Source organism: Acipenser ruthenus, chromosome 6 (genome assembly GCF_902713425.1).
Source record: "Acipenser ruthenus chromosome 6, fAciRut3.2 maternal haplotype, whole genome shotgun sequence".
In the NCBI taxonomy this organism is placed as follows: Eukaryota; Metazoa; Chordata; class Actinopteri; order Acipenseriformes; family Acipenseridae; genus Acipenser; species Acipenser ruthenus.
The window spans coordinates 389,009-521,167 of NC_081194.1; the positions used below are offsets into that span (position 1 = coordinate 389,009).

The 132,159-nt window shown below is 45.3% G+C and overlaps 2 protein-coding genes across 3 annotated transcripts; both read left to right on the forward strand.

The window, feature by feature from the left end:
- Nucleotides 1–8,328: 8,328 nt before the first annotated feature.
- Nucleotides 8,329–85,458, forward strand: LOC117411291 (echinoderm microtubule-associated protein-like 4). The gene is made up of 24 exons (XM_059024806.1): nt 8,329–8,737; nt 20,075–20,257; nt 34,227–34,362; nt 37,691–37,903; nt 41,525–41,668; nt 44,161–44,186; nt 44,507–44,539; nt 47,038–47,161; nt 48,022–48,171; nt 49,030–49,099; nt 49,708–49,818; nt 50,517–50,612; nt 50,734–50,868; nt 51,254–51,389; nt 59,006–59,157; nt 59,286–59,411; nt 59,712–59,843; nt 61,915–61,982; nt 62,775–62,863; nt 67,130–67,227; nt 70,023–70,110; nt 71,027–71,125; nt 78,075–78,205; nt 81,192–85,458. Exons 1-24 carry the CDS (start codon nt 8,668–8,670, stop codon nt 82,407–82,409), a joined length of 3,828 nt encoding a protein of 1,275 aa, XP_058880789.1. The 5' UTR covers nt 8,329–8,667; the 3' UTR covers nt 82,410–85,458.
- An 8,549-nt stretch (nt 85,459–94,007) lies between these two features.
- On the forward strand, nt 94,008–100,661 carry LOC117403023 (zinc-binding protein A33-like). Of its 2 annotated transcripts, XM_059024807.1 has the most exons (6): nt 94,040–94,739; nt 98,023–98,118; nt 98,211–98,441; nt 98,746–98,768; nt 98,854–98,972; nt 99,682–100,661. In XM_059024807.1, the coding sequence occupies exons 1-6, from the start codon at nt 94,335–94,337 to the stop codon at nt 100,233–100,235; spliced, it is 1,428 nt and encodes a 475-aa protein (XP_058880790.1). In that variant the 5' UTR covers nt 94,040–94,334; the 3' UTR covers nt 100,236–100,661. The 2 variants fall into 2 exon arrangements, with proteins under 2 accessions (XP_058880791.1, XP_058880790.1); XM_059024808.1 differs by lacking the exons at nt 98,023–98,118; nt 98,211–98,441; nt 98,746–98,768; nt 98,854–98,972; nt 99,682–100,661 and adding an exon at nt 94,923–98,016 and having other exon boundaries at nt 94,008–94,739.
- Nucleotides 100,662–132,159: the final 31,498 nt, after the last annotated feature.

Genomic DNA, 132,159 nt, shown 5'->3' on the forward strand with positions numbered 1-132,159 from the left:
GTGGTTTTACTCAGAACTCGTGACGGTTCTGTGTTGCACTTCTCAAAGAGGCTCGTTCCTGCGGCTCTGCCTTGGTAACTCGTGTCTGCGACTTCTCGAGTGAGGTCAGGGCAGGAGGTGAGGGGACTAACATTGAGACACTAACATTGAGACACCTGACTCACATCTAGAGTAACTGGCCTTGCAGAACTACTTAGTTTTTTTTAGAAATAAAGAAAGCAAGCATCCGGCTTAACCTTGGTTACTAATAGTGAGTGAAAGAAGCTTAAAGGTTAAACAGCGATTACAGGAATCTGGACTATTTATGTACAGTAGAGATGTGGTGTTAGTTTCACTGATGCATTAAAGCAATATATGTGTGTGTGTGTGTGTCTATATATATATATATACATAAGATCCAGGTAACTACGGAGGGGTTTAGCGTGTGCCTGATTTCTGGAACTCGCCTCAACAAGGGAGTAGTAGAAGCAGGTGCAGGAGAGCTGAAATTCCTCCCTGACAATACGGAGACGTGTGTTCAGTGGTTTGAGCAGCGTGATTCTGATAATGTGGGGAAGCTCCTGGAATTCCTCTCCCTGACAATACGGAGACGTGTGTTCAGTGGTTTGAGCAGCGTGATTCTGATAATGTGGGGAAGCTCCTGGAATTCCTCTCCCTGACAATACGGAGACGTGTGTTCAGTGGTTTGAGCAGCGTGATTCTGATAATGTGGGGAAGCTCCTGGAATTCCTCTCACTGACAATACGGAGACGTGTGTTCAGTGGTTTGAGCAGCGTGATTCTGATAATGTGGGGAAGCTCCTGGAATTCCTCTCCCTGACAATACGAGGCCGTATGTTCAGTGGTTTGCGCAGCGTGATTCTGATAATGTGGGGAAGCTCCTGGAATTCCTCTCCCTGACAATACGGAGACGTGTGTTCAGTGGTTTGAGCAGCGTGATTCTGATAATGTGGGGAAGCTCCTGGAATTCCTCTCCCTGACAATACGGAGACGTGTGTTCAGTGGTTTGAGCAGCATTATTCTGATAATGTGGGGAAGCTCACTCGCTGTGTATGCTTTGGTTGAAGTGTGGTCCCGCATTGAGAAGAACGGTGAAGTATGTTATATCAAGTGCAACATCATCACCATGGTATTCTGATTTCCAATGATTGATTTGGGTTGTGTGTTTTGTATTTGAAATAAGGCGTGCAGTTTGCTGGTGAGATTTGCTGGTGAGATTTGCTGCAGCTATATGTTTATGAGATACAGGCTGCAGCAGTGTGAGGAGCTGAGTGGCTGGTCTGGAAGATGTTTATGAGATACAGGCTACAGCAGTGTGAAGAGCTGAGTGGCTGGTCTGGAAGATGTTTATGAGATACAGGCTGCAGCAGTGTGAAGAGCTGAGTGGCTGGTCTGGAAGATGTTTATGAGATACAGGCTGCAGCAGTGTGAGGAGCTGAGTGGCTGGTCTGGAAGATGTTTATGAGATACAGGCTGCAGCAGTGTGAGGAGCTGAGTGGCTGGTCTGGAAGATGTTTATGAGATACAGGCTGCAGCAGTGTGAGGAGCTGAGTGGCTGGTCTGGAAGATGTTTATGAGATACAGGCTGCAGCAGTGTGAGGAGCTGAGTGGCTGGTCTGGAAGATGTTTATGAGATACAGGCTGCAGCAGTGTGAGGAGCTGAGTGGCTGGTCTGGAAGATGTTTATGAGATACAGGCTACAGCAGTGTGAAGAGCTGAGTGGCTGGTCTGGAAGATGTTTATGAGATACAGGCTGCAGCAGTGTGAAGAGCTGAGTGGCTGGTCTGGGAGATGTTTATGAGATACAGGCTGCAGCAGTGTGAGGAGCTGAGTGGCTGGTCTGGAAGATGTTTATGAGATACAGGCTGCAGCAGTGTGAGGAGCTGAGTGGCTGGTCTGGAAGATGTTTATGAGGTACAGGCTGCAGCAGTGTGAAGAGCTGAGTGGCTGGTCTGGAAGATGTTTATGAGGTACAGGCTGCAGCAGTGTGAGGAGCTGAGTGGCTGGTCTGGAAGATGTTTATGAGATACAGGCTGCAGCAGTGTGAGGAGCTGAGTGGCTGGTCTGGAAGATGTTTATGAGATACAGGCTGCAGCAGTGTGAGGAGCTGAGTGGCTGGTCTGGAAGATGTTTATGAGATACAGGCTGCAGCAGTGTGAGGAGCTGAGTGGCTGGTCTGGAAGATGTTTATGAGATACAGGCTGCAGCAGTGTGAGGAGCTGAGTGGCTGGTCTGGAAGATGTTTATGAGATACAGGCTGCAGCAGTGTGAGGAGCTGAGTGGCTGGTCTGGAAGATGTTTATGAGATACAGGCTGCAGCAGTGTGAAGAGCTGAGTGGCTGGTCTGGAAGATGTTTATGAGATACAGGCTGCAGCAGTGTGAGGAGCTGAGTGGCTGGTCTGGAAGATGTTTATGAGATACAGGCTGCAGCAGTGTGAGGAGCTGAGTGGCTGGTCTGGAAGATGTTTATGAGATACAGGCTGCAGCAGTGTGAGGAGCTGAGTGGCTGGTCTGGAAGATGTTTATGAGATACAGGCTGCAGCAGTGTGAAGAGCTGAGTGGCTGGTCTGGAAGATGTTTATGAGATACAGCCTGCAGCAGTGTGAGGAGCTGAGTGGCTCATCTGCAGCCCAAAGCTGTCAGTATAAATCCTGCTCTTAAAGGTCTCGCCACATCCTTCCTGCTGCTTTCTGATTGCAGATTTTAGGCAGTTGCAGGGCCCTTGGAAAAGCTTACTGCTTGTAGTACAGTACGCTGTGGTGTAAAACCCTAGCAAGGTGTAGGAGAGCACAGAGTGGACAAATCGTGGCTCTACCTCAGTGTGGGCATGGCTATGACACAATGGACTTTGATACAGCAGTTATGCTGCTATCTTTCTATATATAGTTTGTGTGGGTGTGCTGTTGTATATTCAAAACTTTTCTCAATATTTTTAAACAAATATGCAATTACCTGCATTATGTTTCCACTGGCAGAAACACCTGTCTGGATTGTTACTTGCCGCAGTTGAATAATAAGTAAGAAAACATGTTTGCCAAAGCTCATTCACTTGTGCAATAATATATTTCTTTTTTCATCAGATAGGAAGTTGTTGCTTGTGAAATGTTGCACTTGGCAGGATCTCGCTTTTGTGATCTCTCTTTGCAAGTCTTGACAATGTTCATGCTGTGTGATAGTAAAGGAATAATGCACGACAAGGTGATGTTGTGATCTCTCTTTGCAAACCTTGACAATATTAATGCTGTGTGATATTAAAGGAATAATGCACGACAGGGTGATGTTGGTTAAACTGCTTTTTTAACAACTTCAGAGTTCAGTTTTAATGGAACATATTAGGCAGCAGCAGACTGGATTCCCTGTACCCTCTGTGTCTGTTGCTTCTACTGCTGCACTTTGTGTTCACTACTCCTGTACAGATTATTGATTGTGGATTTACCATGTGACTGCTTGTTTGATTGTGGAGTTACCATGTGATTGCTTGTTTGATTGTGGATTTACCATGTGATTGCTTGTTTGATTGTGGATTTACCATGTGACTGCTTGTTTGATTGTGGATTTACCATGTGATTGCTTGTTTGATTGTGGATTTACCATGTGATTACTTGTTTGATTGTGGATTTACCATGTGATTGCTTGTTTGATTGTGGATTTACCATGTGACTGCTTGTTTGATTGTGGATTTACCATGTGATTGCTTGTTTGATTGTGGATTTACCATGTGATTGCTTGTTTGATTGTGGATTTACCATGTGACTGCTTGTTTGATTGTGGATTTACCATGTGACTGCTTGTTTGATTGTGGATTTACCATGTGACTGCTTGTTTGCCAGCAGTAGCCTACATTGTGATTGTGGATTTGCATCTACTAGTTGATGGTGTGCAACAGCATTTTTTAGCCACACAAAATGTGTGTAAAACTAACCCCACATAGGAAGTGGCTGCACTGTTAAAGATACCGTGCTTACTGCACTGCACAGTATACATGTGATCTGTGTGTGTGTGTTGACTGTCCTGCTGGAACATTGGAAGTCAAGCTATTAAACTGGATACAAATAAACATTATATCTATGTGTATACTTATTTAAAAACAATCAGGCGATGGTGTGTTTTGTTCAATTGCTAAGTGAAGCATGTCAGCCAGCTGGCCAGTGATGCAGCTACCAGGAAGAGTGAACAGTGAACACTGAACACATGTGTTGCATTCATTACTGCTCACCTGACCTTGCTCCCCTCCCTGACACACACACACAGACGCACGGACACACGCACACAGACACACACACAAACACGGATGCACGCTCGCACACACACACACACACACACACACACACACACACACACACACACACACAGATGCACGGACGCACGCACACACACAGATGCATAGACGCATGCACACAGACACGCACAGACGCACGCACACACACAGATGCATAGACACATGCACACACACACACACACGCACAGATGCACACGCACACACACAGACGCACACACACACAGACGCACATGTACACACGAATGCGCACACACACACGGATGCATGCACAGGTGCACGCACATGTGCACACACACAGATGCACAGACGCACGCACACACACAGACCCTGGTAGCAACGACACTGCCGAGAGACGGAGAGAGGAAGAAAGAGAAAGCAAAGAGGAAGAATTGAAAAAGAGGAAGAATTAGAAAGACGAGGAGGAAAGTTGGGGGTGGGGGAAACAAATAGAGATGGATATGCAGGGGCTGATATACTCTTACACAGAGCTCTTCGGTGCCCTGCAGTGCAGCTTGTTTGTTTGGCACAGATCAACCTGGCTGTTTTGAAAAGGGGTTGTGGGAGATGAGGTAAATACATTAACTGTGACTCTGCCTTTTGAGACGGTGTTTGGCAAGCAGACTGCACCGAGTGCTAAATGAGATTCCTGTTAGTATGAAAGACTCCAAGGCCAACCAGAAGAGTAGTGTGGACATGCTGCAGAAGTTTATAATGAACATAATGGATCTCTCTCTCTCTCTCCTGTGTATGTATAAGTGCTTAGACATTTTGGCATGTGATTGGTTAAAAGCTCATCACATGACCAAAAACAGATCCAACTATTGCCCCCATGACGCTGATTTCGGTCAGTAGCTTTTTTACAAAATCCGTCAAATTACGTCATCACGCTGAACGTCCTTCCTCTCGACGTTAAAAAAAAATGAATTACAAAATATACTACAAAACAATGCAGCAAACACTAAAATCCTCATCAAATTTGAGCATTTGTTTTCAGTGTTTTTTGACTTCCTAAAATTCAAACAAACCCAACTTGACGATGTAAATAACTACGACGTTCACAAACTCAACGGACTCCTCCGAGAATTCTATGCCGCAGTGAGAAAGTGATTTATTTAATTGTTTTGTAACAGCTATTCACTTACTCACTTGACTAATTCATGAAACAAATATGGACTGCAGACCTCGGCTCATAGTGGGAAACTGAAAGAACTGGGGAAGAACTGTAGTTACCTCCTTTGGCTTCGGGCATTATAGTCCCCTGTCTTTTAACTATAGTTCTTCCCTCGGGGGCCCACTATGAGCCTCCTCTCCAGTCCATGTGTGTGTCTATATATATATATATAGAGAGAGAGAGAGAGATAAGCTGGGGGTGCCCCTGCTCCTCTTACACTCTGATGTCACACAGCCTTCAGGAAGTGAGCTCTAGTGGGACTCTGATCTGGATCTTCATTGTAAGTGTGGTTTGCCCCTGCCCTACTTTCCTCTTCACTGGAATAAGGCTTGTTCTGATATTGATCAGACCTCGGCTGGCTGTGCTGTAGATGCTGTGCTTCCTTCTGCATGCTGCAAAAGAAGCACGCTTTCTGCAAAGCATTGTATGCATTGTTTCACCAGTGTAAACAAGTCTAGTGTTATTGTGTAATTCTTCAGTTTGCTGCAGCAGTGTTCTCAGCAAGGGGGGTTATGGCAAGTGAAAGGTGTGCTGTGCTTTTTTGGAACATTGTTAGTATAATTTCATATAAAAAAAGAATAGTGGAATGCCAGAAGCCCACCCTTTTTTTAACATGGAAACTATTTGTATAAAAGGGAGAATGTGCAGATGAGAGGAAAGTGGTAAGAGATATTCAGCCAGTGTGGATCAGAGGGCAGTTACAATGTATTCTGACACACAAGGACTCCACTGTGTAATGTGGATTTGTGTTTCTGGTTTTATTAGTGGTTGCTGTCAGGCATGCAATAAACATATTTGTGAAACGATGAGACCTGCTCAGTCCTCCTCTCCCCCCAGGCTGAGATTGTTAAGATCCAAGGGAGGGAGTATCTGGGTGACAGTGGAATCTATATGTGATTTTTAAGATCCAGGGCAGGGAGTATCTGGGTGACAGTGGAATTTATATGTGAAACCTGGCATTGAAAACTGCAGCTGATCGCTTTCCAGCTGTCGAATAAGAAAGCGAAGCAAAGCCAAGCATCGCCTCCGCTCTATAAACACACACAAAAGATTCATGCAAGAGGAGGGTAACACCCCGCTACCACCCCACCCCCATCCAGTTAAATAACAGATCCAAGATTCATGCAAGAGGAGGGTCACACACCCGCTACCAACCCACCCCCATCCAGTTAAATAACAGATCCAAGATTCATGCAAGAGGAGGGTCACACACCCGCTATCAACCCACCCCCATCCAGTTAAATAACAGATCCAAGATGCAAGCGGAGGGTCACACACCCGCTGCCAACCCACCCCCATCCAGTTAAATAACAGATCCAAGATTCATGCAAGAGGAGTGTCACACCCCCACTACCAACCCACCCCCATCCAGTTAAATAACAGATCCAAGATTCATGCAAGAGGAGGGTCACACACCCGTTATCACCCCCGCCCCCATCCAGTTAAATAACAGATCCAAGATTTTTGAGTCGGAATGCTTCATATTTTTTTCCGGCAATACGCACTTTGCCATTTGTTTTTGTTTCGTCTTCCAACTTGGCAGAAAATTGTCCAGAAAATAAATAAAAAAATATGCACTCTCCTTTTCATACTGTTTTTATTGCTCAAGTTTCAGTTTTTTTTGGGGGGGTGATTAAATGTTTCATGTTTTTATATACAAGAGCCAAATGTTCCCTCTGGGCAGCTTTTAGTCCCCCATCCCCCCCCCCCCCCCCCCCCCAGCCTTGAAAATAATAATGCAGGCCTCCTCTGTTCTCAATAACATGAACAATGCTATCAGGACAGGATTGGAAACAAAACCTCCCTTCCTGAGCAGCTCTGCAGGCTGGAACACTTTTCACAACAAGCTTAACTAGACGCCCCCCACATCTCCAGTAGTGTTCACACGCCTGGCCCATGTGAAAGAGATGCATGTTTCATATTTGAGAGGACCCAATTATTTTACCCCCGATTTTCTCCCCAGTTTAGAATGTCCAATATTGTTTTCCCCTCACCGCAGCTGTTCCCCACACCGCTCGGGAGAACTGAAGGTTCAGTCGGCATCCTTCGACCGAGGCAGCTTCCTCTTCTACACCCAGGAATTCGAAAGCGGATGTCACCGGCCTCTGGAGGACAAAGGCCAGCCCTGCAGTGTCTGCTATGAGCTCACTGGGCGCCTGGCCAGCAGTGTCTGCTGTAGCTCGATGAGGAGAAACAGTTCTTTTGAAATAACGGTTTTGCTTCCCTAACCCATGGGAGCGCCAGAGCTAATGTGACGTGCCCTCGGGAATCCCCAGCGAAGACTGGGGGTGACTTTGCACAGCCAGGACGCGAACCTGCGCTCCCCTGACTGTATGACCCTGCACACTGTGCGGCCGTGCTTTTAAGAAGTGAGCCAGAGGCACATTTCTATGGGATTTCCTCTGGTTAGATAAAGAACCACTCTTGAATGGCTCAAAGGGCCACTCTGATCCCAGCCACTAAGCGGTTAGGTAGTCAGTCAGTCCTGTTCAGTGGCCTGCCTTTCACCTCTGGAGGCCCGGGTTCGAATCCAGAAGCTCCACTCGATGGAATGAGTTTGGTGATGTCAGCCTAGCAACCAATCAGCAAAGAGTCTAGGTAGCAGCATTTGATAAATGCTTGTAACCGATGATGATGAGGAATGGATTATCGTTGCTTTAGGAAGTCTGAAATCCACCAAAAGTGCTCATGATTCATTAATGTCAGTGCAGGGCTCATTGAGTGTGCAGAAGGTTCAATAAATAGCAGTGCAATAGGAAATTGGGCCACTCCCTGAGCCGGCCATGACAAATTTTTTTTTTTTTTAATTACTTCTGCTCTCCACCCCCTTTAGCCTCCCTCTCTGTGTCAGTGCTCTTTGTGTGTGTGTGTGTGTGTGTACAGAGAGAGAGAGAGAAAGAGGGTGTGCGTGTGTGTACAGAGAGAGAGAGGGTGCAGAGATCAGAGAGAGCGAGAGCGAGAGAGAGCGCGCTCGGTGTCTCAGAGTTTTTATTTGTTCCAGCACAGAAGTGCTTTGTAGCCGACCATCTGGACTGTGGAAGGATATCCTTAGAATTCAAAGTATGCAGGCAGCTCTGGGGAACTGATCTTCTCTGTGAGGTTATCTGGAATCGCAGCGAGGGGAAAAGCAAACGCAGAAGGCTCTGTTTTATTTTCTTTTTTTTACAAGAGAATCAACAACAGCAGCAGCATCAGAAAGAGCAGTACAAGTGCAGGAATGGAAGAAAGCTTTTCGAGCCTTGCTCCGGCGTGCAACTCCACTGCTCTGCTCAACAACCACTGTGCCGGTAAAGTACTGCTCTGATTGCTGTGTCGGACTGTGCTGGTTTGTGAAGTTCTGCTCTGATTGCTGTGTGGGACTGTGCTAGTAGTTCTGCTCTGATTGCTGTGTGGGACTGTGCTGGTTTGTAAAGTTCTGCTCTGTTTGCTGTGTGGGACTCTGCTGGTAGTTCTGCTCTGATTGCTGTGTGGGACTGTGCTGGTGTGTAAAGTTCTGCTCTGATTGCTGTGTGGGACTCTGCTGGTAGTTCTGCTCTGATTGCTGTGTGGGACTGTGCTGGTAAAGCACTGCTCTGATTGCTGTGTGGGACTGTGCTGGTTTGTAAAGTTCTGCTCTGATTGCTGTGTGGGACTCTGCTGGTTTGTAAAGTTCTGCTCTGTTTGCTGTGTGGGACTGTGCTGGTAGTTCTGCTCTGATTGCTGTGTGGGACTGTGCTGGTAAAGCACTGCTCTGATTGCTGTGTGGGACTCTGCTGGTTTGTAAAGTTCTGCTCTGATTGCTGTGTGGGACTGTGCTGGTTTGTAAAGTTCTGCTCTGTTTGCTGTGTGGGACTCTGCTGGTAGTTCTGCTCTGATTGCTGTGTGGGACTGTGCTGGTTTGTAAAGTTCTGCTCTGTTTGCTGTGTGGGACTGTGCTGGTAGTTCTGCTCTGATTGCTGTGTGGGACTGTGCTGGTGTGTAAAGTTCTGCTCTGATTGCTGTGTGGGACTCTGCTGGTAGTTCTGCTCTGATTGCTGTGTGGGACTGTGCTGGTTTGTAAAGTTCTGCTCTGATTGCTGTGTGGGACTCTGCTGGTAGTTCTGCTCTGATTGCTGTGTGGGACTGTGCTGGTTTGTAAAGTTCTGCTCTGATTGCTGTGTGGGACTCTGCTGGTAGTTCTGCTCTGATTGCTGTGTGGGACTGTGCTGGTTTGTAAAGTTCTGCTCTGATTGCTGTGTGGGACTCTGCTGGTAGTTCTGCTCTGATTGCTGTGTGGGACTGTGCTGGTTTGTGAAGTTCTGCTCTGATTGCTGTGTCGGACTGTGCTGGTTTGTAAAGTTCTGCTCTGATTGCTGTGTGGGACTGTGCTGGTTTGTGAAGTTCTGCTCTGATTGCTGTGTGGGACTGTGCTGGTTTGTAAAGTTCTGCTCTGATTGCTGTGTGGGACTCTGCTAGCAGTTCTGCTCTAATTGCTGTGTGGGACTGTGCTGGTTTGTAAAGTTCTGCTCTGATTGCTGTGTGGGACTGTGCTGGTGTGTAAAGTTCTGCTCTGATTGCTGTGTGGGACTCTGCTGGTGTGTAAAGTTCTGCTCTGATTGCTGTGTGGGACTGTGCTGGTTTGTAAAGTTCTGCTCTGTTTGCTGTGTGGGACTCTGCTGGTAGTTCTGCTCTGATTGCTGTGTGGGACTGTGCTGGTTTGTGAAGTTCTGCTCTGATTGCTGTGTGGGACTGTGCTGGTTTGTAAAGTTCTGCTCTGATTGCTGTGTGGGACTGTGCTGGTGTGTTTGCTGGGGGGTTGTGGAGGGTTGCTGTATAGAAACCAGTTTGGGGTTCATGTGGAATCTCCTGTGTAGTTGTTTCTCCCCTGGATCTTGGATTACTGTACTGGAAACACAATGACAGCTGTGTCAAAGTTGTTTTAAAGGTAGACTTGTGAATGGTGAGGACCCCCTGGTTTTTGAAGGGAGTGTTGGAGCTGTATTAAAGTTATTTTAATGGTAGACTTGTGAATGGTGAGGACCCCCTGGTTTTTGAAGGGAGTATTGGAGCTGTATTAAAGTTATTTTAATGGTAGACTTGTGAATGGTGAGGACCCCCTGGTTTTTGAAGGGAGTATTGGATTCAAATTGTTTCTCCAGCACAGCTTCACAGATTGTCCCCACCCCCACTGAAAACAGGAAGTGTGTTGTTAGTGTGTTTGTGTGTGTGGAGGTAGGGGGCGGGGGCGGGGGGGTTCTACAGCGTCTAGTCTGTTTGACAGCTGGTGGAGATCTGGACTCTACAGGGGGCGTGGAGTGCCTTGTTTGTTGAAAAAATAATTCTATTGTGGATGTGCAACAAGATCTTCTGTGAATGCACCACTGGGGAGGGGAGGGCAGTGCAGTACTGATCCGAAGAACAGCGCTCAGTGTTCTGTTTTCATGAGTTCTGTGTTCTGGGCTATGTGTTCTGTGTTCTATGCTCTGTGTTCTGTTCTCTGAGCTATGTGCTGCTGCTTCTCTGGGTGCAGCTCAGGTGAATGCCCAGTGTAGTACGGGAGGGATTTCATTAGCTAGACGAGCTGCTGCTCTACCTACCGTAGAACTTCAATTAATTCAAACCTTGTCAGATCCCGTCAGATCCCCAAATCTGTCAGACACGGTGCACAGCTTGCTTTACAAATACTTGGCTTCGCAGAACAGATTAATGGCTTTAAACAAACATGTTGTTGCAAGCATTAAACAATGTAAACTTCTCCCAGCAGGAAGAGAAGAGGAACAGGGTTATATTAGATACAGTACAGGACTGCACGCTGCTACACTGCACAGGGACAGGGTTATATCAGATACAGTACAGGACTGCACGCTGCTACACTGCACAGGGACAGGGTTATATCAGATACAGTACAGGACTGCACGCTGCTACACTGCACAGGGACAGGGTTATATCAGATACAGTACAGGACTGCACGCTGCTACACTGCACAGGGACAGGATTATATCAGATACAGTACAGGACTGCACGCTGCTACACTGCACAGGGACAGGGTTATATCAGATACAGTACAGGACTGCACACTGCTACACTGCACAGGGACAGGGTTATATCAGATACAGTACAGGACTGCACGCTGCTACACTGCACAGGGACAGGGTTATATCAGATACAGTACAGGACTGCACACTGCTACACTGCACAGGGACAGGGTTATATCATATACAGTACAGGACTGCACGCTGCTACACTGCACAGGGACAGGGTTATATTAGATACAGTACAGGACTGCACGCTGCTACACTGCACAGGGACAGGGTTATATCAGATACAGTACAGGACTGCACACTGCTACACTGCACAGGGACAGGGTTATATCAGATACAGTACAGGACTGCACGCTGCTACACTGCACAGGGACAGGGTTATATCAGATACAGTACAGGACTGCACGCTGCTACACTGCACAGGGACAGGGTTATATCAGATACAGTACAGGACTGCACACTGCTACACTGCACAGGGACAGGGTTATATCAGATACAGTACAGGACTGCACGCTGCTACACTGCACAGGGACAGGGTTATATCAGATACAGTACAGGACTGCACACTGCTACACTGCACAGGGACAGGGTTATATCAGATACAGTACAGGACTGCACACTGCTACACTGCACAGGGACAGGGTTATATCAGATACAGTACAGGACTGCACGCTGCTACACTGCACAGGGACAGGGTTATATCAGATACAGTACAGGACTGCACGCTGCTACACTGCACAGGGACAGGGTTATATCAGATACAGTACAGGACTGCACGCTGCTACACTGCACAGGGACAGGGTTATTTCAGATACAGTACAGGACTCCTGCTGCACACTGCTACTGTAAACAGCACTGAGAAAAGATTATATTACTGCATATACAGTGCATGACTCCTAACAGAGTACTGGGCAAGCCTGGGTATTAACACAGGGAAGTCATTTATAGTGTGCATGCTCATTTGCAGAGCCTGCCACTCATTCTTTATTAACACAGGGAAGTCATTTATAGTGTGCATGCTCGTTTGAAGAGCCTGCCACTCATTCTTTATTAACACAGGGAAGTCATTTATAGTGTGCATGCTCGTTTGCAGAGCCTGCCACTCGTTCTTTATTAACACTGAGAAGTCATTTATAGTGTGCATGCTCGTTTGCAGAGCCTGCCACTCATTCTTTATTAACACAGGGAAGTCATTTATAGTGTGCATGCTCGTTTGCAGAGCCTGCCACTCATTCTTTATTAACACAGGGAAGTCATTTATAGTGTGTATGCTCGTTTGCAGAGCCTGCCACTCGTTCTTTATTAACACTGAGAAGTCATTTATAGTGTGCATGCTCGTTTGCAGAGCCTGCCACTCGTTTATTCTCAGGCAGAATTGTAAGAAGCACCATGTCATTTAAGACATTAGCAGAAACATGTTGTCTGTGACGGTGGCATGTTCAAAACTGCCCGTTTGTTATCCCTGCTTCATGTCTTGACTGTTGAAATTGGCCCCTATTCACAAAATTAGTCTGTTTTATTGAAAAAAGCTGTATTAAAACAATCTGTAGAATGCACTTTAGTATGTACTATAGCATGACCCTTAGCTACTTAAGAAAGGTTAAGCAGGCTTTTTATTCACAAACCCTTCTCCACAAAAGAATTTTCTAAAGGGTTGGTTTCATTCTTTGTACCCTGAGAAAGTCTAGACTTGAAAAATCATTTAGTTACAGTGAGTCCAAGCTTTGTGAATGGGGCCCATTGTATTCCCATACAGGCAGCACAAGTGCTAAACACACAGAGACGCAGAGTCACGTCCTTGTTCAGCTGCATGGTGCAGCACGCTTTCTAAACAGCGCAGGGTGAAAACCGAGCAGCCGTCACGCTGTGGAGGGCAGGCTTGCCTGTCTCTAATCGAGGGCTGAGTTTGCAATTGCTGTAGTCCAGAGATTCAGTAGAAACTACTGGTAGACATCCACTACATATAGGCTGAGTTTTTAATTCAAGTGGCTTGTACTGCAAGTCTAGTCTGCTGTGTCTCTGCAGATTCCTCCTGCATTTCTTCTGCATTGTATTTCTGATTTTATCTGTTCCACAGTGACTGCCAGCATGCTGGAGATGAACAGATACCCGTATTTTATAATAGGCAGGGGCAGCCCCTGTGGTTTCAGGTGAAGCATGCAGGGAGCTGTTCTGATGTATATTCCTTTGCTGTGCTGTGCATTATGCTCTCCACAGTAGTCTGCAGTGTATTCTGTACAGAACAGTGTGCGTTTGTTTTTTTAAATAGGCCAAGCGCTACATGATATCTATATTGCAGGAGAAGTAATCCAGCTAGGATCAGGCATGCATTCAGTGTTAATGAATCTTCTGTAACTGCTGCACTGACCCTGGTGAATTTACACAGGGCTGTCATAAAACTAGCAAGGTTTGCATACTGAGCAGAATGAAGGAATGATGGCTTGTGGATCTATGCACTGCCCCATGGTAAAGGATTTCTAGAAAGGGACCTAGAAGTTCCTACAAATGTTGGTACTGTTTCTGCTGCCATTGCTGCTGTGCTGGATGTCTGAAAGAGGACTGTATTAAAATAGAGATCATGGAAGCAGCCTGTCGCAGGTACAGTGTACAGTGTGCTGGATTGTGTTTCCTGTTGCTTTTGGAAGAAAAGGGTTGACTTGCTCTGTAGAGTATTTATCAGTAAAGTACATGTATTTAATTGGGATGGCTTGTCCTTGTACAATTCTAAACAATGAAGTGACCCGCAGTAACCTCTCCTGCAAGGCAGGCAGTTTCAGCTCCGCACCCCAAACCTCAGTGAAGATTAAAACAATTAACACAGCAGAGCAGAGCTCAGCTCAGCTCATGGAGTTCACGCAGTCACTGCACTGTGCCAGGGTCCCTGCTGAGCTGCACTCTGTTCACTGCACTGTGCCAGGGTCCCTGCTGAGCTGCACTCTGTTCACTGCACTGTGCCAGGGTCCCTGCTGAGCTGCACTCTGTTCACTGCACTGTGCCAGGGTCCCTGCTGAGCTGCACTCTGTTCACTGCACTGTGCCAGGGTCCCTGCTGAGCTGCACTCTGTTCACTGCACTGTGCCAGGGTCCCTGCTGAGCTGCACTCTGTTCACTGCACTGTGCCAGGGTACCTGCTGAGCTGCACTCTGTTCACTGCACTGTGCCAGGGTCCCTGCTGAGCTGCACTCTGTTCACTGCACTGTGCCAGGGTCCCTGCTGAGCTGCACTCTGCTCCTTGTTGCTGTATGCAGTGCATTGTGCTGGGATTCCATTCCTGAAGTAAACTCAAAGCAAGCAGGCTGTGGATTTCTTCTTTTGGATCCATTATTGGTTGAATCCATTTAGAATATTAATTAGAAACATTCCTTTGTACAGCAGGAGCTTGTGCTGCTTTTTGAAATCTTATTTATGTTTCTGTGTGTGTGTGCGTGACTGTATGAGTCTGCCTACCCTGTGCGTGTGTCTGCCTTGACTTTGTGTGTGTGTGTCTGTGTGTGTGTGCATGTGTGTGATGTCTGTGTGTGTGCGTGTCTTTGTGTCTGCCTACACTGTGTGTGTGCGTGTCTCAGTGTGTCTGCCTACCCTGTGTGTGTGTCTGCCTTGACTTTGTGTGTGTGTGTCTGTGTGTGTGTGTGCGTGTCTGTATGTGTCTGCCTACCCTGTGTGTGTGTCTGCCTTGACTTTGTGTGTGTGTGTCTGTGTGTGTGTGCGTGTGTGTGATGTCTGTGTCTGTGCGTGTCTGTATGTGTCTGCCTACCCTGTGTGTGTGTGCGTGTCTGTATGTGTCTTGCAAAGATTGTTTTGATTTAAGCAAACTGAATCCTTTTATCATATCCACATGGAGACCAAAATAATCCTGAGTTACAATTTGCTATACAAAATGATCAACAGGCACATGCAATCAGAGTGTCCCTGTCTGTGAGCGGCTTCAGTCTGGGCTTGGTGGGCTTCGTCCTGTAGCCTCCTCCCCTTTCACAAAGTCCCAGAATAACCAGGAACCATGTCAGAGCAGATTGAGGGGGGAGGAAATAGTGTCAAAGAATCACATTCATATTGTCCTTGGTGAAAGATTGTGTGTGAGGATAGTGCTTCAAGGGTAATTTTCTTTGTAGCTCTAAGAAGTAAAGCAGCTGCTGACACCAGGACGCTGCATGCATTTCCCAAGCTGAATGAACGGGACGCTGCATGCATTCCCAAGCTGAATGAGCGGGACGCTGCATGCATTCCCAAGCTGAATGAGCGGGACGCTGCATGCATTCCCAAGCTGAATGAACGGGACGCTGCATGCATTCCCAAGCTGAATGAGCGGGACGCTGCATGCATTCCCAAGCTGAATGAACGGGACGCTGCATGCATTCCCAAGCTGAATGAACGGGACGCTGCATGCATTCCCAAGCTGAATGAGCGGGACGCTGCATGCATTTCCCAAGCTGAATGAGCGGGACGCTGCATGCATTCCCAAGCTGAATGAGTGCTGTGTGGTGTTGCAGGTTAGCAATGCACTCCAGCAGTTCCGGTGTTGCCCTTTAAAGCAGGGAGGTCGACCAGGGCTTGATACAGATGGGGAAAGCCTGTGGAATGCTGCAGGGCATGGAGAGATGCTTCTCATTCCTTCAGGCTCAAACTACAATAGACTGGCCAGCGGGTCTGCAGAGCGTGGCTGGCATTCCTGTCTGGATTCAGTTACAGGTACCGGACCAGAGGATTGATGTGCTGGACACGCCACTGGCTAGTCTGGACTAGGGCCTGAGAGATTTACTTTCTCTCTCGCTATCTCTCTCTCTTTCTCTCTCCGTCCCTCTCTCTCCATGTGTGGAGGCGTTACTTTGCACTGCGGATTATAGAGGACAGGGCAGGGCAGGGCTGTATTGGGGTCAAGAGTTTAGACCACAATAGATGACAATATGCCTTCCATATACAATAACCACTTCATGCTTGTCTGCGGCTGTTTTCTTTAGCAATGTCCACAGAGCGACCTCGGTTAACGTGGGTTATTTTAGGAGAATAGGTAGACACTGCCACACAAAAAAAAACATCTGTGTTAATTAAACAGAGTTGGAAATAAGGCTCCCAGTACATAGCAGTTTCACCCATTCCAGTTTTTAACAAATGCTTGATGAGCCACAGTGTAGGTAAGAACCTCAGGTGTGTCTTACTAAACTCACAGCCCACACGTCCCTCTTTGCTGGTTTGAAAATGATTTTGTGGTCTGCGGAGGATGCAGACAGCGTGATGAAAGGAGCCAGATACTTGAAAAAGCTTTCAATTAGGGTCTCTGTAAAATGAAAAGAAAAAGAATGCTACACAATGGTGTTGAACTTGTTTAGACTCATCACTCGTAACTTTAAGCACAGCACTGTAAGAGCAATGCTTAAGAGCACTAACAAAAACAACTATAAAATGAGACCAACGCTATTGACAACATGCTATTGCCTGTGTCTTTGGTGTTACGGCTGATTAGCAAGGTTTTCACAGTTCATGTGTAGCTAAAAACATTGGATTTCCATTGAAAGATAGATTACTTTGCAAGCATTTCATGTCATGTATGCTTTCATTACACATTCACATGTTATTTCATGAGCAAGCCCTTGCTGTGTGTTGCGAGGGACTGGTTTTTCCAGGTCATATACAGCTTAATCCCTTGAAGCTTTTTAAACCGGGGCAGGGCTGCTGCAGGAATATTGCAGTTTTTTTAAATTTGTTTTTTATTGAAATCTGTCTGTTGCTATTTTCAGCCAGTTTTATTGAAAGAATACACACACAAGAGAAATTCTGAAGCACAGGAGGCGATCTTACCTGCAGCTGAGGCTCTCCAGATATCAGAGGCCACAGAAGCACTGACTGTGCAGGGCAGGAGGGAAGCTAACAAGGGAATGTGTGGACTGAGAGAGAGACAATAGAGAGAGATTGCAGCAGAGCCAGACCAGACTCCCGGAACGCAAGCGTGCAGCAGCAGTAAGACAAACCCGCTTTGTGTTACAGGGACTTGATCTGTAGTTTGGATTGAAACATGCCTGTTTGCATCTGCTCCTGAAATGCTGTAGTAGCGTATCTGACGTACACGCCTGCACATTGTGCCTCTCGATCTGTCAATCCAGATGGGGCTACCTGGTGAAACCCAGTTCCCAGCCATGGCACAGCACGATGTAATTATCAAAGCTAGAAAGTCACATTTGTGTTTCAGCTGTCAGCACAGTGTGATAAATAAACCCATTTTACTGGAAGCTAAACTCACGGCACAAAATGCAAAGCTTAAACAAATAAGGGGGGAATTCTCATTAACTTTTTTTTTACATATTGTACTGTCTACTTTGGTCCTGATGAGCTGTGAGATTATTACAACAAATGCAATTGCCAGATCCCAAGAGTGCAGCCCATCAGCAGGTCCTTGGCCCGTTTGTTTTCGGGTCTAGACCAGTACAAACCAGATGGGAATGGTTCCACAGGCAAGCCACTTCTGATATCAGGGAAGCGCATCGATAAAAACACTCCCAGGCGCACTGGAACATGTGTAACATGATGCATCTTCTTTTGAGAGTTTGTTTTAAACAACAGGTGAGCAGTGCACTCAGATTGCTTTCCAGACACTTGCTGCACTGTATTCTCAGTGTTCTGTTTCAAACCGGGTCATGTCTTTACTTACAGAACATGAAAGAAGCAGTATTTCTGTAGCTGCCCCGCAGGCAGTGGAATATATCAGATAAGAGATGTGATTCCATGTTGCTACACAGAGGGAGTGATATCCACCGCATGGTAAATGAGTCTCGGGTTACAGAGCAGTGTTGAAGCAGGGAGTGAGTGTGTTCAGGGTTATTTATTAATGCACTAGGGAGCATGAATCTGAGCCTGGAAACACAGCGCTGCCAATCTGAAAACAAAGAGGTGGAGCTCAGACCGACCAGGCTGCAGTGCATTGTGGTTCAGTGGCTTTCTCTGCATTAGTCTTCAGGACCGACTTTATTCTTATGATTGTTATAGACTGGCATCTGCCCCGCTTCTGAGAAACAAAGGGAAAGCACCAAATGGAAAGAAGTCGTGCAACTTCATTTCTGGTAAGCATTCGAGTGACAGGATGTGTGATTGATATTTAATAACCGCAGTTTAGCCTTGGTTTAGTCGTGATTCTTGGAGATGCCGTACCCTCAGTACTGAAGTGAGTGTGCATGCATAGGAACACAGCCCTGTATCCTCTTTGACTGTGAGTGAGCACACCCTGGGGCTTGCATGCATAGGAACACAGCCCTGTATCCTCTTTGACTGTGAGTGAGCACACCCTGGGACTTACATGCATAGGAACACAGCCCTGTATCCTCTTTGACTGTGAGTGAGCACACCCTGGGGCTTGCATGCATAGGAACACAGCCCTGTATCCTCTCTGACTGTGAGTGAGCACACCCTGGGACTTACATGCATAGGAACACAGCCCTGTATCCTCTTTGACTGTGAGTGAGCACACCCTGGGACTTACATGCATAGGAACACAGCCCTGTATCCTCTTTGACTGTGAGTGAGCACACCCTGGGACTTGCATGCATAGGAACACAGCCCTGTATCCTCTTTGACTGTGAGTGAGCACATCCTGGGACTTGCATGCATAGGAACACAGCCCTGTATCCTCTCTGACAGTGAGTGAGCACACCCTGGGGCTTACATGCATAGGAACACAGCCCTGTATCCTCTTTGACTGTGAGTGAGCACACCCTGGGACTTACATGCATAGGAACACAGCCCTGTATCCTCTTTGACTGTGAGTGAGCACACCCTGGGGCTTACCCTGTGTTGATACTTTCAGACAAAGCAGGTTATCTGCCCAGAGCAAAGAACATAAAGGAGTCATTTCCTTGACCAGGCCACCTGCTGCTGCTGCTTCCTTGAGATACTGACGTCTTCCTCTGAACCAGCTCACTGTCCCTTCCCTTCATTGAGTCTTCTCACTTGGACTGTGTCAAATGTATGGGCTCTGTTGATCTGTCTCCCATTTTTCATCAGCAGCTTGATCTTTAGCTTCTCACACTAAACTTCACAGTCAGCAGTTGCTGCTTCATATTTTTTACATGAAGATGACTGGAGGGGTCCTTTTACATGTGGTTTAACAACCAAGGCTTTTATGTTTTTTTTGTGTGTGTGTGTTTGATCAGGGATAGTATTTCATATAATTATATAAACTAAAAATGAACTCACATTTTAACATCTTCAACTGTTGAAGTTAATACAACGTGATGCCGTGGAGTGCTGAGGTTCTGGACAGTGGTGACTGATATTTCATTTCTGCTACGCTGGAATGAATTGCTCTTCTGTCAGCCCGTGCCACTGACAGCTCAATGAAACCTAGAGTCCACTATAAAGACTAACAAATGGGACTTCAATAAGCAACTTCAAAAACTTCTCTACCGATTGTACAGCTTAGGAGTTAATTTCCTCTCTTACTCTGTATCTCAGGTATGTGTGTCTGTCCCTACAGAATGGAATTCAAAATAGTGATTCCTGACCCCCTCTCTCTCTCTCTGTAGCAGTGATTCCTGACCCCCCCCCCCTCTCTCTCTCTAGCAGTGATTCCTGACCCCCCCTCTCTCTCTCCCTGTAGCAGTGATTCCTGACCCCCCCCTCTCTCTCTCTCTCTCTCTCTCAGATGACAGTATCTCTGGGGCGAGTGCCTCCGATGTGCAGGACCGTCTCTCTTCGCTGGAGCTGCGTGTTCAGCAGCAGGAGGATGAGATCACGGTGCTCAGGGCAGCACTGGCCGATGTACTGCGCCGCCTGGCGCTCTCTGAGGACCAGGCCATCTCCATGAAGAAGATGCATCCTGGCAAAGGTAAGAGGAGAGCGCATTACTGTGAGCAGAGCTAGGGTTAGAGCATCACTGTGAGCAGAGCTAGGGTTAGAGCATCACTGTGAGCTGTGCTAGGGTTAGAGCATTGCTGTGATCAGAGCTAGGGTTAGAGCATTACTGTGAGCAGAGCTAGGGTTAGAGCATTACTGTGAGCAGAGCTAGGGTTAGAGCATCGCTGTGATGAGAGCTAGGGTTAGAGCATTACTGTGATCAGAGCTAGGGTTAGAGCATCTCTGTGATCAGAGCTAGAGTTAGAGCATTACTGTGAGCAGAGCTAAGGTTAGAGCATCGCTGTGATGAGAGCTAGGGTTAGAGCATTACTGTGAGCAGAGCTAGGGTTAGAGCATTACTGTGATCAGAGCTAGGGTTAGAGCATCGCTGTGATGAGAGCTAGGGTTAGAGCATTTGTGAGCAGAGCTAGGGTTAGAGCATCTCTGTGAGCAGGGCTAGGGTTAGAGCATCTCTGTGAGCAGAGCTAGGGTTAGAGCATTACTGTGAGCAGAGCTAGGGTTAGAGCATTACTGTGAGCAGAGCTAGAGTCAGAGCATTACTGTGAGCAGAGCTAGGGTTAGAGCATCGCTGTGATGAGAGCTAGGGTTAGAGCATTACTGTGATCAGAGCTAGGGTTAGAGCATTACTGTGAGCAGGGCTAGGGTTAGAGCATTACTGTGAGCAGAGCTAGGGTTAGAGCATTACTATGATCAGAGCTAGAGTTAGAGCATTACTGTGAGCAGGGCTAGGGTTAGAGCATTACTGTGAGCAGAGCTAGGGTTAGAGCAATACTGTGAGCAGAGCTAGGGTTAGAGCATTACTCTGATCAGGGCTAGGGTTAGAGAGATTCACTGTGAGCAGTACATGTGTTTATAGGGTTGGGTTAGAGAGGTTCACTGTGAGCTCCCCTTAAGCTTCGCTGTGGTCCCTATGGTAACAATGAAAAGTTGACATTTAAACTTTTTGAAGAAGAATTATGGACCAAAACATGGATGGCTGCAGAAATTTACAAAATTACTGTGAATGGATTATATTTGGCCATGATATTAATTCTAACCAAAAAAAAAAAAAACGAAAAAATAATTATTAGTAGTGAAATGTACAATCCTCACTTATATAGTAATGCTAAAAAGGGAACAGAAGTTTAGCTGTGCTGATGGAAACAGATCCTGACCCTGATTCAGTTAGGTCTGGGCACTGGATTGAGGCGTTGGATCTGTGAGAGGGATGCCGCCCCAGCTGGCCCTCAGATTAAATCACATTGTCTGGAAAGTGTGGTCCGAGATACGAGTGCTCTCACAAACCTCTTGGCTGCAGGTTTGCTTTATTGCAGTGCCATGCTATTGATCTGCATCCGCAGTGCTGCTGCAATAAATAATGCATTTTGTTCCAATAGAGGCTCATGGGTGAGGTCTCTCCCTGTTGTTTAGAACACTGCAAGTGAATTCTGTGCCTCGGACTGTATAGTACATGTTGCTTCAAAACCTGGACTTGTTCTCATTGTTTCTTGTGGGGCTCAAATGGGGCTGTTTTGGAGACTGCCTCTTGCAGATTTACGATCGCTGCACAGCTACAGCTACTGTAGTGGTAGTCTGGATGTCAAGCAACTATAAAACTGGAAACCACACGCGTGCCTGTGTCTGTGCCTGTGTCTGTGTCTGCCTCTGTGTCTGTGTCTGTGTCTGTGTCTGTCTGTCTCTGTCTGTGTCTGCGTCTGTGCCTGTGTCTGTCTGCGTCTGCGTCTGTGCCTGTGCCTGTGCCTGTGCCTGTCTGTCTGTGTCTGTGCCTGCGTCTGTCTGTGTTTGCGTCTGTGTCTGTGTTTGTGTCTGTGTCTGTGTCTGTGTATGGGGTTTCAATGCATTAGATTTAGACGACCACCGCGACTGCCAGCTTGTGAAGTCCGGGTGGCTTGCTGTAGTTTTCTTCCTTAATGAGGGCTGCCAGGAGCTCAGCAGGTTCAGCACTGGACAAGGGGGTTGTGGTTTGTGTTCGAGGGCTTTATACCAGCTGTTTACTATATTAGATCAACAATAATTGCATACTTCCGGACATATGTGGTTCGTTCTGCGTAGTCTGTTCCACATTTTCCTTTTCATCAGATGTTTGTTGCTGCAAAAGTTTATTCAGCTGTAATCCTGTCCGGTTTCGAGCCTCTGAATTTCGTTCACTCCAGTTTGCTTTAAACAAAGTCTCCGATTTTATAGAAAAATAAGGTAAGAAAAGCAGTCCTTGTTTAGTTGGCTCGCTCGTGTTGTTTTAAAATCAAAGTTAGTTCGAAGGTAGTGTTCTTTTGTTCTTCGTGCGTCCGTGAGTATAAATAATTATTGTGATTCCGAACTCTGTTGTAGATTTCAACAAAGTTATTTTCTTCAGTACAGTCAAACAGTATTCCATTCTCCCTAAGCACAGGTCATAACAGAATCAATAAGACAATACAATGTTGTAGTTAATATAGACTTAACCTCATGACATCACTTTTTTTCCTTTAACCCAATCAGAAGAAAACAAGTTTCTTAGTTAGTTATACAAATCCCTTCTCATCTCTGTCCAGACCCCCCTAAAGGGGCTAGCTTTTATGAGCCCTTCATAAACCAGCTGTATTTTCTAAGAAAAACCTGTTTATATCTAGTTTACTATTTGGGAAGATGTTTATCAATAGGTTTGTAGCTCTGATACAAAACAGTTGTCTCCCCAAAAGTCAAATATATTTAATCTTAGGGCTGGACATCAAAGGACTTGTTTTTACAACATTGTCCTGTTGGTCAGTCTTTTGTTCTAAAGACAAAAGCCAGGATACAACCAGCTTCCCAGGGTCTAACCAGAATCCAGGAGACTGAAAGATGTTACTCAGATCCCTAGTCTCATTACACAGTTTTGAGTTGTATTCTAAGACCTAACAATTCATTTATCTCTAAATAAAATGTTCCAACATTCCCGACCTTTTTGAAATATTTAAAAAGAAAAGTTTTCTTTGCTCAATACTATTTTGAAGTAAAACTATAAAAGGAAAACAAAAAGAACAAAGAGAAAAAAAAACTTTCTAAAAATAATCTAAAGGTTATTTCTGCGCAGTCGCGTAGTTTCAAAGCTATCATTTGTCTTCCCCACTCTGTTTTTTGTCTGCGCAGCCAAAAACACTGCACTAGGTTCCCGAGAACAATTACTACCATAATTGCCAGAAATATCCAATCCCAAAAGGTGTAATTTCACCAGACAATCCAAACAGGACTTTGACTTTGAGCCAAGTTCACCTCCATTTTGGCTTTGCAGAGCTTCGACTCTCTGCCAGTTTTCTTCACCTGGGAGTGGGTGTCTGTGAACACATTGGATTTGGGTGCCAGGTAGTTGTCGTTTGACACAGGCTGCAGTCTCGAATCCACTGGCTTCAAGGGCAGATAAATAAATGTTTCCCATCTGAACGGAGTGAATTGGTGTAAAACAAAACCAGGGGGAGACTTACACTTAATATTACCATAAAAAAATGTGCCATATTGATCTGCCTGCACTGCGCTTTCTACCTGTTGTAACAGGTACGCTTGCATTTCAGTGGTTTGATTACTATTAATAGAAACCACTTATCTTCTGGCACATCTGTGTTATTTTTAACTTGTATATGTCCTGCCCATGTTCCCCCTTTTACATTGTTTTTTAAACATCACTTTTCCTTATGATTTATTATTATTATTATTATTATTATTATTATTATTATTATTATTATTATTATTAGTATTATTATTATTATTATTATTATTATTTGTATATATAAAATTCCATCTTTCAAGAATCCAATATTCTAGACCATGTCAACCTGATGCATGTAAGATTGATCAAAAACTAACTTCAAAAATGATCATTCTGCATTGAACAAGTACTAAAATAGTGTGTGAATGTTTAACTGTCTGTAACACATTCATAGGCAACTGTTCCTTTTCTCGTTGTATCCAAACCTCCATCACATCTGGTGATATTCTCTATACAATACCCCCACAGAGGTCATCATTTTGCATAACACGTCCATTGCTACCCATTGTTACAAATAACATTAATTTCCCTTCATTCATTTAGACATATTCAACACTACAGCGAATCATTCAAATGTCACATTATTTTCATTAAAAATGTCCATGGTGGGTGATCTCGTAGTCAGGCATTTGTTTTTCAACATGACAGCCGTTTCGATGGTCCCGTTGTCTGAGAGTAAAAGTTCTGTGTGATCAGCTGTTCCATTGTTGTCTCCACCTGTGTCCCAATACTTGAATCTCCCATCAGAATCAGAATTAGGAATTCATTGAAGAACCTAGAAGAAAATCAAATGCAGTATTAATTCTTTGGATAATATCCGATTTCAATTGGACTTTAATGGAGCCCTTCACTCTTTTTTTGTTTTTTACGTAATCTTTCTCATCTGTGAATGCATACACTCGATGCAGCCTGTAACAGAGAAAACTCAAATGATCTCTGCTTTAGCTTCAATAATCTGTTCCACCTGTAAAAAAAGGCTATTCATTTTCAAGAGCATAAAAGTGCGATTTCTTCTTTTTATTTCTAAAAGTTGCCGCAAAAAACTAGCAAAAATGGGAACCTCCTCCCTTTTTTAACACTTCAAATGAGTATAAAACAAATTTAAACACTTGTTACAATCCTTCCTGTCCCACAGTATCTTGGAATTTGCCAGTTTGTAATTTCTTTGAGTTCATTTTTGAAATCCCAATTTGTTTTCCTAATTCTATCATCGTCTGCTGCTACCCTTCTGAGTTTTAGTGCAGGCTAGCAGTATACAGACAATGGCTTTGTCAAACAAACAAACAAACGAGCACACTACCTGTGCCCCTTTAAACCAGTCTAAATTTCAATAGCATATTTTTTTTCCAAACGTGATAAACAGAATGACATATATGTACAGTAAATGGCAGTGAGACTCCTATTGCATAGCATTTTTCTTCTCTGCGTAGCAATCATTGCATGTATTTCAGTTCTCTGCCAGAATTAGTTAATCCAAATATGTCTTAAAACACAAACAACGAAAAAAAGAAAACACATAAGGGTGTGTGTAGAAATACCGGTGTCAGGGAAAGAGTCGATTCCATTGAACTCGCCCTAATTAGTGGACTTGAATAGGGAAGCTCTTTCCCTCAGTGCGGTATAGTGGAGAAGCATGAGCAACATAAGGTGAGTCAGAATGTACAGTAGTTAACGTCAAATCTGTATCAACCACACTGACACCTCCACTGTGGGGCTGAACAGTGAAAAGGATTAATCAAACCTCCCTGTGTCCCCTCACTGCTGTTCGCTTGCAGCCCCTAGAGCAATGCAATTAGCTCTGTATATGACGGAGCAGTGGGAGTGGTTATGCTCTGATGCTGCATCTGTCCTGACTGAAACAGTTTATCTGTCTGCTTCGGTCCTCTAGCCTGCATACCTCCTCCTCTCGAATAACATTGCTGTTTAGTGTGTCCAAATCGCTTACAATTAGTACACATATGAGGACTTTTACAATCTTTCTGCATATGTCCTGGTTTACAACAATTAACAGTTCCCCATAATTTGACCTTCACTGGTGACGGCTGGAGACACTTTCGTTTTAACTGCATTAGGAGAGAGTGTATCTGCTACTGATTCTCTCCAAGCAGTAAGGCATTCATGAATGTCCCGACCCATGTTTCCGGGAGAGGATCTCTCTGTAAGTCACAAGCATATGTCAGAAGCAGATGCTGACAGGTGGGGGGTAACGCAATATTTGAATTTATTAATAAAGAAGCCCCAGAATGTAACATCGTTCCCTGTTCATTCAACACGTTGTGCAGTACCCCGATTTCGGTTGTATATTGTCACAGAAGTTCTCAAGAACTCAGTAGGGTGTTGATCTTCCTTTGGCATACGTTCTAGAATGTTACTGATGTCTGCTGTGACACGGTATCCTACAGCTTGGCACATTCATTCTAAGCATCTCTCATGTTCTGGCCAAACAATTGGATCATTAACATTAGCAGGTGGAGGGGGTGTAACAAGATCTGTTGGAACAGGGGCATCATGGGGCAGTACTGCTTGTAACAATTAAAACAATCTTTATCAGTCAAAGCACTTGATTGCTGTAAGGAGCGAACCTTATCAACTAACGATGTCCGATTCCCAACACCGTTCCATTTTGGCAATTATTGCTGCAAAATGCTTAGTTCTGATAAAGACCAGTGACTCGCTAGAGGCTGATCGGTGTAAGTGTATGTGGTCAGACCTGACCATCTACAGTACTCGCTGTCCTTACTCTCCTTGTAACAGTGGGAGCAACTTGTTTTTGTATTATTGTTGTCGGTTTATTCCGCTTAGGGGAACCTGTAAACAGTTGCTTACCATGTCTATGTTTTACTCTTTCAGCTATATTATCAAGAGAACTTTCAAGCTCTCCTGCATACGACCGATCAGTATCTACCAGCTGTTCATCTTCCTCATCTGAATCACCCGCTCCGCTGCAGCCATAATTGGCTGTTGCTGTAAAGCTGCCTGTTGCTGCCTGTTCCTGTACCCCCAACGTACTTCCTGTGTCGCTATCTGTGTCTGTCAATTCCTCTGACTCACTCTGCTCAGAAAGCTGCGATAACCTCAAAGCTGCAACTCTCCTCTCCATTGCTTCATTCTTTTGTTTTTGTCTTTGTTTGCCTCAGTTCTTGCACAACAGTTCTATCTTTGTTTTCTCCTGAAACATTCCAAAGTTCCTGATATGGTATCTGAATATCATTCAGTCGTTTCTGAATACACTATGTAACAATTTTTTTTTTTTTTTTTTTTTGGTTCCTGGGTAGTAAGTGTTATTTCCTAATTGCTTATGCCTCAAAAGTATAGAAAATGGCTATTATTCCCTACAAACTTTGCTTTTGTGACCAGGACAGTGATATCTTGAAATTTACCTATTTTCCAGAACATTCCAGATAGATTCAGTGCTGAGTAAACTTGGAGTAACTTCTAGAACTTTCTAGAACTTTCCAGTAATATAAATAGTAGTATAAATACAGGGGCCTTAAGCCCACCAGTTCAGTTTAGTTCCAGCTGCCTAAGTGGATACATATCTGCATTTTTCTGAGATGGCATCAAGGTCATAGGAGACTTCAAAATGGTGGCATTCCTGATGGGTCTCCAAGGCGGTTTTACCAAGTTTCCCTGCTATCTTTGCCTTTGGGACAGCAGGGACACCAAGGGGCACTACCACAGGCGGGACTGGCCACAGCGGACCGAGTTCTCTGTGGGGAGGAACAACGTCAAGTGGGAGCCACTGGTGGACCCCCGGAAGGTGCTGATGCCACCACTGCACATCAGATTGGGCCTTATGAAACAATTTGTCAGAGCTCTAGATAAGGAGTTGGCAGCCTTCAAGTACCTTCAAGACTGCTTCCCTAAGCTGTTTGAGGCAAAGGTCAAAGCCGGTGTCTTCGTCGGACCACAGATAAAGAAGATCCTGGAGTGCAATGAATTCCCCAAGAAGCTCACTAGTAAGGAGAAAGCGGCTTGGAACAGCTTTGTCGCAGTGGTTCGGGGCTTCCTGGGCAATCACAAAGCCGAAAACTATGTGGAGCTGGTTGAGACTCTGGTGAAGAACTACGGCACAATGGGCTGTAGGATGTCCCTCAAAGTCCATATCCTTGATGCTCATCTTGATAAATTCAAGGAGAACATGGGAGCGTACTCGGAGGAGCAAGGCGAGCGCTTCCACCAGGATATACTGGACTTTGAACGCCGCTACCAAGGACAGTATAACGAGAACATGATGGGAGACTACATTTGGGGGCTGATTCGTGAAAGTGATTTATATAATTTGTAAATCTCGAAAAACTACTCGCTTCTAAATCTTTTGTAGTCATTTTTGTATTACTTTAGTATAAATACTGTTAATTTGGATTCATATGTTGTTTTTTTCTAACTTTATGTGAACGAAAAGACACAAATTCGCCTGTTTTCTCATTGGAAATAGTTAAATTTCAAAATATCACTGTCCTGGTCACAAAAGCAAAGTTTGTGGGGAATAATAGCCATTTTCTATACTTTTGAGGCATAAGCAATTAGGAAATAACACTTACTACCCATGGAACAAAGATTGTGTTACATAGTGATATCATTCAGTTTTACCCAATTCTAACGAGGCAGAATTTAATCTATCCCGCAGCTCAGTATTTCCTCGTCTTCATTCTAATTGTGCAGTGGCATGAAGTAACCTTTCTGCTGTAGACGCTTCCAGTTCTGATCTATTCGTTATTGATTCACTTTCCAAATGTTTTATTTGACATTTCAATTCAGGTATTTGATCTACTTTGTCCTTTTAAATATTTGATAGTCTGAATCATTGCCATCACACAATGTGCTTGTTTTATTTTCTTCCTTTTTTCCCTTTGATTGCGCGCTTCACATGCATCCAAACTACATTCATACACATCTGAATCCTCTGAGAGAATGGACAGACCCTCTGCACAGTGCTTTGTCACACATTCTACCGCCCAGAGCCTCCAGCTTCTGGCTTCCTCAATTTTTCAATTACACTCTGTAATTAGGATTATTTTATTACTCCTTTACAATGACCAAAACACTGTTAAAAACAGAACTCGTGCTTATTTTTGGCCAAGGTCTGTGAACTTGCATAGCGGCTAGTTTGAAATCCCAAAGATAACATTAAAATGCTTCACGCTTGTTTTTTTATACCAGCTGTTTACTATATTAGATCAACAATAATTGCATACTTCCGGACATATGTGGTTCGTTCTGCATAGTCTGTTCCACATTTTCCTTTTCGTCTGATTTTTGTTGCTGCAAAAGTTTATTCAGCTGTAATCCTGTCCGGTTTCGAGCCTCTGAATTTCGTTCACTCCAGTTTGCTTTAAACAAACTCCACGATTTTATAGAAAAATAAGGTAAGAAAAGCAGTCCTTGTTTAGTTGGCTCGCCCGTGTTGTTTTAAAATCAAAGTTAGTTCGAAGGTAGTGTTCTTTTGTTCTTCGTGCGTCCGTGAGTATAAATAATTATTGTGATTCCGAACTCTGTTGTAGATTTCAACAAAGTTATTTTCTTCAGTACAGTCAAACAGTATTCCATTCTCCCTAAGCACAGGTCATAACAGAATCAATAAGACAATACAATGTTGTAGTTAATATAGACTTAACCTTATGACATCACTTTTTTTCCTTTAACCCAATCAGAAGAAAACAAGTTTCTTAGTTAGTTATACAAATCCCTTCTCATCTCTGTCCAGATCCACCCAAAGGGGCTAGCTTTTATGAGCCCTTCATAAACCAGCTGTATTTTCTAAGCAAAGCCTGTTCATATCTAGTTTACTATTTGGGAAGATGTTTATCAATAGGTTTGTAGCTCTGATACAAAACAGTCGTCTCCCCAAAAGGCAAATATATTTAAAGTTAGGGCTGGACATCAAAGGACTTGTTTTTACAACATTGTCCTGTTGGTCAGTCTTTTGCTCACAAAAGCCAGGATACAACCAGCTTCCTAGGTTCTAACCAGAATCCAGGAGACTGAAAGATCTTACTCGGATCCCTAGTCTCATTAGAAATTTAACCAGAACCTATGCTCAAGTTATGAGTTGTATTCTAAGACCTAACAATTGATTTATCTCTAAATAAAATGTTCCAACAGACACACAATCCCTGCCCCAGTACATTGCACCTCGAGACCCATGTTGAGAGAGCAGACACACATTCCCTGCTCCAGTACATTGCATCTCGAGACCCATGTTGAGAGAGCAGACACACATTCCCTGCTCCAGTGCATTGCACCTCGAGACCCATGTTGAGAGAGCAGACACACATTCCCTGCCAGTGCATTGCACCTCGAGACCCATGTTGAGAGAGCAGACACACATTCCCTGCTCCAGTGCATTGCACCTCGAGACCCATGTTGAGAGAGCAGACACACATTCCCTGCTCCAGTACATTGCATCTCGAGACCCATGTTGAGAGAGCAGACACACATTCCCTGCTCCAGTGCATTGCACCTCGAGACCCATGTTGAGAGAGCAGACACACATTCCCTGCTCCAGTACATTGCATCTCGAGACCCATGTTGAGAGAGCAGACACACATTCCCTGCTCCAGTGCATTGCACCTCGAGACCCATGTTGAGAGAGCAGACACACATTCCCTGCTCCAGTACATTGCACCTCGAGACCCATGTTGAGAGAGCAGACACACATTCCTTGCCAGTACATTGCACCTCGAGACCCATGTTGAGAGAGCAGACACACATTCCTTGCCAGTGCATTGCACCTCGAGACCCATGTTGAGAGAGCAGACACACATTCCCTGCTCCAGTGCATTGCACCTCGAGACCCATGTTGAGAGAGCAGACACACATTCCCTGCCAGTGCATTGCACCTCGAGACCCATGTTGAGAGAGCAGACACACATTCCCTGCTCCAGTGCATTGCACCTCGAGACCCATGTTGAGAGAGCAGACACACAATCCCTGCCCCAGTACATTGCACCTCGAGACCCATGTTGAGAGAGCAGACACACATTCCCTGCTCCAGTGCATTGCACCTCGAGACCCATGTTGAGAGAGCAGACACACATTCCCTGCTCCAGTGCATTGCACCTCGAGACCCATGTTGAGAGAGCAGACACACATTCCCTGCTCCAGTACATTGCACCTCGAGACCCATGTTGAGAGAGCAGACACACATTCCCTGCTCCAGTACATTGCACCTCGAGACCCATGTTGAGAGAGCAGACACACATTCCTTGCCAGTACATTGCACCTCGAGACCCATGTTGAGAGAGCAGACACACATTCCTTGCCAGTGCATTGCACCTCGAGACCCATGTTGAGAGAGCAGACACACATTCCCTGCCAGTACATTGCATCTCGAGACCCATGTTGAGAGAGCAGACACATTCCCTGCTCCAGTGCATTGCACCTCGAGACCCATGTTGAGAGAGCAGACACTCATTCCCTGCCCCAGTGCATTGCATCTCGAGACCCATGTTGAGAGAGCAGACACTCATTCCCTGCCAGTACATTGCACCTCGAGACCCATGTTGAGAGAGCAGACACACATTCCCTGCTCCAGTACATTGCATCTCGAGACCCATGTTGAGAGAGCAGACACACATTCCCTGCCAGTGCATTGCACCTCGAGACCCATGTTGAGAGAGCAGACACACATTCCCTGCCAGTACATTGCATCTCGAGACCCATGTTGAGAGAGCAGACACTCATTCCCTGCCCCAGTGCATTGCATCTCGAGACCCATGTTGAGAGAGCAGACACACATTCCCTGCTCCAGTACATTGCACCTCGAGACCCATGTTGAGAGAGCAGACACACATTCCCTGCTCCAGTACATTGCACCTCGAGACCCATGTTGAGAGAGCAGACACACATTCCTTGCCAGTACATTGCACCTCGAGACCCATGTTGAGAGAGCAGACACACATTCCCTGCCAGTACATTGCATCTCGAGACCCATGTTGAGAGAGCTGACATGGTTACCCCCTCAGAGTCTCCCCTAGAAGTGCGCCGAGGCAGGTTGAGTTGTAGCTGTACATGCTGGAACAGAGAAGCGTGCTTTTCAAATTCCTCCACTACCTCTCTTGCTTCCTCTTGCAGACAGATCTGGTTTGTGTTGCCGTGCACAGGGGAAGCTTAGATCTATAATTACTTCCTCCACTTCACTCCGGCCGCTCATTTGTTTGATGGATTATATTTATATACAGACATGCTCAAATTTGTTGGTACCCCTCCACAAAAAACGAAGAATGCACAATTTTCTCTGAAATAACTTGAAACTGACAAAAGTAATTGGCATCCACCATTGTTTATTCCATATTTAATAGAAATCAGACATTGCTTTTGATTTTTTATTCAACATAATATTGTAAATAATAAAACAAATGAAAATGGCATGGACAAAAATTTTGTTGCACAACCTTTAGAGGCAATCACTGCAATCAAACGTTTTTTGTAGCTCTCAATGAGACTTCTGCACCTGTTAACAGGTAGTTTGGCCCACTCTTCCTGAGCAAACTGCTCCAGCTGTCTCAGGTTTGATGGGTGCCTTCTCCAGACTGCAAGTTTCAGCTCTTTCCATAGATGTTCGATAGGATTCAGATCAGGACTCATAGAAGGCCACTTCAGAATAGTCCAATGTTTTGTTCTTATCCATTCTTGGGTGCTTTTAGCTGTGTGTTTTGGGTCATTATCCTGTTGGAGGACCCATGACCTGCGACTGAGACAGAGCTTTCTGACACTGGGCAGTACGTTTCGCTCCAGAATGCCTTGATAGTCTTGAGATTTCATTGTGCCCTGCACAGATTCAAGGCAACCTGTGACAGGCGCAGCAAAGCAGCCCCAAAACATAACCGAGCCTCCTCCATGTTTCACTGTAGGTATGGTGTTCTTTTCTTTGAAAGCTTCATTTTTTCATCTGTGAACATAGAGCTGATGTGACTTGCCAAAAAGCTCCAGTTTTGACTCATCTGTCCAAAGGACATTCTCCCAGAAGGATTATGGCTTGTCAATATGCATTTTAGCAAATTCCAGTCTGGCTTTTTTATGTTTTTCTTTCAAAAGTGGAGTCCTCCTGGATCTTCTTCCATGGAGCCCACTTTCGCTCAAAAAGCGATGGATGGTGCGATCAGAAACTGACGTACCTTCACCTTGGAGTTCAGCTTGTATCTCTTTGGCAGTTATCCTTAGTTCTTTTTCTACCATTCGCACTATCCTTCTGTTCAATCTGGGGTCAATTTTCCTCTTGCGGCTGCACCCAGGGAGGTTGGCTACAGTTCCATGGACCTTAAACTTCTTAATAATATTTGCAACTGTTGTCACAGGAACATCAAGCTGCTTGGAGATGGTCTTGTAGCCTTTACCTTTACCATGCTTGTCTATTATTTTCTGGAAACCCCTGTCTGCCTTGAAATTTCTGCCTGGGAGAGACCTTGCTGATGCAGTATAACTACCTTGTGTCTTGTTGCTGTGCTCAGTCTTGCCATGGTGTATGACTTTTGACAGTAAACTGTCTTCAGCAACCTCACCTTGTTAGCTGAGTTTGGCTGTTCCTCATCCAGTTTTATTCCTCCTACACAGCTGTTTCTGTTTCAGTTAATGATTGTGTTTCAACCTACATATTGAATTGATGATCATTAGCACCTGTTTGGTATAATTGTTTAATCATACACCTGACTATATGCCTACAAAATCCCTGACTTTGTGCAAGTGTACCTAGAAGAATTGATGCTGTTTTGAAGGCAAAGGGTGGTCACACCAAATATGGATTTGATTTAGATTTTTCTTCTGTTCACTCACTTTGCATTTAGTTAATTGATAAATATAATCTATTAACATGTCTATTATTGAAAGCATTCTTACTTTACAGCATTTTTTCACACCTGCCTAAAACTTTTGCACAGTACTGTATATATATATATACAGTATATATATATATATATATATATATATATTTCTCAATAAGATGCGCACAGCATATCATGCACAGTCTATCATGCCCGTTCTTCTGAATACATTTCTCTAATTGTTCCTGCAATAGTTTTCTGCAGCAGTGCATCTTGGTCCATTTCCATGAGTCAAACTCCATGCTGCCTCTTCAGCCACGGTTGCCTCATGTACTGTTCAGCGGCATCAGCCTGCTGTGGTCATAAAACAAGCAGTCAATGAAACCATGCTGCTGGCTTTCTGTTTTAACTCACTGATTCATGAGTAACGAGCATTAGGGTATTGGTTTAATATTGAACGCTAATGCAGTGATAACCCACAATAGCAGTCATTAGAAATATCCTGTGCTTGATATTTCCTTGTCTGGGTCTCTCTGTCTGCCTAATGCATTTTAAATCAATGATCTCCTGGTTCTGTTCATCCTTTCTCTTTTATCCAATGAAAGTGTGTATGATGGGTGGCTGCGGGGAGGCACACTCCAGTTAATCCCCCTCCTCTTCTCTCCATCACTGTGCAGGTCAGCCAGCTCTCAGAGAAGCCTACTCCATGTCCTGTATAGCCAATGGCAGCAGCAGCAGCTCCAGCTGCAAGCCCGGCCACAGCCCCTCCGTGTCCATCGCCAGGAAAGAAACGCTCGCCTCCGCTGCTAAGAGGTACAGGCTGTTACAAAGCAAGCACTTTAGACACTGCCCTTAGAAAAGCACTGCAAAGTGGAATAAAACACAGTGAAAGCATGGTAACCAGGGTAAACTTGGTAAAAGCACAAAAATGCCATGCAAAAATACTGTGGTACTTTTCTAAGGTTGAGTACTGTGGCCTCTCTCGTAACAGTTACACGAGAGGCTGTAGTGTTTACTCAGTAGTGTGTGTGCAGTGTGAGGTTATTTATTCAATCTGCAGTCTTTTCCACATACACATGATCGTGTAAGCTCATCCGCATTACTGTTGCAGTGCAGCATTAAACAGTAACAGCTCTCTAATGGAGTGCTGCTCGGGATGGGCTATTCTATTGGGTTAAAGAAACCCCCAATGTGTGCTTAATTCTTAAATCTGACTTCCCCTTATTTGTAACATTAACCTTTCAGTGGAGGAATCTGTGAGCAAATGTGGTTGTCTGACTTGAATGAATTAATAACCAGTTTTTGTCTGGTTTAAAAGGTGAGACTGGAGCAGGTGCAGTGTGGGTGTCGTGTCCCTACGGGACTGTACCTCTGTGCACCCTCAGTCACTCAGTCCTACTGAAATGCTTCAGCCACTCGACTGCTCATATCGGCACGCATGTTCTGCTGAATACCGTTATTGTTATATTACTGTGACTGCTCTAGAGTTTCAGTTTATATGCAAATGTATCCGTTTTATAACAACTGCTCATTCAATAGCAGCTAAAATAAATCACTCCTCACGTAAATGTGACGTGGATTGAGAGGGACAGAAAAAAAGCTAACCATTGTGTCATTATTGACTTTCCACTTTCAACATCAAGCAACACGGGGGGAAAGAAAACTGTTATTCATTCAACCCAGCAGCAGCTTCAATTGTACTGCCAGCCTCCTCACACCCAGGGTTAGGGCAGTGATAACAATGTGACTGGCCTTTAGTCCATCAGAATAACATGCTCTTCTCTACCCCCCAGCTGCACACACTCTGCAACTGACAATCTGTCAGCCATCTGAAACGAAACGAAATGAATGTGTGACCTTTCCTCAGCTCTACACTGTGTGTGTGTGTGTGTGTGTGTGTGTGTGTGTGTGTGTGTGTGTGTCTATATATATATATATATACACATACAGTATGTGTGTGTATATATATATATATATATATATATATATATATATATATATATATATATATATATATATATATATATATATATATATTATACACACCATGTATATACACACAGGCTCTACACCATGTATATACACACAGGCTCTACACCATGTACATACACACAGGCTCTACACCATGTATATACACACAGGCTCTACACCATGTATATACACACAGGCTCTACACCATGTATATACACACAGGCTCTACACCATGTACATACACACAGGCTCTACACCATGTATATACACACAGGCTCTACACCATGTATATACACACAGGCTCTACACCATGTATATACACACAGGCTCTACACCATGTATACACACACAGGCTCTACACCATGTATATACACACAGGCTCTACACCATGTATACACACACAGGCTCTACACCATGTACACACACACAGGCTCTACACCATGTACATACACACAGGCTCTACACCATGTATATACACACAGGCTCTACACCATGTATACACACACAGGCTCTACACCATGTATATACACACACAGGCTCTACACCATGTATATACACACAGGCTCTACACCATGTATACACACAGGCTCTACACCATGTATACACACACAGGCTCTACACCATGTATATACACACAGGCTCTACACCATGTATATACACACAGGCTCTACACCATGTACATACACACAGGCTCTACACCATGTACATACACACAGGCTCTACACCATGTATACACACACAGGCTCTACACCATGTACACACACACAGGCTCTACACCATGTATACACACACAGGCTCTACACCATGTATACACACACAGGCTCTACACCATGTATACACACACAGGCTCTACACCATGTATACACACACAGGCTCTACACCATGTATACACACACAGGCTCTACACCATGTATATACACACAGGCTCTACACCATGTATAAATGCAGGCTCTGCTTATTGTACCACATGTATAGCAGTTCATAATATCAAACCCATCAAGGTGGATGTTCCAATCCACGCCAGCCTGGCTTGGAGACAATACCCACTGTGCAAATGGTAGCTTAGAATTCCAAACACATGTTCCCTTTGTAAGGGTAGGTGGAGTAAAGCTGACTCCCAGATCCGAAGACAGACGCCCATCTGATTTGAGGCTAGTGTCGGCTTGCACCCAGTTTGTCAAGCTGGAGAGAGGCTGAGGTTCGGTGTGCCCCAAGGGTCAGCCAGTGCCTCTGAGTCTGAAAAGAGCTTCAGAACCACAGCTCCCTGCCTTCTACAGATAAAACCATTCATTTATCGAGCCCTGGAATGCCATCCAGTTTAATTTGATCACAGCCTACATTAATGAATCCTGGTGCCGTCCCGGCTCAGAGGTCTGTCTGGAAATCTGAAAAGCAGTTCTTTATCCAGGCTGAAACCCCCTGAGATTCCTATAGCTGAAAGTGCGATCCTGAACGCCACAAGCTTTTTTTTGCACTACATATTGTGAAGGCTATATACTGTGATACACCATACTGTGATACATACTGTGATACAGCATACTGTGATACATACTGTGATACAGCATACTGTGATACATACTGTGATACACCATACTGTGATACACTATACTGTGATACAGCATACTGTGATACATACTGTGATACACTATACTGTGATACAGCATACTGTGATACATACTGTGATACAGCATACTGTGATACACTATACTGTGATACAGCATACTGTGATACATACTGTGATACACCATACTGTGATACATACTGTGATACAGCATACTGTGATACAGCATACTGTGATACACTATACTGTGATACAGCATACTGTGATACATACTGTGATACACCATACTGTGATACAGCCTACTGTGATACATACTGTGATACATACTGTGATACATACTGTGATACAACATACTGTGATACACCATTCTGTGATGCATACTGTGATACAGCATACTGTGATACAACATACTGTGATACACCACCTGCACAGCCAGGCACGGCGCTTGAACAAACCGGCTGTTGGTAGTACTTGTTCCACGATATCTTTTAAGGTTTTTCCAAATTCTAAGTACATTCCACCAGTAATTATTCCACATGTCTTAATTTGTTTTGTTGTTCTTTTTTAATCCCTCTTTTCTCCCGACTCACGCCCTTGTTGTTTTTGCAGTGGCACAGAGAAAAAGGAGAAGCCGGCGCACATGGGAGAGATTAAGGAGTCTAAAGAGGAGCCGCAGGCTAACGATAAAGCTCCTGCCAGCCCATCCGGCCAACCAGCCCCACCAAACCAGACAGCATCACCCTCCAGCCACCCCTCCTCCCCACACCCCCCCCAAACACAAAGGCACACCCAAGAAAACAAGAGCTCAGCTCCAGCCAAAAGGTTCTTCCTCCTCTCCATACCATCAGGGGCAAACTGAGACGGGCGAGGGCTTGTAATGCTACTGTCACTGCATCCGCACCATCTCTGCTCAGAGGCTCCCATTCCTATAAGATAGTCCAGCACACTGGGTACTGCAGAACCCAGCTCCCCCTTTACTGCTCGCGTTCCCGCACCATGGCTGAAGGTCCTGTGACTTTCATGGATCGGCTCACAGTCGCATCATGCTTGCTTTACGTTTCCATCAGTCAGTGTTACAGTATATTATTATTATTTCTTAGCAGACGCCCTTATCCAGGGCGACTTAAAATTGTTACAAGATATCACATTATTTTTACATACAGTTACCCATTCATACAGTTGGGTTTTTACTTGAGCAATCTAGGTAAAGTACATTGCTCAAGGGTACAGCATTGATGTCCCCCACCTGGGATTGAACCCACAACCCTCCGGTCAAGAGTCCAGAGCCCTAACCACTACTCCACACTGCTGCCCTGTTATATCTAACCATAGTCTAACCAGAAATGGTAATCCACAATCACTCACTTGCATGCTCGGAAGTTTTTCATTTTGTTTTGTTGGACAGCGTGATATAATTCACAGACATCTTTATTATTAGACACACATGCTGGCTTATTGCACCGTTTTTCTTTTTAAATTAAATTCTGCAAAATGTTGCATCGGATTACAAAAACAACATGCAAAATCGTAAACATAAATACATTATTGTAATACTTTGAAATAGGACTCTGTAATAATAGTATTATGCTGTGCATTGTTTTAGCTCAGAATATTGATGTAGTTAAAACACTGCCCTATTCCTACTACAGCATTATAAATCCCACTGACAACAACTCTGGTCTCCTGTGGATAGATGCATCATTTTGGGCAGCAGTGTGGAGTAGTGGTTAGGGCTCGCGACTCTTGACCGGAGGGTCGTTGGTTCAATCCCAGGTGGGGGACACTGCTGCTGTACCCTTGAGCAAGGTACTTTACCTAGATTGCTCCAGTAAAAAAACAACTGTATAAATGGGTAATTGTATGTAAAAATAATGTGATCTCTTGTAACAATTGTAAGTCGTCCTGGATAAGGGCGTCTGCTAAGAAATAAATAATAATCAGACACAATACCACAGTCCCAGCTCATTACTAGAATATTGCATCACTTTTATTACCAGCACATCAGCATTGCAGTCATTCAGTAACTTCCCTGAAACAGTGATTATTTATTATTTCTCATCAGTCTGTCACAGTGTTGAACCGTCTGCTAGACCTGGTTTCTTTATTCTTTGCTTTGCTGTAGCCTGACTCATGGCACCTCTCCACTTTCAGTCACACGCAACATCACCAAAGCCCATAGCTCCTGACATCACCTCCGCATTCCAGCTCGGATTATGACATCACCTCGGCTCAGCATTCCACTGCAGGCATTACATCATCGCCTCGGCAGGCCAGCATTCTAAATGAAGCTGTCACAATCCATGGCTTTCTCAGAACTCAGTAACCCCTTAAGTATGTATGTGTTTTATTTAAACAAATAGTTATTATTAGAATAAGAAACAAATATAAATCTACACATGATGACAGCCCAAGTTTAATGTCGGTGGCACGTCATAGAAGCAACATGAAAGGAAACGGTATGATTTGTACCAACCAATACTATGCCATAACGATTCCATTTTTACAGCACCTTTCATGTGCAAGCATCCCAGGCGCTCCTAAAAACCGTGAACAGCACTCCAAAAAGAGCTCCAGACTCCTGGCTAGCAAAATAACTATCAATCAAAGAGAATATGTTTTGGGCTTAGATTTTATACAACTTGGAAGCGAGTTCCAGAGTGAAGGAGCCCAAACACACTGTCTGATGATCTAATGAAGAACATTTACTGAGCAACCACGGCAAACATCACGGGTGACCTCATAATCAGTAGCCAGCCATGTGCTCCTGCTGGCTGCAGTGAAACATTGCCATGACTCTCCAGTGATTCACAGCTCCATAAGCACCCCCCCCCCCCCCACCCACCCCATCTACCAGCGTTCTGTAGCATTGCAACCCCGAGCCCTGGCAGTGTCTTCATGGGAATTACCTCTCGTGGTGGCTTTGTCATTGCCTGGGTCTGGATCAGTTCACACGAGATCAGCTGTCACACCCACCGGACATGTGCAGAGAGCACAGTCTGCAGAGGTCTGAGCATCAAACAGTTTCAGGTTACAGCTTGTGAGGTTACAGTAACACATGAGAAGCTGCAGGTGTACAGGCACAATACTTTACTATTACTGTTTCTGGACTGTCCTTCTGCCTATTCTAGTTATATTTCACAATAGCAGATGCAGTGCGCTCCCTGTCTGACAGGATGGGCTCTACCATGTAGACTATGCCCCGATCCAGTACTCTCAGATGGGTCATGTTAGCTGGTTTCCAGAGCACAGCAATTGTGGTCACTCACTCACACTCACACACACCTGCCCCGGGCAGTCCAGCCGTCCCTCTTGAATCAACTTGTGAATGGGGAAATCCAACCTGGATACAAAACCCATGAAAACACAGGGCTCAGCAGGAAGGGAGCAGACAGGCAGACAGGTTAGACTGACAGGCAGAGGGACGATTGAAAGAGAAGCAGCACAGCAGCCCTGAGTGAGAATAGGAAGCAGGCTGTAATAGAGAGAGCCTCGACTGGTGAGGACTAAAGGGACACTCAGGAGGTCACAGAACAGAACTGATCCAACCGCAGGCAATCTGAGCCCCTTTGAATTCTCTTCCTTTAACACACTTTACAGAGAGTCCTGTTTGAGAGGTGCCTGCATGAGGGTGTTTTTTTTTTCTTATTTATTGCCCCTGTTTCGTGATGCTTCGTCCTGCTGTTCTGCTGGGTGCCTGAGATGGCAGCGTGCCCGGTTTACTAACCCGCCGCTGGGCTGTGTGCTTTCCCCTCTCCAGGGGTGCATGGGAGCTGCCCTCCTGTGGCAATACTTACTCATGTGTGTTGATGTTTGCTGGTTTTTCTCTTCAAGCAGAAAGCAGCCTGTTGAGGGTGCGGCCGCTTGTCTCTCGCAGGTTTTCTCTTCAGGGGCAGCGAGGGGCTCCCGTCACTGCAGACAGGGCTCTGACTGAGGGGAGTCTGGCAGCAGGATCTGTAGAATACAGCAGTATGTGTGTGTGAGTGAGTGAATCATTCAAGTTAGGGCTGGATTTCTAAAACTTAGAAAATACAAATGAATTGAAGTTTTGTACAGTATATCTGACTGACCATTGTTTATTGGTGAGCTGATCAAATGCGTATATGTGTGATAGTTTTGTGTATGAGACTATGTCCTGTGTACACTGGCAGAGTGCAATCCAGATCTGTTTTAGTGCAAACCCCAGACCCCAGGTCCCCTGCTGTGACGGGAGCACAGCTCTCCTCCAGAGGCAAGAAGCTAATTGGGGGGTCTCTCTCGCTCTCTCTCTCTCTCTCTGACCTGGAGTAGCTGAAAGGGGGTGTCTCTGCTGCTTTCCACCTCCCCTCTCTCTCGCTCATAATGAAACAAGGGGAGTGACTCTCCTCCTGTGTTCTAAGCAGTGATAATGACGAGTCCACTCCTGTTCTCTCTCTTTCTCTCCCCGTTTCTTTGTTTTGGCGTGAGCGGGGGTCACAGTGTGAAGCGAGGCTCGGGGATAGAGCGATCTCAGAGCAGCCCCTGGGAGAGCTCGGACAACAGCCGCAGCAAGCTGGTCAAGGCAGCCTCCACCTCCAAGCTCCTCTCCAAAGTGGTCAAGAATGCAGAGAAGTAAGACCCTGCCCTACCTTTCCATTCTTACCAACTGCGATCTGTCTGTCAGAGCTGAGAGTGCGGTGCGTTCCCTCTGGCTTGCTGGAACAAACACACACATATACATATGCACATACCCACACACATACATACACATACATATACATATACACACATATTCATATACACACATATACATACATATACACATACATACATATGCACATACATACACACACATACACATACATATACACGCATACATACATACACACATACATACACATACATATACATCTACACACATATACATACATACATACATACACACATACACACATACACACGCATACACACACACCCCCGACACGCCCCGCTTTCCTCAGACTGCAGGAGCCAGGTGCCGGTGGTTCAACGGGGAGGAGGAGGGGTGCAGGTGGTTCAGCGGGGGGGAGGAGGGGTGCCGGTGGTTCAACGGGGAGGAGGAGGGGTGTCGGTGGTTCAGCGGGGGGGAGGAGGGGTGTCGGTGGTTCAGCGGGGGGGAGGTGGGGTGTCGGTGGTTCAGCGGGGAGGAGGAGGGGTGCCGGTGGTTCAGCGGGGGGGAGGAGGGGTGCCGGTGGTTCAGCGGGGGGGGGGAGGGGTGCCGGTGGTTCAGCGGGGAGGAGGAGGGGTGCCGGTGGTTCAGCGGGGGGGAGGAGGTTGTGTCGGTGGTTCAGCGGGGGGGAGGAGGGGTGTCGGTTGTTCAGCGGGGAGGAGGAGGGGTTTCGATGGTTCAGCGGGGGGGAGGAGGGGTGCCGGTGGTTCAGCGGGGGGGAGGAGGGGTGCCGGTGGTTCAGCAGGGGGGAGGAGGTTGTGTCGGTGGTTCAGCGGGGGGGAGGAGGGGTGTCGGTGGTTTAGCGGGGGGAGGAGGGGTGTCGGTGGTTCAGCGGGGGGGAGGAGGGGTGTCGGTGGTTTAGCGGGGGGGAGGAGGGGTGCTGGTGGTTCAGCGGGGGGGAGGAGGGGTGCCGGTGGTTCAGCGGGGGGGAGGAGTGGTGCCGGTGGTTCAGCGGGGGGGAGGAGGGGTGCTTTTGGTTCAGTGGGGGGGAGGAGGGGTGCCGGTGGTTCAGCGGGGGGGGAGGAGGGGTGCCGGTGGTTCAGCGGGGGGGAGGAGGGGTGCTTTTGGTTCAGTGGGGGGGAGGAGGGGTGCTTTTGGTTCAGCGGGGAGGAGGAGGGGTGCTTTTGGTTCAGCGGGGGGGAGGAGGGTTGAAACGGTTCAATGTCTGATCATGTTTACCGCTGTGCAGATGCCTGGCTGTGTGAGGTGTGTTCATTTTCTTGTCATGTTGCTGAACCACTTCAGCTGCTGACAGATGAAACGCCCCGGGCTGTGCTAACAGTCTTGTCTGCAGAGAAATTACATTCTGTACATTTTCTGTGTCTGATGAAATTAGAGCTTGTAAAAAATAAACTTGTGGCTGACACCTCTGGAGGACTGGAGCTCTGAGTATCTCCTGAGCAGAGGTCTCCCATTCCCATTCTCAGGAACTCTCTAAAAAGCAGGGATGGAAATAAGACTCCCATTGCATAGTGGTGTGATCCACTCCTGGTTTTACTATGAGTTTAATAGGACACACCTGAGCTTGTTGCATACACACTGTGGCTAGTCAAGCTTGTATTAAAACCTGGACTGGGTGAAACTGCTATGCAATCAGAACCTCATTCCCATCCCTGCAAAGGGTTATCCAATGCACATGCAGTCACCAGTAAGTCAATAATACATATACATTATCAACAATACACTTGTACATTGAAGGATTTGCCATGCTCAGCTACACAAGAGTGACAGCCAGTCCAGTCTTCTAGGCTTTCTGTACAACAGCCAAATGCAAAAATGCAGATTGACGAATGATTGTAAACTGTAACCTGCCCTCTTATAAACAGCTTTAACAAACAGAAGCCAGCGTTTTGGTATTGCTTATTTCATCAGGCCTGATATATTTATTTTACTGCTGCTTTTATAACCTCATGAGCACATATCAGCTATCAGACTGTACGATACACAGTTTAACCTCATGAGCACATATCAGCTATCAGACTGTACGATACAGAGTTTAACCTCATGAGCACTTATCAGCTATCAGACTGTACGATACAGAGTTGTCTTCTTTGAGCACCAGAGTTCAGTGCAGATTGAAAGTGAGTAGACAGAGTCAGGATGGAGTTGTGGAGTAAGTGGACCTGAACTATAACCTCCTATTGGAGCTCTTCACCTCCCGCTCCATGCAGATTTAACCCCTTCATGACACACGGGTTAGGGATGATAAAGATCTCGAACCCTTCCCATTCCCATTCCCCTGCACCACGCCAGCTGGCAAAGCAAGCAGTCATCAATCCAATCAAATAGCTTGAATCACAGGCATCAGTTTAAGGAGTTGCAGCTTGTACGTGAAAACACTTGTCTTCTGCTGTGTCTTCTCATCCTGTAATCACTGAGGCGGAACTGGACTAAACTGTTCATTTATATTTTACAGACACAAGGATCCAGTTATCAGCCAAGGTAAATACATTTATTTCACTTCTGTTGCTGAGTTCACAGTTCATCCATTTTGTTGGTTAGTGTTTTTGATTGGATTCCAGCTGTTTGTTTATTTTGATATTATTAAGTTTACGAGGACTGAACTCAAATGAAAAGTGGAAATTTGCTTGAAAAAAAACCCTGAAAGCTACAATAAAATTTCTAGGGTTTGCGCAAGTGCAGGTTTAGATTTATTTATTTATGTATTTATGTTTTGTTCATGTCGGTGTATGCATTTATTTATTATTATTTTTGTTTTGTTTTGTTTTTTTTGAGTGATTTTATTTCTGTCTCATAACCAGCAAAAATGTCAACTCGAGAGAAAAACAGTCAAGGTAAGCCTGGTCTCTCCGCTGCGGGGAGGCTGTCTGCCTGCCTGCCTGCCTGCCTGTCTGCCTGCCTCTTTGTACCCGCACACTGCTCTCTCTCTCACTCTGGGCTTCCACTTGCTGTCAATAGGGGCTGTCGCAAGTTATGAAACGGCCTCCCAGTCTCAAAACACACACACACATACAGTACATAGACACACACACACACACACATACAGTACATAGACACACATACAGTACATAGACATGCACACACACACACACACACACACACACATTCCTTTATTTCTCTGACTCTAAGCTTGACCCCCAGGCCAAGTAGAGTTAAAGTTCAGACCTCATTGCCGAGGACCGCAAGGAATTCGTTCGGATCTCCAACGCAGGATCCAGAGGAATGTCCTCAGTCGTCACTCCCCTCCGACTCTGAGAGCCAGTATAAATAGCTCAGCCAGTAGAATCACAAGCTAGGAGGGCTTAGAGAGCCATGTCCTTGATGATAACACGATCTGTACCCTGCAGAAGTGCACTCAGGAATCAGCCCTATGATTTGATTGATTGACAGCTGCGTTTCGCACCCTGCACTGGACTGCAATGAGTTGCATGTTTCACTCTGATTCGGGATTGGTTTCCAGATGTGCAGTGTGTCATCTGTCTGGTTTCCAGATGTGCAGATGAGTCAGACTGCATTAGTTTAAACACTCATCTTCTGGTTATTCACACACAATTACTGTATAGTATGCTCAGCTGAAAATGAATCCTTTGCTTTTTAATACCAGTAATCCTTAGAATAGGAAAAACAGGCGTTTGTTTTATGTATTTATTTTTTCAGCTGGGTTTAAGATGCTGGACTTGTCAAGCACAGTTCCAAAGATTGACTGCTTGCACACTTTCTGCTGCTTTTCCTTCACTTGGTCTTTTTGCTCAATCTCTTCCTTTGTGTGGCTTTTTGGTTTCTGTGGAATGCTGGGGTGAATAACACAGCGATAGGTTTTGAAGAGCTGAACTAACACACTCCGTGTATGCACTGCTCAGCCTGAGCCAGCTGTTTATTCATTATCTCAGTAAATAATCTTTGACCTCTATGTTTGTTATGCATGTAAGACTACTGGGCAAGTATGCAAGTAAGGGTACTGAAGTGACCATCACCCTCATTAATCCTGAATCAGTCCTCATGTAGTGGGGTCCCCTTTCAAGCAAGGAGTCTTCCAGTATTAGTGAAGGCAGCACAGCCCCATGTGAGCCTGATTCAGTTTCAGAGAACCCCACTTGCAGTATCCACCAGCATGATCACTCCTGGTCAGTGAGAGAGAGAGAACCACACTGTATCCACCAGCATGATCACTCCTGGTCAGTGACAGAGAGAGAGAGAGAGAACCACACTGTATCCACCAGCATGATCACTCCTGGTCAGTGACAGAGAGATAGAGAGAACCACACTGTATCCACCAGCATGATCACTCCTGGTCAGTGACACAGAGAGAGAGAGAACCACACTGTATCCACCAGCATTGATCACTCCTGGTCAGTGAGAGAGAGAGAACCACACTGTATCCACCAGCATGATCACTCCTGGTCAGTGACAGAGAGAGAGAGAGAGAACCACACTGTATCCACCAGCATTGATCACTCCTGATCAGTGACACAGAGAGAGAGAGAACCACACTGTATCCACCAGCATGATCACTCCTGGTCAGTGACACAGAGAGAGAGAGAACCACACTGTATCCACCAGCATGATCACTCCTGGTCAGTGACAGAGAGAGAGAGAGAGAACCACACTGTATCCACCAGCATGATCACTCCTGGTCAGTGACACAGAGAGAGAGAGAGAATTGCGATGAGGCCAGGACTCCTTGGAGCTGCTGTTGGTGACCCATCCTCTGATTAGTACCTTTATTTCCTCACTCGTAGTGAAGCTTATATTCACTTTACCTGGGGTGAATGAGGAGGAAGTAAAAACCCACCTGAAACAATCATTTTGTCTTTTTTCTTTATTCTCATTCCTTAATCACAATTCAGACAACCAGATTTTAGGGTTTTTCTGAACCGTTATAACATTGTGTAAATTCTTTATGGTTTTTCTGAACCGTCGCAGCATTCTGTAAATTCTTCCCATCCTTCATAAATAACACGTTGTTTTGATTGGGACACTGCCAGGTGTGCTTACAGTAGAAGTAAACAATGATTCCTATAGCAGACAGAGAAGCTGGACTGGGCAGCTCACATTGAAACACAAGGAGCGGTACTGTGATCGTTAGCTCATACAATATACTCAGCCAGTCCCTTGTATAGTAGTTTTAATTCATATGTGAAATCATCTTTATTTGATCACAACATTACAGTATAAATGGGTGCAAATACGTGTGTTAAAATGCTTGTAGTTACCAGAAGCACATAATAAATGTTACGCTCTTAGACCCCAGTAGTGCAGTGGGACCTTGTGTTTGACTTGGAGACTGTGTCAGGGTGCTCACCTCCGCTGTGCTATCGCTTCGTCCTGACAGAGGGAGACTACATCAAGATGTTCATGAGGGGCCGGCCCATCACCATGTTCATTCCTTCAGACGTGGAGAACTACGAGGACACCCGGACAGAGCTGCCTTCCGAGAAACTCAAACTAGAGTGGGTGTATCCTTCCATGTCTATCTGTCTGTCTGAGCTGCTTTAATCTATTCTTCCACATGTCTGACTGTCTGAGATCCTTTAATCTGTCCTTCATATGTCTTTCTGTCTGTCTGTCTGAGATCCTTTAATCTATCCTTCATATGTCTGTCTGTCTGTCTGTCTGTCTGAGATCCTTTAATCTATCCTTCATATGTCTGTCTGTCTGTCTGAGATCCTTTAATCTATCCCTCTCTAGCTCCTCTCCCCAGTGGCTCGTGGCTCTGTCCCTGTGTGTGTGGGCTCCTCTCCCCAGTGGCTCGATGGCTCTGTCCCTCTGTCTGTCTCCCTCTGTCTGTGTGTGTGGGCTCCTCTCCCCAGTGGCTCGTGGCTCTGTCCCTGTGTGTGGGGGCTCCTCTCCCCAGTGGCACGATGCTCTGTCCCTCTGTCTGTCTCCCTCTCCCTGTGTGTGGGGGCTCCTCTCCCCAGTGGCTCGGTGGCTCTGTCCCTCTGTTTGTCTCCCTCTCCCTGTGTGTGTGTGGGCTTCTCTCCCCAGTGGCTCGTGGCTCTGTCCCTCTGTCTGTCTCCCTCTCCCTGTGGGTGGGGGCTCCTCTCCCCAGTGGCTCTGTCCCTCTGTCTGTCTCCATCTCCCTGTGGGTGTGTGCTCCTCTCCCCAGTGGCTCGTGGCTCTGTCCCTGTGTGTGTGAGCTCCTCTCCCAAGTGGCTCGATGGCTCTGTCCCTGTGTGTGTGAGCTCCTCTCCCCAGTGGCTCGTGGTTCTGTCCCTGTGTGTGTGAGCTCCTCTCCCCAGTGGCTCGTGGCTGTCCCTGTGTGTGGGCTCCTCTCCCCAGTGGCTCGTGGCTGTGTTCCTTGACTGGCCCGGTGCAGCTATGGGTACCGCGGGAGAGACTGCCGAGCGAACGTGTCTCTGCTGCCAACGGGAGAGCTTGTGTACTTCATCGCCTCCGTCGTGGTGCTTTTCAACTCCGAGGAGAGGACGCAGAGGCACTACCTCGGCCACACCGACTGCGTCAAATGGTGCGTCTCCCAAACCCCCATTGAACAGGGGACACACATCGGGCTGCTGAAGCCTTTGTGGGTTCTTTGTTCCTTTCTGGTTTTTCATATTTAAATATTTTTGGAAGATATATTAACTTGCCACATATTAAAATGTTTTAATTTAAAATGAAATGTGATTCACTGTTTTGTTTTAAGAATGCTACTGTAGCAGTGAAACACGGTCCTTAAAAGTTCATTCAAGCATATTGCCATATTCACATCCCTGGAATGTATGTTGACATCTACTTAGAAACCACTTGAAATTACAGTAAGCAGAAATGCCCGCATTCTAATTGTTTTCCACAATAAAGCACAGACTACTACAGTCTAACCCTGAAGGAACAGCGGCTGCACTGAGACACAGAACAGCCATGTGTTTCATTGAAGGAACAGCAGCTGCACTGAGACACAGAACAGCCATGTGTTTCATTGAAGGAACAGCGGCTGCACTGAGACACAGAACAGCCGTGTGTTTCATTGAAGGAACAGCGGCTGCACTGAGACACAGAACAGCCATGTGTTTCATTGAAGGAACAGCACCTGCACTGAGACACAGAACAGCCATGTGTTTCATTGAAGGAACAGCGGCTGCACTGAGACACAGAACAGCCATGTGTTTCATTGAAGGAACAGCACCTGCACTGAGACACAGAACAGCCATGTGTTTCATTGAAGGAACAGCACCTGCACTGAGACACAGAACAGCCATGTGTTTCATTGAAGGAACAGCAGCTGTACTGAGACACAGAACAGCCATGTGTTTCATTGGAAAGGTACAGACACTATCGATCCAGTTCAGTAAGCTTGTTCTTGTTGTCTTGCTTTGTTTTATCACAGCCTTGCCATTCACCCAGATAAAATCCGAATCGCAACGGGGCAGATCGCCGGAGTAGATAAGGATGGAAGAGTAAGTCTGCTGCTCCTTTATAAAATCATTCATTCACTTATTTTATTCATTCACGGGGGTCGAGGGAAGTGAAGACTTTGAATGAACTTAATGAATCCAAAACATCTAAAGTGGTGAAACAGTCAAAACCTAAAGTGAACCTTCTGAGCTCATTTGAGTGTCTAGCAAGTGGGGGGATCTCGAATAACCCTTTAAACACTAGGCTTTCACCACTGATCCATCCTCAAATAAATAAAACATTAGAATTGTCCGTCCGTCCTTTATTATAGCACCCATGTCTTTGGGGATTACCGATTTATCCACAAAAAAACCCAGTCTTGGGCTTTATGTAGTGCCTTTCACAGCTGGAGCCACCCCAAAGGGCATTACAAAAGAACACCCAAAGAAAGTAGTAAAAAAGTGACATAAAAACAACTTACCAGATTTAAAGAGAGTTAGCCTTCACAGTCTAGATTTAAAAACACCCCCTGAAGCAGAGCTCCTGGTAGAGATGAGTAGTTGAATCCACAGTGATCTAGTGTGTGGTTCTGGCTGCTTTGTTATTGACGACTCTCTCTCTCTCTCTCTCTCTCTCTCTCTCTCTCTCTCTCTCTCTCTCTCTCTCTCAGCCCCTCCAGCCTCACGTGCGGGTCTGGGACTCAGTCAGCCTCTCCACCCTGCAGATCATTGGCATGGGCACCTTCGAGAGAGGGGTCGGCTCGCTGGCCTTCTCCAAAGCTGTGAGTCCCTGCTTCTTACTGCACTCTGTTCTTACTAATGGCTTTGTTTCAGAGAATCAGGACAGCCAGGCCTGGTTAAGCAGACTTACTGATATTCACATCCAGGTGTTCCACTCTATAGTGTTGACATAAAGATCAGGACTCATTGACTGCTTGCAAGACTTTATGAAGTATAAATGATCCTTTATGAATCTGTAAGCTGAAATACTGTTTGTTTTATTGTCACTAGCTGTATCCCTATACTATAGGCCATGCATCTTGTCTGGTTTCTTCTAAACACAAGTGGGCATTGTGCCTGAGTGACTCGTTTGTTTTCTACGGCTGCCAAATGCCTCATGAACCCTCTAATAAGATGCAGTTTAAACAGCTGCTGCTCAGCACCCCACCCCCCACCAAGTGAAGTAGTAGCTTTTTGTCAAGACAACAAATTGCACACACTAGCAAAAAACAATGTACCTGAAAGGGAAAAGAAGTGATGTTGACAATACAGGATTAGAAGAAACCTGTCCTGCCCCTTATGCCTCCCCTCCTCCCTTTACCCCACCCTTCTGCCTTTCTCCATCCTGCCTTCCTTCTACCTCTCCACCCCTTGAATTGAACGAGAAGGCAAGGGAGGTAAGTGTGTGTTTTATGCTACATGATGGTCTGGCTCCAGTCTGATGGGTGAAGGTGGCTGAGCGCATGTTGGATCTCCGCAGGATTCAGGGATCCACTTGTGTGTGATCGACGACTCCAACGAGCACATGATGACGGTGTGGGACTGGCAGAAGAAATCCAAGATCGCAGAGATCAAGGTGAGTGTAGCCGGGGAATTCAAACCAGGGGAGGTTGTGCAAGCGCGATGCGCCAGGACTGCACTGGGATCGCAGTGTTTTGTGCAGCAGCACTGACTCCCTGGTCCTGTTTCATCCACAGACCACCAATGAAGTGGTGCTAGTGGTGGAGTTCCACCCCACGGATGCCAACACGATAGTGACCTGCGGAAAGTCACACATCTTCTTCTGGACGTGGAGCGGCACCTCCCTGGCACGCAAGCAGGGCATCTTTGGGGTAAGTGAGGCGGGCACTTGAAACACACAATCTTATTTTATTTGTGTTCGACTAGACTAGATACAGCCCGAGACAGACTTGGGACAGAGGGTAGGAGAAACTTCTTTACACAGAGAGTAGTGAGGATATGGATTGGGTCACCTAGCCATGTTCTTGATGCTGAGTCATTGGGATCTTTTCATATTTTTCAGATTAATCATCCACTAGAAACCAGATGAGCAGTGATGGTCAAACGGCTTCTTTGTAAACTTTCTTATGTCCTTATCTTTTGATACCTCTGGCTGTCTGTCTAATTGGGGGTCAGCTTCAGGCGATGTGTGGGTCAGGTCTTTAAAAGCACATGTCTTTAAAAGCACATGTATTTTTTTTTTTTTGATTACACCAGAAATATGAGAAGCCCAAGTTTATCCAGTGTTTGGCCTTCCTGAATAACGGAGACATCCTGACTGGTGATTCCGGGGGGATCATGCTGATCTGGAGCAAATGCACAGTGGAGTCCACGGCAGGGAAGGGACCGAAAGGTAATCAGCACTGAGGAACAAACTGAGACACTCCAGCGTAAGGCTGGACACTACGCAGGATAAACAGGAACCAGGTTAGGTGTGCTCCAGGGCAAGGCTGGACACTACGCAGGATAAACAGGAACCAGGTTAGGTGTGCTCCAGGGCAAGGCTGGACACTACGCAGGATAAACAGGATCAGGTTAGGTGTGCTCCAGGGCAAGGCTGGACACTACGCAGGATAAACAGGAACCAGGTTAGGTGTGCTCCAGGGTAAGGCTGGACACTACGCAGGATAAACAGGAACCAGGTTAGGTGTGCTCCAGGGCAAGGCTGGACACTACGCAGGATAAACAGGAACCAGGTTAGGTGTGCTCCAGGGCAAGGCTGGACACTACACAGGATAAACAGAAACCAGGTTAGGTGTGCTCCAGGGCAAGACTGGACACTACGCAGGATAAACAGGAACCAGGTTAGGTGTGCTCCAGGGCAAGGCTGGACACTACACAGGATAAACAGAAACCAGGTTAGGTGTGCTCCAGGGTAAGGCTGGACACTACACAGGATAAACAGAAACCAGGTTAGGTGTGCTCCAGGGTAAGCCTGGACACTACGCAGGATAAACAGAAACCAGGTTAGGTGTGCTCCAGGGTAAGCCTGGACACTACGCAGGATAAACAGAAACCAGGTTAGGTGTGCTCCAGGGTAAGCCTGGACACTACGCAGGATAAACAGAAACCAGGTTAGGTGTGCTCCAGGGTAAGGCTGGACACTACGCAGGATAAACAGGAACCAGGTTAGGTGTGCTCCAGGGTAAGGCTGGACACTACACAGGATAAACAGAAACCAGGTTAGGTGTGCTCCAGGGCAAGGCTGGACACTACGCAGGATAAACAGAAACCAGGTTAGGTGTGCTCCAGGGTAAGCCTGGACACTACGCAGGATAAACAGAAACCAGGTTAGGTGTGCTCCAGGGTAAGGCTGGACACTACGCAGGATAAACAGGAACCAGGTTAGGTGTGCTCCAGGGTAAGGCTGGACACTACACAGGATAAACAGAAACCAGGTTAGGTGTGCTCCAGGGCAAGGCTGGACACTACGCAGGATAAACAGAAACCAGGTTAGGTGTGCTCCAGGGCAAGGCTGGACACTACACAGGATAAACAGAAACCAGGTTAGGTGTGCTCCAGGGTAAGGCTGGACACTACGCAGGATAAACAGGAACCAGGTTAGGTGTGCTCCAGGGCAAGGCTGGACACTACACAGGATAAACAGAAACCAGGTTAGGTGTGCTCCAGGGTAAGGCTGGACACTACACAGGATAAACAGAAACCAGGTTAGGTGTGCTCCAGGGTAAGCCTGGACACTACGCAGGATAAACAGAAACCAGGTTAGGTGTGCTCCAGGGTAAGCCTGGACACTACGCAGGATAAACAGAAACCAGGTTAGGTGTGCTCCAGGGTAAGCCTGGACACTACGCAGGATAAACAGAAACCAGGTTAGGTGTGCTCCAGGGTAAGGCTGGACACTACGCAGGATAAACAGGAACCAGGTTAGGTGTGCTCCAGGGTAAGGCTGGACACTACACAGGATAAACAGAAACCAGGTTAGGTGTGCTCCAGGGCAAGGCTGGACACTACGCAGGATAAACAGAAACCAGGTTAGGTGTGCTCCAGGGTAAGCCTGGACACTACGCAGGATAAACAGAAACCAGGTTAGGTGTGCTCCAGGGTAAGGCTGGACACTACGCAGGATAAACAGGAACCAGGTTAGGTGTGCTCCAGGGCAAGGCTGGACACTACACAGGATAAACAGGAACCAGGTTAGGTGTGCTCCAGGGTAAGCCTGGACACTACGCAGGATAAACAGAAACCAGGTTAGGTGTGCTCCAGGGTAAGGCTGGACACTACGCAGGATAAACAGGAACCAGGTTAGGTGTGCTCCAGGGTAAGGCTGGACACTACACAGGATAAACAGAAACCAGGTTAGGTGTGCTCCAGGGCAAGGCTGGACACTACACAGGATAAACAGAAACCAGGTTAGGTGTGCTCCAGGGCAAGGCTGGACACTACACAGGATAAACAGAAACCAGGTTAGGTGTGCTCCAGGGTAAGGCTGGACACTACGCAGGATAAACAGGAACCAGGTTAGGTGTGCTCCAGGGCAAGGCTGGACACTACACAGGATAAACAGAAACCAGGTTAGGTGTGCTCCAGGGTAAGGCTGGACACTACACAGGATAAACAGAAACCAGGTTAGGTGTGCTCCAGGGTAAGCCTGGACACTACGCAGGATAAACAGAAACCAGGTTAGGTGTGCTCCAGGGTAAGCCTGGACACTACGCAGGATAAACAGAAACCAGGTTAGGTGTGCTCCAGGGTAAGCCTGGACACTACGCAGGATAAACAGAAACCAGGTTAGGTGTGCTCCAGGGTAAGGCTGGACACTACGCAGGATAAACAGGAACCAGGTTAGGTGTGCTCCAGGGTAAGGCTGGACACTACACAGGATAAACAGAAACCAGGTTAGGTGTGCTCCAGGGCAAGGCTGGACACTACGCAGGATAAACAGAAACCAGGTTAGGTGTGCTCCAGGGTAAGCCTGGACACTACGCAGGATAAACAGAAACCAGGTTAGGTGTGCTCCAGGGTAAGGCTGGACACTACGCAGGATAAACAGGAACCAGGTTAGGTGTGCTCCAGGGCAAGGCTGGACACTACACAGGATAAACAGGAACCAGGTTAGGTGTGCTCCAGGGTAAGCCTGGACACTACGCAGGATAAACAGAAACCAGGTTAGGTGTGCTCCAGGGTAAGGCTGGACACTACGCAGGATAAACAGGAACCAGGTTAGGTGTGCTCCAGGGTAAGGCTGGACACTACACAGGATAAACAGAAACCAGGTTAGGTGTGCTCCAGGGTAAGGCTGGACACTACACAGGATAAACAGAAACCAGGTTAGGTGTGCTCCAGGGCAAGGCTGGACACTACGCAGGATAAACAGAAACCAGGTTAGGTGTGCTCCAGGGTAAGCCTGGACACTACGCAGGATAAACAGAAACCAGGTTAGGTGTGCTCCAGGGTAAGGCTGGACACTACGCAGGATAAACAGGAACCAGGTTAGGTGTGCTCCAGGGTAAGGCTGGACACTACACAGGATAAACAGAAACCAGGTTAGGTGTGCTCCAGGGCAAGGCTGGACACTACGCAGGATAAACAGAAACCAGGTTAGGTGTGCTCCAGGGCAAGGCTGGACACTACACAGGATAAACAGAAACCAGGTTAGGTGTGCTCCAGGGTAAGGCTGGACACTACGCAGGATAAACAGGAACCAGGTTAGGTGTGCTCCAGGGCAAGGCTGGACACTACACAGGATAAACAGAAACCAGGTTAGGTGTGCTCCAGGGTAAGGCTGGACACTACACAGGATAAACAGAAACCAGGTTAGGTGTGCTCCAGGGTAAGCCTGGACACTACGCAGGATAAACAGAAACCAGGTTAGGTGTGCTCCAGGGTAAGCCTGGACACTACGCAGGATAAACAGAAACCAGGTTAGGTGTGCTCCAGGGTAAGCCTGGACACTACGCAGGATAAACAGAAACCAGGTTAGGTGTGCTCCAGGGTAAGGCTGGACACTACGCAGGATAAACAGGAACCAGGTTAGGTGTGCTCCAGGGTAAGGCTGGACACTACACAGGATAAACAGAAACCAGGTTAGGTGTGCTCCAGGGCAAGGCTGGACACTACGCAGGATAAACAGAAACCAGGTTAGGTGTGCTCCAGGGTAAGCCTGCACACTACGCAGGATAAACAGAAACCAGGTTAGGTGTGCTCCAGGGTAAGGCTGGACACTACGCAGGATAAACAGGAACCAGGTTAGGTGTGCTCCAAGGCAAGGCTGGACACTACGCAGGATAAACAGAAACCAGGTTAGGTTTGTTCTGCATTGAAAATCTAAACCAAAGAGAAAAGAAGTTGGGTTTGGATTGATCTGATAGTGTGCCACTCCCAGTTCAGATTATTCTCCAGTTTAAACTGGTCATTGGTCTACTGTCTGTCTCAGCAACAAAATTAAACCTGTAAGGACTGTGTAAGAAGTGTGTAGTGAGGTTCCCTGCGGAGCGGTGGGTTTTATGGGAGCTTGTGTTGTTGTAAGGGATTTTAATTGTTGGTTTGAAAGATAATTTAGTAGTAGGTTTTAAAATAGGGTTTATTGTAGGGGTTATTAGCAAAACATATGACTGCTTTTGTACTGCACATGCAGAGATTGCAGAGGTTATTTTAATATTAATTATTTTAATCATAATTGGCAAAATGTAAGTAGTGTTCGAGACCTCATTGCAGCCTGAGTAGGACAAGTGACACTGCGCGTGAACCATTTCTAATATACATGAACCCCCATATCATCCAAACAGACCAGCGTAAACATGAACCCCCATATCATCCAAACAGACCAGCGTAAACCTGAACCCCCATATCATCCATATCATCCAAACAGACCAGCGTAAACCTGAACCCCCATATCATCCAAACAGACCAGTGTAAACCTGAACCCCCATATCATCCAAACAGACCAGTGTAAACCTGAACCCCCATATCATCCAAACAGACCAGTGTAAACCTGAACCCCCATATCATCCAAACAGACTAGCGTAAACCTGAACCCCCATATCATCCAAACAGACCAGTGTAAACCTGAACCCCCATATCATCCAAACAAACCAGTGTAAACCTGAACCCCCATATCATCCAAACAGACCAGTGTAAACCTGAACCCCCATATCATCCAAACAGACCAGTGTAAACCTGAACCCCCATATCATCCAAATAGACCAGCGGAAACCTGAACCCCCATATCATCCAAACAGACCAGCGTAAACCTGAACGCCTATGTAATCCAAACAGACCAGTGTAAACCTGAACCCCCATATCATCCAAACAGACTAGCGTAAACCTGAACCCCCATATCATCCAAACAGACCAGTGTAAACCTGAACCCCCATATCATCCAAACAAACCAGTGTAAACCTGAACCCCCATATCATCCAAACAGACCAGTGTAAACCTGAACCCCCATATCATCCAAACAGACCAGTGTAAACCTGAACCCCCATATCATCCAAATAGACCAGCGGAAACCTGAACCCCCATATCATCCAAACAGACCAGTGTAAACCTGAACCCCCATATCATCCAAACAAACCAGTGTAAACCTGAACCCCCATATCATCCAAACAGACCAGTGTAAACCTGAACCCCCATATCATCCAAACAGACCAGTGTAAACCTGAACCCCCATATCATCCAAACAGACCAGCGTAAACCTGAACGCCTATGTAATCCAAACAGACCAGCGTAAACCTGAACCCCCATATCATCCAAATAGACCAGTGTAAACCTGAACCCCCATATCATCCAAACAGACCAGCGGAAACCTGAACACACACACACACACACACACACACACACACACACACACACACACACACACACACACACACACCACTGCTAGGCACTCACACACACACACACACCCACCCCACTGCCACACACACTCACACACACACACACACACACACACACACACTCACACTCACACACACACACACACACCACTGCTAGGCACTCACACACACACACACACCCCACTGCCTCACACACTCACACACACACACACACTCACACACACACCCTGCCACCTCCACCAGCCATTGCCTCTAATTATTAATTTCTCAGAAACTGTCAGTTTAAGGGAGGCAGCCAGTAAAACAATGTGTATCATAGCAGCTATTCAGAACGCGTATTTATTTATTTTTGGTTTCCAAACGCGGAGCTCTTAGGCTCCGCTGTTAGATTTGTGCCTGTGCTTTCCTGCCTCAGGGCAAATCCTGCTTCCAAGTGTTATCTTTGGCATGTGGGAGAACAAGATTTACAATTCAAGGTAGTTTGCCAGTAAAAATTATATATATATTTTTATGATTTACTTCTAAACGTTTACCACTGAGTAACTGCTTACAAAGGAATGTATTGTGAAGCTGGGAGATTAAGAACCTATAAATCAATCATGTAGGGCCTTGGTGTGCGGAACACTTCACGGGTCCTTTCCAGACATGCATACGTGGTAGTGAGATGTGGACCCCTTACACTTTTCAACACTACAACGACAAAAAGCATAAGAATGAAGGAGCACCGTGCTTGGTTAGTGTTTATTCTGCGTGCCCGTGCTTGGTTAGTGTTTATTCTGCGTGCCCGTGCTTGGTTAGTGTTTATTCTGCGTGCCCGTGCTTGGTTAGTGTTTATTCTGCGTGCCCGTGCTTGTTTAGTGTTTATTCTGCGTTCCCGTGCTTGGTTAGTGTGTATTCTGCGTTCCCGTGCTTGGTGTTGGGTTAGTGTTTATTCTGCGTTCCCGTGCTTGGTTAGTGTTTATTCTGCGTTCCCGTGCTTGGTTAGTGTTTATTCTGCGTTCCCGTGCTTGGTTAGTGTTTATTCTGCGTTCCCGTGCTTGGTTAGTGTTTATTCTGCGTTCCCGTGCTTGGTTAGTGTTTATTCTGCGTTCCCGTGCTTGGTTAGTGTTTATTCTGCGTTCCCGTGCTTGGTGTCGGGTTAGTGTTTATTCTGTGTTCCCGTGCTTGGTTAGTGTTTATTCTGCGTTCCCGTGCTTGGTTAGTGTTTATTCTGCGTTCCCGTGCTTGGTTAGTGTTTATTCTGCGTTCCCGTGCTTGGTTAGTGTGTATTCTGCGTTCCCGTGCTTGGTTAGTGTGTATTCTGCGTTCCCGTGCTTGGTTAGTGTGTATTCTGCGTTCCCGTGCTTGGTGTTGGGTTAGTGTTTATTCTGCGTTCCCGTGCTTGGTTAGTGTTTATTCTGCGTTCCTGTGCTTGGTTAGTGTTTATTCTGCGTTCCCGTGCTTGGTTAGTGTTTATTCTGCGTTCCCGTGCTTGGTTAGTGTTTATTCTGCGTTCCCGTGCTTGGTTAGTGTTTATTCTGCGTTCCCGTGCTTGGTTAGTGTTTATTCTGCGTTCCCGTGCTTGGTTAGTGTTTATTCTGTGTTCCCGTGCTTGGTGTCGGGTTAGTGTTTATTCTGTGTTCCCGTGCTTGGTTAGTGTTTATTCTGCGTTCCCGTGCTTGGTTAGTGTTTATTCTGCGTTCCCGTGCTTGGTTAGTGTTTATTCTGTGTTCCCGTTCTTGGTTAGTGTTTATTCTGCGTTCCCGTGCTTGGTTAGTGTTTATTCTGCGTTCCCGTGCTTGGTGTCGGGTTAGTGTTTATTCTGCGTTCCCGTGCTTGGTTAGTGTTTATTCTGCGTTCCCGTGCTTGGTTAGTGTTTATTCTGCGTTCCCGTGCTTGGTGTCGGGTTAGTGTTTATTCTGCGTTCCTGTGCTTGGTTAGTGTTTATTCTGCGTTCCCGTGCTTGGTTAGTGTTTATTCTGTGTTCCTGTGCTTGGTTAGTGTTTATTCTGCGTTCCCGTGCTTGGTTAGTGTTTATTCTGCGTTCCCGTGCTTGGTGTCGGGTTACACTCCTTCTCTGCTTTCTCGTGTTGCTGAGATTTTCTCTTCAAGTGGTTCCATTCTACTGCAAAGTTAAGTAAAAATAATAATGCCGCTGTTTTCCTTGGCTTGCCTCCCCTGCGCTCTCTTGAAGGTGTCTATCAGATCAGCCGGCAGATTAAAGCACATGACGGCAGCCTCTTCACTCTGTGTCACATGAGGAACGGAACGCTGCTCACAGGAGGAGGCAAGGACCGCAAAATCATTCTCTGGGATCACGACCTGCATCCTGAACGAGATATTGAGGTAGGGATTTTTTTTTTTTTTTTTTGGACATTTTGCTGCACTCATTTTTCGTAAACGTGACGTTACCGTCAAACGTTGCCCAGCACGCCTTGCAAGCTGTGTTCACTTGAGCTGTGTTCAAATTGCAGGTTCCTGACCAATATGGAACCATCCGAGCTGTGGCAGAAGGAAAGGGGGAAGAGGTTTTGGTGGGCACGTCTCGGAACTTTATTCTAAGGGGGACGTTTAATGAGGGTTTCCGGGTCGAAGTGCAGGTGAGCATATTATTATTATTATTATTATTATTATTATTATTATTATTATTATTATTATTAACACAACTGTCCAAATCACATTCAACTCCAATTGTTTCAAACAGTATAGAATATGTATTTCAAATTGGTTATTCTATTGAGAAATTTCTTGAGGGATGAGCAGAGAGAAACCATGTTTTTGTGACTGGCTGTGATCTCATTGATCCATTTCATCCTGGGATGGGTGCTCCTCGATGGGATTTCAATACTGTATGCGCTGGTTGTTAAGGGCAGTCCCTGTCTCGCGTTTATCTCTCACAGGGTCACACGGATGAGCTCTGGGGCCTGGCGTCCCACCCCTTCAGGGATTTGTTCCTGACCTGTGCCCAGGACAGACAAGTCTGTTTGTGGAGCTCCGGGGACCACACGCTCCAGTGGACCAGGCTTTTAGATGTAAGACTTTATTATGATGTCATCTGCTGACCCAACCCAAGAGAGATCTCCCACCTCTGCCAAACCCCAGCTGGACTTGTTTTTCACAAAGCCGTAGTAATGATTGTATCTTTGTTTTAATGCAAAGCACATACTAGAATTGTAGTTTACTCGTGCAAGTAGTTTTTAGCTGGAAAAAATGCTGTTATCTTAAAAGGAGTCTCCCAGTAGCACTAAGAAGTGATCCTGTAGCTTGTTCAACTCCTTCACAGTGGGACACACAGGGACCCCAGTAAGAGTCCTGTCACCGGCTCTCTCTCCTCTGCTCTGACCTCTCCTCTCTCCCTCTCCTCTGACCTCTCCTCTCTCCCTCTGCTCTGACCTCTCTCCTCTGATTTGACCTCTTCTCTCCTCTCCCCCTCTGCTCTGACCTCTCTCCTCTGCTCTGACCTCTCCTCTCCCCCTCTGCTCTGACCTCTCCTCTCTCCTCTGCTCTGACCTCTCCTCTCTCCTCTGCTCTGACCTCTCCTCTCGCCTCTGCTCTGACCTCTCCTCTCTCCTCTGCTCTGACCTCTCCTCTCTCCTCTGCTCTGACCTCTCCTCTCCCCCTCTGCTCTGACCTCTCCTCTCTCCTCTACTCTGACCTCTCCTCTCTCCTCTGCTCTGACCTCTCCTCTCTCCTCTGCTCTAACCTCTCCTCTCTCCCTCTGCTCTGACCTCTCTCCTCTCTCCCTCTGCTCTGACCTCTCTCCTCTCTCCTCTCTCCTCTGCTCTGACCTCTCCTCTCCCCCTCTGCTCTGACCACTCCTCTCTCCCTCTGCTCTGACCTCTCCTCTCTCCTGTGCTCTAACCTCTCCTCTCTCCCTCTGCTCTGACCTCTCTCCTATCTCCCTCTGCTCTGACCTCTCTTCTCTCCTCTGCTCTGACCTCTCCTCTCTCCTCTACTCTGACCTCTCCTCTCTCCTCTGCTCTGACCTCTCCTCTCTCCTCTGCTCTGACCTCTCCTCTCTCCTCTGCTCTGACCTCTCCTCTCTCCTCTGCTCTGACCTCTCCTCTCTCCTCTGCTCTGACCTCTCCTCTCTCCTCTACTCTGACCTCTCCTCTCTCCTCTGCTCTGATCTGTCCTCTCTCCTCTACTCTGACCTCTCCTCTCTCCTCTGCTCTGACCTCTCCTGTCTCCTCTGCTCTGACCTCTCCTCTCTCCTGTGCTCTAACCTCTCCTCTCTCCCTCTGCTTTGACCTCTCTCCTATCTCCCTCTGCTCTGACCTCTCTTCTCTCCTCTGCTCTGACCTCTCCTCTCTCCTCTACTCTGACCTCTCCTCTCTCCTCTGCTCTGACCTCTCCTCTCTCCTCTGCTCTGACCTCTCCTCTCTCCTCTGCTCTGACCTCTCCTCTCTCCTCTGCTCTGACCTCTCCTCTCTCCTCTACTCTGACCTCTCCTCTCTCCTCTGCTCTGACCTCTCCTCTCTCCTCTGCTCTGACCTCTCCTCTCTCCTCTGCTTTGACCTCTCCTCTCTCCTCTAATCTGACCTCTCCTCTCTCCTCTGCTCTGACCCCTCTCCTCTGCTTTGACCTCTCCTCTCTCCTCTGCTTTGACCTCTCCTCTCTCCTCTGCTCTGACCTCTCCTCTCTCCTCTGCTCTGACCTCTCCTCTCTCCTCTGCTCTGACCTCTCCTCTCTCCTCTGCTCTGACCTCTCCTCTCTCCTCTGCTCTGACCTCTCCTCTCGCCTCTGCTCTGACCTCTCCTCTCTCCTCTGCTCTGACCTCTCCTCTCTCCTTTGCTCTGACCTCTCCTCTCGCCTCTGCTCTGACCCCTCTCCTCTGCTCTGACCTCTCCTCTCTCCTCTGCTTTGACCTCTCCTCTCTCCTCTGCTCTGACCTCTCCTCTCTCCTCTGCTCTGACCTCTCCTCTCGCCTCTGCTCTGACCTCTCCTCTCTCCTCTGCTCTGACCTCTCCTCTCGCCTCTGCTCTGACCTCTCCTCTCTCCTCTGCTCTGATCTCTCCTCTCTCCTCTGCTCTGACCTCTCCTCTCGCCTCTGCTCTGACCTCTCCTCTCTCCTCTGCTCTGACCTCTCCTCTCTGTCTCCAGGAACCCGGACACTGTGCTGACTTCCATCCCAGTGGTGCGGTGGTGGCGATCGGGACACACTCAGGAAAGTACGTTCAGAGCCGCTCTGCTCTCAGCGCCATTATGTTCTGTAATAGCCATATTACAAGGGCAGCAATATTACAAAGGTTCTGTCAGATGGGTTACTGTGAGGAATCTACTAGCAGGAATCTCTCAACACTGTGTTTGTTCAAACGAAACAGTGAGTATTTAGAGTGACCACTGGCACAGTCACAGAGGGAGACCAAACAGAGAGGGGTCTTATTCTTGAGCTGGTTATTAAATGATAATGACAGCGCGGATGCTTGTCACTGGCAAGCAGTCAGATCCCCCTGTGTGAAGCTAGCACAGCTATTGCAGCACAGACCGGGGTAACGCTGGCACTGCCAAGCAAGAGGCCTGTTTACATAGTGCTGGTGAAAGGGGCTGGGTGAGGGCAGGAATGCCACTGGTAGAGTAGTCACTCTCTCTCTGAGCTGGAGCAGACCACTCACGCTGAGCTTACACGCTCACACACTGCCCTGTCTCAGCAGCTAACAGTACAGGCCAGTTCAAATATTAACTTTCTTTATTAGATTGATTATATCTATCCTTTTTTAAAGCGAGGCAAAGGCAACAGTAATACCTTTTAATACATTAGTTCACGTCCATCAAAGCAAAATAGGTCGTTATCTGCTGTGAATTGGGCCAGTGCCCTATCAGAACATTTTAAATAGGCTTCTGGACAGACAATGACTGCTTCACATTGAGTAGTCAGGTGACTAGCAGCTCTGTTGTCAATAGCAGTGAGCACCCAGCAGCCTCTCTGCCCTCAGAACTAACACCCCTATTTTGTTGTCCAGGTGGTACGTTCTGGACGCGGAGAGCAGAGACCTGGTGGGGATTCACACAGATGGGAACGAGCAGCTCTCAGTGATGCGCTACTCCATAGGTAGGCCTGCCCGGTGACTTCAGCCTTTTATTTGTTTTTATGGTAAAACTCAGTCAGGAAGACAGGAGCGTTCTGTAGTGCAGTGAACAGCACAGCAACCAGCAAACCCTTACTGTAGAGATCTGAGTGAGCATTTTGAAGTTGTGGATGTGTTATGTATTTTTTAATGCTAGCTCCACCGTGTGTCAGAGTGGCATGTCGTTTCATATTCAGTGGTACTTGTTAGTGAGCGATGCCTTGTGTCAGAGTGGCATGTGGTTTCATATTCAGTGGTGCTTGTTAGTGAGCGATGCCTTGTGTCAGAGTGGCATGTTGTTTCATATTCAGCGGTGCTTGTTAGTGAGCGATGCCTTGTGTCAGAGTGGCATGTCGTTTCATATTCAGTGGTGCTTGTTAGTGAGCGATGCCTTGTGTCAGGGTGGCATGTCGTTTCATATTCAGTGGTGCTTGTTAGTGAGCGATGCCTTGTGTCAGAGTGGCATGTCTTTTCATATTCAGCGGTGCTTGTTAGTGAGCGATGCCTTGTGTCAGAGTGGCATGTCGTTTCATATTCAGTGGTGCTTGTTAGTGAGCGATGCCTTGTGTCAGAGTGGCATGTGGTTTCATATTCAGTGGTGCTTGTTAGTGAGCGATGCCTTGTGTCAGAGTGGCATGTCGTTTCATATTCAGTGGTGCTTGTTAGTGAGCGATGCCTTGTGTCAGAGTGGCATGTCGTTTCATATTCAGTGGTGCTTGTTAGTGAGCGATGCCTTGTGTCAGAGTGGCATGTCTTTTCATATTCAGTGGTGCTTGTTAGTGAGCGATGCCTTGTGTCAGAGTGGCATGTCGTTTCATATTCAGTGGTGCTTGTTAGTGAGCGATGCCTTGTGTCAGAGTGGCATGTTGTTTCATATTCAGTGGTGCTTGTTAGTGAGCGATGCCTTGTGTCAGAGTGGCATGTGGTTTCATATTCAGTGGTGCTTGTTAGTGAGCGATGCCTTGTGTCAGAGTGGCATGTTGTTTCATATTCAGTGGTGCTTGTTAGTGAGCGATGCCATGTGTCAGAGTGGCATGTTGTTTCATATTCAGTGGTGCTTGTTAGTGAGCGATGCCTTGTGTCAGAGTGGCATGTCGTTTCATATTCAGTGGTGCTTGTTAGTGAGCGATGCCTTGTGTCAGAGTGGCATGTTGTTTCATATTCAGTGGTGCTTGTTAGTGAGCGATGCCTTGTGTCAGAGTGGCATGTCGTTTCATATTCAGCGGTGCTTGTTAGTGAGCGATGCCTTGTGTCAGAGTGGCATGTCGTTTCATATTCAGCGGTGCTTGTTAGTGAGCGATGCCATGTGTCAGAGTGGCATGTCGTTTCATATTCAGTGGTGCTTGTTAGTGAGCGATGCCTTGTGTCAGAGTGGCATGTTGTTTCATATTCAGTGGTGCTTGTTAGTGAGCGATGCCATGTGTCAGAGTGGCATGTTGTTTCATATTCAGTGGTGCTTGTTAGTGAGCGATGCCTTGTGTCAGAGTGGCATGTGGTTTCATATTCAGCGGTGCTTGTTAGTGAGCGATGCCTTGTGTCAGAGTGGCATGTAGTTTCATATTCAGTGGTGCTTGTTAGTGAGCGATGCCTTGTGTCAGAGTGGCATGTAGTTTCATATTCAGTGGTGCTTGTTAGTGAGCGATGCCTTGTGTCAGAGTGGCATGTCGTTTCATATTCAGTGGTGCTTGTTAGTGAGCGATGCCTTGTGTCAGAGTGGCATGTGGTTTCATATTCAGTGGTGCTTGTTAGTGAGCGATGCCTTGTGTCAGAGTGGCATGTTGTTTCATATTCAGTGGTGCTTGTTAGTGAGCGATGCCTTGTGTCAGAGTGGCATGTCGTTTCATATTCAGTGGTGCTTGTTAGTGAGCGATGCCTTGTGTCAGAGTGGCATGTTGTTTCATATTCAGTGGTGCTTGTTAGTGAGCGATGCCTTGTGTCAGAGTGGCATGTCGCTTCATATTCAGCGGTGCTTGTTAGTGAGCGATGCCTTGTGTCAGAGTGGCATGTGGTTTCATATTCAGTGGTGCTTGTTAGTGAGCGATGCCTTGTGTCAGAGTGGCATGTCGTTTCATATTCAGCATTGTCATTGGAGGGTTTTCCTAGGTGCAGCTGTATTGATCTGTTGTTCATATTGAAATTGTTTTAAAATTGTTACACTGCTACAACATGACATGCACACGCATTTATGATGCGTTATGAGCAATGGGATCAAAACAATGCACTGTTTATGCAGAATTCTCACATTTATAGGAGGCTGTATGGTCCGGTGGGTAAAGAAAAGGGCTTGTAACCAGGAGGTTCCTGGTTCAAATCCTAGCTGTGTCACTGATCCACCTTGAGCAAGTCACTTCACCTCCTTGTGCTCCGTCTTTCGGGTGAGACGTAGTTGTAAGTGACTCTGCAGCTGATGCATAGTTCACACACCCTAGTCTCTGTAAGTCGCCTTGGATAAAGGCGTATGCTGAATAAACAAATAATAATAATAATAATAATAATAATAATAATAATAATAATAATAATAATAATAATAACTAAGATATTTGTTACGAATCTGAATAACACCTTGGCTTTGGACTCGCACTAATGATGGTAAACTCCCGATTGTTCCTGCAGTGTGTTACATTTCCCTCATTTTGAATGTGTGTGAAGTTACCCTGCCTAGCAAAGCGACACCCTGTTTGCAAAGGTGGGGCCTGAGTGTGTGGCTCTGTGAGGCTGACGGCATACCCAGGAGCTCATACCCAGGAGTTCATACCCAGGAGTTCATACCCAGGAGCTCATACTCAGGCCGGAGTGTGTGGCTCTGTGAGGCTGACGTCATACCCAGGAGTTCATACCCAGGAGTTCATACCCAGGAGCTCATACTCAGGCCGGAGTGTGTGGCTCTGTGAGGCTGACGTCATACCCAGGAGTTCATACCCAGGAGTTCATACCCAGGAGCTCATACCCAGGAGCTCATACCCAGGCCGGAGCGTGTGGCTCTGTGAGGCTGACGTCATACCCAGGAGCTCATACCCAGGAGCTTATACCCAGGAGCTCATACCCAGGAGCTTATACCCAGGAGCTCACTCCCAGGCCGGTGCGTTAGGTTCTGTGAAGCTGACATCATACCCAGGAGTTCATACCCAGGAGTTCATATCCAGGAGCTCATACCCAGGCTGGAGCGTTTGACTCTGTCAGGCTGATGTCATACCCAGGAGCTTGTGTTGATTTCACTCCTCCAGTAAATTGGCTTCATCTCTTAATCCCCAACTTGAAAACAAAAAGAAACTTGCCAAAAAAAGTTCTAAATATAATTGCCGGCTTAATTAATTATGAGCATATGTTTGGCAGGCAGCAAAGCTTTAGTTTTACAGTCTTAGGGCATTGTTCCACATTCGTGACATTACAGCGTAACGCAAATCTGTAAAAATGTGTGTGGTTTTTATAGTGAAGGAATATTATTGGGTATACTGTTATTTTACTATAGTGATAGCTCCGCCCACAAACATAATGCATGTGAGCGACTAGCTAGATGGATGAAAGAGCTACTTATTGTAAGCCAGCAACGCTGTGTCTAGCTGCTCAGTTATATGATTAGCTACAATTAGATGTTTCTAGGGAAGTTATCTACAGTATTATAATAGTCGCTGTCAGTTATCGGTAGGTAATTGAATATTATATGTGCCTGTTTAAGTCTGTGTTGCAGCTGTTCATTTTCTGTGGATTACAGCTTGACTCCACAGATTTGATTAAGGGTTCTCTCCATGGTAAGGGTGAGGCTCAATGAACACCCTTCTCTGGCGCTGTGCAGACAGAGTGGCTGGAGGAGCCCAGCAGAACAGTGCATCATGAGCTGAGAGATAGATAAGACTCCTATTGCATAGCAGTGTCATCCATTCCAGGTTTTAATATGAGCTTGATTAGCCACAGTGTATAGGGAACAAGCTCAGGTGTGTCTGATTAAACTCACAGTGAAACCAAGAATACATCAAACCGCTGTGCAATGGGGGTCCATAGACAGTGGGCCAAAGGGTTACTATACACCCACAATAGGAATACATAAACGTCAAGGACATGAAATGACAATTGGCTGTAAGTCTCACTGAAGACATTGAGAAAGCCTTATAGTGGAAATGCTTGTCGTTGAAAGTTTGCCCGTTTACCAGGTTCTTTTTTATTTCCTTTTATTTCTAAGGAGCACTGCTGACTGTGTTATGGCTCCAGCCTGGGTTTGACCCCCTTCCTCTTTCTGTCTGTTCCTCTTGCAGATGGCTCCCTCCTGGCAGTGGGTTCCCATGACAACTTCATTTACCTCTACACTGTGTCCGACAACGGCAGGAAGTACAGCAGATCGGGAAAGTGTACTGTAAGTGAAGACGATGCGCCCCAGAGCAGCATTGCTGATTGTAACAGAGTAGAGACGCAGCAGGAGGTCCAGAGGGTATTGCAGTCTCTGTTGAGCTACAGTGTGCATTGCTGCAGGAGGTCCAGAGGGTATTGCAGTCTCTGTTGAGCTACAGTGTGCATTGCTGCAGGAGGTCCAGAGGGTATTGCAGTCTCTGTTGAGCTACAGTGTGCATTGCAGCAGGAGGTCCAGAGGGTATTGCAGTCTCTGTTGAGCTACAGTGTGCATTGCTGCAGGAGGTCCAGAGGGTATTGCAGTCTCTGTTGAGCTACAGTGTGCATTGCTGCAGGATGTCCAGAGGGTATTGCAGTCTCTGTTGAGCTACAGTGTGCATTGCTGCAGGAGGTCCAGAGGGTATTGCAGTCTCTGTTGAGCTACAGTGTGCATTGCAGCAGGAGGTCCAGAGGGCATTGCAGTCTCTTTTGAGCTACAGTGTGCATTACTAATTATATTTATGAACTAGCAAGAGGCACGCAGAGAGGAGAGCTCTGAGGAGAGAGAGAGAGAGAGAGAGAGAGAGAGAGAGAGAGAGTCAGTTCCTGGACATGTCACCTGGGGGATTTTTTATTCCTCCTGTTCCAGTTTTATTTGGATAAACGGAAATAAAATTCTAAGAATGTGTGTGAGTTTTTTTTTGTTTTGACAAAACACCTGATTTACAGCAGGAGAAATGTGTTTGTGTGTGTGTGTATATATACATATATATATATTAAACGTTTGTTTAGATTTGGATATCCGGAATTCAAGTCAACTCAACATCTTCAGAAGGGCTTGATATTTATACAGAGCAAAGCGTCAGCACTGTTACCATGACCCTCCAGTACAGTGAACAGAGTGCTTCCCAATGTGTTTAAATGTGTTCTTACCCGTTATTACCAGTAGAGCCCTCTTTGGATTGTGCTCACATTAACTGTGGATATGCACAATTCTCAAATACAACGCTATAGATTAACTGTGGATATGCACACTTCTCAAATACAATGCTATAGATTAACTGTGGATATGCACAATTCTCAAATACAACGCTATAGATTAACTGTGGATATGCACACTTCTCAAATACAACGCTATAGATTAACTGTGGATATGCACACTTCTCAAATACAATGCTATAGATTAACTGTGGATATGCACACTTCTCAAATACAATGCTATAGATTAACTGTGGATATGCACACTTCTCAAATACAATGCTATAGATTAACTGTGGATATGCACACTTCTCAAATACAATGCTATAGATTAACTGTGGATATGCACACTTCTCAAATACAATGCTATAGATTAACTGTGGATATGCACACTTCTCAAATACAACGCTATAGATTAACTGTGGATATGCACACTTCTCAAATACAACGCTATGGACAGGCTGTTGCATCCTGCTAGATACCTTTGCTGTACTGCAGGTCACATGGTCCAATCACTGGAAGTGGTTAGATATCAAGGAAGCAGTGTTGCTCGTGCTCAGAAGAGGAAAGTAAATGGATTTGATCAGACCCCCTTTAACTAGAACAGCTCCCCATCTCTCTCTCTCTCTCTCTCTTCTGAGCTCTGCAACTTTCAACTTCAACATCCATTAAAAAACAAAAAGGAAAACAGATAGGAACCCCTTTTTCCAAACTGTTGTGTTTTCTTAGAGGAATGTTCAGCAGCTGCAATATGTCTGGCAGAGTGTAATACGTGCTTGGCAAGTGGTGACAAGGATTTTTTTCTTGTGTTCAGTGCTCTTGCAGATTCACTTTACTCTTATTTTGGGGGCTCATCTCTTGCGGATTCACTTTACTCTTATTTTGGGGGCTCATCTCTTGCGGATTCACTTTACTCTTATTACGGGGGCTCATCTCTTGCAGATTCACTTTACTTTTATTTTGGGGGCTCATCTCTTGCGGATTCACTTTACTCTTATTTTGGGGGCTCATCTCTTGCAGATTCACTTTACTTTTATTTTGGGGGCTCATCTCTTGCAGATTCACTTTACTCTTATTTCGGGGGGCTCATCTCTTGCGGATTCACTTTCCTCTTATTACGGGGGCTCATCTCTTTTGCTGATTTTGTGGTTCTGTACTGTATCTCGTCTCCTTTGGAAGGCAGGTAAGTGGTGACAACCCATGCGCCAGGCGGTATGAGGGAGTCATGCTGTCTTCAAAAGGAAATGACATTCATGTACACGAGCAGCCGGTGCTTTTTCAAGACGCACGCTTTCAATGCAGCTGATTGTTGCTTCAGATTGAATTTCAGATGAACGGTTTTGACTGCCCTCTTTTATAGCAGTGCTTGCCATCCCTGATCCTCGAGATTCATTCCATTCCAAGTTCCAGTCCTTTATTCTCACTCAGGTTGGAAATGACTTGATTGAACCTGCATAGACCTAGACTGGACCGGAATGGAGCCCGAGGGCAGCGTTGGAAGCCACTGGATTTTAAGGATCAGGAGCAGCGTTTGCCAGGTTTTACCTCCTGAGCTGCAAGGTTCAGGGCGTGCAGTATTGCAATCATACTGTTTAACCAGGGCTCCAGCCCACCTGGTGGCTAGTGTTTACTGTACTGTATAAACACATTACTGAACGCGACTGCTCAGCGTTCAATTGGCCACACCTGTGCGTTTGCTTACTTGTTGGTTTTGGCAAGTGCTAGCCCAGGCTTGCATTGGGGCAGGGTCTGTTCCCTTTCCTATATGGATGTAGACACTCGTAATGTAACAGACACTGTAGGTATGAGAGATGGTCACACTCTTTCCTTGTTTCATTTCTCTAGGGACATTCTAGCTACATCACACACCTTGACTGGTCTCCTGATAACAAGTTCATCATGTCCAACTCCGGAGACTATGAAATCCTTTACTGTAAGTATCCCAGTGCACCTGGACCCAACCCCCTTTCGATTACAGTATCCAACTCCAGAGACTATGAAATCCTTTACTGTGAGTATCCCAGTGCCCCCGGACCGAACCCCCTTTCCATTACAGTATCCAACTCCAGAGACTATGAAATCCTTTACTGTGATCATCCCAGTGCACCCGGACCCAACCCCCTTTCCATTACAATACTGTACGTGCTGTTCAGTTCAAGCAGAAGTTTGCCTTCTCGCAGTGGGCTTGTTTAGGACGCAGTGCACCTCTGGTAGTTTTCTATTGGAAAAGCTATACTCGTTTCCACACTAATTCATCTGAGAGAATATCTACAGGGTGCTTATTTAATTCATGACATGAGGTATTTAATTATGTAGCAGCAGCCCCTTGGAACAGCGTTTTAAAAGCCTCTTTTCACTGTACTGTATTTCACTGTACTTATCTGCATGTGTGCTATAGACAAGTAAACAGGCTGATGTTTAGATGGTGAGCCCAGGCTGGGTTTCCTCTAAGCACATTCAGTGTCTCTGATTGCCTGCAGTGGATCCATCCTGTGCTGCTCACACACACACACCAGCACTGCATCAGTAGATCCATCCTGTGCTGCTCACACACACACCAGCACTGCATCAGCAGATACATCCTGTGCATGTGCATGTGTGCCTGTGTGTGCGAGTGTATGTGTGTGTCTGTGTATGTATGTATTTGTGCTTGCCTGTGTGTGCGTGCGTGTGTTTTACTGAGCTTTAATAAATCATAATTCAGACCCTTGTCTCGCTTGTGATAGTATACAACTTTAATAAATCATAATTCAGTGCATAATATACTGAGGTGTTATTGCTGTGTTTTTCATTCAATTCATTATGAATGTGCAGCCATTATTAAGTGGTACCTGTGTTTCTGTCTCCAGGGGACATTCCAAGTGGCTGCAAACTGATCAGGAATCGTTCTGAGTGTAAGGACATCGACTGGGCTACGTACACGTGTGTGCTGGGCTTCCACGTGTTCGGTGAGTAAATATTACTCTAGCAGCTTACTGACGACATGCAGACCAGGAGTTCTAGCAAAACTAGTCTTCTGAGTGCTCCCCCTCTCTCCCCCCTCTCTGTCTCTCTCCCTCCACTCGCCCCCTCTCTCCCTCTCTCCCTCTACTCCCCCCTCTCTCCTTCCACTCTCTCCCTCCACTCTCTCCCCCTCTCTCCCTCCACTCTCTCCCTCCACTCTCCATCTCCTCTCTCCCCCTCTCTCCCTCCACTCTCCCCCTCCACTCTCTCCCCCTCCACTCTCTCCCTCTCTCCCCCCTCTCTCCCTCCACTCAAATTCAAATTCAAATTCAAAAATGCTTTATTGGCATGACGAGAGTGCTCAGGTATTGCCAAAGCTTTTATAATACAAAACAGAAATAATAAAACAGAAATACAATTACAGAACAAACACAAAAAACCAATGTTCCCTTCCCTTTGAACAATATAACTACCTCCCTCCCTCCCTCCTCATCACCAGTACCCCCTGGTCGTGTATGCAGGGTGTCACACACTGTCCCTCAGGTTGTGGCAGGCAGACACATACTGTCCTGCTAGATTTGCAGTTCGCTCCTCCTCTCCTAGAAGGATGGGGATTTTACTCGAATTGGAGAGGAGGTTAAACTCTGCCATTTGTTTTTTGAATTGGGGGATATATCTCTCCCGTATCTCTGTGTATTTTGGGCAGGACAACAGGAAGTGCATTTCTGTCTCTACCTCTCCCAGATCACAGTGACAGCACAGCCTTTTTTCTTTGGCAATCCAGGTTTTTTTGTGCCGGCCAGTTTCGATGGCCAGGCTGTGGTCACTGAGTCTGTACTTGGTCAGGCTCTGTCTATGTTTTGTGTTTTTGACCCTGACCAGATATTCTGCCAGGGTAAATTCTTTTTTTAGGGCCAGATAGCATTGTAATTTATTGTGTGATTCAATTTCATTATTCCAATGTACTTTATAATTGTTTTCCAGATTTAGATTAATTTGTTTCATTTTTTGTGCTGGGAGTTTTTTGTTGGTGGTGTTCTGAAGCTCGCTGGTGTTAATTTGGCTCAGTTGGCTGAGCTTCAGTACCATTCTACTGAGGGGATTCTCCTGTGGGGGCTGTGTGCAGCTCCGCAGTGCAGTGTGGTGGTAGGACTGCGGATCAGCCTACTGTAGATGGACCCAGTAGTTGAGCGTTCGTTTCTGTATGGAGTGGAGTAAGGGGAACCGGCCCAATTCAGCCCTGCAAGCGCTATTGGCTGCACTCCTGTGAATCTGCAGGAGGTGTTTACAGAATTCCAAATGGAAATTCTCTATGGGGCTTTGATCCCATTTTTTATAATCAGGGTTCACAAGGGGACCCCAGACTTCACTACCATACAGAAGGATTGGCTTTATTATGCTGCCGAAAATTTTTAGCCAAATTTTTATTGGTGGTTTAATTTTGTATAGGCGATTCTTTATTGCATAAAAAGCCCTGCGCGCTTTATCTCTTAATGCATTTATAGCCAGGCTGAAGTTCCCAGATGCACTGATTTTTAGACCCAGGTAATTGTAGCTGGTGCTGTGCTCCAGGGTGTTGTTTCCCAGGGAGAAGCGGTATCTGTTTCCCTGAGATCTGGCTTTCTTCTGGAATACCATAACTCTGGTCTTGTCCAGGTTTACTGTCAGTGCCCATTTCTGACAGTACTGCTCTAGCAGTGCCAGGCTCTGCTGCAGCCCCTGCTCTGTGGGCGACAGCAGGACCAGGTCATCTGTGTAGAGCAGGAATTGAATTTCTTTGTCGTGTAGAGTGAGGCCAGGGGCTGCAGACTGCTCCAACACCACTGCTAATTCATTCATGTAAATATTGAACAGTGTTGGACTCAAACTTCAGCCCTGTCTCACTCCACGATCCTGTGTGAAGAATTCTGTTCTTTTGTTGCCAATTTTTATTCCGCACTTGTTTTTTGAGTACACTGACTTTATTATGTCATAGACATTACCCCCTACACCACTTTGTAGAATTTTATAATTTAAACCTTCATGCCAAATGGAATCAAATGTTGTACATGTTTGTTGATTAGGGTGTAAACATGGTCAGCAGTGTGGTAATTTGGTAGAAATCCAATCTGACTCAGGACACTGTTTGGTAAGGAAGGCCAGTATGCAGGTATTGATGATACTGCAGTACTGATGCTGTCAGGGCCGCAGGCTTTCCTGGGTTTTGTTTGTCTTTCAGTGAAAGTTCTAACAGTTTTAGTTTATCTCAAATTAGATGTTGCTGTTTGATCCTTTTGTGGGATTTTTTTGTAGAGGTTTTTCCAAATAGTTCCATTTTGTTTTGTCAATTCTTATTTTTAGTTGAATTTATATTATTCCACATTTCCCAGAACCGGTTTTGGTTAATAGATTCCTTGATGTCTGTGAGGGCTGTGTTCCTGTGTTTTTCTTTTTTCTGTTTCGGGGTGTGTTTGTGTTGTTTTAGGGTCTCACAGTACCTGAGATGTAAATCTGGGTTTTGTGGTTGATGATGTTTTTGACATGATATTTGTCTTGGTTTTTTCTTTATCGTTTTACATTAACCATCAAGCCATTTTCTTTTTCTTTGGGTTTGTGTTTCTGATTTTGTTGACTTTGAGTTTTGCTTTTATTTCTATTTTTTCAAATATTTCATTAATGTGGTTGACTCCCAGATTTACTCTTGTCAGTTAGTTTGGTACTGTGTGTTTTCAATAGAGACAGTTGCTTTGATGAATTCTTCTGTGGTGTTTGGAGTCCATTTGTAGGTGTTGTGTAGATTATACACTTACTGGGCTGTCCTGTTCTTTTTAGACACACTGTTATTTGACTGTTGTCTGAGAGGGGAGGTTGTGTCTGACAGTGAATGTATTAATAGAGGAAGGGTCCAGGTCAGTGATGCCATAGTCAACGACACTAGTCCAGGCTGAGCAGTAGGTGAATCTACCTAAAGAGTCCCCTCTCAGCCTGCCTGTCTCTGTCTCTCTCCCTCTCTCTCCCCCCCCCCCCTTTCTGTCTCTCCCCCTCTCTCTCCCCCCTTTCTGTCTCTCTCCCTCTCTCTCCCCCTCTCTCTGTCTCCCTCTCTCCATCTCTCCCTCCATTCTCTCCCTTCCACTCCCTCTGTCTCACTGCCCCTCTCTCTGTCTCTCTCCATCTCTCTCCCAACTCTCTCTCCCACCCCCTCTCTCTGTCTCTTCCCCCTCTCTCTGTCTCTCTCTCTCTGTCTCTTCCTCAGACACTTTCCTGATGAGAATTCCAGTAAGAATAACAACTTGCTCTCGCATTGTCACAATAATAATTCAGGGTATTATTTACTTCTAGGAATCGTTTTTTTTTTTTTTTCCGGTAAACCTCTTCAGTTGAATCAAGTTGAGACACTCAATCCAGACAGCAGCCTGCGATACACGGCCTCATCTCCCCAGTTTATAAACTATAGCAAGACATTGCAGAGCTGTATCGGAAATTCCTTAAAGCAGCATTCCTGGAACTTACTGAGCTATGAAAGCACTGTGTGTGACTCAAGAAAAGCACAGAGCAGCTTCCCCAGTGTGTGAGGAGACCCCACTGAGCACAGTTACAGAGCAGCTTCAGTGTGTGAGGAGACCCCACTGAGCACAGTTACAGAGCAGCTTCAGTGTGTGAGGAGACCCCACTGAGTACAGTTACAGAGCAGCTTCAGTGTGTGAGGAGACCCCACTGAGCACAGTTACAGAGCAGCTTCAGTGTGTGAGGAGACCCCACTGAGCACAGTTACAGAGCAGCTTCAGTGTGTGAGGAGACCCCACTGAGCACAGTTACAGAGCAGCTTCAGTGTGTGAGGAGACCCCACTGAGCACAGTTACAGAGCAGCTTCAGTGTGTGAGGAGACCCCACTGAGCACAGTTACAGAGCAGCTTCAGTGTGTGAGGAGACCTCACTGAGCACAGTTACAGAGCAGCTTCAGTGTGTGAGGAGACCCCACTGAGCACAGTTACAGAGCAGCTTCAGTGTGTGAGGAGACCTCTGAGCACAGTTACAGAGCAGCTTCAGTGTGTGAGGAGACTTCACTGAGCACAGTTACAGAGGAGCTTCAGTGTGTGAGGAGACCCCACTGAGCACAGGTACAGAGCAGCTTCAGTGTGTGAGGAGACCCCACTGAGCACAGTTACAGAGCAGCTTCAGTGTGTGAGGAGACCCCACTGAGCACAGTTACAGAGCAGCTTCCCCAGTGTGTGAGGAGACCCCACTGAGCACAGTTACAGAGCAGCTTCAGTGTGTGAGGAGACCCCACTGAGCACAGTTACAGAGCAGCTTCAGTGTGTGAGGAGACCCCACTGAGCAGTTACAGAGCAGCTTCAGTGTGTGAGGAGACCCCACTGAGCACAGTTACAGAGCAGCTTCAGTGTGTGAGGAGACCTTACTGAGTACAGTTACAGAGCAGCTTCAGTGTGTGAGGAGACCCCACTGAGCACAGTTACAGAGCAGCTTCAGTGTGTGAGGAGACCTCACTGAGCACAGTTACAGAGCAGCTTCAGTGTGTGAGGAGACCCCACTGAGCACAGTTACAGAGCAGCTTCAGTGTGTGAGGAGACCTCACTGAGTACAGTTACAGAGGAGCTTCAGTGTGTGAGGAGACCCCACTGAGCACAGTTACAGAGGAGCTTCAGTGTGTGAGGAGACCTCTGAGCACAGTTACAGAGCAGCTTCAGTGTGTGAGGAGACCTCACTGAGCACAGTTACAGAGCAGCTTCAGTGTGTGAGGAGACCTCACTGAGCACAGTACAGAGCAGCTTCAGTGTGTGAGGAGACCTCACTGAGCACAGTTACAGAGCAGCTTCAGTGTGTGAGGAGACCCCACTGAGCACAGTACAGAGCAGCTTCAGTGTGTGAGGAGACCTCACTGAGCACAGTTACAGAGCAGCTTCAGTGTGTGAGGAGACCCCACTGAGCACAGTTACAACATATATATGTACAAGAAAACAATATAGATTGATAGATACAGATGGGTGCAGAGACAGATAGATAAAGGTAAAGAGAGAAAAAGATACAGATCTACAGTTTAAAAAACTGGAGTATGCATGTCTAAAGCAAGCAGGTAGCTCCTCCTGCTGGAACACAGAGCACATTACTAGACCTGGAGAGAACTGAGTATACTGAAAAGAACCTGTGTGACCGTGCCCTGCAGTGGTGCTTCCTGATTGGTGGATGAAAGTTCTGAGGTTCCAAGTTAATTATACAGAGGACTGTATGTACACAAACAGTGCTAGTCTCAGTGTCTGTGTGTGCAGAGCCCTCTGTGCTAGTCTCAGTGTCTGTGTGTGCAGAGCCCTCTGTGCTAGTCTCAGTGTCTGTGTGTGCAGAGCCCTCTGTGCTAGTCTCAGTGTCTGTGTGTGCAGAGCCCTCTGTGCTAGACTCAGTGTCTGTGTGTGCAGAGCCCTCTGTGCTAGTCTCAGTGTCTGTGTGTGCAGAGCCCTCTGTGCTAGTCTCAGTGTCTGTGTGTGCAGAGCCCTCTGTGCTAGTCTCAGTGTCTGTGTGTGCAGAGCCCTCTGTGCTAGTCTCAGTGTCTGTGTGTGCAGAGCCCTCTGTGCTAGTCTCAGTGTCTGTGTGTGCAGAGCCCTCTGTGCTAGTCTCAGTGTCTGTGTGTGCAGAGCCCTCTGTGCTAGACTCAGTGTCTGTGTGTGCAGAGCCCTCTGTGCTAGTCTCAGTGTCTGTGTGTGCAGAGCCCTCTGTGCTAGTCTCAGTGTCTGTGTGTGCTGAGCCCTCTGTGCTAGTCTCAGTGTCTGTGTGTGCAGAGCCCTCTGTGCTAGACTCAGTGTCTGTGTGTGCAGAGCCCTCTGTGCTAGTCTCAGTGTCTGTGTGTGCAGAGCCCTCTGTGCTAGTCTCAGTGTCTGTGTGTGCAGAGCCCTCTGTGCTAGTCTCAGTGTCTGTGTGTGCAGAGCCCTCTGTGCTAGTCTCAGTGTCTGTGTGTGCAGAGCCCTCTGTGCTAGTCTCAGTGTCTGTGTGTGCAGAGCCCTCTGTGCTAGTCTCAGTGTCTGTGTGTGCAGAGCCCTCTGTGCTAGTCTCAGTGTCTGTGTGTGCAGAGCCCTCTGTGCTAGTCTCAGTGTCTGTGTGTGCAGAGCCCTCTGTGCTAGACTCAGTGTCTGTGTGTGCAGAGCCCTCTGTGCTAGTCTCAGTGTCTGTGTGTGCAGAGCCCTCTGTGCTAGTCTCAGTGTCTGTGTGTGCAGAGCCCTCTGTGCTAGTCTCAGTGTCTGTGTGTGCAGAGCCCTCTGTGCTAGTCTCAGTGTCTGTGTGTGCAGAGCCCTCTGTGCTAGTCTCAGTGTCTGTGTGTGCAGAGCCCTCTGTGTGCTGCTTGTGGTTTGCTGGACCCGTTTGGAATTGCTAGCCTCAGTGCCCTGCAGAGCGGTTGAGTTTCTATTGCTATTCTGTCAACAGTGTGACCAGAAAAAGTTCAGAGAATGTTTTTTTCAAACCTTTGCCACTCTTTTAGTTTGTCTGTTTTGAGATACGAGATACGGTGCAACAAGAACAGTGTTAAAACGAGCAAGTTGAAAAATTAAAAGCCCAGAACAATACCTGTTGTTACATGCAATAAATTGACTGACTAGATTTATACCATTAAATGGTTTTATTCCACTCCATCTTCCTGTGTGCTCTTTGTTAAATGTGGTCCATTTTGCTCTATTCACAATCTTCTCATTATCAACCCATTTCGCTGTTTTCTTAATCTCCAAACTACCACTATTCTCTAATCAGAAATGTCTAAGAGAGCCTCAGTCCTGGAATAAACAGAGACTCTACTGGCATTCTGTTTAGGGTGTCCTTTCTGTCATGTTTTAATACGTACTTTGCATTGGATTGTCTTTCTTGTTGGCTGTGGAAAGGCGCTATGCAAGTCCAGGTTTGTTGCTGTATTGTTTGGTGGATTTGAATATTGCCAGCCTGTAGAGCTGAGCGTCTGTCTGCTCGTGTCTCTGCTAGGAGTGTGGCCCGAGGGCTCGGACGGCACGGACATCAATGCCCTGGTCAGGTCTCACAACAGGAAGGTCATCGCTCTGGCTGACGATTTCTGCAAAGTCCATCTATTCCAGTACCCCTGCTCCAGACCCAAGGTGAGTGCTGAGTACAGGCAGGGAGACAGGGAGGGAGGGAGACAGGGATGCAGGCAGGGAGACAGGGAGGGAGCGAGGGATGGAGGGAGGCAGACAGGCAGACAGGGAGGGAGGGAGATGGGGAGGGATGGAGGGAGGCAGGCAGGCAGACAGGGAGGGAGACAGGGAGGGAGACAGGGAGGGATGGAGGGAGGCAGGCAGGCAGACAGGGAGGCGGGGAGGGAGGGACGCAGGGAGGCAGCTGGATAAAATCCTGACACTCGGGCACTGGTCTGCTTTGCTTTTATTCCACACTGACATCAGCACAATATTTTCACACAGTGAAAACACATCCAATACAATAACAAAATCAGAAATATACACAGTAACTCAGACAGTACATTTAGGGGCTTGTGAGGTGCCCAGCGTTGTTTCTTATTGTATTTGTATTAGAAATGTAAACTATGGGCAAATTCAGACAAAAATAACGCTTTCGAGTAAATAGCTTTGAGAATGTAGCCTGATGAGTTTTAACATCAATTTGCCCTTTTAATAAAAAAAAGTGACAAGCTTTTGCACTTAAGCCAAATCTAATTTTAACTTTTTAAATGTCTCTCTTGTTCCACACAGAAACAGACACACACACACGCGCGCGCACACACACACATAGCCCTGTTTAGGCTAGAACAAGGTGATGATTTCTTTACAACGGGTAAGAATTCAGAGCACCAGGGGCCGGTTGTACTAAAGGGATCCGATCCCTGATCCAGGCTCAGATGTTGATCGTGATCCTAGTTGTGTTGTACTAAACGGATCAGTGCTCAATCTTGCTTTTCAGCAGGATCAGAACTTGATCCCACTTTTGAAAAATTGAGGAACTAAACGTAATTTGTTTTATTCGAAACCGCCAGACACATATATCGGGTTTTAAAGATAAGCAAAACCCTCTTGAGGTTTTCGGCGAGGAAGAAGTAAGAAGACGGTACAGATTAACACCGGGTACCATAATTATCCAGGCTCCGATCTGGGTTGCACTACAAGGATCTTGAGCTTAGTTTCAATCCTATTTCGATCTTGCTTCATACTAAGATCAGAGTGGGATCAGAGCTTCATTGAACGTTTTATAAATGGAGAAATTAAATGTTTTTAGTTTTGAACAAAGGAATAAACAACATAATGTAATTCCTCCATTTAAACCTCAGCTCTGATCCCTGTCTGATCCTACTCTGTGGTTGATGGTTGTGAATTAAACGAACTATAATATATATTAAACAGCTGAGATGTTTGACAGACACCATCATAATACGTAAAGGAAACTCTTTTTACAATGCTAAAGTAATCTTTAAGTAAGCACACTGTATTAAGATAACTGATCGACAGAACGGTAACTTTATAAACTTCTCAAATATTTGCAGGATTTCACAAAAAATATTTCCGTCAGATTATTATCTGAAAACGGAGATACTTTAGCGTTGTTGAAAACATTAACGTTATCTAAGTAACGATGCATTTAAAAGAAGCCATAAATACTATATTAAGAAAATATCGCTGTATGGAAAACACCCAGTCAGGTCTATAATACAGCATGGCCTAATACAGTAGACCTGACTGAGTGACGATGCCTCAGAACTAAATATTATTAAACATGTTTTGTGTGTTGACAAAAGCAATCTGCCTTTATCATTTTATTGATTTACAATTAAATCATTGGTTTAATCAGATTGAACACTCTTTTTTTTGTTTTTTTTCTTAATGAGCTCACCTTCTCTGACAGCCTCCTCTCCCTCTGTCCGTGACATTTTTCTAGTGGCAGCTATCATCAGAGTGTATCCGTCACAAAATACACACGACCGTGAACGGTAACATTTATTATAAACTTTTTAGAAGTTAAAAAAACAACAACCAGATATTAACAAACTCAATCTGTTTATAGAAGCGGTGGATTTTTAAATTATAAATGTAATATTCAAAAAAAAAAAAAAAGGACGGACAGGATTTATGTCGTTTTAAATTAAATGTACTTAATATTCTGACATTCAGAATCTTTAAATGCTGCTCCACGAATGTTCTCTTCTCATTGGTCAGTTTCCCTAGTTACTCCATAATCAGATTTAAAAAATGGGATCAGTGGAGCCTGCTCATGATCTGTTTAGTACAACGCCTTCTCAAGGCCTGGCACCAGTGAGCCGGGATTCGATCCTGTTTTTTGATCTCGTTAGTGCCACCGGCCCCTGGTATCACGGTACAGCACGCTGTGGCAGTGAAGCATCATTTTCTCAAGCAGGAAGCAGTTAAAGCAGGTTAGCATGCTTTGTAGAAGTCCCCTGGTGGACCACAGCCACGCAGCCCAGCCCAGCCAGACCCTCAGGACAGGGCCCTGGCATGCCGTGTGTGTGGCACGATCAGCAGGCAGAGCCGGGGCTGGTGGCAGCTTCAATCACTGATGAACCTGCTGCGTCTTGTTCTAGTGTGGTAATTGCAGTCTGTGCTGGTGCAGTGCTGAGGTCTTTCCTAGTCAAGCTTCTTTCAAGTGGTTGAAATCAGACCTGCCACAGTGGTACCTGTATCAGAGCTGGAACTGCTCACACACACCCCTCTGTAGCATGTACTTTTACAGGGATGGAAATAAGACTCCCATTGCATAGCAGTTCGATCCATTCCTGCCTGGTTTTACTATGATTTTAATAATACACGTCTGAGCTTGTTACCTGTACACACTGGGGTGAATCAAGTTGGTAGTAAAACCTGGACTGGGTGAAACAGCCGTGCAACAGGAGGAGTCTTTTTCCATCCTGCCTATGCATGATATTCATCTTGTGTTTTGCAGCATTGATTACTAAAATCTTGGTGCATATTAATTTTGAAATACTGAAAGAAAAAGTAATGACAAACGTTTCATCTAGAAGTCTTTCTCAACGTCTTCTGTATGCATAATAATAATATTGTTTTATGCATAGAGCCCACTGTGCTGAATATTCATTCATTTTATTTTTATACCCACCTCCAGGCCCCAAGCTACAAGTACAGTGCCCACAGCAGCCACGTGACGAACGTGAGCTTTGTCCACAGCGACAGCCACCTGATCTCCACGGGCGGGAAGGACACGAGCGTCATGCAGTGGCGTCTCATCGAGAAGAACATCGTCTCGGGGGAGACGACTGGGAGCAACAACGTGGCATCCCACGGGGCAGCGACCGCAGTGACCAGCCTCACCACAGCAACACTGCCCCCCTCCACTACAACCCCCACCCCCACAACAGCAACACCGCCCCCCTCAGCTACAACCCCCACCCCCACAACAGCAACACTGCCCCCCTCCGCTGCCACTGCCACTGCCACCCCCACAACAGCAACACCGCCCCCCTCAGCTACAACCCCCACCCCCACAACAGCAACACTGCCCCCCTCCGCTGCCACTGCCACCCCCACAACAGCAACACCGCCCCCCTCAGCTACAACCCCCACCCCCACAACAGCAACACTGCCCCCCTCCGCTGCCACCCCCACCCCCACAACAGCAACACCGCCCCCCTCCGCTGCCACCCCCACCCCCACAACAGCAACACCGCCCCCCTCAGCTACAACCCCCACCCCCACAACAGCAACACCGCCCCCCTCCGCTGCCACCCCCACAACAGCAACACCGCCCCCCTCCGCTGCCACCCCCACAACAGCAACACCGCCCCCCTCCGCTGCCACCCCCGCCCCCACAACAGCAACACCGCCCCCCTCCACTGCCACCTCCACAACAGCAACACCGCCCCCCTCCGCTGCCACCCCCACAACAGCAACACCGCCCCCCTCCACTGCCACCTCCGCCCCCACAACAGCAACAACACCGCCCCCCCCCGCTGCCACCCCCACCCCCACAACAGCAACAACACCGCCCCCCCCCGCTGCCACCCCCACAACAACATCGCCCCCCTCCGCTGCCACCCCCACCCTCACAACAGCAACCCCACCGCTGCTTGTGGCTTCAACACCGCCCCCCTCCGCTGCCCTAGCACCACCCACCCCCACCGAGCCTGAGACCGAGCCCGAACCCCAGCCCGTCACCAACGGACAAGAGGAGGAGGAGTCCGCCCCCGAAACCCCAACCCCCTCCGACAGCACCCTGAGCCCCTCCGACAGCCTGGAGCCCAGCGAGGAGACCCCCACACCACAGCCAGCCTACAGCCCTGGAGACGAGCTGCCCCCCAGCACCCCCACCCCACTGCTGTCATAAACCCCTCCCCCGCCTCTCTTTATAGCGCCGTGCCTCTGACATGGAGGGGCTTTCAATCATTGTTTTTTATTGTTTTGATGTTCTGTTTTGTTTTGTTGGGGTGGGTTCTGGTTTTGTGGGTAAAGGGCATGGGGAATGCATGCAGGCGTTCGAGAATGGAAAGCCAGGACTGCTTCTGTTTATTTGGGGTGGGGGGGGGGTGTTCTTCAAAGAAGTGCCGGCACGCTGACTTGACCGAGGCTTTTAATTTTTCATTTTGTTTGTTTGTTTGTTTGTTTGTTTCTGTTTTTATGGTTTACTGGTACCTTTTACTGCTCAAGCTGCTGTGGGCTGTAGCTGATAGTTTTTAATTCTTGGGACAGGTTGATATAGCAGATCAGTTTAAAAAAACACAAACTGTGAATACAAATGTTTTAAAAAATAAAACGTTGGAGCGATCGAAGTTTGGATACAGTCAAATTAAAACTGGTTTAGTACATCATGAAGGTTTTTCAAAGGGCCCCACCATGTTGTGGGTGGGGGGTTAGACTGTCATCCTCCAGTGTGCTGAATTCAAAACTAATTTCTGAATGAAAACACACGCAGCTTGTTTCTGTGCAGTAAGTGCCCCGCGGGGAACGTCTCATGAGTGCAGTTTACCTGCAGTGAGAATAATCCAGGCCCCAGCAGGGTTACAGCAATGAGAGAAACGGTTTCTAACAGCAGTAACCCAGGGAGGCGGCATTACTGTCAGGTAGTGACTGCAATGACTGAGGAGACTGATAGAGGAGTCCAGTATAGGACAGCGGTGTGGTGCTTCCTGGGGGGGCTGATAGAGGAGTCCAGTATAGGACAGCGCTGTGGTGCTTCCTGGGGGGCTGATAGAGGAGTCCAGTATAGGACAGCGGTGTGGTGCTTCCTGGGGGGCTGATGATCTTTCATATTCTTGTCTTCAGCCTGTTGGATACAAAGGGGAGAACAGTATGACCGAGTGTGGCTCCTGTTTCCTATGACCTGTATTGGGAAGGGGGAGGAGGGGATCTAGTTGAACACATTGCTAGCTTTCATCCAGGTGATCATGAAATACATTTCTGCTGAGGGATGCCCTGGAATACTGCAAACAAGCGAGAGTGTGTAAGAATCCCTGCCGCTCACAAGGATGTGAATGCTCCTGCAAACGTGTGTGTCTGTACCGTCGGCAACTCTTGTCATTGCTTCTTATTAATGCAATAAAGACCAAGGTCCTCCTAGCTCTGAATGTGTCTTAGACAGTAGCAGGGACCCCAAGTGCTCTGTGCAGGAGCCTCACCCTCTCTCCTCCCCTACCGGACTCTGTAAGGGCTTCCCTGTATAAATACCCGCACTGCCTCCATTCTCCGCAGAGGTCTTTATAAAAGTGCTGCACTGTCCCAGGGCAGCCCAGTGGAAACCCCTTGGTCTGTTAATGAGACTGAACTGTGTTTGCACTGGCCACATTCTCAATGATTCCCACAGCCAGCTCATTCTTTTAATGGATTCATTTATACAGGTGGGTTTAGTACAGCGGGTAGAGAAAGAGATAGAATTGGGTCGAGTCCCTTCATCACATCTGTCTCTTTGGATCCCCGTACACTGGCTCAGCCAATGCCATTGAGAACCCATTCAATTCCATACTATACAGTAACAATACATTGATGGGAATTCCAATAGAATAATATTGGTGTGTGCTGCTGGTTGAGAGCATGCTGACTTGGGCAGTGGAAACACGGTGCAAGTGGTCTGTACTGGCCCCGGTTCCAGCCCTGGTTCTGTGTGTGGATGGGATATTGGAGGTTTTATACTTTGATTATCTAGGTATTTTTCTTTTTTTGTAATTTTGCTGTATTCTTTCTTTTTTTCTTTTTTAGGGCTTGGTTAGAAAAAAAAAATGTTTTAGATTTTTTTTTTTTCTTTATAAGTCTTAAGCCAGCATTGACGTGATTGCGCCGTTCCAAAGTGCATCCAAACTGTCATTCCGTTTTCATGAATCTTCTCAGGATCAATAAAGTCAGGTTTTCAGCCATCACTTCAGAGGGAACCTCTTCTTCTCACAGCCTCATTGTCTGGTTTCTTTCTCCATCACTGGAAGGTGGCATCCTATGATAGGTTCTCCTATTGCATCAGCTGGAAGTTTTACTTCTTATTCACTTATACAGAGAGGTAGAGGGTGTCCCACAAGGCACAGATCAGAGGCATAGCTGTTAGCATTGGCTGTGTCTCTGTCAGCTGTGCCTGTTAGCATTGGCTGTGTCTCTGTGTCTGTCAGCTTTGCCTGTTAGCATTCTCTGTGTCTCATCAGCTGTGCCTGTGCCTCTGTGTCTCTGTCAGCTGTGCCTGTTAGCATTGCCTGTGTCTCTGTGTCTCTGTCAGCTGTGCTTTTACAGGAAGATCTTCAGATCATTCTGTTGTGTGGTGCAGATAATCTGCTCAGTTTAACACAGAACATCCTAATCAGAATATAGATGATATTGTCTGAGATCCCTGAATTATGGGACACCCTTTTTATTGTATTCTGTACCCCACAAAGCAAAGGGGATAGAAGTAGCAACGTGGCACGGTCCGGTTCGGATCTGCATCGGTACCGGGTGTTTTTCAGCACCGCTCAGTCCCACCGGAAGATGGTCAGCCACAGAACAGCAACGCGCTGCAGGGGGACCTGATGAGTCAGGCTGGAGGCTTCCTTGTGAAGGGAGAAGCTCAAGGTTTGTCCCTCCATGGTTAGGACTGCTGAGTAGACATTTTTCTTATAGATAGATGCCAGTCTTAAGCCTCAATCCAGCACCAAATGACACACACATATTGCAAAGATTAGAAAAGATTTCCCCCTAAGATTTATACTGAATGTAGATACTCGTGCCTTTGTGTCTACCCAGCAGTCATGCTCACAGCGGAACAGCAGGTGGTGCTATACGCACTGCTTGCAATATCTCAGAATATCTCAAAATCACATAGGCCTGCTGTCACACATTCACAGAGAGCTGCTGTTTCAAGATCACACCCCACATGTGTGTGCAGATAAGGGGGAAGTTCAAAATAAACATCGGAAATAATACTTCTTGCAGTTTGCTTGACCTTCATTTGTACATACCATGTATTATGGATACAGTGTGTAAGTACATGTATGTATACCTTCAATTATACCTGCTTTATGTATATAATTGCATGCCTGTATGTATATATAAATGCACACAAGGGGGTAGATCTGAGTTTACGTGCAAAGTGATTTGCTGGTACAAAACCCCCATAATGCTGCCGTAAATCATGTTTAGCAGCTGTATGTAAAGAATGGGGTTCACCTGGCGTTCTGCACCCGCTATCAAATTAACACTTTGCCATCATTAATCCATTACAATGATATTAAAATGTATTCAAATGAAGAAAAGAGCATGGAATTGGGTGGGATCTGGATACTAAGCTGGTGCAACCAACACCTTCCATTCACACTGGTGACTGTTCCACTGATCCTAATGCTGTGCAATGTGGATATTATTGTTGTTAATTTGACCTACACCCCACACTACACCCCTGGCTCCAAGGACATTTATACCACTGTTTTTCATATTGTTGATCTATCTTAGTGAGTAATTGTAAGCAGCAACATTATTTAGATCTGCACAGCCAGTTTTTAAACTAGACCAGAGAACAGTATAGGGCTAGATTCTCAAAACCATTTACTCTAAATCGTCATTCGCACAAATTATGTTTGAGGAGCAAAATAGGAAGCCTTTGTTAAGATTAGGGGTCCCTAACTGCACTGTAATAATAGTGATAACATGCATGTTTGTGCAGTTACAGTGCAACCCCCTCCACAGCGTGGCATGAAACTGCATGGTCCGGACTGTGTGGAGGGGGTTCACATCACATACAACCCCTGCGACAGTAACTTCCATGAGAGCAGGAGGAGAGGGGTCTGTGATGGTATAGGCTTGGTTAGGGTTAGGATTAGGGTTAGGGCTGTGTGGAGGGGGTTCACATCACACACAACCCCTGCGACAGTAACTTCCTTGAGAGCAGGAGGAGAGGGGTCTGTGATGGTGTAGGTTGGGTTAGGGTCAGGGTTAGGGCTGTGTGGAGGGGGTTCACATCACATACAACCCCTGCGACAGTAACTTCCATGAGAGCAGGAGGAGAGGGGTCTGTGATGGTGTAGGTTGGGTTAGGGTTAGGGTTAGGGCTGTGTGGAGGGGGTTCACATCACACACAACCCCTGCGACAGTAACTTCCATGAGAGCAGGAGGAGAGGGGTCTGTGGTGATATAGGTTGGGTTAGGATTAGGGTTAGGGTTAGGGCTGTGTGGAGGGGGTTTACATCCCACACAACCCCTGCGACAGTAACTTCCATGAGAGCAGGAGGAGAGGGGTCTGTGACGGTGTAGGTTGGGTCTCCTACTTGAAATGAATTGAATGGGGAGGCAAGGGTCTGGATGCAATCCACAAAACATGTTGTTCAAAGACAAAAACCTTTCCACTTAACTAAAGAGCGAGTCATGCAGTGGAGAGGTCAGTACAGGTCTTGTGCTGATATCAGTGTTATTAACTCATCAGCACTAGGAGGAGAATCCTTACAGACTCATCTTGTTTCATCTATTCACTAGCTATACACTTTGTGTGGCTCGGCAGGCTTCCCCCATGCAGTCAGGTGACCTCAGGGCGCTACCTCATCCACTCAGGTGTTTTTTCTAATTGTTTTTTTATAGTCAGATGTGTCCAAACCAAAGCAGTAGCACTAGAAAGATGCTTCCGGATCTATGTGACTCTGATCTCGTTATTTCAGTGCTTGGTAACTCCTGTTATTTCAGTGCTTGGTAACTCCTGTTATTTCAGTGCTTGGTAACTCGTTAAGCAAAGCTATGTTAATAAAATTCCACAACTTAAAGTAGTTATTTACTTAGACAATGTCACTTAAATGAACAAAACAGAACATAAATAGCAAAGAAGGTAAATATATAGTCTGAATATCACACAGGTGTATTCATACTCAACATCCACCGACCAAAAAAAAAACAAGAAAAAAACAAAACCTACTGTAGTCATATCATGAGAATTGAGTTCAAGAGATACCCAGCCTGACCTTGATTGAGAGGACCCTGAGGGTTTCATTTCTTCATGTGGAGAAGTTAAACCTGTTCGCTCAAACAAAACAGACCAGGCCATTGACTGGCTTTCTGTTCTAAATATCTTAGAGTTAAAAACAAACAAGTGGATGGACTCTCCAGCTCATCAGATGTGTGAAGGACTTGGTGGAGAGGATGGCTGGTATTCATCAAGGAGGAATTCTGTAAGCATTGCAATTGCTTTGAAGAGAATCGAGTGCACAGTCAGTAAGAAAGTTTGCTGCTCTGGACGATGCTCAGTTTAGGGGTGAGAACGTCAGGGCAAGTTTGTACACTTCCAGCAGTCAATGCATTACTGATAGACTGGCACAGTAATAGCCATTCAATCCGTGGCACACTGAGACTGGCAACGGTAAAACATGACTAATGCACATCAAAAGCATGGGAAACCACTGTGCAGAAACACTGCAAATTACCCATAGGAAACCACTGTGCAAATTACCCATAGGAAACCACTGTGCAGAAACACTGTGCAAATTACCCATAGGAAACCACTGTGCAGAAACACTGTGCAAATTACCCATAGAAAACATTGTGCAGAAACACTGTGCAAATTACCCATAGGAAACCACTGTGCAAATTACCCATAGGAAACCACTGTGCAGAAACACTGTGCAAATTACCCGTAGGAAACCACTGTGCAGAAACACTGTGCAAATTACCCATAGGAAACCACTGTGCAGAAACACTGTGCAAATTACCCATAGAAAACATTGTGCAGAAACACTGTGCAAATTACCCATAGGAAACCACTGTGCAAATTACCCATAGGAAACCACTGTGCAGAAACACTGCAAATTACCCATAGGAAACCACTGTGCAAATTACCCATAGCAAACCACTGTGCAGAAACACTGTGCAAATTACCCATAGAAAACATTGTGCAGAAACACTGTGCAAATTACCCATAGGAAACCACTGTGCAAAAACACTGTGCAAATTACCCATAGGAAACCACTGTGCAGAAACACTGTGCAAATTACCCATAGGAAACCACTGTGCAGAAACACTGTGCAAATTACCCATAGAAAACATTGTGCAGAAACACTGTGCAAATTACCCATAGGAAACCACTGTGCAAATTACCCATAGAAAACCACTGTGCAGAAACACTGTGCAAATTACCCATAGAAAACATTGTGCAGAAACACTGTGCAAATTACCCATAGGAAACCACTGTGCAGAAACACTGTGCAAATTACCCACAGGAAACCACTGTGCAGAAACACTGTGCAAATTACCCATAGAAAACATTGTGCAGAAACACTGTGCAAATTACCCATAGGAAACCACTGTGCAAATTACCCATAGAAAACCACTGTGCAGAAACACTGTGCAAATTACCCATAGAAAACATTGTGCAGAAACACTGTGCAAATTACCCATAGGAAACCACTGTGCAGAAACACTGTGCAAATTACCCATAGGAAACCACTGTGCAGAAACACTGTGCAAATTACCCATAGAAAACATTGTGCAGAAACACTGTGCAAATTACCCATAGGAAACCACTGTGCAGAAACACTGTGCAAATTACCCACAGGAAACCACTGTGCAGAAACACTGTGCAAATTACCCATAGAAAACATTGTGCAGAAACACTGTGCAAATTACCCATAGGAAACCACTGTGCAAATTACCCATAGAAAACCACTGTGCAGAAACACTGTGCAAATTACCCATAGAAAACATTGTGCAGAAACACTGTGCAAATTACCCATAGGAAACCACTGTGCAGAAACACTGTGCAAATTACCCACAGGAAACCACTGTGCAAATTACCCATAGGAAACCACTGTGCAGAAACACTGCAAATTACCCACAGGAAACCACTGTGCAGAAACACTGTGCAAATTACCCATAGAAAACATTGTGCAGAAACACTGTGCAAATTACCCATAGGAAACCACTGTGCAAATTACCCATAGAAAACCACTGTGCAGAAACACTGTGCAAATTACCCATAGAAAACATTGTGCAGAAACACTGTGCAAATTACCCATAGGAAACCACTGTGCAGAAACACTGTGCAAATTACCCATAGGAAACCACTGTGCAAATTACCCATAGAAAACCACTGTGCAGAAACACTGTGCACATTACCCATAGAAAACATTGTGCAGAAACACTGTGCAAATTACCCATAGGAAACCACTGTGCAGAAACACTGTGCAAATTACCCACAGGAAACCACTGTGCAAATTACCCATAGGAAACCAATGTGCAAATTACCCATAGGAAACCACTGTGCAGAAACACTGTGCAAATTACCCATAGAAAACATTGTGCAGAAACACTGTGCAAATTACCCATAGGAAACCACTGTGCAGAAACACTGTGCAAATTACCCATAGGAAACCACTGTGCAGAAACACTGTGCAAATTACCCATAGAAAACATTGTGCAGAAACACTGTGCAAATTACCCATAGGAAACCACTGTGCAGAAACACTGTGCAAATTACCCACAGGAAACCACTGTGCAGAAACACTGTGCAAATTACCCATAGAAAACATTGTGCAGAAACACTGTGCAAATTACCCATAGGAAACCACTGTGCAAATTACCCATAGAAAACCACTGTGCAGAAACACTGTGCAAATTACCCATAGAAAACATTGTGCAGAAACACTGTGCAAATTACCCATAGGAAACCACTGTGCAGAAACACTGTGCAAATTACCCACAGGAAACCACTGTGCAAATTACCCATAGGAAACCACTGTGCAGAAACACTGCAAATTACCCATAGGAAACCACTGTGCAGAAACACTGTGCAAATTACCCATAGAAAACATTGTGCAGAAACACTGTGCAAATTACCCATAGGAAACCACTGTGCAAATTACCCATAGGAAACCACTGTGCAAATTACCCATAGAAAACATTGTGCATAAACACTGTGCAAATTACCCATAGGAAACCACTGTGCAAATTACCCATAGGAAACCACTGTGCAGAAACACTGTGCAAATTACCCATAGGAAACCACTGTGCAAATTACCCATAGGAAACCACTGTGCAGAAACACTGCAAATTACCCATAGGAAACCACTGTGCAGAAACACTGTGCAGATTACCCATAGAAAACATTGTGCAGAAACACTGTGCAAATTACCCATAGGAAACCACTGTGCAAATTACCCATAGGAAACCACTGTGCAGAAACACTGTGCAAATTACCCACAGGAAACCACTGTGCAAATTACCCATAGGAAACCACTGTGCAGAAACACTGTGCAAATTACCCATAGGAAACCACTGTGCAGAAACACTGTGCAAATTACCCATAGAAAACATTGTGCAGAAACACTGTGCAAATTACCCATAGGAAACCACTGTGCAAATTACCCATAGGAAACCACTGTGCAGAAACACTGTGCAAATTACCCACAGGAAACCACTGTGCAAATTACCCATAGGAAACCACTGTGCAGAAACACTGTGCAAATTACCCATAGGAAACCACTGTGCAGAAACACTGTGCATATAACCCATGGGGAACTTCTCACTATTAGATCATTTTCCAGTTTGCTTCCAGTTACTCACCAGTGCAGAGGGGCAGGAGCAGGAGCAGGAGCAGGAGTCTTCATGGTGGCTTCGTCTCTCTGCAGTTTAAAAAGCAAGGCAGAGGCTCGGGTATTTATACACTCCCCCTAGTGGTGGACATGCAGATCTTTTTGTTTTCCAGTATTTATTTATGTATGTATTTCATTTTACTGTAGTTATTTTCCCAGGGTAAATCTCATTTGCACAGTGTATAGTGTCAGTACTGCAGCATACGTTCATTCTCATTTCAAACACTCTGAAACACAAACACATCCGAATCAAACAGTGTTTCTGTGAGAAGCAGGAGCATTTATCAAAAGGGTTCTATCAGTTGATTACAATCTCCCATTACAACCACATTCTCCATTTAGTTCTGCAGTGAATTCCAGTCTCAAGGACTCTAATCACTGGAGCATGTTCAGCTCCCTTCCTCCACGATGTTAGAGGTAAGAGGACCCCAGATGACCCTTCCACCTGCCTGCTGGACTGCACATAGGAGACTGAGTGGAGTCAGCAGGGTTCTTTTACCTGAAACACAGTCAATACTGGGAAGAGGAGACCAGGTCCTCAAGGGCTGTATTCTGTATTAGTGTTTCCTGGTGAAATATAATCAGTAAGTTAATACATTTAATGATTTTATCCTGTATATGTATTCCTGTTTTCATAGATTATTGTTGAAAATGTATCAATTTGAATGAAAGGAACAGGACAGCAGATTGTTTATCATGAGTTAAAGCAGCTGTGATCCCATTCACTGACAGAGAGGATTATCTTATGGAGGGCTTTCCTCTCCTGTGTGGGAGCTGCTATACACAGTATTATATTGTGGAGGGCTTTCCTCTCCTGTGTGTGTAGCTGCTATACACAGTATTATATTGTGGAGGGCTTTCCTCTCTGTGTGGGAGCTGCTATACACAGTATTATATTGTGGAGGGCTTTCCTCTCTGTGTGGGAGCTGCTATACACAGTATTATATTGTGGAGGGCTTTCCTCTCTGTGTGGGAGCTGCTATACACAGTATTATATTGTGGAGGGCTTTCCTCTCTGTGTGGGAGCTGCTATACACAGTATTATATTGTGGAGGGCTTTCCTCTCCTGTGTGGGAGCTGCTATACACAGTATTATATTGTGGAGGGCTTTCCTCTCTGTGTGGGAGCTGCTATACACAGTATTATATTGTGGAGGGCTTTCCTCTCCTGTGTGTGGGAGCTGCTATACACAGTATTATATTGTGGAGGGCTTTCCTCTCCTGTGTGTGTAGCTGCTATACACAGTATTATATTGTGGAGGGCTTTCCTCTCCTGTGTGGGAGCTGCTATACACAGTATTATATTGTGGAGGGCTTTCCTCTCCTGTGTGTGTAGCTGCTATACACAGTATTATATTGTGGAGGGCTTTCCTCTCCTGTGTGGGAGCTGCTATACACAGTATTATATTGTGGAGGGCTTTCCTCTCCTGTGTGTGTAGCTGCTATACACAGTATTATATTGTGGAGGGCTTTCCTCTCTGTGTGGGAGCTGCTATACACAGTATTATATTGTGGAGGGCTTTCCTCTCCTGTGTGTGTAGCTGCTATACACAGTATTATATTGTGGAGGGCTTTCCTCTCCTGTGTGTGGGAGCTGCTATACACAGTATTATATTGTGGAGGGCTTTCCTCTCCTGTGTGGGAGCTGCTATACACAGTATTATATTGCGGAGGGCTTTCCTCTCCTGTGTGGGAGCTGCTATACACAGTATTATATTGTGGAGGGCTTTCCTCTCCTGTGTGTGTAGCTGCTATACACAGTATTATATTGTGGAGGGCTTTCCTCTCTGTGTGGGAGCTGCTATACACAGTATTATATTGCGGAGGGCTTTCCTCTCTGTGTGGGAGCTGCTATACACAGTATTATATTGTGGAGGGCTTTCCTCTCTGTGTGGGAGCTGCTATACACAGTATTATATTGTGGAGGGCTTTCCTCTCCTGTGTGTGTAGCTGCTATACACAGTATTATATTGTGGAGGGCTTTCCTCTCCTGTGTGTGTAGCTGCTATACACAGTATTATATTGTGGAGGGCTTTCCTCTCTGTGTGGGAGCTGCTATACACAGTATTATATTGTGGAGGGCTTTCCTCTCTGTGTGGGAGCTGCTATACACAGTATTATATTGTGGAGGGCTTTCCTCTCCTGTGTGTTTAGCTGCTATACACAGTATTATATTGTGGAGGGCTTTCCTCTCCTGTGTGTGGGAGCTGCTATACACAGTATTATATTGTGGAGGGCTTTCCTCTCCTGTGTGTGTAGCTGCTATACACAGTATTATATTGTGGAGGGCTTTCCTCTCCTGTGTGTGTAGCTGCTATACACAGTATTATATTGTGGAGGGCTTTCCTCTCTGTGTGGGAGCTGCTATACACAGTATTATATTGTGGAGGGCTTTCCTCTCTGTGTGGGAGCTGCTATACACAGTATTATATTGTGGAGGGCTTTCCTCTCCTGTGTGGGGGCTGGGCTGCAGTGTGTGTCTGTATTAACCGCTCTGCTCCTGAGAAGATTTTTTTGCACACAGCCATCCACCCCGAGCCTCTGTGACCAGGAGCAGTTTGAGATGTGCTCACATTCTGTACAAGGAAAGAGTGAAAACCTCTAATTTGAACTGTTTGGGGAATAGAGGGGATTATAATATTACTCTGTGACCCCCCAGTTATTATATTTAGAAAAGGGCTTCTCTTTGCTCAATTGATAAGGGTTATAGTGCTGGAGAAGAACAGCCATTACTCAGAATAAAAGGGTCCCCTCAGTAAATCCAAGCCTGTGCTGTCGCTCAGTGAGGCTTCCTTATCCCTGGTGATAGTGGAGCTGCTGATCATTAACGCTGGATCACACTGTGTTACTGAGACAAGGGGCAGAGCCATTGTAAACATGGGTGTAGAAGAATGCTCCCCACCCCGATCATTGGCAATTTGCCATGCAGTTTGTTCCTGCATATAGAGCCACGTATGTTTCTTTGCTTAGTTTTTATTATAGCTGGATGGAGTCACTGTCGTGATTGTTTAAATGTTTCTTTTACTATTCTCATTGTAAAAGTGATATTCTTATATTACTATTAAAATGTAATCAATGCAACATTTTTTGAAAAGTCATGTGAACAGAATGTCCTCTTTCAGTGACAGTGTGTAACAGTTTCACTTTCACAAGGAAAGTGAAACTGTTCTTTGACCTTCTTTTACAGTGTCAGGCAGACATCTTAGTGAGCAGGGAAGGCACTAACTTTCTTTAAGAATGGCAGATAAGTCGTTATTGTTAACCCTGAAACATGAGCTTTCCTGTGGTGTGTGCTGTGAGATTGTCAAGGATCCTGTAACTCTTCACTGTAACCACAGCTTCTGTAAAGCATGTCTGGATCCGTGCTGGAAAGAGAAAGAAACTCGGGTGTGTCGAGTGTGCAAGAGAAGGTCCTCACTGGAGGATCTATTCATCAATTTCACACTGAAGAATATTGCAGAGTCGTACCTTATGAGCCAGAAATCCTCACCAACTATTGAAATGGTTTGTAGGAAGCATCAAGAAAAACCAAAGCTGTTCTGTATGGATGAGGAAAAGGCAATCTGTGTTGTTTGTCAAGCTTCAAAAGAACATACAAGTCATAAAGTGATACCGATCGAAGAAGCTGTGCTGGAATATAAGGTATGCAAACAGATTCATATTTCTAAATGTGCCAGTGATTGTGAATACAATGTATATGTACAGTATTCATAATGTTAACAGTTCATGTTCTGTAAATGTACTTATTTAATTTATAGCAACTTATATATATATATAACTCCTAATGGGCCTGATGAATCCTATTTAATGTGGCTTTCTTTCCAGATGCAGTGGTGTTCACATGCAGTGGTGTTCGTGTGTTCAGATGCAGTGGTGTTCATGTGTTCAGATGCAGTGGTGTTCGTGTGTTCAGATGCAGTGGTGTTCGTGTGTTCAGATGCAGCGGTGTTCGTGTGTTCAGATGCAGCGGTGTTCGTGTGTTCAGATGCAGTGGTGTTCGTGTGTTCTGATGCAGCGGTGTTCATGTGTTCTGATGCAGCGGTGTTCGTGTGTTCAGATGCAGCGGTGTTCGTGTGTTCAGATGCAGTGGTGTTCGTGTGTTCAGATGCAGTGGTGTTCGTGTGTTCTGATGCAGTGGTGTTCGTGTGTTCAGATGCAGTGGTGTTCATGTGTTCTGATGCAGTGGTGTTCGTGTGTTCAGATGCAGTGGTGTTCGTGTGTTCAGATGCAGCGGTGTTCGTGTGTTCAGATGCAGCGGTGTTCGTGTGTTCTGATGCAGTGGTGTTCGTGTGTTCAGATGCAGCGGTGTTCGTGTGTTCTGATGCAGCGGTGTTCGTGTGTTCTGATGCAGTGGTGTTCGTGTGTTCTGATGCAGTGGTGTTCGTGTGTTCAGATGCAGTGGTGTTCATGTGTTCTGATGCAGCGGTGTTCGTGTGTTCAGATGCAGTGGTGTTCATGTGTTCTGATGCAGTGGTGTTCGTGTGTTCAGATGCAGTGGTGTTCATGTGTTCAGATGCAGTGGTGTTCGTGTGTTCAGATGCAGTGGTGTTCGTGTGTTCTGATGCAGTGGTGTTCATGTGTTCTGATGCAGTGGTGTTCATGTGTTCATTATTCATATATCTGTACTTTGCATCTGTGTCTTCATTTAAAGTATAGGAACCCCTTTCATATTTACTAGATTATATTTCCTGTTTTTCAAATGTCAGAAAAATCCAAAATTGTTAACCAAAGAATTAGGGGTGGAGATATACCTCAAAACAAATTTAATATTTCAGATGTTCAAGACGATATAGGATATTTATCACAGTATATTTAACATTCAAATTAAGGTATATTTAATTTTTATGTTTTTTGCAATTGTATGTTAAAATAAAGCTAGAACTAATTTTAAAAGCTGCTTTTATATAATACTACAGCCCCAAATGCTTCTAATACAGTGCGTTTAAATCATTCGCAAAACAGAACATGCTTTACTTTCAAAGCTTTTTCTCATGTTGGGCCATGACTGAAAAACACACGCATACATGTTATCATAAGAAGTTACTTACTGTTTATACATGGGTGCATGTAACATACAACAACAGAAACACAATTAAATATAGTTTAATATTCAATATTAAAAGTACGTCATGTTTAATATAGCTAGTGAAGCCAGGGCAAGTGAAAGTGAAACAGCACAGGGCACCTGGTCTAAGGCTGCTTTTAACACTAGTTAAACATACTCTAAATAACACAAAGATGGGTACATTCACACTTAATAAAATAAGGCAAATGTCTTACTGCTAGCAAGGTGAAGCCTGTGTCCAAAACACTGGATTCTATACATCAGGTACATTGAACATAATTAAAATGAACCTTTGTTAAAAGTTTAACGTGACGTCTGATTGATTAAAGGGTTGACTTGACATTCAATCCAATAATAGGCGTTCTGGAATTAAAAATTGAAATAATCGACTGCATGACAAATATGAATCTGTACCATCTATTGATTGCCACATGAAGTTCATTTTCAGTTCGCGCCATGCGCAAGATAAGATAAAGAAAAAAAACAAAAAACGATGTCATTTATTTGCTTTTATCGTCATTAAAAAAATACCAGTAACAACAACAATACCGCTTATCACCCAACCCTACAAAGAATATCATGTGTGTACTTTTTATACCTCTTCAGTGAAGAGGCTACAGATTGGGGAGGAAGGGAGCAGGGAGCTGATTCAGTGTGTAATAAAACATTCAGAGATCTGGGTACAAAGAGGCTTTACAAATCAGACAACTAGACCCGAGGGGTCCAAAGTGTAAAGTCAGGACAGTTATACAGTATATGCAAAGTGTAAAGTCAGGACACAGTTATACAGTATATGCAAAGTGTAAAGTCAGGGCACAGTTATACAGTATATGCAAAGTGTGAAGTCAGGGCACAGTTATACAGTATATGCAAAGTGTAAAGTCAGGGCACAGTTATACAGTATATGCAAAGTGTAAAGTCAGGGCACAGTTATACAGTATATGCAAAGTGTAAAGTCAGGACACAGTTATACAGTATATGCAAAGTGTAAAGTCAGCACACAATTATACAGTATATGCAAATAAAATGGAAGATTGATATGTACTTTCTTTGCACACTATGAACGTTCATGGAGTGTTCTGGTAATACAACATGTATGTTTAAACCTCGCTGTACATTTAACAGCTGAATTGAGAGAATGGCTTTCTAGATCAAGCTCTGCATCTGTTTAGCAGCGTGGCATGATTTGGAACTGAGCGATTCGCCCGGCCATTCTGTCATCGGATCTGAATGAATGTAAGAGACCTGGCAGCATGCATGGAACCCAACTCAGAGTAACAAACCCTTATCACTATGATTAATAATATGCCTTTCCATTTGGATTACTGTAAATAAACAGATCTGCAGTAAAAACCTGAACTGAAAATCACTACAGGGCCTGGCCATGCTTACTGGCTGGTAAGAGCAGGTTTTACTCTGCATGTAATCCTAAATACATCACATTTAGTGAGACAAAACAATGAAAATGAAATGAGTGAATAAATAAGGTAAGCGACATGACCGTTCCATATAGAAGAAATGCAATGCAGATTTTATTTTTAACAAACAAACAAACCCATTTTGACCCTGACAGGCCCAGCCAGCGTTTACTGCAGGTCTAGTATCAGTAACAGGACAAGCTGCTCAGTGCTGGTGCCCACATGGCAGACCAGTGTGTGCTGATGCTTCCCCTGAGCACTCCTAAAACACCCTGAAACAGCATTCACACTTCTCCCAGTGTGCTTACTGGACCTAGGGCAGCCGACCAGCATCTCCCTGATTCCCAGTGACTAGCATGTGCTGTGCTGCACTGCCCCCTGCTGTTTTCAACACAATATATACAGTGTTAAAGGTGCAAACTCGTTTTCAATTGAATTCCAGGATATGCTCAAGACTGCACTCACACCCCTACAGGACAAGCTGGGGAACTTTAAAAAGATGAAATCGCAGTGTGATGCAACTGTACAACTCGTGAAAGTAAGTGAATAGGGTTTCTTGTGATTGGCTTTAAATATAACTTTCCATACGTAATCCATTACAATTCTGAAATGTTCATCGATATGTTGCAGAAGCAGACATTTGAAACAGAGAAGCAGATAAAGGAAGAGTTTGAGACACTTCACCAGTTTCTACGAGATGAAGAAAAGGCCAGGATAGCTGCACTGAGGGGGGAAGAGGAACAAAAGGGAAGAATCATGACAGAGAAGATTGAAAATATTACAAGAGAAATCTCATCCCTTTCAGACACAATCCGAGTGATAGAACAGGAGATGGAAGCTGAAGACATCTTCTTCCTGCAGGTAGTGATTGTTTAACTGTGTGTTACATGTTCTTATTGTGAATGCACAGTGACTAGCACAGGATACAGATGATTAGACATGTGCCCATACAATGTGTTTGTGCAATGGAGACTGCAAGGCTGCAAGGCTGCACCACCACCCCAGCACCACAAACCAGCACAGACGAGTCATTATTGGGAATGCCAGAGTGTGAAATATCAACACTGAGTCTAACATGGAAAGCTGGGCATTGTTGCTGCTGTTTTATATAAAATGTGTATTTGTGTTTAATAATGTATTGAAGTATTTTCCTTGTTTGTTTCAGAAGTACAACGACACAAAGAGAAGGTATGTAAGATCTGGCCTGTCTTCCTCTCTTGTATTGTATTGAATGCAAACACAGAGCAGCACTAACTCCTGAATATGATTGCAGAGCCGAGTGCACACTGCAGGATCCACAGTGTGTTTCAGGAGCGCTGATAGATGTAGCCGAGCACCTGGGCTCTCTGAAGTACAAAGTGTGGGAGAAGATGCTGGGGATTGTTCAATACAGTGAGTCCTGTGGGGCAGCATCACAAAGGAGGGGGGGGAGTGCATATAACCACAATCCACAATGTGTGTAAGCAGCAAGATACAGCTCTCTACAATCAATAATAATACACAATGAAATGTACACACCTGTAGCAAATACACTGCTATCCATCACAGAGATCATCTCTCAGTTCAATATTAAAACGCTGTGAGCTGCTCATAGTATTGAGGTGAGCTGGAAGAGCATTCCAAGAGAGCAAAAGGCTTTCTGATCCCATGTTGGTCTGCATTAAAACTCCTTGTAAAGAAGCTGCAGTAGAACACAGACTTCTCTGAGTTCAGCCCATTGTCTTGGAATGCTCCCAGAGCTCTAAGAATGTTAGTGCTGAGCAGTGTCCCAGTGTTCTATTCTAGAGCTCTGTGATAGAACTCTGTGAGCAGCTACAATTCTCACTGACCAGAGTTCAGCATTTATATACTGTACACCCTCTCAGCTAATCATGGCAGGGTTTTTACACACTGTGATTAAACATGTTTACATGCTGTTTGTGTGAGATTGACAGGCACATTTCTGCTTTTTAAAATTGTTTGATCTTAAATAGTAATATTTGAAACAATGCATTATAATGTTAAATGTAATATACAGCTCCTACCTCCTAATGTATTTCAATGCTTTAGTGTGCAGGTAGATGTTCTCATTTCTAACCCTGTCTCTCGTTTCCTCTCTCAGCTCCAGTGACTCTGGATCCCAACACAGCACACCCTGCTCTGATACTGTCTGAGGATCTAACAAGTGTGAGATACAGCAAGGAGAGACAGCAGCTTCCTGACAACCCAGAACGGTTTGATTCCTGTGTTAATGTGCTGGGCTCTGAGGGATTCACTTCAGGGAAACACTGCTGGGATGTTGAAGTTGGAAACAAAACTGCCTGGGATCTGGGTGTGACAAAAGAGTCCAACCAGAGGAAAGGGAGCATCACTCTGAACCCAGGAAAAGGATACTGGAGTCTAGCTCTGAGGGATGGGGATCAGTACTGGGCATGTATCTCACCATGGACACGACTCACTGTGGAGAAGAAACCCCAGAAGATCAGAGTTCAGCTGGACTGTGATGGGGGGGAGGTGGCATTCTTTGACTCCAGTGATATGAGACCTCTCTACACTTTTAAACACAGATTTACTGACAGGATGTTTCCATATTTCTCTCCTTACTTAAATAAAGATGGGAAAAACTCAGCCCCCCTCAGAGTGTGCCCTGTCAAGACAGTTATAAAAGTGGACTAGCCCAATGTGTTCAGGATGAAGGACAGGGCTGTATACTACTACTACTACTACTACTACTAATAATAATAATAATAATCCTGTGACCCTGCATTTAAAGTATTGAATATGTGAGCACGGGGTTGCACATAATTAATTCACATGCTGGGATTCAAGTGAATAATTAATTAGTAATTGAATCCCGGCACAACAGTATATATAGATGCACGTTTCACTCACTCTGGGTTGTGTGTTCGGTGAGTGGAGAATGGGTGTGGAGAGGAGGTTAAAGAAACTAAAATAATAAGTCACCGTGTTTGTTTGTTTAGTATTAATCCGTTTTGTTTGTCTGTTTATTTTGGCCTCAATCCCGTGTCCTGTTTTCTGTTTAAAACCTTTTATTTTGTTTCATTAAACCTGCTGAGCGCAGCCATTGCGTCTTCAGTTTGAACCCCAGTACTGTCTGTCTGTGTGATTCTTTCTGGTCGGATGTCATCACTGCAGCTAGCCTGCCACACTTGGTTTTTACCCCTTAATTATAAAATGACACGTGGACATTCCCTCTCCTTCTCTGAGGACGCTAGCTGCAGTCAGCTTCTAAATCTAATACAAATGCTTCCTAATAACACATTGATATTTATGTTAGCTTGCGTGGTTCAGGGGGCGTGGAGCTGGGGGCTTCTCATTTCCTGTTAATTAGTATCTATTTTCTATTTAAGCCCTGATCACTTGCACCTTTGCTGTCTAGTGTTTTGTTTTGAAGCAAACGCTCAGACGCCATCATTTCGTGCTCCACTAATACCGCTAATATCTAAACTTTGTTGCCTCGCTCACTGCAGGTCATTTCTCTGCACATCGCTGCCAAGATATTATCAATCATTTTCCTACCTGCTCAGGTGATCCTTCTTTTCATTCAGCTTCTCTTTCGGCTTCAAGAGCTCCAACGTTACTCTTTCCTGTTCCATCCAGTCTCCACCTCAGCATCAGAGCCGTCCAAAGCGCAGCTTTATTACTCAACTTGTCTGCAACTTTATTATTATTATTATTATTTATTTCTTAGCAGACGCCCTTATCCAGGGCGACTTACAATCGTAAGCAAATACATTTCAAGTGTTACAGTACAAGTAATACAATAAGAGCAAGATAAATACAATGACTTTGGTTCAAGCAAGTACAAGTGTGACAAAATACAATTCAATGATACAGCAGATAACAGTGACAGTGATAGTTACATCAAGATATGATTAAATACAAAATACTACAGATTAAACACTTGGCAGATTACAGTATTCTGAAGTACAGGATTAAATGCAGTAAAATAGGGGGCAGATAAGAGCAAATAAAGCGCATTTAAGGAAGGGTGATAGTGTCCCAGGGGAAAAACAGTGGAGTTCTACAGGTGCTGTCTGAAGAGGTGAGTCTTAAGGAGGCACCGGAATGTGGTCAGGGACTGGGCAGTCCTGACATCTGTAGGAAGGTCATTCCACCACTGCGGAGCGAGGGTGGAGAAGGAGCGGGCTCTGGAGGCAGGGGAGCGTAGCGGAGGTAGAGCCAGTCTTCTAGTGCAGGCGGAGCGGAGAGGTCGAGTGGGGGTGTAGGGAGAGATGAGGGTCTGGAGGTAGCTGGGTGCAGTCTGGTCAAGGCATCTGTAGGCTAGTACAAGAGTCTTGAACTGGATGCGAGCTGTGATCGGTAGCCAGTGGAGTGAGCGGAGTAGTGGAGTAGCGTGGGCGAAGTGAGGCAGAGAGAACACCAGGCGGGCAGCGGAGTTCTGGATGAGCTGGAGCGGACGGGTGGCGGACGCAGGGAGGCCAGCCAGGAGGGAGTTGCAGTAGTCTAGGCGGGAGAGTACCAGGGCCTGGACCAGGAGCTGGGTGGCGTAGTTGGTGAGGAAGGGTCGGATTCTTCGGATGTTGCTCAGGAAGAATCGGCAAGTGCGTGCCAGAGTGGAGATGTGCTGGGAATAAGAGAGGCAGGGGTCCAGGGTGACTCCAAGGTTCTTAGCGGAGGAAGAGGGAGAGAGTGTGGTAGATTCCAGAGGAACAGAGATAGAGAGATCAGAGGAGGGGGAGGAGGAGGGAAAGAAAAGGAGGTCAGATTTAGAGAGGTTGAGTGTGAGGTGATGCGAGTGCATCCAGGAGGAAATAGCAGACAGACAGGTAGAGATACGGGAGGAGATGGTGGAGTCAGAGGTGGGGAAGGAGAGGAAAATCTGAGCATCATCAGCATAGAAATGGTATGAGAAACCATAGGATGCGATAAGGGGGCCCAGGGAGCGGGTGTAGAGAGAGAACAGGAGAGGACCCAAGACTGACCCTTGGGGGACTCCTGTTAAGAGAGGGTGAGGTGTGGAGGTTGCTTCACGCCAGGTTACCTGGTAAGTGCAGTTGGAGAGGTAGGAGGAGAACCAGGCCAGAGCAGTGCCAGAGATCCCCAGGTCAGCGAGAGATGATAGTAGAATAGAGTGATCAACAGTGTCAAAGGCAGCAGAGAGGTCGAGGAGAATTAGGACAGAGGAGAGAGAGGCAGCTCGGGCAGACTTAAGCGAGTTGGTGACAGACAGGAGGGTGGTTTCAGTGGAGTGAGCAGAGCGGAAGCCAGATTGGAGAGGGTCAAGCAGAGAGTGGTTGGACAGGAAAGCAGAGAGCTGGCGGTGTACAGTCCGCTCGAGGGTTTTGGAGAGGAAGGGTAGGAGGGAGACAGGACGGTAGCTCTGGAGGGAGGTGGGGTCGAGGGTAGGTTTTTTGAGGAGGGGAGTGATAGAGGCTTTTTTGAAGGCAGAGGGAAAGAGACCAGAAAGTAGAGAGGTGTTGAGAAGGTGAAGGTAAGTAGAGCAGGAGCAGCAGCTTGAAAGAGGTGAGTGGGGAGGGGGTCCAAGGCACACGTGGTGGGTTTCTGACCCTGGAGCAGGGAGGAGAGGTCAGAGTCTGAGAGGGGCAAGAAGGTGGAGAAGGAGGGCGAGTTAGTAGGGGATGCAGTGGGTGTAGGGGTTGGAGCAGGAGGGGGTGCGGGGGAGGGAGAGGTGTTAAAGAGTTTGCGGATATCTGAGATTTTAGAAGAGAAGAAGGAGGCAAAGTCATCAGGGGAGATAGAGGAGGGAGGAGGAGGGGGGGGGGTTTAGGAGGGAGGAGAAGGTAGAGAATAGTTTATGTGAGTTGTTAGTGGAGGCTTGGATTACAGATTGGAAATAAGTACATTTAGCAGAGGAGAGAGTAGAGGAGAAGGAGGAGAGGCGAGTGCGGTAAAGGTCTAGGGCAGCAGGGAGTTTGGTTCTCTTCCATTTCTTTTCAGCAGATCGCAGTGTGATTCTTGCCGAGCGGAGCGCAGAGGAGAGCCAGGGATGGGGAGGGGAGGAGCGAGCAGGTCGGGAGGTGAGGGGACAGAGGGAGTCGAGGGAGGAGGTGAGTGAGGAGAAGAGGGTGGAGGTAGCAGAGTCTACAGAGAGTTGTGAAAAGGAGTCGATAGGAGGGAGGTGAGAGAGAGCAGTGGAGGCAAGGACAGAGGGGGAGAGAGAGCGGAGGTTACGGCGAGAGGTGACAGTGGGGGTAGGAGGAGCAGGGAGAGGGGGGAGAGACAGAGAAAAAGAGATGAAATAGTGATCAGAGAGGTCCAGGGGGGTGACAGAGAGGGTGGAGGGGCAGCAGGCCCTGGAGAAGGTGAGGTCCAGTTGACGGCCAGAAGTCGAAGGAGTGAAGGAGAGGGAGGAATCCAGCAGAGTGGCTGGGGTTGGAGAGATGGATGTTGAAGTCACCTAACAAGACAGTTGGGGTAGACAGAGAGGGGAGGGAGGAGAGTAGATAGTCAAGTTCATCCAGAAAGTGAGCGAGAGGCCCAGGAGGGCGGTACAGTACAATGAGCAGGAGTTGACAGGGAGAGGTTAGTTGGACTGCATGAAATTCAAAGGTATTGACAGAGAGTGAGGAGAGATCGGAAGGGACAGAAAAGAGTAAGGAGGGAGAGAGGAGAAGACCAGTCCCACCTCCCCTTCCAGTGAGACGCGGGGTATGGGACAGGACGTAGAGAGAGAACAGGGCAGCAGGAGTTACAGTGTTATCAGGGGACAGCCAGGTTTCAGTGAGAGCAAGGAAATCGAGAGAGAGGTGGGAGGCAAAGGCAGAGATGAAATCAGCTTTGTTAGCAGAAGAGTGACAGTTCCAGAGTGCACCAGAGAGTGTGCGGGAGGGGGGGGGGGAGGCAGAGAAATGAGGTTAGAGGGGTTGGAGCAGCGGAGGGAGGGCAGAGGACGAGGACGGGAGGACAGAACAGGGATGTGAGAGACAGTCATAGCAGGACAGGCAGGACAAAAGGCACAGTAGGAGCAGTGGGGTGGAGGGTACAGACCTGACTAGTAGATAGCTTCTTCCAGAGCGATGTTTGGTTCGGATCTATTCGACCAGTGTCTTAGCGCAGGCCTCCCCTCGCTAGACTCCCACAGCTAGACTCCCGGCTCTTTTGTTGAGGCTCTTCGGTTGGCTGGCGCTTCTTGCTGGCGCTGAAATAGGCTGCTTGATTAAATGTTACAACTGCATGGCAAAAGAACCAACTAAACTGTGTGGAAACCAATCAAATAGCAAATCAACTTCTAATCAATTTAACCACTCACCTGGTACTAATCACACATTAACTCAGCTAATTCAAACACCACCTTACAATGTTACCAAATGTAGTTAGTTTAAAATTACTTGAAGCAGGAACTTACCTATCTGCCTCGGTCCCTGGTTACCTGAAGACTGTCTGGTCCTCTGCTAAACTTTCAAGCTCCTTCGACAAGACATCGACATTCCCGTTGTCAGCGATTGCCTCACTTTAGCTCTATTTAAATCCACCACAAAGCTTTGTCTGCGGAATCTCTCTTTACTCCTCGCCCGCAATCAGACGCCCCTCCCCCCGCTCCCACAGAGCCAGCACAATTCCGTTCATCAGAAGATCCTGCTCTGGACCTCCATCAGCTACGTTCAATGTTTTAAAGACATATCCAGCCCATTACAAACTGCATTTCAGCCAGTGGCGGCTCGTGACTTGACTGGTCACAACATGCTCCAACCACACTATTGTACTGTAACCTTTCCACCGGCGCCTCACAGACCATAGTTACCACGGCAACGCCCTCATTTGAGTGACTGCGGGGAGTGGTAAGTTGCCATAGTGACCAGGCAGCTTCATCAGGCTCTGCATGCTCTGTGCCTCAGTACTGCAATCTTCTGGCTTCCTGTTGCTGCGCTTTCACAACTGGTGGGGACGAATTCAACGCGCCGAATCATGACATCTAAATACTGCGTTAATTTATTTATATACATGACGAACTGTCCTAAAACATGTCTAGAATATTTATTATTCAAATCTAAAGGAATAAGCAAATGTTGTTCTACATAGACAAGGATTTTAGTCGTAATAACCTCATATATTCTACCCTGCTTCACTCAAGTCAATGGTTTAATTCCAATCATTACCTCTAGATGGCAGTATAATACCACAAGATCTCTCTCTATATTTTAAGCCAGTTTGCTATCGCTGCGAAGCTTGGACAGTACAGCGTTTCTATCCATTCTTGAAGTTTGTTCTCACTCTGATGGATTCTCGGGAGTTTCCCTCCTGCCTCGACCTTTTTGTCTACCTGTATCAACTGACATTCTTCAATTTCAACTCTACCCTCCCCTTTGAGGACATGGTCATGAAGCCACGCACTTATCGGCTTTCTGAGATACTCCTAATCTACCTTCACATTAACTTCCAGCTTTCCTGCATCGGGCTTTCATTCCAGCGACCTCTTCCTGTTCCCAGATTCGTGCTTCCTCATCTGGCTCCTCTCCTCCAAACCGACAAATTTCACCAAGGCACTTTATTCAGCCTTCAGAGTTATCATTTCATCAGCGTGAGCTGCCAGTCAGATACGCAAACCATGTCCTACGACTATCAACATTTCAGTCGTGTCCTCCTATCCTGCAATAGACAATACACTCAGACTGCTCCCGACCAAATTAATAGGTTTTGCAGCAGCCTCCAAGCAACGCATTCTTCATCCTCTCAGGTCCTGCAGCGGCCTCAGATCTATGCATTCTTCACCTCTGCCTTAATCTAAATAACCTTAACACTCAAGACCAATATCCACTGCATTCTGCAGATCTCTGCTCTCTGCAGCACACCACCACACTCTGCCGATGGCAGTCCACCATTCACTGTTACAGATCACTGCTTCAGCAGATCTCTGCTCTCTGCAGCACACCACCACACTCTGCCGATGGCAGTCCACCATTCACTGTTACAGATCACTGCTTCAGCAGATCTCTGCTCTCTGCAGCAGACCACCACACTCTACCGATGTCAGTCCATCATTCACTGTTACAGATCACTGCTTCAGCAGCTCTCTGCTCTCTACAGCAGACCACCACACTCTACCGATGGCAGTCCATCATTCACTGTTACAGATCGCTGCTTCAGCAGATCTCTGCTCTCTACAGCAGACCACCACACTCTACCGATGGCAGTCCACCATTCACTGTTACAGATCACTGCTTCAGCAGCTCTCTGCTCTCTACAGCAGACCACCACACTCTACCGATGGCAGTCCACCATTCACTGTTACAGATCACTGCTTCAGCATATCTCTGCTCTCTACAGCAGACCACCACACTCTACCGATGGCAGTCCACCATTCACTGTTACAAATCGCTGCTTCAGCAGATCTCTGCTCTCTACAGCAGACCACCACACTCTACCGATGGCAGTCCACCATTCACTGTTACAGATCACTGCTTCAGCAGATCTCTGCTCTCTACAGCAGGCCACTGCTCATTATTGACAGCACTTCATTGTTACTTCCTCAGATCTCTGCACTGTTCAGCAGATCCCGTCCTTTTCTGTTAATTGCTCCTCACTACAGCAGATCTCTGCTCCCTCTTCAGATCTACTCACTATTACATCATGCAAAAGTTGCTTTAGTTTACAGTTTAACTGCACTTCTCCAGATGCTCCCGCTTTCCTCCAATATGCAGATCGTGGCAGCATTCCGCAATCAAGGCTAATGCTAATCCCCATCTAATCAAAATACGAGGTGCTTGACTTTCTCAACAATCTATGCATATGCCCACACATCCTCTCAAATATTACAGCATTAATACATGGTGAGAGATGTGGTATGGGACTGGAAATCTGTCTTGATTATGAGTTAAGGAGTTCCACTACTAGGAGAATGACTGGAGTTGTGAAACCCAATCTCTGAATGCGAGTTCACCTTTTCCATTTCAAGCAGACATGATAGAAGCAAACCGCTGATCGATCCTGTATTAACTAACACATAGGATGGGCGACATCTCATCTCGTTTCCAGAAAATGGAGCACAAAGGGTGCTGAACTTCCCCAGCAGTCGATTACACCTCTTCGTTCAGTTCCAGCTCCCCTTCTGCCTCTACTTTCAGTATCCAAGTTCCGTCAGCTGGTCACGTCTGTTGCCCTAACCCCCCTCCAGACTCCCCAGCTTCACTAGCTGCTATTTGACTGAATCCACCTCTCAGTAACCTCCTTCAATCTGCTCCGCATTTCATGTCTGCAGCCCTCTCCCTTCTTCGAGAGCTTCATATTCTACAGCTTGGTCAGTGTTTTCAACCTTCTGTGCCCAGAATCGGATTCATCCTATTCCTTCAATCAAAACCAGATCCTGGTTTTCACCGTCCACGCTAGGGATCCTCTCTCTTCCCCCATTCAATCACAGCCGACCTCAGGGCTAGGCATCCGCCTCCCTTACCTTCAGGGGGGTTCTCACCATGTGAGTCAGAGCGGACCCCCGGCTATCCTCTGTCCTGTTGCAGCTCCTGCACTTATCTTACCTCACTCGAGGCTCTGTTCTATTCTGCCTTTCTTTCGGGACATAGCCACTCGTGCTCGAGTCCCATACTAACCTCTGTGCTTTGTCCTTATTTCAGGTCCCAGGCAGCGTGAAGTCTCTGCCAATCGGGGGTTTAATGAACACCCCTTTACAGAAGTCTCAGATGCTGGGTACCTCTCTCTCTCAGCTCCTTTCGTGTTCCGGTCTTCCGGGACCGACTTCCTCTCAAGGGGCGGCTCTCCGAGTCATAACCCTTGTATGTGTTTTCGGTCGCTGGGTCCTCTGCCCCTGGGATGTGTCGGCATTGTCGCCCTCAGTCAGTGACCACTTTCTATCCTACTAACTGCTCCTTTCTGTTTCTTCACCCCTATCCTCACACCCCCCAGCTCACGCACCATAAAATTTAAGCTGTGTGCATGATCTATAGAGTGACCAGATTTCTATAAATGACTATAGATTTCTGTCAATGACTGTATAGTTTAGTTTTCTGTATAAAGTACACATGAAGTTCCCAGACTAATGGGGACAGGAAGCAGTAGCTGGTGTTGTGGATAATGGAGTCACACCTTGACAGTAACAAGGACGCATTACAAGTCTGTAGGGTTGTGTGTAACATATAGAAGGAAAATAACATAGGATCGAGAATGGAGCCCTGAGGGACACCACATATAATATTAGCCAGTCCTGATTCAGACTCCCCCAGGAAACAAAGTACTGTCTGTCAATCAGATATGATCTAAACCTGTTCAAAACAGTTCCAGAGCGGCCCACCCATTCTTTAAGATGATTCATTCAAATTGCATGATCCACAGTATTGAATGCACAACTCAGGTCTAAAAGGACTAAAACAGAAACAGCATTTGAATCTGCACACATAAGCAGATCATTTGCAATTCTAACCAGAGCAGTCTCTGTGCTATGATTTGAACGAACCCCTGATTGAAATTTATCCAAAATAGTATTACTATTGAGGAAGCTTTGTTTAAATATCACCTTTTCAAGAACCTTAGCTAAAAAAGGAAGGTTTGAAATAGTTCTAGAATTACTCAGAACTGAACTGTCTAAGTTAGATCTTTTAAGTAGGGGTTTCAACAGGGCAGTTTTCAATCAATCAGTCATCTTTCTTTTTATATAGTGCCTTTCACAAAGATTTGCCTCAAAGCGCTGAACAAGAGAAAATAAAATAAAAACATAATTTTTAAGAAGAAATACAGAAATGAAAATACTTAAAAACAATACAAACAAGTATTACAAATATCAGCATAAATAAGTAAACAAGTTCATTAAAGAGCAATAAAAATAAATAGCATTTACAGGACTGTGAACGCTCTCAGTCATCTCTCCGCATCAGACTGAGAGAAAATACATCTAAGTTTAGTAATATTTTGTAAATGGAAAATGATATCAGTGACATTCCTGGTATGTTGCTCAAAGGAAAGATCTTGAGTGAAAATAACGCTTACATTTCTCATTTCAGACTTCCAATTAGAGGGGGAGTCTCTCAGAGATAGGTCAGATAGGTTTATGTTACTTCGGCAATTTAAGCGTCCCAAAAGCATTATCTCAGTTTTATCAGAATTTAGCATCCATTTTTTTTGACATCCAGTTTTCAAAGCAGCTGGAACTATCCCTGTTGACAGAGAACTATTCATTATAGTTAGACCATCCTTGCACAAGTCACTGAACACGTCCTTCAGCAATCTAGCTGGTATTGGATCCAAAGAGCAAGTAGCAGATTTCATCTGCATTACTATCGGATTTAGCTCTTGTACATTGATCAAAGAAAACAAGTCCATCACTGATTCAACCAGTCTAGATAGGCAGATATCAAGATCCTATCGATCGCTGGCTCGCTCGCTCGCGCACGGCAGCGTCTCAGAGCCCCTCAGCTTGTCGGGCTGCACGCTTTCCTGGCTCTTGATGCCTGTCCATTACAAGCATTCAGATGAGGTTAATCATGAAGAGTATCATTCAGATGAGATTAATCATGAAGAGTATCATTCAGATGAGATTAATCATGAAGAGTATCATTCAGATGAGATTAATCATGAAGAGTATCATTCAGATGAGGTTAATCATGAAGAGTATCATTCAGATGAGGTTAATCATGAAGAGTATCATTCAGATGAGTTTAATCATGAAGAGTACCATTCAGATGAGATTAATCATGAAGAGTATCATTCAGATGAGATTAATCATGAAGAGTATCATTCAGATGAGGTTAATCATGAAGAGTACCATTCAGATGAGGTTAATCATGAAGAGTATCATTCAGATGAGATTAATCATGAAGAGTATCATTCAGATGAGATTAATCATGAAGAGTATCATTCAGATGAGGTTAATCATGAAGAGTATCATTCAGATGAGATTAATCATGAAGAGTATCATTCAGATGAGATTAATCATGAAGAGTATCATTCAGATGAGGTTAATCATGAAGAGTATCATTCAGATGAGGTTAATCATGAAGAGTATCATTCAGATGAGGTTAATCATGAAGAGTACCATTCAGATGAGGTTAATCATGAAGAGTATCATTCAGATGAGATTAATCATGAAGAGTATCATTCAGATGAGGTTAATCATGAAGAGTACCATTCAGATGAGGTTAATCATGAAGAGTATCATTCAGATGAGATTAATCATGAAGAGTATCATTCAGATGAGATTAATCATGAAGAGTATCATTCAGATGAGGTTAATCATGAAGAGTATCATTCAGATGAGGTTAATCATGAAGAGTATCATTCAGATGAGGTTAATCATGAAGAGTACCATTCAGATGAGGTTAATCATGAAGAGTATCATTCAGATGAGATTAATCATGAAGAGTATCATTCAGATGAGGTTAATCATGAAGAGTACCATTCAGATGAGTTTAATTATGAAGAGTACCATTCAGATGAGTTTAATCATGAAGATTACCATTCGGATGAGGGTAATCATGAAGAGTATCATTCAGATGAGATTAATCATGAAGAGTATCATTCAGATGAGGTTAATCATGAAGAGTATCATTCAGATGAGATTAATCATGAAGAGTATCATTCAGATGAGGTTAATCATGAAGAGTACCATTCAGATGAGTTTAATTATGAAGAGTACCATTCAGATGAGTTTAATCATGAAGATTACCATTCGGATGAGGGTAATCATGAAGAGTATCATTCAGATGAGATTAATCATGAAGAGTATCATTCAGATGAGGTTAATCATGAAGAGTATCATTCAGATGAGATTAATCATGACGAGTACCAATGGGCAGGCTGGTCTGAGATGCTCTTCAGGCTCATCACTGTGTCTAGTCACTGCATTCAAAATGAATTATCTGCAGCCCCTGTTCTTGCAATTTATCACTTCATTCAGAGCGCTCAGGCTCTCTCTACCACTTTACTATCAGTCGCAGTGTCGGTAACATCCCAAAATGAAAGTTGGCAAACTGGCTCTCCTAGCAAGGCGGTTTAGTAGGGGAATGGCAAAGGATACCTGCACACAAGGAATGGGGTTGGGTTGGAGAATTGTTGTACACGTTCAGATTAACTGTGATTACAGGTCTAGCAGGATTGTGGTAAACGTTCAGATTAACTGTGATTACAGGTCTAGCAGGATTGTGGTAAACATTCAGATTAACTGTGATTACAGGTCTAGCAGGATTGTGGTAAACATTCAGATTAACTGTGATTACAGGTCTAGCAGGATTGTGGTAAACGTTCAGACTGTGATTACAGGTCTAGCAGGATTGTGGTAAAGGTTCAGACTGTGATTACAGGTCTAGCAGGATTGTGGTAAACATTCAGATTAACTGTGATTACAGGTCTAGCAGGATTGTGGTAAACGTTCAGATTAACTGTGATTACAGGTCTAGCAGGATGTGGTAAACATTCAGATTAACTGTGATTACAGGTCTAGCAGGATTGTGGTAAACATTCAGATTAACTGTGATTACAGGTCTAGCAGGATTGTGGTAAACGTTCAGACTGTGATTACAGGTCTAGCAGGATTGTGGTAAACGTTCAGATTAACTGTGATTACAGGTCTAGCAGGATTGTGGTAAACGTTCAGATTAACTGTGATTACAGGTCTAGCAGGATGTGGTAAACGTTCAGATTAACTGTGATTACAGGTCTAGCAGGATGTGGTAAACATTCAGATTAACTGTGATTACAGGTCTAGCAGGATTGTGGTAAACGTTCAGATTAACTGTGATTACAGGTCTAGCAGGATTTTGTAACAGGCTGTTGTTTACAAGTAACTTTCTGTAAAGTTGACAAGTTTACAGATATTTACTGCAAACAAAAACATTTTAAGACTACACTGCAATATTACAGCTTTGTTTTAAAGTGTAGGGCAGTCTTTATGCATAGTGACTTAGTCCTGAAAGAGTTTTACAGGGCCATCGTTCATGTAGGAGTCTTTCACTGGAGTGACAGTGTAACAGCAGAGTGCAGCAGGGACACACATCACCTTTCACTGGAGTGACAGTGTAACAGCAGAGTGCAGCAGGGACACACATCACCTTTCACTGGAGTGACAGTGTAACAGCAGAGTGCAGCAGGGACACACATCACCTTTCACTGGAGTGCCAGTGTAACAGCAGAGTGCAGCAGGGACACACATCACCTTTCACTGGAGTGACAGTGTAACAGCAGAGTGCAGCAGGGACACACATCACCTTTCACTGGAGTGCCAGTGTAACAGCAGAGTGCAGCAGGGACACACATCACCTTTCACTGGAGTGACAGTGTAACAGCAGAGTGCAGCAGGGACACACATCACCTTTCACTGGAGTGCCAGTGTAACAGCAGAGTGCAGCAGGGACACACATCACCTTTCACTGGAGTGACAGTGTAACAGCAGAGTGCAGCATGGACACACATCGCCTTTCACTGGAGTGACAGTGTAACAGCAGAGTGCAGCAGGGACACACATCACCTTTCACTGGAGTGACAGTGTAACAGCAGAGTGCAGCAGGGACACACATCACCTTTCACTGGAGTGACAGTGTAACAGCAGAGTGCAGGGGGGGACACACATCACCTTTCACTGGAGTGACAGTGTAACAGCAGAGTGCAGCATGGACACATCACCTTTCACTGGAGTGCCAGTGTAACAGCAGAGTGCAGCGGGGGACACACATCACCTTTCACTGGAGTGACAGTGTAACAGCAGAGTGCAGCGGGGGACACACATCACCTTTCACTGGAGTGACAGTGTAACAGCAGGGACCCACATCACCTTTCACTGGAGTGACAGTGAAACAGCAGAGTGCAGCAGGGACACACATCACCTTTCACTGGAGTGACAGTGAAACAGCAGAGTGCAGCAGGGACACACATCACCTTTCACTGGAGTGACAGTGTAACAGCAGAGTGCAGCGGGGGACACACATCACCTTTCACTGGAGTAACAGTGAAACAGCAGAGTGCAGCAGGGACACACATCACCTTTCACTGGAGTGACAGTGAAACAGCAGAGTGCAGCAGGGACACACATCACCTTTCACTGGAGTGACAGTGTAACAGCAGAGTGCAGCGGGGGGACACACATCACCTTTCACTGGAGTGACAGTGTAACAGCAGGGACCCACATCACCTTTCACTGGAGTGACAGTGTAACTGCAGAGTGCAGCAGGGACACACATCACCTTTCACTGGAGTGACAGTGTAACAGCAGAGTGCAGCATGGACACACATCACCTTTCACTGGAGTGACAGTGCAACAGCAGAGTGCAGCAGGGACACACATCACCTTTCACTGGAGTGACAGTGTAACAGCAGAGTGCAGCAGGGACACACATCACCTTTCACTGGAGTGACAGTGTAACAGCAGAGTGCAGCATGGACACACATCACCTTTCACTGGAGTGACAGTGTAACAGCAGAGTGCAGCAGGGACACACATCACCTTTCACTGGAGTGACAGTGTAACAGCAGAGTGCAGCAGGGACACACATCACCTTTCACTGGAGTGACAGTGCAACAGCAGAGTGCAGCAGGGACACACATCACCTTTCACTGGAGTGACAGTGTAACAGCAGAGTGCAGCAGGGACACACATCACCTTTCACTGGAGTGACAGTGTAACTGCAGAGTGCAGCAGGGACACACATCACCTTTCACTGGAGTGACAGTGTAACAGCAGAGTGCAGCATGGACACACATCACCTTTCACTGGAGTGACAGTGCAACAGCAGAGTGCAGTGGGGGGAACATCACTCTTGGACGATGTCCTTTGTTAGGAATAGTTTGCCTACAGCAGCATGATGCAAACCGTCCAGGTGGCTTTTTAATCTCCCTGTGAATTGACTGATAGCATGAACCTTCTGATTGCAGTTTTTGTGCAAAATTGCTTTATGATTAAAAATTAAATATTTGATGTCTCGTCAGGTCAGGTTGGACAGTCATATTGATAGTCTTCACGACTGTTTGAGAACATTTTAAAATCTCTAATAAAAGAAGAAGGGCACACAACAAACTTTTTCTTTCAGAACTTTCTTAATCGCCAATTAAATGTGTGCATACAATTAATACCTCAGTGTTATTGATTTAAAGCATTTTAGAAAACCAGACTGGCACAATTGTGTTTTGTGAGCATCGTGGAGATCCATTCGGGTCGGGTCTGTTCTGTGTGTTGCTTTATCAGCGGAGCTGTATGGTATGTTATACGCTGCAGACATTCACAAGCACTCAGATTACTTTACACTTACCCAGATGGAGCAAATCCCACACACAGCAGTAAAAGCAATCACATCGTTTGTAAATTGAAATACAGAGCCCTCTGTAATGCCTTGAATCTCCAGCAGAGGGCAGCAGAACACAGCAGCAGGGTAGGAGAAGCAAGAAGCATGGAAGAAACAAAACATGTAAAACTATAAAATCAAAATGATTTTGGTCTGGAAAGCATGAACCAGCACACTGACGAAGCATCTACCCAGCACACTGACGAAGCATCTACCCAGCACACTGACGAAGCATCTACCCAGCACACTGCCGAAGCATCTACCCAGCACACTGACGAAGCATCTACCCAGCACACTGACGAATCATCTACCCAGCACACTGCCGAAGCATCTACCCAGCACACTGCCGAAGCATCTACCCAGCACACTGCCGAAGCATCTACCCAGCACACTGCCGAAGCATCTACCCAGCACACTGCCGAAGCATCTACCCAGCACACTGCCGAAGCATCTACCCAGCACACTGCCGAAGCATCTACCCAGCACACTGCCGAAGCATCTACCGAGCACACTGCCGAAGCATCTACCCAGCACACTGCCGAAGCATCTACCCAGCACACTGCCGAAGCATCTACCCAGCACACTGCCGAAGCATCTACCCAGCACACTGCCGAAGCATCTACCCAGCACACTGACGAAGCATCTACCGAGCACACTGCCGAAGCATCTACCGAGCACACTGCCGAAGCATCTACCCAGCACACTGACGAAGCATCTACCCAGCACACTGCCGAAGCATCTACCCAGCACACTGCCGAAGCATGTACCCAGCACACTGCCGAAGCATCTACCCAGCACACTGCCGAAGCATCTACCCAGCACACTGCCGAAGCATCTACCCAGCACACTGCCGAAGCATCTACCCAGCACACTGACGAAGCATCTACCGAGCACACTGCCGAAGCATCTACCGAGCACACTGACGAAGCATCTACCCAGCACACTGACGAAGCATCTACCCAGCACACTGCCGAAGCATCTACCGAGCACACTGACGAAGCATCTACCCAGCACACTGACGAAGCATCTACCCAGCACACTGACGAAGCATCTACCCAGCACACTGACGAAGCATCTACCCAGCACACTGCCGAAGCATCTACCCAGCACACTGACGAAGCATCTACCGAGCACACTGACGAAGCATCTACCCAGCACACTGCCGAAGCATCTACCCAGCACACTGCCGAAGCATCTACCCAGCACATGATACATGCCTGCAATGTTATCATTTATAGTATCTTGATATGTTACATGCCTCAGCACGTCATGAATATACTCAATAAATCATTCAACAGGTTTAATTGCCAGTTCAACATATTTACAAGCAAATTGCATAGGATAGGTATTCAGAACTGAGCAAAGGATCACCTGCTCAAGTTTTTGAAAAAACAAAAGAAAATGTAATTTTTTGTGTTGTGTGTGTGTGTGTACTTGTATTACTTGTATTGTAACACTTGAATGTATTTGTATTTGCTTGCGATTGTAAGTCACCCTGGATAAGGGCGTCTGCTAAGAAATAAATAATAATAATAATAATAATAATAATATATATATATATATATATATATACAGTGCCTATAGAAAATCTACACCCCCTTTTAAAATTTTCACCTTTTGTTGCCTTATAGCATGGAATTAAAATGCATTAAAATACTTTTCTTTTTCATTGATATACACATCCTACCCCACAACTTCCAAGTGAAAAAAATATTCTAGAATTTTGTTGAAAATTATTAAAAAATAAAAACTGAAATAGCTTGGTTGGATAAGTGTCCACCCCCCTTGTAATAGCAATCCTAAATTAGCTCAGGTGTAACCAATCGCCTTTAAAATCACACACCAAGTTAAGTGACCTCCACCGGTGTTAAATTGTAGTGATTCACATGATTTCAGGATAAATTCAGCAGTTCCTGTAGGTTCCCTCTGCTGGGTAGTGCATTTCAAAGCAAAGACTCATGAGCACCAAGGTGCTTTCAAAAGAACTCCGGGACAAAGTTGTTGAAAGGCACAGATCAGGGGATGGGTATAAAAAAATATCAAAGGCCTTGAATATCCCTTGGAGCACGGTCAAGACGATTGTTATGAAGTGGATGGTGTATGGCACCACCAAGACCCTGCCTAGATCAGGCCGTCCCTCCAAACTGGATGACCAAGCAAGAAGGAGACTGATCAGAGAGGCTACCAAGAGGTCAATGGCAACTTTGCAAGAGGTACAGACTTTTATGGCCAAGACTGGTCAAAGTGTGCATGTGACAACAATATCCCAAGCACTCCACAAATCTGGCCTGTATTTTACTCAAGAAAGACCACCTTGAATCCTGTTTGAAGTATGAAAAAACACTCAGGAGATTCTGTAGCCATGTGGCAAAAAGTTTTGTGGTCTGACAAAACTAAAATGGAACTTTTTGGCCTCAATTCAAAGCATTATGTTTGGCACAAACCCAAAGAACAAACCCAAAGAACACCACCCCTACTGTGAAGCATGGTGGTGGCAACATCATGTTATGGGAATGTTTCTCATGGGCAGGGACTGGGGCACTTGCCAGGATAGAAGTGAAAATTAATGCAGAAAAGTCCTTGAAGAAAACCTGTTGCCCTCTGCAAGAAAGCTGAAACTGGGACGGAAGTTTACCTTTCAGCATGACAATGACCCAAATCCTACACTGGAGTGGCTAAGGAACAAAAAGGTAAATGTCCTTGAGTGGCCCAGTCAGAGCCCCGACCTAAATCCAATCGAAAATTTGTGGCATTACTTGAAGATTGCTGTCCATCAACGCTCCCCAAGGAACTTGACAGAGCTTGAACAGTTTTGTAAAGAAGAATGGTCCAATATTGCCAAATCTAGGTGTGCAAAGTTTGTAGAGATCTATCCCAACAGACTCACAGCTGTAATTGCTGCCAAAGGTGCTTCCACCAAGTATTAACTCAGGGGGGTGGAGACTTATCCAATTATGATCTTTCAGTTTTGTATTTTTAATATATAATCTTTTTCACAATAAAAACTTTTTTCCCCTTAACAGTGTGGAGTATGGTGTGTAGATAAGTGGCAAAAATCCTTGTTTAAATGCATGAGACTCTGAGGCACTGACACAACATAATGTGAAAAAAGTTCAGGGGGGTGTAGACTTTCTATAGGCACTCATATATACAGACGTGCTCAAATTTGTTGGTACCCTTACAGCTCATTGAAATAATGCTTCATTCCTCCTGAAAAGTGATGAAATTAAAAGCTATTTTATCATGTATACTTGCATGCCTTTGGTATGTCATAGAATAAAGCAAAGAAGCTGTGAAAAGAGATGAATTATTGCTTATTCTACAAAGATATTCTAAAATGGCCTGGACACATTTGTTGGTACCCCTTAGAAAAGATAATAAATAATTGGATTATAGTGATATTTCAAACTAATTAGTTTCTTTAATTAGTATCACACATGTCTCCAATCTTGTAATCAGTTATTCAGCCTATTTAAATGGAGAAAAGTAGTCACTGTGCTGTTTGGTATCATTGTATGCACCACACTGAACATGGACCAGAGAAAGCAAAGGAGAGAGTTGTCTGAGGAGATCAGAAAGAAAATAATAGACAAGCATGGTAAAGGTAAAGGCTACAAGACCATTTCCAAGCAGCTTGATGTTCCTGTGACAACAGTTGCAAATATTATTAAGAAGTTTAAGGTCCATGGAACTGTAGCCAACCTCCCTGGGCACGGCCGCAAGAGGAAAATCGACCCCAGATTGAACAGAAGGATAGTGCGAATGGTAGAAAAAGAACCAAGGATAACTGCCAAAGAGATACAAGCTGAACTCCAAGGTGAAGGTACGTCAGTTTCTGATCGCACCATCCGTCGCTTTTTGAGCGAAAGTGGGCTCCATGGAAGAAGACCCAGGAGGACTCCACTTTTGACAGAAAAACATAAAAAAGCCAGACTGGAATTTGCTAAAATGCATATTGACAAGCCACAATCCTTCTGGGAGAATGTCCTTTGGACAGATGAGTCAAAACTGGAGCTTTTTGGCAAGTCACATCAGCTCTATGTTCACAGACGAAAAAATGAAGCTTTCAAAGAAAAGAACACCATACCTACAGTGAAACATGGAGGAGGCTCGGTTATGTTTTGGGGCTGCTTTGCTGCGCCTGGCACAGGGTGCCTTGAATCTGTGCAGGGCACAATGAAATCTCAAGACTTTCAAGGCATTCTGGAGCGAAACGTACTGCCCAGTGTCAGAAAGCTCTGCCTCAGTCGCAGGTCATGGGTCCTCCAACAGGATAATGACCCAAAACACACAGCTAAAAGCACCCAAGAATGGATAAGAACAAAACATTGGACTATTCTGAAGTGGCCTTCTATGAGTCCTGATCTGAATCCTATCGAACATCTATGGAAAGAACTGAAACTTGCAGTCTGGAGAAGGCACACATCAAACCTGAGACAGCTGGAGCAGTTTGCTCAGGAAGAGTGGGCCAAACTACCTGTTAACAGGTGCAGAAGTCTCATTGAGAGCTACAGAAAATGTTTGATTGCAGTGATTGCCTCTAAAGGTTGTGCACCAAAATATTAGGTTAGCGGTCCCATCATTTTTGTCCATGCCATTTTCATTTGTTTTATTATTTACAATATTATGTTGAATAAAAAATCAAAAGCAAAGTCTGATTTCTATTAAATATGGAATAAACAATGGTGGATGCCAATTACTTACTTTCATTTTTTGTGGAGGGGTACCAACAAATTTGAGCACGTCTGTATATATATATATAGGTATATATATAGGTAAAGTATATATATATATATATATATATATATATATATATATATATATATATATATATATATGTATCACACAAGGAAGAGCAATAAAGGCAGAGCTGGAAAATAATTCAACTGAAGCAACAAAGAGGTTGTCGGTCTCACAATTCTTTAATTGTTCTTCTCTTTACATTCCCTGCTGTGTTCTGCAAGCATCAACGTAATCATGAGGAATCAACAAGGATTTGTCAAGTTGGAAAATAAATAAAAAAAACTATAGAATCGTCTCTAAAGAAATTAAAACATTTTCAAAAGCCAATGAAAGCAATGTTGCAGCGCTATTCATATTCCTCTTACCCAGAGAAGGTCACATCGGGGTTCAGGGCTTCAAACCCAGCAAAACAAATCCACACACTACCTGCATGTTATTTTTTTTTTTAACTTGCATCATTTAATAATAACACAAACACACACATGCATCTTCCTGTTCCACAATGATCTGGGTAAGTCAATAGTTTCAATCAGCAATCAAGGCAAGAATTCAAAACAAGAATAGATTGGAGATGAGCCATTGAATTTTCTGAAAGTGGTTGACTGATCAGCAAACCGATTGTAAAATGACCTTTTCAAACAACACACGCGGGGATAGAGGTAATCAGCATCTCTATTATTTCAGTGAATGTTTAAAGCATGGTGAAGGAGGCTAGGTAGTGGAGTTGGTTAATGAAGTTAGGCTTGATAGTGGAGTTGGTTAATGTAGGAGGCTGTGTGGTCCAGTGGTTAAAGAAAAGGGCTTGTAACCAGGAGGTTCCCGGTTCAAATCTCACCTCATCCACTGACTCATTGTGTGACCCTGAGCAAGTCACTTAACCTCTTTGTGCTCCGTCTTTCAGGTGAGATGCACTTGTAAGTGACTCTGCAGCTGATGCATAGTTCACACACCCTAGTCTCTGTAAGTCGCCTTGGATAAAGGCGTCTGCTAAATAAACATAATAATAATTAAGTCAGGCTGGATAGTGGAGCTGGTTAATGAAGTCAGGCTGGGTAGTGGAGCTGGTTAATGAAGTCAGGCTGGATAGTGGAGTTGGTTAATGAAGTCAGGCTGGGTAGTGGAGCTGGTTAATGAAGTCAGGCTGGGTAGTAGAGCTGGTTAATGAAGTCAGGCTGGGTAGTGGAGCTGGTTAATGAAGTCAGAGGCTGGATAGTGGGGTTGGTTAACGCAGGATGGCTCTTGAGCTCTTTTATTAGACAATTAAACTGGACAGGAGGCAGTTTTTGGTAGAAGCAAGTCTAAACACATACAACCTAACAATGTGTGCAAGTGTTTAAACACGTAGCATTTAAAACAGCACAAGAATACTAAAGAAGTGCAGAGGCTGGCCAAAAGCGATGTCTCTCTTAAGGACTCCCTGGAAGTCAGGACAGTTGTGTCTAGACTTTATAGTTGTGAATGTTTCAGTACTTGCAGTCTTTATCTAAACTCAGCTGGACTCGAATCGGCTCCGCTATTGCTTTAGTCTGGGTTCAGGTTGTGATAAACAGGTCAATGCACAGTAGAGGAGTTTTATTGAAGTCTGTACAAAGTTTTATTGTTACATGGGAGGTTTAACCCTTTAAGTTACAAAGGATGCATGTGTCCCACAAATAAAAACATGTTAACTTACTTATTTTTGTAACAAGGTGCACAAACAGGTTTTAAAATTTTCTAACAGGTTGAACGTGGTCTTGTCAGTTTCTTCCTCGTGATACTTGAATAACTGTCAAATGCATTTTAAGAATTAACGGTTTGAACAGACGCTCAGTTCCTTTTAAAGGGGTTAACACTAGAACCCCCAGGCAGGCATTCTGACTGTTTTCACTTTTAAAATGTAAATTACTCAGCATGTGTGAAAGATACGTGGTTGTCCATTCTGGACTTTTGCTAAATACATGCATTAAATACCCTGATGGCGTTTGAAAGGCAGGATCGCAAAAAAAAAAAAGATAATCCCCTCTACCTAGCACCGCCAGAGCAGTCATTTTGACTGCCTTTTACAAGACATGTTTTTATTCTGAATATAACCTACAATATTCTATTTTATTTTTTATATACAAGCCTGTTGTTATCGCTACTGGACCTGGCACACATCAATTATTTCGTTTTGTACAACGAATGCACTGGGAAATATTAGGAGAGATTTCATCCTGAAGCTAGCCACAGCACTTTGGCAGAAACATTTCGATCAGAAAACTGCAAAGCCGCAGGCTGCAGCAGCTCAACCTGGATTCTGTGCTGCCCGAGTGAGACACACGCAAGAGAAAACATGTTGCTTTCATTTTCATTTAAAAAATGCACTCGTTTTTACAGTTTTGTATGTACATGTATCTGTTTACACACTAGTTTCTTTTGAAATGTTTATTTTATTATAGTTTTTCATTTTTTGAAGTAGTGCTTTAAATGTGGTAAGTTAGAAAATAAACCCCTTTGTGTTTAATTGTTCATTTGAATACGGCGTGTCGGCTGTGCAGATGTTTGATATGATGTGCTTGAATAAAACTTGAGTTGTATCGCTAGTTTGTCTTTCATTTTAATATTGATGTTGTTTAAAATGTAACCGTCATAATGACTGTACCTCAAATATGAAATAAAACGACATACAAATATAAAACAAAAGATAATTATAAAGCAAATATAGAATGAGAGGTTTATACAAAAAATACTTTAAATAAATATTTGCAATTGTAGTTGTCAAGACTCAGCCATCACCATAGACGGTCTGAAGGAAAACGGACTAGGACTTCTGCATGTATATAATTTGGAGCGAGTCGTTAGGGAATTCAAATTATGATGGAAGAGAAGGGACGTTTCTAAAATGCCTGAACCGTGCATAACAATTAAACAACGCTGCAAAGAAATTGAGCATGAGGGCATGTGTGCAGCTAACAGTGACGATGTGCAGATTCTGTAACTGTCTGCTGGAACAAATGCTCTTTTGGTTTTGAATGTATTTGAATGAATGAATCTGCTTGGCTTAGTGTTTAAATACTGAGAAACCCAAACTTGTACTGGAGCCCTGCTTCAGTGCAATGGAATTGAAATACAATTCCTATCGGGTATCTTGCGTAGATAAACTGTACAGTATCATGAAATGAAATACTGAGGCTGGTCTATGTGTGGATAAACTGTACAGTATCTTGAAATGAAATACTGAGGCTGGTCTGTGTGTGGATAAACTGTACAGTATCATGAAATGAAATACTGAGGCTGGTCTGTGTGTGGATAAACTGTACAGTATCTTGAAATGAAATACTGATGCTGGTCTGTGTGTGGATAAACTGTACAGTATCTTGAAATGAAATACTGAGGCTGGTCTGTGTGTGGATAAACTGTACAGTATCTTGAAATGAAATACTGATGCTGGTCTGTGTGTGGATAAACTGTACAGTATCTTGAAATGAAATACTGATGCTGGTCTGTGTGTGGATAAACTGTACAGTATCTTGAAATGAAATACTGAGGCTGGTCTGTGTGTGGATAAACTGTACAGTATCTTGCTGCACCAAAGATAGAAATGTCTTGTGATTCAGTGTTTAAAAATCACGGTTCATCACGCAACACTATTTAACTGCAGTTCACAGGTCACCATGTTGAGAATAAAAAGTATTAAGAATAGACCCAAAACACATGTATTGATGTGTCATTTTAAAACCATTAAAACGCAATGCAAGAATAACTAGAGCACCAGATCTGCCACAAGCATCAAACCCCAGCTCTAATGCACTGAGGCACACTGCATCACACACCAGCTCTAATGCACACTGCATCACACACCAGCTCTAATATACTGAGGCACACTGCATCGCACACCAGCTCTAATGCACTCTGCATCACACCCCAGCTCTAATGCACTGAGGCACACTGCACCAAACCCCAGCTCTAATGCACTGAGGCACACTGCACCAAACCCCAGCTCTAATGCACTGAGGCACACTGCACCAAACCCCAGCTCTAATGCACTGAGGCACACTGCACCAAACCCCAGCTCTAATGCACTGAGGCACACTGCATCACACACCAGCTCTAATGCACTGAGGCACACTGCACCAAACCCCAGCTCTAATACACTGAGGCACACTGCATCGCACACCAGCTCTAATGCACTCTGCATCACACCCCAGCTCTAATGCACTGAGGCACACTGTATCAAACCCCAGCTCTAATGCACTGAGGCACACTGTATCAAACCCCAGCTCTAATGGAGTAAGGCACACTGAAAAGTCCTGTCTGAATTCAAAACACACTTTCAGAGAGGAGCCTAAAAACAGAAGGTTCCTATTACAAAACATTGGACTATTCTGAAGTGGCCTTCTATGAGTCCTGATCTGAATCCTATCGAACATCTATGGAAAGAACTGAAACTTGCAGTCTGGAGAAGGCACACATCAAACCTGAGACAGCTGGAGCAGTTTGCTCAGGAAGAGTGGGCCAAACTACCTGTTAACAGGTGCAGAAGTCTCATTGAGAGCTACAGAAAATGTTTGATTGCAGTGATTGCCTCTAAAGGTTGTGCACCAAAATATTAGGTTAGCGGTCCCATCATTTTTGTCCATGCCATTTTCATTTGTTTTATTATTTACAATATTATGTTGAATAAAAAATCAAAAGCAAAGTCTGATTTCTATTAAATATGGAATAAACAATGGTGGATGCCAATTACTTACTTGTCAGTTTCAAGTTATTTCAGAGAAAATTGTGCATTTTTCATTTTTTGTGGAGGGGTACCAACAAATTTGAGCACGTCTGTATATATATATATAGGTATATATATAGGTAAAGTATATATATATATATATATATATATATATATATATATATATATATATATATATATATATATATATGTATCACACAAGGAAGAGCAATAAAGGCAGAGCTGGAAAATAATTCAACTGAAGCAACAAAGAGGTTGTCGGTCTCACAATTCTTTAATTGTTCTTCTCTTTACATTCCCTGCTGTGTTCTGCAAGCATCAACGTAATCATGAGGAATCAACAAGGATTTGTCAAGTTGGAAAATAAATAAAAAAAACTATAGAATCGTCTCTAAAGAAATTAAAACATTTTCAAAAGCCAATGAAAGCAATGTTGCAGCGCTATTCATATTCCTCTTACCCAGAGAAGGTCACATCGGGGTTCAGGGCTTCAAACCCAGCAAAACAAATCCACACACTACCTGCATGTTATTTTTTTTTTTAACTTGCATCATTTAATAATAACACAAACACACACATGCATCTTCCTGTTCCACAATGATCTGGGTAAGTCAATAGTTTCAATCAGCAATCAAGGCAAGAATTCAAAACAAGAATAGATTGGAGATGAGCCATTGAATTTTCTGAAAGTGGTTGACTGATCAGCAAACCGATTGTAAAATGACCTTTTCAAACAACACACGCGGGGATAGAGGTAATCAGCATCTCTATTATTTCAGTGAATGTTTAAAGCATGGTGAAGGAGGCTAGGTAGTGGAGTTGGTTAATGAAGTTAGGCTTGATAGTGGAGTTGGTTAATGTAGGAGGCTGTGTGGTCCAGTGGTTAAAGAAAAGGGCTTGTAACCAGGAGGTTCCCGGTTCAAATCTCACCTCATCCACTGACTCATTGTGTGACCCTGAGCAAGTCACTTAACCTCTTTGTGCTCCGTCTTTCAGGTGAGATGCACTTGTAAGTGACTCTGCAGCTGATGCATAGTTCACACACCCTAGTCTCTGTAAGTCGCCTTGGATAAAGGCGTCTGCTAAATAAACATAATAATAATTAAGTCAGGCTGGATAGTGGAGCTGGTTAATGAAGTCAGAGGCTGGATAGTGGAGCTGGTTAATGAAGTCAGGCTGGGTAGTGGAGCTGGTTAATGAAGTCAGGCTGGATAGTGGAGTTGGTTAATGAAGTCAGGCTGGGTAGTGGAGCTGGTTAATGAAGTCAGGCTGGGTAGTAGAGCTGGTTAATGAAGTCAGGCTGGGTAGTGGAGCTGGTTAATGAAGTCAGAGGCTGGATAGTGGGGTTGGTTAACGCAGGATGGCTCTTGAGCTCTTTTATTAGACAATTAAACTGGACAGGAGGCAGTTTTTGGTAGAAGCAAGTCTAAACACATACAACCTAACAATGTGTGCAAGTGTTTAAACACGTAGCATTTAAAACAGCACAAGAATACTAAAGAAGTGCAGAGGCTGGCCAAAAGCGATGTCTCTCTTAAGGACTCCCTGGAAGTCAGGACAGTTGTGTCTAGACTTTATAGTTGTGAATGTTTCAGTACTTGCAGTCTTTATCTAAACTCAGCTGGACTCGAATCGGCTCCGCTATTGCTTTAGTCTGGGTTCAGGTTGTGATAAACAGGTCAATGCACAGTAGAGGAGTTTTATTGAAGTCTGTACAAAGTTTTATTGTTACATGGGAGGTTTAACCCTTTAAGTTACAAAGGATGCATGTGTCCCACAAATAAAAACATGTTAACTTACTTATTTTTGTAACAAGGTGCACAAACAGGTTTTAAAATTTTCTAACAGGTTGAACGTGGTCTTGTCAGTTTCTTCCTCGTGATACTTGAATAACTGTCAAATGCATTTTAAGAATTAACGGTTTGAACAGACGCTCAGTTCCTTTTAAAGGGGTTAACACTAGAACCCCCAGGCAGGCATTCTGACTGTTTTCACTTTTAAAATGTAAATTACTCAGCATGTGTGAAAGATACGTGGTTGTCCATTCTGGACTTTTGCTAAATACATGCATTAAATACCCTGATGGCGTTTGAAAGGCAGGATCGCAAAAAAAAAAAAGATAATCCCCTCTACCTAGCACCGCCAGAGCAGTCATTTTGACTGCCTTTTACAAGACATGTTTTTATTCTGAATATAACCTACAATATTCTATTTTATTTTTTATATACAAGCCTGTTGTTATCGCTACTGGACCTGGCACACATCAATTATTTCGTTTTGTACAACGAATGCACTGGGAAATATTAGGAGAGATTTCATCCTGAAGCTAGCCACAGCACTTTGGCAGAAACATTTCGATCAGAAAACTGCAAAGCCGCAGGCTGCAGCAGCTCAACCTGGATTCTGTGCTGCCCGAGTGAGACACACGCAAGAGAAAACATGTTGCTTTCATTTTCATTTAAAAAATGCACTTGTTTTTACAGTTTTGTATGTACATGTATCTGTTTACACACTAGTTTCTTTTGAAATGTTTATTTTATTATAGTTTTTCATTTTTTGAAGTAGTGCTTTAAATGTGGTAAGTTAGAAAATAAACCCCTTTGTGTTTAATTGTTCATTTGAATACGGCGTGTCGGCTGTGCAGATGTTTGATATGATGTGCTTGAATAAAACTTGAGTTGTATCGCTAGTTTGTCTTTCATTTTAATATTGATGTTGTTTAAAATGTAACCGTCATAATGACTGTACCTCAAATATGAAATAAAACGACATACAAATATAAAACAAAAGATAATTATAAAGCAAATATAGAATGAGAGGTTTATACAAAAAATACTTTAAATAAATATTTGCAATTGTAGTTGTCAAGACTCAGCCATCACCATAGACGGTCTGAAGGAAAACGGACTAGGACTTCTGCATGTATATAATTTGGAGCGAGTCGTTAGGGAATTCAAATTATGATGGAAGAGAAGGGACGTTTCTAAAATGCCTGAACCGTGCATAACAATTAAACAACGCTGCAAAGAAATTGAGCATGAGGGCATGTGTGCAGCTAACAGTGACGATGTGCAGATTCTGTAACTGTCTGCTGGAACAAATGCTCTTTTGGTTTTGAATGTATTTGAATGAATGAATCTGCTTGGCTTAGTGTTTAAATACTGAGAAACCCAAACTTGTACTGGAGCCCTGCTTCAGTGCAATGGAATTGAAATACAATTCCTATCGGGTATCTTGCGTAGATAAACTGTACAGTATCATGAAATGAAATACTGAGGCTGGTCTATGTGTGGATAAACTGTACAGTATCTTGAAATGAAATACTGAGGCTGGTCTGTGTGTGGATAAACTGTACAGTATCATGAAATGAAATACTGAGGCTGGTCTGTGTGTGGATAAACTGTACAGTATCTTGAAATGAAATACTGATGCTGGTCTGTGTGTGGATAAACTGTACAGTATCTTGAAATGAAATACTGAGGCTGGTCTGTGTGTGGATAAACTGTACAGTATCTTGAAATGAAATACTGATGCTGGTCTGTGTGTGGATAAACTGTACAGTATCTTGAAATGAAATACTGATGCTGGTCTGTGTGTGGATAAACTGTACAGTATCTTGAAATGAAATACTGAGGCTGGTCTGTGTGTGGATAAACTGTACAGTATCTTGCTGCACCAAAGATAGAAATGTCTTGTGATTCAGTGTTTAAAAATCACGGTTCATCACGCAACACTATTTAACTGCAGTTCACAGGTCACCATGTTGAGAATAAAAAGTATTAAGAATAGACCCAAAACACATGTATTGATGTGTCATTTTAAAACCATTAAAACGCAATGCAAGAATAACTAGAGCACCAGATCTGCCACAAGCATCAAACCCCAGCTCTAATGCACTGAGGCACACTGCATCACACACCAGCTCTAATGCACACTGCATCACACACCAGCTCTAATATACTGAGGCACACTGCATCGCACACCAGCTCTAATGCACTGAGGCACACTGCACCAAACCCCAGCTCTAATGCACTGAGGCACACTGCACCAAACCCCAGCTCTAATGCACTGAGGCACACTGCACCAAACCCCAGCTCTAATGCACTGAGGCACACTGCACCAAACCCCAGCTCTAATGCACTGAGGCACACTGCACCAAACCCCAGCTCTAATGCACTGAGGCACACTGCATCACACCCCAGCTCTAATGCACTGAGGCACACTGCATCACACACCAGCTCTAATACACTGAGGCACACTGCATCGCACACCAGCTCTAATGCACTCTGCATCACACCCCAGCTCTAATACACTGAGGCACACTGCATCGCACACCAGCTCTAATGCACTCTGCATCACACCCCAGCTCTAATACACTGAGGCACACTGCATCGCACACCAGCTCTAATGCACTCTGCATCGCACACCAGCTCTAATGCACTGAGGCACACTGTATCAAACCCCAGCTCTAATGCACTGAGGCACACTGTATCAAACCCCAGCTCTAATGGAGTAAGGCACACTGAAAAGTCCTGTCTGAATTCAAAACACACTTTCAGAGAGGAGCCTAAAAACAGAAGGTTCCTATTATTAAAGTGCATCTGAACATGTCTCTGCTGGGTGTACCGTCAAATCAGGATTCTTTATTGAAACTCCAGACTCTGCTGCTTTCTCACTTCCCCAATCTTCATCTCACCCTCAACCGACTGCATGACAATCGGACCTGCTCTGCATTTTCTTAATTGTTGTTTCTCACTAAAACCCAGTAAGTGTAGGAAACTAATTATTATTATTATTTTAAGTAACTGCATTTCATTTTGCAAACTGATATGGGATCTTTTTCATCCGAGTGCTCTGGTGAGAATATTTTATTTGTTGAAAATATATCATTAGTTCAGGTGGTTTGTAAAAGGCAGTGTTGTGTGATGCACTGTCAATACAGAGTCTAGATGAGATCAGAAACTCGATAACCAGGAATGCAGACAAGCTCTTTTGTGTAGTGGTTAAGTCATTAGCTTGCAGTGGGCGCGGTCAGCACACTTACAAACATGTTCACAGTAAAACGAAAAAAAAACAAAAAAACAGGTTAAATTGTGCATAATACATATGAGCGAGTAGGACATACACTTCAAATATGGGAGTTTCCTTCTGGGGCAGAAATATACGGTATGGTTAAAATGAAATGCGGTGCAAAGGGATATAACGTTTTTCTTATTGTAGGCAATCTCTCTGTCCTACATTCTCCAGTCCTTGGTGTTTGTCTGCACAGCATTGTGTTCTACATAACCCAGTCCTTCATGTTTGTCTGCACAGCATTGTGTTCTACATTCTCCAGTCCTTGGTGTTTGTCTGCACAGCATGGTGTTCTACATTCTCCAGTCCTTGGTGTTTGTCTGCACAGCATGGTGTTCTACATTCTCCAGTCCTTGGTGTTTGTCTGCACAGCATTGTGTTCTGCATTCTCCAGTCCTTGGTGTTTGTCTGCACAGCATTGTGTTCTACATTCTCCAGTCCTTGGTGTTTGTCTGCACAGCATTGTGTTCTGCATTCTCCAGTCCTTGGTGTTTGTCTGCACAGCATTGTGTTCTACATTCTCCAGTCCTTGGTGTTTGTCTGCACAGCATTGTGTTCTACATTCTCCAGTCCTTGGTGTTTGTCTGCACAGCATTGTGTTCTACATTCTCCAGTCCTTGGTGTTTGTCTGCACAGCATTGTGTTCTACATTCTCCAGTCCTTGGTGTTTGTCTGCACAGCATTGTGTTCTACATTCTCCAGTCCTTGGTGTTTGTCTGCACAGCATTGTGTTCTACATTCTCCAGTCCTTGGTGTTTGTCTGCACAGCATTGTGTTCTACATAACCCAGTCCTTCATGTTTGTCTGCACAGCATTGTGTTCTACATTCTCCAGTCCTTGGTGTTTGTCTGCACAGCATGGTGTTCTACATTCTCCAGTCCTTGGTGTTTGTCTGCACAGCATGGTGTTCTACATTCTCCAGTCCTTGGTGTTTGTCTGCACAGCATTGTGTTCTGCATTCTCCAGTCCTTGGTGTTTGTCTGCACAGCATTGTGTTCTGCATTCTCCAGTCCTTGGTGTTTGTCTGCACAGCATTGTGTTCTACATTCTCCAGTCCTTGGTGTTTGTCTGCACAGCATTGTGTTCTACATTCTCCAGTCCTTGGTGTTTGTCTGCACAGCATTGTGTTCTACATTCTCCAGTCCTTGGTGTTTGTCTGCACAGCATTGTGTTCTACATTCTCCAGTCCTTGGTGTTTGTCTGCACAGCATTGTTTTCTACATTCTCCAGTCCTTGGTGTTTGTCTGCACAGCATGGTGTTCTACATTCTCTAGTCCTTGGTGTTTTTCTGCACAGCATTGTGTTCTACATTCTCCAGTCCTTGGTGTTTGTCTGCACAGCATTGTGTTCTACATTCTCCAGTCCTTGGTGTTTGTCTGCACAGCATTGTGTTCTACATTCTCCAGTCCTTGGTGTTTGTCTGCACAGCATTGTGTTCTACATTCTCCAGTCCTTGGTGTTTGTCTGCACAGCATTGTGTTCTACATTCTCCAGTCCTTGGTGTTTGTCTGCACAGCATTGTTTTCTACATTCTCCAGTCCTTCATGTTTGTCTGCACAGCATGGTGTTCTACATTCTCCAGTCCTTGGTGTTTGTCTGCACAGCATGGTGTTCTACATTCTCCAGTCCTTGGTGTTTGTCTGCACAGCATTGTGTTCTGCATTCTCCAGTCCTTGGTGTTTGTCTGCACAGCATTGTGTTCTGCATTCTCCAGTCCTTGGTGTTTGTCTGCACAGCATTGTGTTCTACATTCTCCAGTCCTTGGTGTTTGTCTGCACAGCATTGTGTTCTACATTCTCCAGTCCTTGGTGTTTGTCTGCACTGCATTGTGTTCTACATTCTCCAGTCCTTGGTGTTTGTCTGCACAGCATTGTGTTCTACATTCTCCAGTCCTTGGTGTTTGTCTGCACAGCATTGTTTTCTACATTCTCCAGTCCTTGGTGTTTGTCTGCACAGCATTGTGTTCTACATTCTCCAGTCCTTGGTGTTTGTCTGCACAGCATTGTGTTCTACATTCTCCAGTCCTTGGTGTTTGTCTGCACAGCATTGTTTTCTACATTCTCCAGTCCTTGGTGTTTGTCTGCACAGCATGGTGTTCTACATTCTCTAGTCCTTGGTGTTTTTCTGCACAGCATTGTGTTCTACATTCTCCAGTCCTTGGTGTTTGTCTGCACAGCATTGTGTTCTACATTCTCCAGTCCTTGGTGTTTGTCTGCACAGCATTGTGTTCTACATTCTCCAGTCCTTGGTGTTTGTCTGCACAGCATTGTGTTCTACATTCTCCAGTCCTTGGTGTTTGTCTGCACAGCATTGTGTTCTACATTCTCCAGTCCTTGGTGTTTGTCTGCACAGCATTGTTTTCTACATTCTCCAGTCCTTCATGTTTGTCTGCACAGCATTGTGTTCTACATTCTCCAGTTTCTGGCGTTTTTCTGCACAGCACTCCCACTCCACAGCCCCTTGTTGGCTGTCTGGCCGTCCCCACACGAGTCCTGAAGGACGTGCTCTTTTCTACCCCCTCCCTCTGGCACGGTTTAATAAAGCCCTTTCCATACAATCAGCAATGTCTGGCTTCTTTGGCTGCATCCCTACTCTTTCAAAGGAACAACTCCATTCTGTTTATAGCGAACATGTCTGAATTGCTTTGCTTTCATGTTAAAAAAAACACAACAACAACAACAACAACAACAACAACAACATCATCATCAAGCAGAGCTAAGGCAAGAAGAATCTCTCAGCAAACAGTGCTGCCTTAATGGACCCTGATCCACTCTGAGCACTGCAGTGCATCACAGTGAAAGCACACTTTGCAGACTGCCTTTACTTTGTCTCATCAAGAGATACATGAGATGTTCCGTTCTGTCTTGAA

Excerpts from the sequence above, each read along its gene's own strand:
- LOC117411291 (XM_059024806.1), top strand. The coding sequence starts at position 8,668 with ATGGAAGAAAGCTTTTCGAGCCTTGCTCCGGCGTGCAACTCCACTGCT. Across the intron at positions 41,669-44,160 it reads GTGGTCAAGAATGCAGAGAA|ACACAAGGATCCAGTTATCA; the intron begins GTAAGACCCTGC and ends TATATTTTACAG. Across the intron at positions 78,206-81,191 it reads ACCCCTGCTCCAGACCCAAG|GCCCCAAGCTACAAGTACAG; the intron begins GTGAGTGCTGAG and ends ACCCACCTCCAG.
- LOC117403023 (XM_059024807.1), top strand. The coding sequence starts at position 94,335 with ATGGCAGATAAGTCGTTATTGTTAACCCTGAAACATGAGCTTTCCTGT. Across the intron at positions 98,119-98,210 it reads CAACTGTACAACTCGTGAAA|AAGCAGACATTTGAAACAGA; the intron begins GTAAGTGAATAG and ends GATATGTTGCAG. Across the intron at positions 98,442-98,745 it reads AAGACATCTTCTTCCTGCAG|AAGTACAACGACACAAAGAG; the intron begins GTAGTGATTGTT and ends TGTTTGTTTCAG.